Below are 130,305 nucleotides of genomic sequence, written 5' to 3'. Positions count from 1 at the left end.
TTCTAAACCACATCCAAAATTTTACTTTAAAACCTTTATGCACGACGAGATGGGAAAGTCGCGTTGAAGCTGTAAAAGCAATACGAAATCAAGTAAAAGAAATACATGCAGCTTTAATTTTCATCACAGAAGATGACAGGTTAATTGGGCAACAAGGCATTAAAACAAAATTGGAAGCTAGTTCGTTAGCAAAAAAAATTAATTCTTTCAAGTTTATATTTGGCACATTTGTTTGGTATGGCATTCTAACTGAAGTCAATGCAGCTAGCAAACAATTGCAAAATATCTCTTGCAATATTATGGAAGCCTGGAAATCATTAGATGTCAAGAAAAAATTCTTGACGTCATACAGAAGCGAAAATAATTTTTTTGAAAGTTAAGCACCAAGCTCATAACTTGGCTCTAAATATTGGGTTAAATGCTGATTTCCCAACTAACGACAGCACACGAACTCGACATGTAAAAACTCAATTCGATTATGAATGTCCTGACGAATCAATGACTAATTTTGAGCTACAGTTTCAAATTAATTTTTTAAATGTAATTCTTGATTCAGCAATAACATCAATTACTGAGAGATTTGAATAGCTAAATAAATATGAATCAATTTTTGGGTTTCTCTTTAACATTGGTCACTTAAAATTTGATAATGATGCAGTAAAAAAAGCTTGTTTCGACTTAGAAACTGTTCTGTCTGATAGTGATCAAAAAGATATTTCAGCAATAGATTTATTAGATGAATTAAAGATATTGCCTCGGAGGATATCAAATAATTATTCTCCCAAAGAAGTATCAAATTATATTTGTGCAAATAACTGCATAAGTATTTTTCCTAATGTGTACACATCACTACGAATTCTTATAACAATCCCAACTACAGTTGCAAGTGCAGAGCGCAGTTTTCTAAATTAAGACTTATTAAAAATTATTTGATGTCCACAATGTCCCAAGAGAGATTAGATGGCTTAGCCACTTTATCTATTGAAAGTGATATAGCCGAGACATTAGATCTAGAAGTAGTAAAGCATTTTGCCAAAATTAAGGCTCGCAAGATTTCTTTTTTTTAAATAATTAAAACTGTTAATTCTTGATTTAGATTTTTTTTTCATATTCGTTTTGTCATATCTAACGTGATTTATGTAGTATATATATATATTGTGCTAAAATAATGTACTCATTATATAATAAACAAAAATATTTTATTTATTTATCAATATTATTTATTTATTCACTATATATATATTGTTATTAGGATTGACTCGGGATGTATACATTTATAAAATTAATATTCAACTGACTAGAACCCGAGAAAGTATAACAAAAAACTTTAATAAATCACGACTAGTTTCATCGGTGTCCCGACTTCTTCAGGTGAGTAAGAAATAACACAAAACTTATAAAACTAACAAGGTAAAAAACATGGACTTTCCAGCTTAATAAAAAGAAGAAGAATAGTAACAGTCATATTTGAATAGGCGACCGTATGCAGTTGTTAAATAGCCATGTTGAATAGGCAACAGCATGAAACCGTATGTTGAATAGGCAACAGTATGAGTTGAATGTGTGTGACAGCTAATTTCAGAGCACCAGTACTGGCGCTCTCAAATTAGCTGTCTCACACACACACACACACACACACACACACACACACACACACACACACACACACACACACACACACACACACACACACACACACACACACACACACACACACACACACACACACACACACACACACACACACACACACACACATATACAGGGTGTTCGGGATAAATTTGACAGTTTCGTAAGGAAAAAGAAAATCTTCTTTGTATCTATTAAATTTAATGAATTGACAAAAAAACATTACAGGCAGAGTTAATTACAATACTATCAACAAGATTTACTCAAAATAACCACCATTAGCATCGATCACAGCTTCAATTCTGCTTCGGAACCTCGAACAAGCTGATGCTACAGTCTCCCTGGGAAGGGCCGCAAAAACTGTTTTAATTTTATCCATTAACTGGGCTTTTGTATTACTGGAAGTGCGATTGGTGTCTTTTTCAACTGCGCCCCATACAAAATAATCCATGGGGTTAAGGTCTGGGGAGTTTGGAGGCCAAACATTTGGACTGGTGAAGTCGTAGAAATTTTCAGACAACCATTTTTGACTTTTCCCAGAGGTGTGGCAAGGGGCCGAATCCTGCTGCCATACATACGGCCTACCATTGGCTACCCTTGTTATCCAGGGCTTGACTACAGTTAGCAACTCCACGAACAAAGCCCGAATTCCAATGCCAGGGTTCTTCAACACCTGTTCCTGCAGATTTGCGAGGAATTCTGCTGTACGAACGCAATCAGATCGTCTGCTAGGGATCTTTCTTCTTGCTACATCCTCGTAGTCACCATTGCAAGTCTCTAGTTCATGCCTGATTGTTTTTACTGTATTCAGGGAGCATTGGGCAGCAGTCGTAATATCCTTATTTTGATGGCGGGCACGAATCATCATGATACAAGTTATTCTCTTCCATGATTCAGGTGGGTTCCAGCTATCCATCCTTTCTGACATCTTGTATATGAATGAAGAAGGGTCCAAACTTTTAAATGAAGAGAAGTGTGTGTTAATACATGTAACTTACGGAAAAATATAATTAATTATAAATATGTGAAATTTATCCCGAACACCCTGTATATATATATATATATATATATATACAGTTTCTGACTCAGGTACTCACTTTAGTGCGTACGGGCGTGGCAAACCCGAGGTACCTGATGCTGGACCTTGCCTTACTTCATGTAATATACATCTGTTATATTATCTGTAGACTGGTCCCTCCTCTTCCTCCCTTGTTTCTTTATTTCTTCTCTTCTTGCTCCTTCCTCGGAATGCTATTAGTGTATTCGAGGGGAATCTTTCCTATTTTGCTGTGTCATTTCGTCTTATGCTAACAGGACATTATCAAACACTGTAACATGATCAGGCCATCAAAAAATGTTCATACCGCATCGTCCGTCGCGCGGGTTACCAAGGGACGCGTTCGGGTTTTAGGCAGAGGGACCCGTTCGAAAAATATGTTACAGTCTCTCTTAGACACCACTCCTCAACACTCTGCTAGAGGAAACTCCTTCAATGGGCCCGCTACCCGTTTGGGGAGGTGTTTCTGCAAAAGGAAGGAAATGGCAACGAGAATGGTACCAGACTATGGCTTTAGGCAACTGGAACATCTTCTCGCTGATAGGGAAGGAGTTGGAACTGGTCGAGGAAGCCAAGCGCTACCGGATAGACTTAGGCGGACTTTCTTCGACCAAGAGGAGAGGCTCTGGAACTGTGGACCTGGATAAGGGGTGGAAGCTCTACTACTCTGGTGTGAGCCAGACAATGTCTGCTCAGAAGGGTGTGGGGATACTCACAAGCCCCTAGCTGTCAGACTGTGTTGCTGAGTGGATCCCATTGGGGGGGACTGGTATGTATGTTAAGGCTTCAGATGAAAAACTATGATTTGGCTGTGGTGCAAGCCTATGCACCTAATCTGGAGTCAGAATACTCTGCCTTCCTAGAGGAAGTGGATGCTGCTTTTGACAGGGTGGCAGACATGGAATCAGTCCTGCTAATGGGTGACTTCAATGCACATGTTGGAACAGATGACCAGACATGGAGGGGTGTGGTTGGGAGGAACAGCGCCCCTGACCTTAACGCGAATGGGTCGAAATTATTGGACTTCTGCTGTACTAACAGCTTGTCCATAATGAATACCTTCTTCCAGCACCGAGAAGTCCATAAGTATACCTGGTACAGGGATACACTAGAACAAAAGTCTCTGATTGACTACTTTATAGTCTCAGCAGACCTATTTTCCTCAGTGTTGGACGTTCGTGTGAGAAGAGGGGCAGAACTCTCAACTGACCACCACCTTATTGTGTGCACTCTACGGCTTCAGAAACCAGATGCTGCCATCAACGCTGGTAGGCATAAGCAGCTATACCGGGAGAAATGGGAGGCATTGTAAACTGAGGCTGTGAAGAAGAATTTTGCAGATGACATTTCCTCCAGGTTCAGAGAGATTCCCAAGCATACAGCAGATGTCGATGAGGAGTGGAAGCTGTCACTGCCTCTGTACTCTCATGCTGTGGCAGAAAGCGTCTCGGCATGGCAACGGGCAATGAGAAAAGGACACCTTGGGGGAACCAAGAAGTCCAAAAAAATGTCCGGGCGAAAAAAGAGTCCTACCTAAAATGGCTTAGGGTCAGGTCACCTGAGATGCGTTTACGGTATGCTGAGGCACGAAAAGCTGCTGCTGAGGCAGTAAAGACAGCAAAGCAGAATGCTTGGGAATCCTTTGGAGAAAGATTAGACTCTTCCTATGCAAATGCAAGCATAGTATTCTGGCAGACCATCTGCGGCCTTAGAGGGTGGAAATCGTGCACAGCAAGGGCATTTAAGGCCTCTGCTGGTGCACTTTTAACAACCGAGAAGTATATCCTCCACAGATGGAGGGAATACTTTGAGAGCCTTCTTAACCCGGGTGGCCAAGCAGTTGTGGACATCCAAGAGGTGCAGATCGGGGCAATGACTATTCTCACAGTAGAAGAGGTCCATTTAGCAATAAAATCACTAAAATCGGGCAAGGCTGCTTGTGATGATGAAATTCGGCCCGAAATGCTAAAAGCCTGAAATCGAGACGGTGTTCTCCGCCAGATATTCGAGCAACCTGACGCACTCGAATATCTGGGCGAGCACCAAAGCAATGGCAGACAGGCATAGTAATACCAGTATTCAAGAAGGGAGACCAGAAGGATTGCAGTAACTATCATGGCATCTCTCTGCTCAGCTTGCCTGGGAAAGTGTATGCTAGGTGCTTGGAAAGATGGTGCAGGAGCATAGTTAAGTCAAAGTTCCAGGAAGAATAATGTGGATTTCGTCCTGATAGAAGCACAACTGACCAAATCTTCACTTTAAGGCAAGTCTTTGAGAAATCTTGGGAATATGCCAAGAATGTCTACACATGTTTTGGGGACTTGGAAAAGGCATATGACCGGGTTCCTCGGGATAAGCTTTGGCAAGTATTACAGGAGCATGGAGTGGATGGCCAACCATTAGCTGCGATCAAGTCCCTGTATGAATGCCCAGAGTTTTGTGTCAGGGTAAACAGCACAAAGTCTGAAACTTTCACAGTCATCTTTGGCCTCCGCCAAGGGTGTGTTCTGTCACCCCTCCTTTTCATAATATTTATGGACTGGATTGATAGGCACAGCCGAGGCAGTGAGTGTGTCAGAATTGGAAGATGCAGCATTAGACGTCTGCTTTTTGCAGATGACCTAGACCTAGTGTTTGCTGTTTGCTAGTTAGCTGTTTTTGCAGACGCCGGAATGAAGATTAGTGTGGCCAGAACTGAAACATTTTTGGTCTCAAGACAACCATCCCAGCGCATTCTACATGGTGGAGTCCCAATGAGGCAGGTGGAGAAGTTTAAATACCTTGGGTCCATATTCACAAATGAGGGAAAATGGGATGTAGAGCTAGATACTCGAATTGGCTTAGCAAGCTCAATATTGTGGAACCATGGTCGTTCGGTAGTATTGAAGCTGGAGTTAAGCCAGAAGGCAAAGTTGGCTGTCTTCAATAACAGTCTATGTCCCAATCCTCACCTATGGTCATGAGGGTTGGGTGATGACCGAAAGAATGCGGACACGAATCCAAGCTGCTGAAATGAGGTTCCTTCGAGGGTTTGCGTGGCTGACAAGACTCGACATAGTCAGAAGCTCTGCAAGTCGGGAAACCCTCAATACTCAACAGCTGCTTCTCCGTGTTGAGATATCCCAGTTACGTTGGTACGGGCACCTGTTCAGAATGCTACAAGAAAGGCTCCCTCAGCAGGCCCTCTTTCCCAAGCCAGAGGGTGGGAGGCCACGTGGAAGGCCAAGGACTCGCTGGATAGATTATATCCAAAACCTTGGGTGGACATGTTTGGGAATCCCACCAGAACACCTGAGCTTGGTGGAAGAGAACCCTCACCACTGGAAGTTCAGCTTGCAGCTGTTTTCCCCACAGCCCAATTTGGAAGGGTGGGCCTTGAAGATGTGTGTATGTATGTATGTAGGTAGGTAGGTATGTACATACAATTTCGACCGAAGCGCGGAAAAATAATATATTGCCCACACTCACAAATTTGTTCGGGTGGGCGCTGGAAGTGTCCCCATTGCAGAGACAACAGAGGAATGTCACCTTCGACAAAATATTTAAGGTGAAACACTTATGCCACTACACAGTAATGTTAAAACATTACTACAGCCCAACCTATAGAGCAACCAGAATAACATATCAGATAACACAACCACAGTCAACAAACTACATAGCATATAAGTACAACAGTCACTACAGCAAAGCCACATGAAACTTCTGTGTACCTGACATGATAAACAAACTGCCATTCGACGAGAGAAACCTAGGAACATACAGAGAGCTGAAACAGGCGCTATATAAATATTATAGTGAGAATGAAAATTAGAGCAATTCCTGTTTCTCTCTCCCGACACACACACACACGCACGCACGCGCGCACACACACACACACACACACACACACACACACCTATGACAAACCCCCTCTCAAAAACCATCACTACAAGAACACAAAGAAACAAACACACCATGTCTAAATCCAGTCCTGCTTGAAAAAAAAAAACAAGTTAAACTGTAATAGTAGTTGAAGTCTTCCAAAAGCACGTACCAACAAACAGTAAAATCAACATCTAGCTTGCGACCAGTATAGAGACATAACCATGAAACCACCGCCATCTATCATCTATTATCTTCCTCAGATAAGCTCTGCTAAGAGCTTATCTTATATATATATATATATATAATTATTACTGTATCTATGTATGCAATTTATCTGAAACATAATAAAATGTTAAAAAAAATTATGAAGAGAGACCTCCAGGGAGTCGGAAACTCATCGAGGGGGGGTCACACACACACACACACACACACACACACACACACACACACACACACACACACACACACACACACACACACACACACACACATACACACACACTTGTTATCTTGAATTCATTCACACTACTTGCACTCACAACATCCAATGGGAATCCATTCCAATCACGCACCACCCTCTGAGAGAAAAATCTAGATCTCACACCCTTCTTGGCAACCTTCATTCTCAGCTTCCTAGGATGCCCTCTCGTCCTTCCCCCCCTCTCCCTCCACAAATTGAAAAAATTCCATCAATTGAAATCTTGAATGACTATTTCAGACGTTTGTAAGTCTCAGTGATATCACTATCTCTTTTTCTGGTTTGCTAGTGTCTGCAGTCTACAAATTCTCAATCTGTCTTCATACTCAGTATTCCACAATCCTGATATTATTTTTAACACTATCCTTTGCCTCTCTCTCTCCACTGTATCAGAATCACAACGGAAACCAGGAGACCAGACCTGCGCACAATAGTCCAAGTGAGGTCTTATCAAGGCCTTGTAAAGAGGCAAAATAACATCCTTATCTTTATATGTGAACGTTCGTTTCAGCATTGCAAGTATATTTTTAGTTGTGTTTGCAATCTTTGCCACATGGTCCCTGAACTTCAACTTCCTATCTATTAACACTCCAAGATCCCTACTCTCATCAGTTCCTTCTAGCCTAATACCACCAATATAATATGACATTGGATATCTAATCATGCCGAAATGAATGACTTTACATTTACTCACTTTATAGTGACACCCATTTTCCCATTCCCACAATTCCAGCCTATTCAAATCATTCTGCAAGTAATACATATCAACAGCATTCGTGATTGCCCTATCCATCTTTGGATCATCAGCAAATAGCTGTATGTCACTTGTCAAATCCTTCCCAATATCATTAATGCACAGATTGAATAACAGTGGACCAAGCACTGATTCTTGAGGTACACCACTTGTTACCTTAAACCTTGTGGACCGAGATCCCCCGTCTACCACTCTTTGATATCTGTCAGTCAGTCAGCCTCTTATCCATGCTAATATTGTATAATCCAAACCCATTTTCTCCAATTTATGCAAGGATCTCCAATGCTGTATTCTGTCAAAAGCCTTAGAAAAATCCAAAAGTTTCATGGTGTATCCATTGCCCTTGTCTAGTTCAATGGTAACATTGTCATATAATGTGAACAAGTTGCTAAAACATGACCTTCCCTTAGTAAACCCATGTTGTTCATTGCAAAGTAGAGATTCACTGTCAACCCATTTCTGAATGCGAGCCCTAACCAATTTTTCCAAAATCTTCACCACCACTCCTGAGATAGTAAGTAGTCAATAGTTGGATACATCGATCTTCGCACCACCTTTGTGCAATGGAATTACCATACATTCCCTCCATTCCTGCGGAAACATCCCTGTTCTGAAATTCATATTAAACAGCCTAGTCAAAGGAATGATCAATTCAGCTGAACACGTTTTTAGCACACATGCTGATATTCCATCAGTCCCTATTGCTGAATTCTTATTCATTTTGTGCAACAGCTCTAATACCTCGACCTCACACACCTGCGTTTCTTCATTTAGTGAAGATGTAAGAATGAGCTCAATGTTGCGTTCACCAGGTTGATAGCTTTTAACGAAATGGGCACACATTAACTGAACAACCTCTTCTGCATCAGTAACCCTTACTCCATCTGGATTTAGAAGAATTATTCTTTCATATTCATTCTTTCTTTTACTTGCAGCATAGAATTCTTGTGGGTTGTCTTTAGCACGCAGAGCCAGTTTCTTTTCATAGTCAGACTTTGCTTTCCGTATAACAGTTGTGGCTATTCTAGCCTGCTGCTTATAACGTTGATAACGGACGTCATTACGACGGTATTACGGGGGTAGGAATACCACGGTATTCCTTCCACATCGTCCTTTTCTTACGAATCTCTTGCTTACTAAGATTACACATCCATTTGATTCCTACCCTATTTATTCTTGAAACGCTAAGAACACATTCTGATGTCGCATCATTTAAATATTGTTTAAATGCTTCCCCATGCACTGTCGATATTCTTTCCGTCCAGAAACCGATTCCATTCCACTGAACTCAGTATACTCCTCAGTTGGTCATAATTTCCTGCTTTATAGTTCCGCATGTAACCTTTTCTGAATGCCACATGATCAATGTCACCAACCGCAGGCATAATAGTTACGTTTTTAACTGAAACGCCCTCTGCCATTATAATCAAATTTAACACTCTTTGACCTTGAGTTCCTTCTGTCACATGCTGCTTGTGGAAGTTTTCTCGCAACAGCTTAATAAATGCATTTTGATTCTCGCATGAGATTCCACTACTACACAGTCAATATTTGGATAATTAAAGTCTCCCATTATGATTACTCTTTACGTGCTCATCTTTTCTATTTGGTGATGCATTTTTTCATCACTAGCAACCGATCCACCAGTTCTATAATCACACCTTACGATGTAATTGATCTTGTAAGATTCCACCTCATACCAGACGACTTTAAACTCAGTGCCGCATGAAATATTTTTAGTAGTAGTAGTAGTACTGCAATCATAGGTCTCAACTCTCACTGGATTCAAGTCATCCGATATCATTAGCAGCTCACCCCTCCTCTCCTCTCCTCTCTATTTTTATTAAAAATGATGTATCCTTGATACTTGATACCAGTTAATAGGCCTGATTCTGATAGCAATGTCTCACTAATTCCTACAATCTGAGATCGCAACATATTGATCTAAGGCAACAAACTCTGTCCCTTTGTTTCTGATACTCCTAGCATTCGTGTACAGACATAATAATCTACCTGCATGTTCTTTTGTATACTCTTGTTTGCAGTCCGCCTTACACAGTCGGACAACTTGCAGATCTCTCTGTTCTTCTGTAATGCCTTACACCCATAGACATCTTTGCACACATTTGATGGGTTCCGAATCGGACGAACACAAACCCGAAATCGTCAACATTTCCCTGACAAAGCCCATTCGCGTCATTAACACAGTTATATAACATTGTTCTTCTTAGATTCACATTCACATCATTCCTCCCATTATAATTTAGTTTCCCTGACTCTCTGCGTTAGGCCTCATACCAGTTATTAGAATTTTTTTAGAATTATTAATTAATTAGAAGTTTTTAGAACTATTAAACTTATTTTGTCAGCTAACGAATATATCTTTCCGTAATTAAAAAACCATTATATTATTGAACCAATCGACTATCGGATGAAAAACGTGAAAGCCTCAAAAACAGAAAGGAGTAAAAGGAATGAAGTTAAAAAGTTTAAAAGGAATGAAGGAAATACTCCATAAATGAATGAACTAAGTAACAGCAAAAAGCATGGCAAAGAATCTTTTCTTAAGATTAAATTAAACTCACTGACTATGCGATGTTTAGCAGAAAACCGAGATCCATTTATCTGCAGAAACCTGTGGTGCAGTTCAAGTTTTTTTTCTGTCATGAAATCATCTACCTGGGAATGGAAACGTAAAAATATTTTTCGCACAGCGTTGCTATTCAGTCTCACTTCAGAATCGCTAACAATCACGATATTGAGTTTTGATTTCTTCAAACAGCATTAGAATTGGCAGCAGACCAAATATCGTTGTGTTAATTTTTTTGTTATAATATATATTTATTTATTTTGAATTTTATGTTGAACAGTTCTTCTCTTGAATATGAAAAATCATACTGGGATTGGACTTTTATACTTGTGGTTTGAAAATGAAGTAGTATACGCATAAAATATATATCTGTAGATTTTGCCCAACTTACTGGGCAAAGGAAATGTTACTTATATAGCTTTAAGCGTTGCTAAGAAACGCTTAGAACGATATAATTAACAACCTGAGATTAAAATTATCACCAAATTGTTAATATTTCTATCTACGAACAACCTGTTAACTTCTTTCCACAGCTTCTGAGTGTGTGGGCGAGGATTTATGGCACGTGCACTCATTTAGAAGTGGGACTAAAACTAAGGCCTCAGAGAGAGAGAGAGAAAGAGAGAGAGAGAGAGAGAGAGAGAGAGAGAGAGAGAGAGAGAGAGAGAGAGAGAGAGCAGCCTTAGTATTAATTTAAGACGCGTGTGTGTGTGTCATTTTTATAGCGATTGTCAACTTATGAAGATAAATATATCTTATTACAATGGCCAATATTAATCATAACTGAATAAAACTGTCATATATTTGTTGACCGAAATAAATTATTTAAGGACAATTCTAGTTTTGTATGAAGTTCTAACAGCCAAGAATATTTCATGATAATGCTGTGACATTTTGTATAACACTGTAAGAATTTGAGCACATTCAAATAAGTAAACATTTGCAGCTTTCTGCAGAGAATATAATTTCCAGTAAATAAATTCAGATTAATTCTTTGGCACGTGGAACTCACGTCACTTAAATAATATCGTTTTTATAAAAATTACATACAACAAAATTTAACTAGTAATTGCACAGATTTAATTTGATGCCCAATTACTAGGTTAAAACTGATTAATTCGTCATACATAAAACTTATGAGGGGGGGGGTTGAAAACATCTGATAAACACCTAGAAGAAAAATGATATTAAAGCAACTGATACTCCAAGAAGGAACATATCTTAACACCCTTTAATCCTCATGTTTCATTAAATTATAATAATTTATTCTCTTTATTTTAGGATATATATAAGAAGACATGTCAGAGGTTTTGAAGAAATTCGAAGACACAGAGGTGCGGGCCGTCGTGAAGTTTTCGCAGGAAACGGTCGCAACTGAGATTCACCGAACTTTGTGTGGGACTGTGCCCCAACATATCAAATAGTTGCCAGATGAGTGGCCAAGTTTAAAATTATGTATCCTGATACAACATATGCCCCTAGGTCAGAAAGACATTCAACAGCGATCACACTTGAAAATATCTATTTAGTGCATGCTATGATCCTTGATGATAGACGAAAACCAGACAATGCAAAGAATCTGGGGATATTCCAGGGAACGAGTTGGGGTCATTATCCACCAACACTTGAAAGGAATAAAATTTACCACAGATGATGAAGTCGTATCTGCAGCTGAGGACTGGGTTGTGCAACAAGGGAAAGACATTTTTTTCTCAGAGGATTACAAATCATGCAGCAGCGTAACAAGTGCATAAACTTCTTAGGGAATATGCACAATAATGTATAAGATATATTTCGGCATCCCTTGTATCTTATTTCTTTTATTCCTATACTGTAACATTATATTATAATATTTTAATTATATTATACATTATACTATTCATTAAATTACAATATATTACATTACATAATATAATATAATAATCTTTAAACTACATTATACTGTATTAATTTTTAAATGCCGTTATTTTTTTAAAAAAATAGTGTTTTAATCAAATGGTGTTAATGAAATAAAACAAATTTATTTTATTATAATTTTAGATTATTTCATATTAAGATAGTATTAAATAACACTTTTATGTTTTAGCTTTTTTTGTATAAAAATAATCATACAAATTAAAAAAACTCCTTTCGTTTTCTTTTTCCAATTTTTTTACGCAAAAAAATCCGTATGACTAGTATTTTTCGCATAATTATTCGTCTTGCCGAATTACCTCAATTCAACCATATGCCTCAGAGAACGGAATGAAATTTTCTGTAAACTGTTTACAACACAGTTTAATTGCTGTTGCTTCGTTTTATGATCTAAATCGAACCAATACCATTGTTATTAAAGCACACACAAAAAAAAAGAGGAAGGTTTACCCTTTAAACACAGTCGATTTCCATTTCATTACAGAACAGAAAACTCTTTTTATATTAAAATAACACACTTAAATGGGTTTTTAAATTAAAAAAAAAGTGACTAACTTATTCTAGCAAATCACAATTAGGATGTACACGATGATAAACTTACAGATCCGATCTAGATTTTAGTTTATAATTTGCTTCCTATAGATTTGTATGTACTTGCTTTCGTACTACAAAGCAAGTACATACAAAATCATGAGATCAGTGTATTATATATACGGACTGTATACATAATACACTGATCAGTGTATTATGTATATTTCCCCCTCCCTCCGATCAGAATGCGCGATGACAAAAACGAAAGTTCCCAGAGAGAGAGAGAGAGAGAGAGAGAGAGAGAGCCTCAGTTGCTATGCGATCGGGTAAACTCATAATTGAAAATTCCTAGTGAAAGTACAGTTCCTCTCATTCTGGACGGGATTCGAATCCAGGCTCGATTCCAACTAAGTCTGTTAGAAACATGTACAAGCCCACTCTGTTTGTTTTGACTTCTTTGGGGAAGCGCATTTGGTACTATTGTAATTAAAAGCTATCAGAAATATTATTATCGGGAATTTGTATCGTAATTATTCAAGCAATAAATATTGGCAATATTTAGTGATGAAATGCGCCAACAGATTTTTTCTTATTCTGAACTAGTTCATTCTGTAATCTTTAGTTTAGTGATTAGTATGATGAAGAGTTTATTTGACGCTGCTTTTTAATTCAATTGTCAATATCTGTTAACGATATATTACTTTTAAAAGTGTATCCCATTTTTTTCAAATGAAATGAAATATGTAAGAATGTAAAAGTTTAATTAGAAGCTGTCGATATCATAGGGATTTCTCAGCGCTGACGGGAAAGCGATTTGTTGGTCATTTAACTGAGGCAAAGTCATTTAAAGGTCAGATATAGCTAAGAGATCATTAAAAATCACTTTGTTTATAAATAAAGTGTGAGTGGCATCGCTGTTGAGTTTGAGTTTGAGTTTATATGTTAAGCCAGTGACTGTTGTCCTAAATGGATATTAAATCGGTGTCGACTTTTAATCATTTAAATAACACAGTACTTCTTGTCGTGAATGCACAGTAGAATTGTACTTTAAAATAGGTTAGTATTGAGACAAAACAATTAATTGTATGCAGATTGTCTTATTTTTTAAGACAGTCTACAAACAGATCACAAGGCAGTTTTGGCTCTTCAAACATCCATGCAGAACATCGGCTTGTACAAAAAAAAACAAAAAAAAAACACTTAGTTGTATCGTCGTATACAGCGAATTAAAATGATATTTACGTTAAAGGCGTTGATGCTATTCACATGCCTACTGGTTAGCGATAAGAACTGACTATGAACAGTACGGCTACCTAGACTTTTATATGTACTCATTCACATTAAACTTGGTGAAATTTGCCAATGAGGGGTGAATGAATTTCATGATTTTTATTCAGAAAAATAACGTGTGAGTCAAAGCACTAAGTAGGATAAACACATTAAGATAATGTGATGACCTTTAAATGATGACATCACTTCCGTTGTCGAAAGAGTTGTAGTCAGACCTTGAAAATTTCTTTTCTTGTTTCACTTTACTCTTGAAATTTGTCTGGTCTGTTGTTATGATAATCTACAATGACAGTAGGCAATATTTCAAAATGCTTGATGGTGACGGCGTCTTTTCTTATTTTGTTCTTTATTTTTGGACTAATTAGAACAAATGGAGTTTTGTTTGTAGCATCCATGAAAGTATTCAACCAATCCAGAGAAATATCTTCCTGGCCATTCTGTCTTTACACGTCCACATTCCAATTAACATGTAAGTAATGGATTTGTTGATATAGTTCACTAGACATTGTTAAGCAATATTAATAATAATTACATTATTACATTAGATAACGACACATTTACACAATATATTTCATCCCGTGATAAATCGCAATACTTCGTAAAGTAATGCTTCCATTGTTTTTTAAATAATTCTAATCTGAAAACACGAAACATGTCATGTGTATCATTAAAAATAGCGAGTATTCGAACGTATGCAAGCTATTGTTGTGTTATTGCGTTATTGGTAATTTGAAAAAAAAAACTGTATTTTTCATTTTAAAAAAAATACTTTTTAAATATGTTGCATCAATTTTAATTTCAACTTTTATAAAAGAAAATAGAAATAATTGAAACAAGTAAATGCAGTCTGTTTATACCACGCATTTAATTATTTTGTTAACGACCTGCAAAAGTCTGCATAAATTCTTTCCGAAGGGTAACTTTAGAATTTCTATTCTATTCACCGACAGGAAAAATTTTTCCAAGCCTGTTTTCAGTCGATTACAGTTATTATCGATCTTTGTAAAGACAAATAGGTTTATTTTTTTCTTTTTTTCTTTTGCTTTTGAAAAATGTTGGCCATAGAACATGCACAATGATATATACAGATAATTATTCATCAGAATTACGAACATTATCTCTTATCTTTAGAGACTTAAGATTGCACCAACCTGCGACGTTGAAGGATAAGAGAAGCTATCTATCGATTTCAAAAATGTTAATGACAAAAACAGTATCGCATGTTCCCTCTGGGATAAAAAAAAAAGGAACTAAAATAATATATTTACACAGCGACCTGAACAGGGAACTTTCAGTAGTAATAGCCTTTAAAAGTTGAAGTAGCCTAAAAATTACAATTTTTGATCTAAAAAACAGGATTTCAGAATTGTGTATTAAAACCAACTAAGATTAGTGTGCTGTAGATTTGCAACATGTAATGGATGGGGATTGTCATAAAGATGATGTTTCACCAAAGGTAGATATCCATCATCGATCGTCGACTGAACAATTCAGGTATAGGATGTTAATGTTTCACCAAAAGTAGAAATATATCTGTCATTGTCATCGCCGTTTGAGCAATTCAGGTATAGGCTTTTTATATCCTGTTCTTGCTCTGCAGATGAAGTTGATCTTTCCACCTCAATCTTGGACGTCTGCAGTCTCCTCTTCCAGTAGGTTAATATTCATATGTTACTTTTTAGAATCCTATTGTTATTCATCCTTTCTATGTGGTGTAGTAGCCAATTTTGCTGATATTCTTCTATTTCTTGTATAATGTTTTTTGTATTTAATCGTTCTCTTATTTCTGTGTTTTTCTTTATATCTAATCTAGTGAGTCCCATGAGAGGTCTTAGGAACTTCATCTGTGCTGCTTCCAATCTTTATCTGTTTGTTTGTTTGTTTAGAATCCTAGTTTCACTTCCAAATTTGAGAGATAGACTCTCATGGCAAATGGATTGAAAATATGACTTCTAAACCATCTCTCAAATCTATCTGTCATAAAGTAGTTTAAAATTGTTATGTCAATTAATTGTGTGTGGCGTGTGTTCTGCTTGGTTTGTCTGTTTTTGCGAAATGAAAAACCAGAATTTCTGGTAAGAAAAGCCCATCCACTGCGGTAGGAGATAACTGATCTTGAGTCGAAAAGTCTTTATAAAGGTTAGGTTATTCTCGTTAGACAGGTCATTTCAACCAAATGGTATTCACAAATACAGACCGGACTACGGAGTCTTTATTTGGAAGTAGCATAAGCTCGACGTGAGTTAAATATTCCTTAGCTGTTAAGTTCCTACTGTATATTATTTGCCAATATTACTAAATGTGGACAGTTTTTTAAATTTTCATTATTGCCTGGTTAAAAAATAATTCATTCTGTTAACATTCTCTGTGGCTACCAGCAATGGGGCTGGAATAAATGTTTTTCGAATCCTTCTTTCACTGATCATGTTTGAAATCACTTATGGGAATATTTCTAAACTCTATTTTTTAAATTAATTTCGTATTAACATTCTTGTTTAGTTATGCTGTATTTCGGATAATTTTTATCATGTTAAAACTTTTCGACCAATGATTTCCCTATAAATGTTCAGATTTCAACTATATCGAATAAATTTTAAATTATTGCTTGCAGAAAATCTTTCAAATGTTCCCTCTCCTTGATAAGTCTTTCCACCAGAGGGTGCTATGATAGGTCATATTGATACATTGATAGAATAAACATTTCGAAGTTCATAAAATTGTCTAATTTCGAAATGGATTGCATAAACCAACATTAACTTCTTGGGATATTATTAATTGTTATCACGGAATATCGCTATTGAAATTGTTTCTCATCACCGGGCTTGGACAACAACCGAGAAATCAGTAAGAATCATCGCATTTTGCACTTTGATCAACACAAAGTTGACCTCGACAGATGTCCGATAATTTGTGAGTTATATTTTCCAGCAGAGAGAAAGAAAGTTTATATGCCATTCATACGGAGAAAAAAAAATGAAGTAAAGATGGATGTGTAGTGGAAGGAATCTCTCTCTCTCTCTCTCTCTGTATATATATATATATATATATATATATATATATAGACTTTTTACCTTGCGTATAATATACATTAAAGATACCAAGCTATTATATATATATATATATATAAACTTGGTTTTAATCTTATTTCCCAAGTAAGCAAACACACAAGTAAGTCAAGTTTGCGTCTGCACTTAGTGCAAGTCTGGGCGCCTCCCCACGTAATACAAGTCTGAGGCAACTTGTGGTAAAGGTGGTATAAGGTCTGATCACTATTCTTAGTATTTACTCCTAATGCAAAGCACATCTCCTTGCGGAGAAGTATGATGCTATGCATTAAAGGCGAGAGCCACTACGCAGACCGGTTTCGACCTTTATTGAGGTCTCATCAGTGGGAGCCAGGCTTAGAAATACTAAGGTTTAAGTAATACAGAGCGTATAAATTTTTGTAAAGCAAGTTGCCATAAGGTGCTTTGACCTTATTAAGGAAAAATCTCAGGATGAGAGATACATGTAGAAAGTTTCTCTCTCTCTCTCTCTCTCTCAGAGAGAGAGAGAGAGAGAATTTTTACTAATTCGAAAATTTGGGTTTTCCTCACATCGTTCTTTGAAGAGGGTGGTGGAAGCAGTCAATTTGACATTTACTGTAATTGTTTAGCAAAGAGTGTGTCAATTTTATATATTTTTTGTAATTTTTTATTTAAAATTTACATAGTTCGGAAAACCCTGCTCTAGAGAACAAGCATAGAACTTTTTCAAGTCATTTCAGGCCTCCAATAAGCGGGATGGTGGCCTCACACCGGCGTGAAATTCATCTTCACCTAAAGGCATTCATAAACATCCATGCCCACGTCGGTATACGAACCAGAGACCTGTTGTCTGGAGAGTGGGTACGCTAACCTTTGGCCAACCAAGCCGACAATTCTTCATTCAACTTAATTCCTCAGTCAATGTATTCGGTTCTGGTTATGCGTATAGCTGCCAACCGAATAAATAACTCCCTCTCTGATAAGGAAGCACTTCTCCTTCAAGGTTGTCTATCGGAACTCTTAAGGATGCTTCCTTTTCCAAGGTAGCAGGAGAAGGGGAAAAATGGGAAAATAAAGATGGGGCTGACAAAAAAAAAAGAACGTTAACGCTGTTCTTGAGCATCCCATAGTCAATACTTTTATGAAGCACTGAGATGATGACAAACATTGTGGAACAACTGGACCCGACTTGTTTTACTAGACCTCATAATCTGTCTCCAAATTCATATATTTTCATATGTATCCAGTAATTTTAGTAACAATGTTTATTAAATATTTTTGAGTGATCGGGTAAGCTTCCAAACATGCCAAACTACGAAACATAAAAAAACTCATTATCCACCAAAAGTTATGTACACACACATTCATGACAAACGTGGAATTCGAACCGACATCCAACTGATTGGACAGTGGAGACACTGCCTACACTCCAGGCCAGCATAAAGAAATTCACAATGTTTGAATCTTATCTTTTTCAAGATCTCTAAACATAAGTTTTATATTATTTCAACCAAAGAACTTCATTGCTCCCAATTGACGCTAATACAGCAGTGTCGTAAAGGGAAAAGGTCCACCGGATCTTAAATGCAGGGGTAAGAAGGTAAGAAACATTCAACATTTATGCAGAATATTACATATAGTGTTTCATATCTTCACTTTTCACTAAACAAGAACACATAAAACATATTACAAAAAATATAACGCCATTTCGTTTACAAATAAATCAATAACAAAAAGGATAACAGGTAGGGATTTTTAATATTAATTTTTATAATGCATTACTAAATCATTTTTAAATTTCCTTTAATTTTAAAATTTTAAAAATAAAAAATTTATATCTAAGGCTGTTGCCGAGTTCAAAATGAAGAACATGAGTAATCAAACATTTTTCATTACATACAATTCAATTTCTATGATTTGGTATACTGAACTGTCCGACTACAACAAAAATTACTTATATATGTTCCTTATTATTTATACCATAAAATGTGTTTATATATATTTTATATGTATAACGAAATATATCTATTGAATTAGTTAATATCATTAAAGACCATCTGCAAAACAACCCAAACCGCTACTAACTTCAGTTTGAAACTTCGCTGCATGCAGAGTGTTATAACGTCACAGTACTTCGCTCTTGTATTTCATTTTTTTTTTTTTTTTGAGTGCACCAAAACTGCATTTAAAACAATCCAGTCAACAAATAGGCCATGAGCTCTTAGCATCAAGATATTCTAAGTGACGTTATTTTCCTGCTTATTCTTCTACTACGCGTTATTCCCGCTTCCTATGCAGGGTCCGCGTGTTACTTAGATGCGATCTCCCGTTAGTACTATTCCCAACCGACCCGTCGCCTGGTCAGCGCTGGGAGGATATATTTTTTACTGTAAAGGCGTATGTTCACGGGGCCCGTTTGCGGGATGAAAAACGCCAGATAAACTGGCGGAAAAAACCCTACTGACCGCGCCCAAGACCGGCTAACTTGGCTATGCCTGAGGAAGATCCTCAAATTCCTCACGTCTACAACGGGAATCGAACCTGGGACACTCCTTCCCCAGACATATGGTTGCAAAGCGCAAAGCCACTAGGCTAACCGCGCGGTTCCATTTTCCTGCTTATTAAATAACATATACTGTATATATATGAACTGAATACTCGCTGATGATTGAGAAGCTGATGTCGAAGGATTTGATCTAGTGACAGTCGGACTGAAATCGTAGTCAACCATAAAGTTATCTCCTGGCTTCTCTGTGTGTCTTGGCTGAGATCATCGGTGAACCTTATTGATCGAGCACGCTTAAAATTTTAAGGATGTAGAGTGGGACTTTAGTCCATGAGAAGCTTGGAATGCTTATTGGTGCGTGAGATTAATGGCGGGAAAAGCTATACTCATTGAGGTCAGCTGATGTATTAACAAATTCGAATTCATCGACTCGCGTTTTTCTTCCGCTGAATAAATTAGCAGGTCTCAGTCAATAAGTGAGATTTTACTCTGGTTACTCCAGTTTTCCTTCACAAACTTCCAAATCAACCTCCGAATACACATATTTCATTGACAGCTATCATGACACATCAATTTATTTATTTTTCAAATAAAGCCATTCATTTCGCTTGGTCTCGTGTTATACTTGTATGTCTTGTTTGTTATAATATGAACATATGTAAGTTGTCTTTGTTGTTAGAAGCAGAAATATATCAAATGCATGAGTCGACTGTGAAAGGTTTTGTAAATGATTCTTAGACGTCTACAATATAACATCTGCTAATCCCAAGGTGGTGAGTTTCATCCATTGGATTTGAAAGTTTATCTAATTTAAATATAATTTGTTTGGGTTATAAATATGTTTACAATTCTGGATGGCAATACACATGATGTGAAAATGGCGTTGGTCTGAATCGCTTTAGACTGCTGTAGAAAGACCGTTACGAGCGTTTTGATTTAGGTGTTGGAGGAGGTTCGGGCGTCTGCCATATTCTCTCTCTCTCTCTCCTGAAAAACTTTAGTTCATTGATAGCTTGGACTCAATATGTATGTAGGCTTGAAGGATGGAGAGTGGCTGCCCATGTCTTCAGTTAGGGAATAAGGAGCTTCGCAAACTCCTATTGGAGAATAAAAGGCATGAGTAAATTAATTTTATGTTTATATTTCATTATTCACTTTATTTATTTATTTATTGTCTTGGTTCTCCACTCTAACATGAATTCATTAAGTTTCGAAGTTTTTAAACTAAATGAATACTAAAAGGAGTCCATTTCTTTTAACAAACCGTTGTTGTAATTTAATTTAATAGCTGTTTAAATTTAATAGCTAATTAGAATCTTAAAATTTTAATGTGATTAATGATGAAAAATAATGACTATTACAAATATAATTGCTGTAATTTATTTTGACAGGATGTTAATTTTGAAGGATATCTATTAATATACCTCTATAAAAGACCTTACACAATCTTTACCTTGAAAACTTTTACACACGTAAGTAAATTAATATCCTTCAATTAAAACCTTATTAAATTTAGCTTTTAACGCTAGTTGTTACAACGGGTCTGCTCCATTCCCATAAATAGCCTTGATTTTTCTTTCCTACTTTAAATACTTTTTAATTACCAAAATAATGCCTTTAATCCTGAAAGATGCACAGTTGTAATTGTAATATCTCAGTGCTAATAGTAAACAATTTTTCTAATAAATTATTATTTGGGAATTGATTTTATTCTTTATTGTTAACTACTGTATTTCAAACCTGGTACAAGAGCAAATCTGGAAATAATACTGAACATGTTCTAGATACGTGGCGTTTTATATTGCGCACTTCATCAGTGTTAAATTGCTTGATCAGTGTATAACAAATGAAGCTATTTATACTAATAGAAATATCGTCAGTTTAATGAAAAAATGCCAATACACAGAATAGAGTGTAACATGATTTTGTCATGAATTAATGAAATTGAAAATAACTGCACGGTAATTTTTATATTTGGTTTTTCACAACACTCACAGTTTATCACAACACTCATAGTTAGTCTCCATTGATCGGGCAAGGATATGTACCAAATAAAAGCTCTGTGTAGGCTGTTTGTAATTTTTATCCTTTCAACATAGCCTATGTAGCTATGGTTTGCACTCTTCGGAGCTCCGCCCGAAGGAAGATCTAGGTTTAAATCTAGTCGACGAATAGAGGAACATTTTCTAAGCCTCTGTTAGTTGATGTCTGGCAAGGGTAAAACTTTTTTTTTTTCTGCCGTAAACTCAAGAAAATCGACCGTCGAACGCACACTATTTTCCGACATTAAAAATATCGTGTTAGGGTTAGGTATTACGAGATCGGGGGCACTTGTTGAGCCGTCTCTTCACTGCGTGCTCATTAAATTAGTGATAGCCTTGGGTTAGCTATCTCTGAACTGCCCACTCAGTCTCCAAAAGTTAGATAGGGCTAAAACAGGCTCGCCCAATTATTGTTTTAGATCCTTTCGTCAGTAGGAGTCACATAAAAATCTCGGGAATAGAAGGAGACGCTTAAAATCCAGCATGTCTTTCAGAATAGAAGGATTTAGTTTAAAATTTTGACTCTCATGAAGAGATTTGAAGCTCGTTCACAGAGATGTTGATAAATGTCACTTCGACCGTCTCCTACCACCAACCAGATCATAAATATGAGAAGAATCTCTGCTGCCACTTTTTCTAATCAGTAAGCAGTACTTTTCTAAACTGCTCTAGACGACTTTGATTCCCGTATCGACATTTCAGGTGTGAAATAACAGGAACTCATTACTACTTGAAAAAGAACTGGAACAATGGACAATTACTCCTTTCTATGTATTTATGAAGAAATTGAGTTTTTGTGGACTGTATCAAACTCAATGACGTTGGGGGTATGAGGGATTCAAGAATTAGCTATCTTATCACTTACATGAATTGGGAGGATATCGATCGAACAGCACCGCCAGGCAAATCCTAGCAGTTGGGATCATTCAAGAGATGTCTCTTAAGAATAATAATTGTTCTTATTTCCCTTTCCATGTTCCAAGTACGTTTTCCAATGTAGATATTTCATGTATTTCTTAAACGCTCAGGGCATTTTAATTCTGGTTTAAATCGGGTAATTTTAGTAAAGTAGTTTTAGGTAGTTTTTCTCAAAACGATATGAAATTACTGTACTTGGTACCGTTTGGTTCTTTGGGATTTTAAAACTGATATGCATTCGACTGTATTATATTTAAGTCTTACCCTTTACTGAAATGAGGATAAACCTTGCTGACTCGATTATGAGGTGGTTAATTAAAAAGATTATAAGGTGATAAGTAGCTTTTTTTGCTGAGGAAATATCTTGGTAAGTTTGGTATAACGCAGTATGGCCTACAAATTTAAAAAGTAGGTCGCTAATCTCCGAAAGTAACTATTCGCCCATGCTTAGAAAGATAGCTAAAAATAATAACAGATACATTAATGTCCTGTGGTGGACTGTACTGGTTATTCTTTTTACAAAATTACTAAACGCTTTTCTAAATTATTCTCGTCGTTCACGGAAAACTCCTTTTCATTTATCAAGAATAGTTCTCATTTCAAACCAAAGATATTAAAGCTTCATCTTTAGCCAAGTGATTGCATTTTCAGCTTATTTGTCAGAAATCTAATAGAATCTTGTACATCGAGCTCTCTCTCTCTCTCTCTCTCTCTCTCTGTTCTACTGAAATGCTGCTCTCTCATGAAATAAATCGCATCAAGTCTACCTTCCTTGCTAATGGTTTATCGAATCTTAAGTCAACAAAACCACTGATAGTCATAAAATTTCCTAGAGAATCTACCTTTCATCGTGATGGTGATACCGACGTGGTCCATCGTGTTATCATTCCTTATGTCAAAAATATTTCTGAAAGTATAGCCAAACTACTTAGATCTGATGACCTACAAGTGTTCTTTTGCCGTACCACCAAGATTTCTACTTTTCTAGGTCCTGCGAAAGAAAAACTCCTTAGTGTATGATTGCCAAATCCTTGCCAGTGTAGATTATAATATTTTGGAAAACAATCAGGTAGATCGGCGGCAGTGCATCGTGATGGACGTCACGTCTAGACTATATTAAAATCAATGAGTCTGAATAGTCCGGACTTGCAAAATACGCTATTTTATGCAGCCATTGAAATATATATATATATATATATATATATATATATATATATATATATATATATATATATATATATATATATATATATATATATATATATATATTGATTCTTCAGGTTTCTGTTCTGGTTACGTAAGTAAGAAGCTGTATTAATTTGGTTTGATTAGAACATCCATATAGTTAGCTATTTCCTAGTTTAAGGATGATCATTATCACGAGTGCAAATTACAAAATCTTAGTACAATATGACTTAGTACAATAGTGAAAATTACAGAAGAGGATAGTGGTGACAAGCAATGACTTTACTTTCCAAGATGTCACCGTGGAAAAAAACATAGCCATGAGTCACATCGTGAATGATATTAAGGAAACGTACAGAAACCTATAAGGAACAAGAGCCAACTGCATTTTCAGGTTATTTACTGCAATTCGTTCTTTCAGCCATGAGTATGTGTGTTTTGTGCTGTTTTGTGTATTCTAAAGTAAAAGAACAAAACAAAAATGAGCGACCCGAAAACCCTTTGGAATTTTTCTTTCTTCAGGAAAATAGCAAGAGAGACAAATCTTGTGAAATATTTCTAGCTAATTATATATTCTAATTTTCATTGTGAATATAGTTGTAAATAATATTTCAGTCAAATAAATGTGTATTTGTAAACTTAAATGAACAATTAAGGTATCGTTGATGTGTTCTCCATATTTAAGAATCTTTATTGTGCTTAGAATTTCTAACTGAGATTCCACTAGTTAATTATTTTAGAAAATATGAACATGAAAGAAAAAAAATGTGTGTGTGAGAGGGGGGGGTGTTTGAGGGGGGGGGGACACCAGGATATGGACACCAACGATAGCCTGTAATTAATTGTTTAGAAAATGTGAATATGAAAGAAAACAAATGTGTGTGCGTGTGTATGTGTGATGGGGGAAGTAAATACCAGTCACACCCAGTAGTTGATTATTTTAGAAAATGTCAAACTACAACCTATTGACAAGAAAAATGTGAAAGGAAAAAAAACAGTAAAATGAGATTCCAATAGTTAATTATTTTAGAAAATGTGAACATGAAAGAAAAAAAAAGTGTGTGTGTGTGTGTGTGTGTGTGAGGGGGACACTAGGATGGGGACACCAATGATAGCCTGTAATTCATTACAGTATTTAGAAAATGTGAACATGAAAGAAAAAAAAAATGTGTGCATGTGCATGTGTGTGTTTGAGGGGTGTGAGGGTGACACCAGTGATAGACAGTATTTAATTATTTTAGAAAATATTAACATGAAAGAAAAAAAGTGTGTGTTTGAGGGTAACACAAATGATAATCTGTAATTAATTATTTAGAAAATGTCTAATTACTGACGCCATCTCTTGGCTCTAATTTAAAAATAGAGCCAAGAGATGGCGTCAGTAATAGTCAATAACAGAAATAAAATACCTCACACGTATATTGAAAAATTCGTGCTGCCACCCATAGACAAATATTTTCCAACACTTCCACCACAATCGCACCTACGACCCCAACACATGACCAAATATCCCCAGAATTCCATACTCTAATCATCACTCGAACCAAAGACACAACGTGATGTCACTGACACATGTGTCCCCAGGAAAATTCCAAACATTCCATACTCTATCTTATCTCTAACCATCACCCACAATTCCATACGCAAACCATTACCCAGAATATGATATGGAAACCAAAATACACACGTGACGTCAATGACGGATGTGTGTCACTCTGGGAAATTCCAAGGATTCAATACTCTATCTTATCTCTAATCATCACCCACAATTCCATACGAGAACAAAAACACACGACGTGACGTCAATGATACATGTTCTCTCAGGGAAATTCCAAACATTCCACACTCATGACGTCATGCACAGAATCACATACACAATGATGTCACTGATCTTATCACCTAATGACATCAGGATTCCTTATCTTGTCTTGATCTTGATCTTGTCACTAAAGCCTCCCATACTACTACTACTTGCATTACTTCACATGTTTCTGCTTCTCCATTACTGAGGACACATACACACTGAAAGGCATTCATTACTTTGAGTTGTTTGCAATGTGTTAATGTGTCCTGACCCATAACTATAATCAATATCGTAGGAGGAAAAAATAATCTCATTCGATATACGATTATATTTTTATATTTTATTTTTCTGGAAATGTTTACAGTATAATGAAAAATTAACAAATTCCACAGTCGATGGAATTTTTGACTAAAATGATTCATGTTTTTTTCTCTATATAATTCATTAAAATAAACATTTAAGTTGATGTTCACTGCAATGCTGATATAAATGGGTAATCGAGCAATCCGTTATTTAAATTCTTTTTGTATATCTACTTCCTGATACTAGTCAATCGCCATTCATTATTTATATAAGTTAATGGTTTAAGTTTTTAATTTACTTTTGAAATTTTAATTTTAAGTTTAATTTATTCATTTTTGAAATTTCATACAAAATTTGTTAAATATATTTATATTTGAATTTACATTAAAAAATAGGAATTTATTTGGCAGTGTGATTGGCCCAGTGGTTAGCATATCTGCTCTCCAGCCAAAAGATTGCCGGTTCGAATCCCACCGTGGGCATGGATGTTTGTGATTGTCTGTGTAAATTATCTGCAGATAGATGACGTTGGTGTAGATGATGAAGTTAGTTGTGATTAGTGGTGCAGACTGAGAGTTGTAGAGTAGGTGCTCTCCTCGATGAGTCTTTGGACTCGACGGGGGTGTTACCTAACAATGATGTTCATTTTTCAATCTACTTTTCAAATTTAAATTCAATTTTGGAATTTAGTTTTAATTTTGAATTTAAATATCATATTTGAATATAATTTTTAAACTTATGTTTTAAATTTTAAATTTTACATTTTTTTAAAGAAAGGTACCTTCTCCCCTACTTCCTGATGCCAGTCAATCCGTATTCATTATTTATATGATTTACTTTTTTTAAAATGCATGCCTTCATTAATGTCCAAGATGGTTCTTAAACTTAGTTATAGATGGCGCTTTTATTTTTTGTTTATGATTAATCAAACAGTCTGGGTTTCTAGAGAAAACGTTTATTTTGACTTTTATCATTTTAAAGATTAATATACATAAGATGCGCAGTCCAAAGTATCCACTGAAGTGCATTTAACAGGCAAATGTCAATCATCGGGTGAGCTGACCTAGTTAGTTATCTTTTCAAATAAAAAAGAAGGTCAGGACAGATGATTAAGCCTCCACGTTATATATAAACAGAGATAAAAACCGATGTTATTTCCGTATTTCGAAAGAGTCACTGCAGTGTTCTTATAATTCTATGCACTTCGTGCGATTCTCAATGCAGATTTATTATTGTTATGAATACCCAAAAGGAAAATAGAAATCTTTTTCAAGTGTTTAACGATCGTGGCAGGTGTTTTGCATTTTTAATGTTTTCCATTACATTGGATTATCTAAATCCAGCGAAGTTCTTCTTGTGGCCACCATGAAATGCGATAGGAATGTAGATTCTTTATTGGCATTTCAAACAACATGTGAGTAATTGAATTTCTAACATAGAAATAATCATTCCGGGACATTATATATTCCTGTTAAACAATAATCGCTGAAGTATTACATGTAAATTCTTTTCTGAGTAAAATAATTTTTTAGTTTGGATTGGATGAATAATAGTGGAAGCAGATACAAGGCTACACAGTGTTGTTCCAGAAAGAAATTAATGCCATTATGCACTTATTTCTCAGTGTCAAGAATGATAGTGCTAAATGATTTCTACGCGGAAAATAATTTTTAACAAATAAAACGGCGAAAAAAAAAATAGAAAGAAACATGCACTTCATAACTATGCGTTTTTTTGAATGAGATCTTCAAAATTTTGCTTGAAGTTTTCCCAGCCAAAATAAGCACATCATTTATCTAATTTATTTATAAATTAGGTAACTGATTTATGCGCAGCATGAAAGGGTTCAGCGAAGAGCGATTATTCACCAAATATAAGCGCAATAGTTCACATTTAGTCTGATCAGGATCTTATACAACGAAATGACTACCATTTTATCCCTGCAGATAAGGTTCTTCTTAGTAATGCAGCAGCTTACTGAGTTGTCTTTACTACCTTTGTAATATGTTCGTTGATTTTCAAAGTTTTATTCACCATTACTCCACTATTTCTCCTCTCCTTTGCTTCCATGTACGTCCACGTATAAAGTATGCAGTCTCCCATATGTGGAATCTCAAATTTCCAAACCGTATATTTAACGTTAAACTGAAGTGTCATACCGCAAATATTTTCCGCCTACATTGCTAATTCAGATCTCATTCAGAAAAACACATAGTTATGAAGTGCATGTGTTTTTTTTTTCGCCGTTTTCTTTGTTAAAAATTATTTTCGGCTTAGAAAATCATTTAGTATTCTCATTCTTGACACTGATAAATAAGTCCATATTGAATTAACTAAAATTAAGTGGGAAACATGAGAGAGAGAGAGAGAGAGAGAGAGAGAGAGAAGAGGAAATTTCTACACAAGAATAGCAATTTCAGACGAAGTAATGATTCATAGATGGCTTTTATTTGTAGTGTGTAATTATTTATGTCCACAAATGTTATATTTTGGGATCTAGTTTACTCATTGAATTAGACCAAAGATTCTCAAACGGCTACATGTGAACAATTTCCGGCCCGTTAGTAGTTGAAGCAGGGGAGGCTCGTGCTTAGGCACTGCGGAACTGCAGCATCCCCAATTTTTCTCGATATGTAAATATATTTATTAATTTATTTACATTTGCGTGTAATATTTAATTTTATCATCAACAATCTTATACAATTCTCTTATTTTGTAGAAAAAAAAATAATAAAAACCCATCTTGTAGCACTTAGGAGGGAGAAAGACGCTAGCAGCACTGTATTTACCACAGTGTCATATTGCTACGTGCGCAAACATATGCACATCATAGTGAGATGTGAGCTATTAGCGTAATTCAGCACTGTCCGTCGACCAGTTCCACTGTTGTTTATATGCAGTTTGCGCCAGTAGTAGAGTGTTCGTAGTGCTTATTGTGTTTACTCCGTCTCTTTAAATATTTGGACATTACAATTAAAGACATAGCATTTGTTATAGTAATTTTTACTATAACAAATGCTATGTCTTTAATTTTGATATTTTATTCAAACACATATTTTATTCAAATACTGTACTTACAGTGTGTATGTATATTTCGTAAGTCGCAGAACCCCCACGATTTCAAGCCACGAGCCGCCACTGAGTTGAAGAGTATGAAAATTAAGGTAAAAAGGAAAATGATTCCTTGTTTAATAAATATGAATTCGTTTTCATAGAAGTTATTTTCAAATTGTATCCAAACTGATAACAGTTAAGTTGTAATAGTGATTTTACCAACAGACCGCAATTACTCTGTGTCGTGATGAGACCTGTTATTTATGTAATTAGCAATACAGGCATTTTATAATTCAATTAAATGCATGAAATCCAATTATTTTTCTATACTAGAACAGCATTTAATTTTTTTTTTCATTAAAAATGGAAATGTTTTGTATTCATAAACATGTACTATTTGCTTTTAAAAATAATTGCTCATATGAAATAATAAAATAAAAGACGCAACAGACTAATTACCTTCTTTAACCTTCGACCGGATGATGACACCATGTTCTACTAAACGAGATAAAGTTCAAAACGTATTTTATAAATGTTTGCTATAATTTTATGTGAAGTGTGCTATGTATTCTATTTTTTTTAGAATTTTATTAATTCATTTTAAAATTGTATTTATTGATTTAAAGTTCCAGTTTACTTATTATTTTTTTTATTAATTTGCAATTTTCATATGAAAGTGTCACTTCCGCTGAATGTATGACTACAGTGCCAGCGATTCACACTCAAGGCTAGTGGCTCTTAACTGAGAAGCCCTGATCTCTTTCTAAAAGAGATTTCTTAAAGAATAAAAAAAAAACATAAAAAGAAAGAGAGAGAGAGAGAGGTTGTAGTTAGTAATGAAAATCCCATAGTAGAAGGTGAATATGTAAAAAAAAAAAAGAAAGAGAGAAAAACTTGAAAAAATAAGGTAGGAAGGGTGAAAGAAAGAAATACGAATAAATCAGACTTATCAGTTACAGTTGAGGAAACAGTTTCAATAAAATTTAAGAAAATCATTATTGGCAAACAGAAACGTCTAGAAAAGTATACTTTACGGACACTTAATCTAATAAAAAAAACTTAAGGAACTGGAGACAGAAAATATATAATTTTAGAAGTGAGAAATTTAATTGTGAAAGAAATCAAAAACTACATCAGCAATTGTAATTTAACTTTAAAACATAATAGAAAACAACTCTGAAAATAATGTAACGCGAGTTACATGATAGGAAATGGATTCTAAAACTGAAAAATAAGCAAAGAATAGTACAATACGATAGAGAAAAATAAAGGAAATCTAGCGTGATTTTTATAAGAACTTTTACACGGCAGAGAAACAGATAGTGATCCTCTAATAAATTTGTATGAAACAGATACAGAACCAACAATTGTAAGAGACAATTATGGAAAGTGCTCAAGCCTGAAAAGAATCATAAAAGTCATTGAGAAGATCACATGTAATCAGGAAGTTCACAGTTTTATAAAGTCCTGGTTATGTTCAGTGATATTTTAATCTACAGAAAAAAAAATTGCGCTGCAGAGCCATAAATCAATGATTATCTCTTTATACAAAAAGGACATCATGGATTATATATAAATAATTATAGGTTAATATATTTATTATCAAAATTATACAAATGCTTATATCCATTATATTAAATAGATTATCATCAAAAATCTTGGATGAAGCATAATTATATGAACAAGCAAGCAGGCTCCAGGGCAATATTCTCTACATTAAAATATATTCACAATATTATCTAGCTACAGGAAGAGTGTATATATTCATATATGCACTCTTCACTAAAGACTAAAGACAAAATATATAAATACTAAAGACAGGAAGATTATGAATATAATCTTCCTGTCTTTAGTGTTTATATATTTTGAAAATTCTTAAAAATATTTGATCCTTTATATCAGTCAGAAATAATAAACAGCTTAAAATAACAGGCCATCTCAGCAAAGTTATGACAAAGTATACATATCAGAACTTAACAACCGTATAAAGTTGGAAAATCAGGCAAAGAAATTCAGTATGGAATGGTTACATTAGAATTTCTGCTACATCAGAAGTCTTTAGAAATGTCTCGTGGGAAAACTAGAGAATTAACACAAATGAAAAAACAAAAACTCACTCATTTACTATTTGTAGATGAGGTTTTGTTAGCAAAAATAAAACAAAAGCTCAGGAAATGCTAAATAACCCTGACAAAAAAAAAGCCGAAAAAAGGTTTAAAAATCAACACAACTATATGAAAATTGATGAAAGTTCAGATTAGAATGAACTAAAATTAGCAGATGATCATATTGAAATTGTGGAATGACTATGTTTACCTAGGACAATTAGTAGGTTGTAGGAAAAACATTATAAATAAATAAACAGAGGAATCACACAAGAAAAAACCCACTTTAGCTAAATATGGTTGTAAGATTATCTAGTAGGATTATCTGTAAGATTATTTCGGTGCTTATCTATGGAAATAAGATATAGGCAATTATTAAAATGTAGATAAACAGATGGCGCTTAGTCCAAAGGGCGCTGGAGAGAGGAATACTCCACACACAAAAAAATGGGTTACAATTAGTAATAACAGAATTAGAGAGTTTAGCGGAGTAAAGGACAATATGTGGTATGGCAAAACATGTAAATAGAAACGAACTGTCCATATTAGCAGGCGAAAGACCACAAAATCGAGAACTGGACTGACACCGAGAGAAGATGAATTAAACTGAAGAATATTTAATAAGCATTGCATTATATTATTAACTGCGGATTTCTTAAAAAGGACACACATTAAGATAAAAACACAGTACGGAAAATACAATTCATGTACTACATCATAAGCAACTGCTGTGTATTAAATAATGTAGGGATTATTAATATCAATTTACTAGCGATGATTCAGCATATTGGTGTGTCATAAATTAAACAGTATTTACTTTTGAGACGAAATGGGGACGAATGAAGACGGAATAGTCAAGTCAATATTTCTGTGGACTCTTTGGTTATTTAAAAAGAATATGAATAATCACAAAAAAGATCTAATTAATCCGATTAAAGAAGACGACAATTTCTCATATATTTAATACTCATCACACATCATTTTACAAATCTTTCGGGAAGAGATGTCATAGTGTTATCTGAATTTATCTGCTCTGCTTGAAACGTTAACTTACATATTATTATTATTATTATTATTATTATTATTATTATTAAATATTGCAAACGAAAACCAGAACAACACTGTACAATACCTAGACACACTATCCGTATATAATCTAATACCAACAATAACATCGTATACTAGAGATGAAATATTCGGAAATACTATCACTGCCTCCTGTCTAGACCATATAAACGTCCGAGCACCATCAAATAGTTACACTGCGTCAGTCATAAAGTGCAAAGTAACAGACCATTATTTCACCGCTCTAAACCTGCACACCAAGACAATATCCATGCAATATTCCACAGAAGAAAAGCGACAGAAACAATAATAGACCAAGAAATAGTCAACCACAAAATAAGAAAAACAGACTGGAAACACCTGGCATCAGATTCAGCAGATATCTTATACAACAACATTAAAATCACGCTGGAGGAAATATATAAGAAAGCAACAAAGAAAGTCCGAATTCGTTCAAAAACAACACAAAATCCTTGGATAACACAAAACTTAATCATAGAAATACACAGAAAGGACGCTTTATGGAAAGAATTAAAGCGATATCCAAATAACACAGTTTTAAAAACTGAATATAAGATAACAAGGAATCGCCTTACAACACAAATCAGAAATGCAAAAAGATGCTACTACAGAGATAAACTAACCTCCGCACAAAACAACATGAAACAAACCTGGCATCTGATCAATGAGATCCTAGATTTTGTTCCCAACACCACTGCCTCCGAAACCATAAAACATAACTTCATGAAAGACGCAAAACCTATCCAACAACTAGCAAATGACTTTAACCAATACTTTGCATACTCCATCCAAGAACTGCACAGAAATATTCCCCCAATCACAAAATGAGACCCTCCACTTGGACCACAATCAAAACAGACACTATGGTTCCCAACCATAAAAGAAGCAGAACTTCTCTCTGCAATACACCAAATCAAACCAAACAAAAAAAGATTAATGCCCAGGAATAGATGGTATCAGACCTAAAGATATAAAGCAACATGCAACTCTTTTAAGTCCTATCCTACTAAAACTAATAAATAAAATATTTAAAACAGGACAGATACCAAGTAAGCTAAAGACCGCCATAATCACACCCATATTGGACCCATAGCAACATTACCAATTATCAATGAAATTATGGAGCGGATCATACTGAAGAAACTCACAGCATACGCAGAGACCTTTCATATTATCCCCAAAACACAATATGGTTTTCAGAAAAATAAAGGAACAACATCTCTCTCTCGGAAGACTTTACAGACGTAATTAATACCGCCTTAGACAAAAACAAAATTGCCATGGTAGTCTTTATTGATCTAACTAAAGCATTTGATACACTTGCACATCAAACCTTGTTAGAAAAGCTGTTGGAATAGACGGGCCTTTTCACAGGTGGTTTACAAACTTCCTGTAAAAGAGAAAGCATTTCCCACGTATTGCGTCAAACCGAAGCAGAGAGCTACCAGTCACCTGTGGAGTACCACAGGGAGCAGTACTCTCCCCAACTCTATTCAATATTTACACGCACGATATTAATCAGCTACCACTCAAAGGTAAGATATTCCAATACGCAGACGATACAGCAATAATATCCATCCATAATAACGCAAGCATAACCCAAACAAATATATACAACATGACATAAATCTAATCATAGACTGGCTCACGAAAAACTCCATACACCTAAACTCAGAAAAGACAAAATTCATGATATTCAGAAACCCACTGATTCGACCAGTTTATAAGTATATAACCATCCCACATCCACTTTCCAACATAAAAAACACACAGAACAGCAAACCCACTACAATCACACAGATTGAAACAATACGATACCTTGGAATTTACTTCGATGCAGATATGAACTGGTATAGCCATATAAACCATCTACACAACAAACTCCGAACAATAAGTGGCAAATTCTACAGGTTAAAAGACATAGTTCCCATACGCCTAAAAACACTAATATACAAAGCACTATGCCAAAATATACTAAGATACGCTATAACAACGTATGCTTTCTGTGCACCATACAAATTAAATAGATTAATGTCGCTACAGTACAAAATGATAACACTGATCTTTTGGGAACAAAGAGAAAATAATGACCTTATAAACATTGCAATGTCAGAACACAAAATACTGCCAGCAAAACATTTATGTCATATGCAGCTTTGTTAAAACATTATTTCGATGCCAACTACAGGACAGTTAGAAATACATATCGTATAACAAGACCTCAGACTACTAATTATATCACATATAAATACAATAATCACTACGGAAAGGCCACGCGAAACTTCTACATCCCAGACATGATAAACAAATTACCTTTTGAATACAGAAACCTTACAAACTACAATAGCCTGAAAAGAGCTCTAAGGACATACTATGAACAAGAAACACGCACCCAAAATACCATACAAACTTAATGAAACACAATATATTCGCTCAGGCTTCCAGTTCAGCGACGCATCAATGCATTCCAAGTTATAGTGTGTGTGTGTGTGTGTGCGTGCCCGCGCGAAATTCTCAACCACAGATTTCGTAGCTTCTCAACACAGCAAAAAAAAAAAAAATACATAATAACCAACCGGTGTCATCCTCAGATACGCTTACATACAGATAAGCTTCGAGGGTGAAAGTAAAAAATTAGTTCTCATCCGAGATGTAGCATATGTAACCAAATGCATGTAATGTACGTATCACATGAAAACCAATCTATGTAACGTATATATTATATGTAAACAAATGTAAGTAATGTATCATATGTAATCAAATGTATGTAATGTATATAATAACTGTAACAAATGTATGCAATGTAATAAAAAAATTATTTTAAATATAAATCATGAGTTTACACTGTATGTTTGTGAGAATAAGGAAATATAATATTTAGATTGCATATGTGCAAATACTGTTGTATAATCACGCCTTTTCAAACTTGGAAAAAAAATAGTGAACTACAATATGTAATATTATACAACTTATGCAACTCTGAACAATATAATTGTAAATTTATTATTATGATTGTTACCTTAAAAAAAACTGTTATCAACATTACTATTTAAATCTCATTATATGTAGCACAAAGTGCTGAACCTTGTAAAATAATATACTGAATAGATGTTCATTGTACATATTTAAATATTTGAAAGAACAATAAAAAATTATTATTATTATTATTAAGAGAGAGACCTCCACGGAGTCAGAGACTCATCGAGGGAGACTGCATTTTGCACACACCAGCTAACATACTTATTCTTGAATTCTTCAACACTGCTTGCCCTCACAATATCCAATCTTAATCAATTCCAATCACGCAAAACCCTCTGAGAGAAAAATCTGGCCCTTACACCCTACTTCGCAGCTTCCAAGGATGCCGTCTCGTCCTTTCCCCACCTGAATAAATTGAAAAATCCCATCAATTGAAATCTTGTATGACCCTTTCAGCAGTTTGTAAGTCTCAATCACATCACCCCTCTTTCTCCTATTTGCTAGTGTCTACAATCTACAAATTCTCAACCTGTCTTCATAATCAGTATTCCACAATCCTGATATCATTTCTAACACTCGCCTTTGTACTCTATCCAATATATCAGAATCACATCGGAAACCAGGAGACCAGACATGCGCACAACATTCCAAGTGAGGTCTTATCAAGGCCTTGCAAAGAGGCAAAATAACATCCTTATCTTTACATGTGAACGTTCTTTTGAGCATTGCAATTATCTTTTGAGTTGTATTTGCAATCTTTGCGACATAGCCCCTGAACTTCAACTTCCTATCTATTAACACTCCAAGATCCCTAGCCTCATCAGTTTCTTCTAGTCTAATCCCACCAATATAATACGATATTAGATAGGTAATCATGACAGAGTGAGTGACTTTACATTTACTGACATTGAACTGACACCCATTTTCCCATGTCCACAATTTCAGCATATTCAAATTATTCTGCAAGGAATGCATATCAGCAGCATTCATGATTGCCCTGCTAGCAAATAACTGTATGACGCTTGTCAAATCCTTCCCAATATCATTAATTTACAGATTGAATAACAGTGGACCAAGCACTGATCCTTCTGGTACACCACTTGTTACCTTAAACCTAGCAGACTCAGATACACCATATACCACTTTTTGATATCTGTCAGTTAGCCATCCTCTAATCCATACTAATGTTGTATAACCCAAACCCAATTTCTCCAATTTATGCAGCAGTTTGTCATGTTGTATTCTGTCAAAAGCCTTAACAAAATCCAAAAGTATCATGCTGTATCCATTCTCCTTGTCTAGTTCAATGGTAACATTGTCATAGAATGTGAGGAAGGTGCTAAAACATGACCTTCCCTTAGTAAACCCATGTTGTTCGTTGTAAAGTAGAGATTCACTGTCATCCCATTTCTGAATGCGGGGCCATAACTAAATTTTCTAAAATCTTCACCACCACTCCTGAGATACTAACTGGTTGATAGTTTGATACATCGGTCTTTGAACCACCATTATGCAAAGAAATTACCATACACTCCTTCCATTCCTGCGGAATCTTCCCTGTTCTGAGACTCATATTAAACATCCTGGTCAAAGGAATGATCAATTCAGCTGAACACACTTTTAGCACACACGCTGATGTTCCATCAGTCCCTATTGCTGAATTCTTATTCAGTTTGTGCAACAGCTCTAATACCTCTGCCTCACACACCTACGTTTCTTCATCTAGTGTAGAGGTAACAGTGAGCTCAAAGTTGCGTTCACTAGTTTGATAGCTTTTAATGAAATGGGCACACGTTAACTGATCAACCTCTTCTGCATCAGTAACCCTTACTCCATCTGGATTTAGAAGAGTTATTCTTTCATATTCATTCTTTCTTTTACTTGCAGCGTATCGATAGAATTCTTGTAGGTTGTCTTTTGCATACGTACGGAAAGCAAAGTCTGATTATGTCTTTTCATAATCAGACTTTGCTTTCCGTACAACATTTGTGACTATTCTAGCCTGCTGCTCATAACGGACGTCATCCTCATGCAAACGGTATTCCTTCTACATAGTCCTTTTCTGACGAATCTCTTGCTTACAAGATTACACATCCATTTTTATCCTACTCTGTTTATTCTTCGAACTCTCGGGACACATTCTGATATCGCATCATTTAAATATTGTTTAAATGCTTTCCATACACTGTCGATATCCTTTTCATCCAGCAACCGATCCCATTCCACTGAACTCAGTACACTCCTCAGTTGGTCATAATTTCCTGCTTTGTAGTTCAGCATGTAACCATATCTGAATGGAACATTCATCAACTTAGTAACTTCCCAAGTAAGTACCGCATGATCACTGTCACCAACTGAAGGCAGATTCTAGTTACTTCTTTAACTGAAATGCTCTCCGACACTATAATCAAATCTAGCTCTCTTTGACCTCGAGTTCCTTTTGTCACATGCTGCGTGAGTACGTTGTCCCGCAACAGCTCAATAAATGCATTTTCATTCTTCTTATAAGATTCTACTGCTACCCAATCAATATTTGTATAATTAAAGTCTCCAATTATGATTACTCTTTTCGCGCTCATCTTTTCTATTTGGGGACGCATTTCTTCATCACCAGCAACCGATCCACCAGATCTGTAACAACACCCCACTGTGTACGTTGTCTTGTTAGATTCCACCTCACACCAGATGTCTTCAAACTCACTGCCACGTGAAATATTGTTAGTAGTAGTAGTGCAATCATAGGTCTCAACTCTAACTGGATTTAAGTCATCCAATATCATTAGCAGCACGTCCCCCGTTTTCTATCCACTCTATCCTTCCTAAAAATATTGTACCCATGACACTCGATACCAGTTAATAGGTCTGATTCTGATAGTCAGGTCTCACTAATTCCTACTATCTGACGCAACATATTTAATAAGGCAACAAACTCCACCCCTTTGTTTCTAATACTCCTAGCATTCGTGTACAGACACAATAATCTACCTTCATGGTCTTTAGTATACCCTTGTTTGCAGTCTGCCTGACCCAATTGGACAACTTTCAGATCTCTATTTTTCTCTAATGCTTTACAAATGTAGACATCTTTGCACACATATGATTGGTCCGAACCGGACGAACACAAACCCGAAATCGTTCTCACCTCGTCAACATTCCCTTGACAAATCCCATTCCCGTCAATAACACAGTTATATAACATTGTTCCTCTTAGATTCACATTCACATCATTCCTCCCTTTATAATTTATTTTCCCTGACTCTCTGTGTTAGGTCTCATACCAGTTAATAGTTTTTCCAGACTTCTGATACCAAATGAATTCAGGTGTAGGCCATCCCTCTTATACAAATCCAATATTCCCTCAAACTCACTCCACACATCCAAAAACTCGCATCCGTTCCTTCAACATAGCCTACGCATTGAATCGTTTGCCATCATAGCCCTTTTTGTTTATTCATTTTTGTCATAGCGAGGTAAAATGCTAATGATTTTCACTTTCTCACTCTTCACTCTCGCCTCTTCCAGCAATCCTTTCATGTCCTCTCTCATACTGAACTTATCACCAGTAAATCGTTCGTGCCTACTACAACTACCATTTCATTTATTAAAGATGAAATTCGTAAATAATTAATTATTAAAGGTGAAATTCATTTATCTTGCACGGCTTATTATATCGCAAGAGATAAAGAGGTCTTATAATTCGCTCTTTATAGTTAATCCTTATCTCTAAGACACACAGGAGCTTTGAAGAAGTTCTTTATTTTATGTTTGTTTGGAATTACTCCCGAAACAACTAGTTTATTAGACCAGTGAATTACATCCATTAATTTAGTGTGTTTTGCTAGCATGTTCGCTTATTTACAGGAATAAAAAACTCTTAAAGATTACCTGGGAAGGTAAAAATTATCAATTTCGTATAGGAGATCAAATCCAAAGATGAGATTTAAACTCAAAATTTTCCTACTAAATGGCACCGTCGTTATTCTTTAAGCAGTGCACATATTATGACACACCATTTTTCACAGTGCTGCTTATAAAGGAAAGCTATTCTCTCTTTAATTATATCCCTCCTCTTTTGTGTAGATAGAAGTCATTATACGATTTGATTATGCATATGTTATATTTTTATCTTTTCACTGATAGAACATTCTGACTGATATGAACATGTATTCAGAAAGGAAGCCAGTAACGGCTACACTAAATAAACTACGTACATGTTAGAGATTCAGTTACATACAATTAATTCAACATTTCTAATGATATGGATTATCTGGTACAGCATCCTCTATGGGTGAAAATTTGAAGTAAATTTTTTCTCTCCGCCAAAAAAAAATCCTCCTCCTTGTAATTAAATGATATTTCTTCTGAAATCGTTTACACTGTAAGTTCAGTGATTAGTATGATGAAGAGGATATTTGATAACAACATTAGACGCAGGTATAAGTGACAATTAAATATGTTACTTTACCCACCATTTTTATCGATTAAAGTGAATCATGTAAGATTAAAATGTAATTATAAGCTACAGCGCTATCACCGAAGAAAGCCATTCGTGCATCAATTAACTAAGATTGTGTGTGTGTGTGTGTGTGTGTGTGTGTGTGTGTGTGTGTGTGTGTGTGTGTGTGTGTGTGTGTGTGTGTGTGTGTGTGTCTTGTAACTATCTAGTCATTAGTTGTGTTATTAAATAATATTGTAAGTTTTGATTTGAATGTGGGTGAATGTATTACTTTGACGTTATATTATGTTATAAAGTTATATCAACATTTATCCTGAACAATTCGTTTGTCCATAGCCATTACTTTCATATTTATCTCCCAATAGTGTGCGTTAATACAGATAAGAGGGCAATGCTCACGTCTCTTTCTCTTCCTGCCATGGTTGTTCCGTTATGTGTTATTCACCCTTAATTTAAAAAATCAACAACTCTTTATCAGTAGCAGCTGATAATTTTAACAGTATGCCTTATGGCTGTATCAATCTGAAAACGTAAGTGCCTTGCACCAAACTTAAATCACTAACGATATGCCAAAAGGACGGATTAATGACAATACACCTAAAATTTGAAAATCATGATTGAAATCTATGAATTGGAGAAATTCTTCGTCAGTGTCATGTTAAATGTAAATAATATTCTACTCTTTTGATCGAAATTGAAATTGAGACTTGATTGGAAGAGGAAAGTGAATCTTTATGTTAAGTATAAAGAAAACATCCGAATGATCTTTTGTTACCGATATGTTTTACCACACCTTCATATCTATTCATCACGTTATATTATTTCAGATTTGTTAGACAGTGGTATCAGGAAGAATTTCATAATTTTTTTATGAAAAAAAATGTGGGCAGGTGAAAGTGCTAAATAGAGTAAACAACCTCAAATAATATAATAGTTTTTACAACGTTGACATCACTTCCCGTTTTCGAAATACTTACAGACGGATCTTGAGAATTTCTTTGCTCGTTTCGCGTCACTCTTGAAACGTGCGGTCTGATGTGATAACCATTGAGAATGACCGTAGGAAATACTTCCAAGTATCTGATGGTCTTATCATGTTTTCTTATTTTGTTCTTTACTTTTGGATTGTTCAAATCTAATGGAGTTTTGTTTGTGGCAACCATGAAAGTATTCGGCCATTCGAGAGATATATCTTCCTGGTCATTCAGCCTTCTTCCGTCTACATTCCAACTAACATGTAAGTAATGGATTTGTTGATGCAATCAAAATAATCGCTTCAAATCGCTATACGTTGTTAAGCAATATTAATAATTATTACATTATTACGTCAGACAGAAACACATATATGTTAACTCTAGATAGTCTAATTCTAACGAATAAGATGACTTTTATTATTTTTTTTAAAAAGTCAATGGAATAATGAAATTCTAAAGTAAATTCAAATTAAATTATATTAAAGTACTTGTGAAAGTTAATTACCGTGTTTAACGGCATTATCTAATACCTTTGGGAATAAAAAGGCGTCACTGGATTTAGTTGATTATTTTAAATATTCGCCTGACCGTTTTTTTTTCTTTGCCGATCTTGTGCTCAAGCAAGTATATTTTTCCTTGTTGTAAACATTTCAGTTTTTATTTCCTCACACACACACACACACACACACACACACACACACACACACACACACACACACACACACACACACACACACACACACACACACACACACACACACACACACACACACACACACACACACACACACACACACACACACACACACACACACAAAATGGCTCATTTGGAAGTACTGTACGCTCGGTGAGCGTATAGTACTTCCAAACCCGGCTTTAAAAATAGGGTAACTGAAAGTGCGGTCTCCACATTCCTCACCCAACTCTAGTGTTTGGCCTGGAAAAATATGTTGTTTGATTTCTTTGAATACTCATTTTTAGATAAATAATAATTGAAGTGTTTTCCGAGATTGCCATATAAAAATGCATTTCGCAACAGCATACACATATAGTAACGCTATAATCAACACACCATTAACATTGATGAAGTCTATCTCCAAATAACCAAAATCGAAATGACAAATTTCAGTGTTGATCTTAAGTATCATATGACTATGTCATCGTCTATGATCGAGTTACTTACCTTTTATTGATAAGTCCTTATAAATGCTTTTTTTTTGCTTTCTTGATGGAGTTGTCTACCCAGAGGATGGAAAAACAGACTCCTTCAAGAAAATGGAAGTGATAATGAGCCATTTGATATCATGTTAGAAGACAATAATAGCAAAAGGTTTTCTGAGTTTTCGGTACCAAAATTCCCTAGTTTCGTTTTAAATTTCAAAACCTTTGAAATATTTGATGCTATCAATTGTTATCACGATATCATTGAAGTTGTTTCTCATCGCCAGATTCGTGCACCAACTGAGAAATCCATCAGGATAATAGCACTTTTTTTGTACTTTAATCAACAGAATTTTGAATTTCATAGTTATCCAATAATGAACTAAACTGAAAAGTCAGAGAAAGTGCTGAGAAAGTGAGAGAGCGAGCGAGCGAGCGAGAGAAAGAGAGAGAACACCGTTTGTATGATATCCTTATAATGTGTGTGCAGCGGATGAAGGGGTATTCTTCCTGTAGTATAGAAAGTTATATTATTCGAAGTATTCCTTCGAATAATATAATAATCAGATGAAACTTAATTCGTTTTCGGAGAAAACACCTGCATCTACTTAAATGTTAATATATAATTTTATCAGTTATAAGTTTTATCGACTCACATTTCCCTCAATGTTGTTATTGATTCGGGGAAGGGTTGCGCTGACAGTTTGATACTTAGTTCTTCATGGGAAAAAAAGTATATCTAATTTATCTGATGCCTTTTAATTAGAAAATTGCAATATTTGGAATTCGTCCGAGTACAACACCAGGAGGCGTATTTGGTAAAAAGACTATTTACTGATCATGACGTCACTGAATGTGTATATCATGCATTCCATTTTTGTGTACTGTTTATGTATGTCTTCAGATTGCTTGAAACTTATTTAACTGCTATTTGTAGTAGTGTGAATAACGAAGAGTTCTCCTTCATTGATGTTTGTCAGCTCTCCGAGGTGATACCATTTCCACTTTAAGATAGGATGAAAAAAAAAAAAGTCACCTCTTCCATTGAGTTTCACACAAACAACGCTGCAATGACTCACTAAGCGATGAAGAACAGTGTGGAACAGTTTTTATTTCTTTGTATACTCCAATTTAGCTTTCTGTACAACTCGTTACTTTACTGGCCTGAACGTTATATATTTCATAACTTTTCTTACTCTTATTCTAACGATATTTCTTCCACATCATCTTCCTCTTGTTGTGGATTTCTTGCTTTATACTTCGAACTCTAGGGATACATTGAGATACTGCCTGATTCAAGTATTTTTTGAAAGAATGCATTGCTAACATATTTTCCATTCAGTAACTGATATCATGGAACTAAAAATAGCATTCTCCTGAGATTGACATAATTTCCAGCTTTGTAGTTCAGCATGTTACCTGGTCTAACTAATTAGACACTTCTCATGAAAGCACGGCATGATCACTGTCACCAACTGGTGATAAAATACTCATATTCTTAGCACAGATCCTTTCTGAGTCTATTAACAAATCTATCACTCTTTGACCTCGATCTCTATGACTTCTTTTACATACTGCTTAAGAAAGTTGTCTGGCAACAATTCAATAAATTCCTCTTCAATCTTAACATGTGATTTTTCTTCTTTCCAGTCAATGTTTGGAAATTAAAGTCACCCATAATGATCACTCATTTGCTGGCCATAAGGCTAAATTGATGTTGCATTTCATCCTTCCCCGTAACTGAGCTGTCAGGTTTGTAGCAACACCCAACTAATATTTCATTCTGTTAGCCTCCACTTCACACCAGATCGCCTCAAACTCACTGCTATGTGGTATATTATTCCTATCATTGTTTCTTGCCTTTATACCCTAACCGAAATGAAGTTGTTTCATATCATTAGTAGTACTCCTTTTCCGTTCCTCTCCTATCTTTTCTGTAATTTCTAAAAATAGTATACCCCTTACATCGTAATCGTAAGGGGTATACTAATCGATCCCAATTACGATATCTGATTCCAATAACTACGTTTCACTAATGCTAACAGTCTTAGGTGGCATCATATCCAACAAAGCAACGAACTCAACCCTTTTGGTCTGATGCTCCTGGCATTTGTATATATTATTACTATTATTATTATTATTATTGTTGTTGTTGTGTTGTTTTACCACATCTCCATGCAGTCCAGAGACTCGTCGCAGGAGACACAAATTAACGATTATATACATAAATCCTATCATACCTCTCCTTGAATTCATTTACCATCGTGGAACTCACAACCAATTCTGGCAACCCATTCCCTCATTCACCTCTCTCCAAGCAAAAAAATCTGGTCTGCACACCCTTACTAACCACACACTCACAAAACTTCCATGAACGGCCCCTTGTTCTCTGACTATTTGTCATATATTGAAAAATTTTCACTTACATCAATTTTACAAAACCCTTTTAATTAAAAGGGTTTTGTAAAATTGATGTTAAAATAAAATATTAAAAAGTCTCTATCATGTTCCCACGTTTCCGCCTATCAACTAAATTTTTTAAACCACAAACCCTCAACCTATCCTCGTAATACTCTACAGACCTGTCAACGTCTTGGTCACTCGTCTCTGAATCTTCTCTATCACCTCTTGGTCCCCAAGAAACCCGCGTGGCCAAATCTGTGCGCAGTATTCAATATGTGACCGAATCGTAGTCTTATAAAGAGGATAATAGCTTCCGTATCTTTACTTTTTAGCGTGTTTTTCAACATCCAAGTAATAATTTCAGTTATTTTACCAACTTTTGCAATATGTCCTCTGAACTTCAACTCTTTGTCCATCATTAACCCCAAATCCATAGCCTCATCAATTTCCTGCCAATACCATCATTTGCTATACAACATATGCTATCCGAAGTGCAAAATCTTATATTTTGAACATTAAATTAACAATCATTAACCTTTGCTCACAATGGCAGTTTATTTAAATCATCCTGCAGGATATCAACAACACCTTTATTAACTATTTCTCTTCTTAGTTTTGCATCATGAGCATACAACTGCATATCCCCTTTTAAATCTTTCCTTATGTCATTGATATACAAACTGACGAGTAGTGGCCCTGGTGCCGATCCCTGAGGTACTCCACTAGTCACCACCATTCTCCAAGATTCCACTCCGCCATGTACTACTCTCTGGTGTCTACCAGCCACTTCCTATCCATGCTAATAGCCTTATATCCATTCCCATTTGCTCCAGCTTTTTAATAGTTTTCCATATGTTATTCTGTCAATTGCATTGGCAGAGCAGTATCATGGTGTAGACATTACTTTTATCCAACTCGGTTGTCACTTTATTAAAAAATGCGAACAGTTACTAAGACAGGACCTACCCTTTACAAAGCTATATAGGCATAACAAATTACCGCCTAGCCTATTCTTATAATTAGATATGAAGTCTATTTGGCCATGTTAAAGAACGTTTCCCAGACATACTCAAAAGGGCTGAGTCTAAAGCGTATATTTCCACTCCTTAACCAGATGCACATCCATGTTCAAAGTCATTCATATGTTTATCACGTTTGCAAACATAGCTGAACTTTCACATACATTTCTCCATTCTTCATGATCTAGAATCCCTGAGCTTGTTCAGTGTGGGCTGCTCTTGAAGAAACATGCATGAATCTTTCGGCGAATGGCACATCGAAAGAAGATGTCAGATCTTGGCGTCGGATGCACGAGATTTGGTAGAGTTCAAGTCCCCATCGTGCACGCGTTTTGGGTGTTTGCGTTAACTCGCATCCCAATATCTAATTTTTCCAGCCTCCTGATGCGAAATGAATTCAAATGCAGGACTTCCCTCTTATATAAAAGTCCTTTCTGCCATCAACAGACTCCACATTGAATTGTTTGCTATCTTTGCCCTTCTTCTTAACTCGCTACACTCATATCTGGGTACTTATACTCTGTTCCACTTTAAGATTGGAATAAAGTATAATGTTAAATTTCAAGATTATACTTAATTTTCTTTACATTTATAAGATTATATTAAGTTATATTATTATTAGTTATTAAGATTATACTTAATTGGCCGTTTACCGAGTGTAAACGGCCAATTTCGCCATAGAAAATATTTCCTTCCTAGGGATGCAATTAAATATCGTTTGGACATACAATTATGAACGTGATTAATCTTTTTTTTTTAATTAAACAGAACTTTTAAAAATTACTACTATTAAAAAAACGCAAAAATAAATAAATAACTAAATAAACTTGATGATTTTTTGACCCATTACATCGCTTAGTGGTCACGCTATGATTTCAAAATCAAAACAAACATGTCGGACGAGACAGGTGTTTCGACTGCGACTCCAAATTTGTTTGTTCGAAATTCTCATGGGAAAATATTGACGAGTCATTCAAAGCAAATTTGCATCATGAGCATACAACTGCATATCCCCTTTTAAATCTTTTCCTATGTCATTGACATACTCGTAGCTTCGAGTGAATATTCATCAAACTTTGCTTGGCATACCCAGGCGAGACTAAGGAAAAGAGTATACCGACGGTAAGAGAGCTGTCCGGGTGTTTCGGAGAGAACATCTTCAGAGTGAAAGCCGAAAAAAAGAGGTCACACGTGCTGAAGACAAACACCCAAAAGCGTGCACGATGGGGACTCGAACTCGACCAATCTAGTGCATCCGCGCCAAGATCTGACGACTTCTTTCGAAGTACCATTCGAAAGATTCATGCATGTTTCTTCAAGAGCAGCCGACACTGAATAAGCTGATTGTTGAAGTCAGTGGTGGTTCCGATCTACCACAAATATCGAGAACGACTCTTCATCGGATAATGGAGGATCTCGGCTTAAGGTACACAAAACAGCCACTTGCATCGGTTTTCACAGAACGAGAGGATGTAATTTCTTGGCGTCATCGATACCTTCCAGCACGGAGGAATATGCACCTTCCTTTTGGTGAGCGGGCTGAATATTAAAGGGGAACAGAGTGGAACAATATTTACTCTCTCACATTTCTTTCTCGCTTCTTCCAATCTCATATTTATCGCTACTTGAATCATTAGTTCATACAAGAACTACTTTTTCTCTTTTACTTTTCTTTTCTGTTTTTCAATTACGTATGTAATTGAAATGGTAATATCTTTAATTTTCGCCGCCTGGAAAGTGATGTAGTGACTCCGTCGGTAAGTCAGAATTTTATGATTGAATCACCATACCATAGCATAGCATCCCTTCTTTCTTCGATTTTAATTGACTTACCTAGTTGTTATTATTATTATTATTATTATTATTATTATTATTACGAAAAACTACCAACACAAAGTCAACAACAAACGATGTATTTTCCACCCATAACAAAACAGGAACTGAAAGAAGCACTCCTAAAACTAAAACCAAAGACCACTCCAGGAATAGACAAAATAAGACTCACAGACCTTATAACACACTTTGAACAAATAAGTCCAACACTTTTGAAACTCGTGAACATAATATTCGACACAGGCATTATTCCACAACAACTAAAAACTGCAGCAATTACGCCAATATACAAACACGGCAAAAGAAACGATACTCAGAACTACAGACCAATAGCTACACTACCAGTCAACTCAAATATCCTAGAAAAAATAACACACACCAGACTACAGAACTATTTAGAGAAGTACAACATCATCTCACAAAACCAATACGCCTTTCAGAAAACGAAAAGCACCATTACTTTATTAGACATCGCCGACACAATAAACAAAGCTCTCGACAAAAACAAGTACGCCGTCCTTATACTGCTGGACCTAACCAAAGCATTTGACACACTTGAACATGACATACTACTCACCAAACTACACCCAATAGGTATAAGAGGAACACTGCCTACATGGTTCAAGAACTACCTCTCAAACAGAACACAAGTAACAAAAATAGGTACATGTCACAGTCAGAGAATACAAGTAAAACACGGTGTACCTCAAGGTACACCGTGTTTTACTTGTTATTATCACCCACTCTATTCAACATATACATTAACGATGTTCATAACATATCCATAAGAAGTCAAATATTTTGAATACGCAGATGACACTGCACTACTGGCAATCCACACAGACATTAACGCAGCGCTCTGCAAAGCACAACAAGACCTAAACGAAATCACAACATACTTCCACCAAAACGCAATTCTAATCAACGGCACCAAAACACAGATGCTGATACACAACCCAAGAATCATACGCCCCGCATCACTATCGATACACTGTCACACATACCGCTGCATTAACAACAAAAATACCTGCCAATGTTCCGAAATCAACCCTTTAACACACGCAAAATACCTCGGTCTGTATATAGATTCCCACCTTAAATGGACAAAACATATAGAATACCTACACACCAAACTCCGGATCATCGCAGCAAAACTCTTCCAAGTTAAAGACGTTATTCCACCCAACATAAAAAAACTTCTATATCACGGTATCTGCGAATCCCTACTCAGATACGGAATAACAGTCTATACAAATACATCAAACAGCCACCTAACAAAATTAGAAACACTACACAGGAAAATCGTGTCAACAGTGATCTGGACACCTTACACGCAACAACCAATATCCGACAAGCACATGGCGATACACAGAATTCTGAGCATTAAAAACCTGAAACAAGGAATTACTTCAACATCATCTATCTAAACAACAGAGACACATATCGTATAACACTACCTACAACAGCTCTCTACGTCCCCACACCCTTCAACAACTCATACGGTTCTTTTGTGAGATCACATCAGATATCCACGAAACTCAACAACCTACCAAGAAAGTTAAAACACGTAGATAACTACAGAACATTAAAAAACGAACTCTGGAAAATATATCAACAAAGTTAAGAAACAATTAACACTAATATACACATAAAAAATCACTAGCATCCAATGCCTACATTCCATACATAAACAGTAGCAACAACACAAATAGTGAAGGCTAAATCCCACTCTCTTCATAAAAGCTAACCAAAGCTTCGAAGTAGGTGGGATTAACTTGCCTCACTCATCTACATGTAATCCTTATAAGCAAATGTAGAAATTTGTATGTATAATCATTCTTTCTCAAACTTAAAAAAAATAAAATAAAATAAAAGTAAAAATAAAATAAAAAAATAAAAAATTTATACAAAAATTTCTGTATAATCTTCATTGTTAATATTAGAAGAACATGTGTTGTAAATATATAATATAAAGGCAAAAAAGTATTATTAAAAAATTTTTAATTGAAATCCAATGTAGGAATTGCAGCACTTAGTGCTGAACTCTGTAAAATTATAAGATGCAATGTCACACAAGATGTTTATTGTATGTATAAATATTTTAGCAATCAATAAAATGTATTTATATTTAAAAAAAAGTCCAGTGCTTTCCTGCCTTTTATTTTCTGATCCTTTTTCTTGTCCTATCTAAGTTGCGTTAAACCTTTTCCCACATTTTCCCATTCTCTGGTGGATTTTCTAATAATTTATTTTAATCGGAATATTTCCAATTTCAGATTATCCTCGGATATATTATCATCACTGAAACTACGCTTCTGTTCATCAGGACAAAGGTTCTCCTCAGCAGTAACAACTTTAACTTGTGCTTTAGACACTGCCCTATTAAGATGAGCTTTTTGGCGCTATTCCTAAGACTAGTAAAAACGAATAATATTTCCACAATCATGTTATTAAAGGCTCTAGCACATAGGTTCCCATACGTTTTCGGGCCACCGCCCACTTTGCAGGACATCAATTTTGTAACGACCCCCATTATAACAGTTTTCCGCTTTCAAGCCGTTTGATATTTTTGACGTAAATAGCAACTAATGATACATTACTGCTTATGCCGTTAAATTTTTAAAAAGAAGTGGCCAATATGTGCTTCATCTTGAACACAGTTATTGCTATACCGATTTTGGTGAAACGTAGCCCATATGTAAAGATTGTAAAATGTATGCTCGAATAACATTATGCACAGTTTCATACAATGGTTTAAATATGAAAATGTGGAATACAATTAAGATATTGCATCGCATTAGTAAGAATAGTATTGTAATAATTAAAATATCATTAAATATATTACAAAATTGTTTATTTCTAACTTATAAAGTAAAAATACAAAGCAATAGAAATCAAAGCAAAGCAAATCATACAATGGTTTAAATATGAAAATTCGCAATACATATTAAGAGATTGCATTACATTAGTAAGAATCCTATTGTAATAATTAAAACACCATCAAATGTATTAGATGGTTTGTTTCGAACTTACAAAGTAAAAATACAAAGAAAAATAACAAATTAATGTGAAGGATGAGCCTGGTGCATTTTTAAAAGTTTGTTAATATCGGGTTCAACTTTCGTTAATAACAGTCGTAAATCGCCACGCTCAGTTATATGCAATCGGTTCCTTTTCTTAGACAGTAAATTCACTACAGCACTAAACCCACGATCAACCAAATAAGATGGAAATGCAATTAAAAATTTCTGCACTATTTCCCATAATCCAGGGTACAGTGTCGGTATTGATTTTTGAAGCCAGAACTCTCGGTAATCCAGTTTTGAATTTTATTTTTAGTTCTTCATTTTTTGTGAGTTCTATGAGTTCCATTTCTAAATTTGATGATCCTGCTGTGCTTACATGTGAGAAAGGATCTAGAACCCAATTTGGTATATTCATGTTTAGAATATCCTTGAATGGCTCATTGAAATCAGCATGGAGAACCTCCAAGTGTTGGCAGTATGTAAGTAAATCTTCCTTTTTGAGAGACACTGCTGATAAATTTGAAAAGTCGCTATATTCTCGTCGGCCCATATTCCGATTGAACAGAAGAAGTTTTCCTACAAAAGCGGCAATAACGTTTTTTGTTTTAATTCAATGCAATTCATCACCTTGTAGTTATAGATTGACTTCATTAAATATTTTATAGAGGTCTGTCAAATAAGCGATGCCATTTTTTGATGTAATCAGCTTGGCCCGCAATCCGTCGTCTCTATTTTCTGGGAACTCTAGTACTGAATCAAACAAATTGTAAAATCGATTCAGACAAATACCTTTTGAAAGCCAACGAACTTCTGTGTGAAGCAGTAAACGAATGAAATCTTCATCGTTTTCACTACAAAGTTGGCTAAACAATCTGTCATTCAATGAATTGCTTCTAATCTTGTAATTAAAATAAAAAGCCAAAAGGCTAGTTTTCTGGCAATTGAATAGATATTAAATGGATAAGAATCCTATATTGTTATATAGCCAGTAAGTGAAACTCAAGATTAATAACTACGATCTATGAGTTTCAATGTCGAAAAACTATCGGCGAAGGCAATTCGAAGCAAAGGTGGAGCAAGATCCCTCACTATTCTTGATATTCTCTCATAACGTAAAACACAGCTCCTAGGAGATGTAATACTGTCATTACATTATGATGAGGGGAGGTCACTACCCAGACCGGTTTCAACCTTTTTTGAGGTCTCATCAGTGAGTAGGTAGACCTGGAAAATATCAAAGCTTAGTGAAAAGAACTTACAACGAATGCCATAAAGGTGTGCCTGTATTTTGTAATTAAAATAAAAAGCCAAAAGGCTAGTTTTCTGGCAATTGAATAGATATGAGGGATCTTGCTCCACCTTTGCTTCGAATTGCCTTGGCCGATAGTTTTTCGGCATTGAAACTCATAGATCGTAGTTATCGATCTTGAGTTTCACTTACTGGCTATATAACAACATAGGATTCTTTTCCATTTAATATCTATTGAACTGCCACAAAACTAGCCTTTTGGTTTTTTATTTTAATTACAAAATACAAGCACACCTTTATGGCATTCGTATAGTGAAGGTATGTAAGTTCTTTTCACTAAGCTTTTTATCCTTTCGATATCAACGCGAAGGAGATGGAGAGTCCTTTTTAGGACTTTCAGGTAACAAATGGCAATGCTGTAGCCAATGAAGTTTTAACTGAGGCTCGGCTATTGCCGTTACCCAGCCATGACTAGCTTTTTAGCTAAATAACATCTCATCCACACAGATTTACTTCATTCAGATGACGGGATAAAGAGTCAAGGACTCAGTCCATCGCCCAGTTCTTTTAAGAACTTTAAGAACTTTTTATCCTTTCAAGACTACAAGAAAAATCAGACCAATTAGGAATAATCCCAAACGAACAATTCGGCTTCCGCCGTATGCACAGCACAGTGCAACAAATACACAGACTAGTGGAGCATATCACTCAAGGATACAACTGGAACCTTCACACAGCTGCAGTTTTTCTGGATATTGCCAAGGCCTTTGATAAGGTATGGCATCAAGGATTACTCTATAAACTCATTCAGGCCAACATACCAACAAACCTTACCCGTCTAATAAAATCATACCTCACTGACAGATCCATGCAGATAAAAATAAATGGCACCATCTCAACTAGGCGCAAAATCCTGGCAGGAGTACCGCAGGGATCTCTTTTGGCTCCTTTACTTTTCACAATCTACGTGGCTGACATTGCACAGAACCTGAGGACTACCATCACAGCCCTATATGCAGACGACACAGCCATAATGACAAGATCTCTCCGCCCACACCTGGCCATCAGTCGTCTCCAGGATACTATCACAAAGCTAGAGAAATGGTTCTCCGACTGGAGGATACAAGTAAACTCCGTCAAAAGCTCAGCTGTACTCTTCACCAGACGCAAAGCCTTCATCCAAGATGATATTGAACTTCTCGGAAAAAAGATACCATGGCAGACAGAAGCCAAATACCTTGGAGTACAGCTAGACAAAAAGCTAAATTTCAACAGCCATATCAAGCTCATAGGCACAAAGACATCCAGAACCATAGCTCAACTCTATCCCCTGATCAATCGCAACAGCAAATTGGATAAACGCAACAAGCTGTTATTATATAAGATGGTAATTCGACCTGTAATCACATATGCATCCCCGGCATGGAGTCACACATCCAAATCTAACATCCAGAAACTACAGAGGATACAAAACAAATGCCTGCGGATGCTCTTAGACGCCCCATGGTTCGTCAGAAACACGCAGATCCACAGAGAAACCGGAACCCCTGACATCCGTTCTCTCCTTCATGACCATGCCGAAAAGTTCTTCAGCAAGGCACATTCTCATCCTAATCCACTAATCAGACAAGCTTCCAGTTATAGTGAACATGACTATCAAAAACACAAAAGACCCAAGGCAATCCTGCTTTCAGCAGAACAGAGCTAACTCCATATTCACAAAGTGCGAGCATAAGTCTCACAACCTCCCCCATCAAGCTTCTCCACACAGATAAAGGGGAAAATAAAAAGCATTTTATGCTTCACCCAGCAAGCCAGTAACGTTGTTGTTGTTTTGATGTTTTCAAGATTGAATCAATCGACCGTGAGGTGCGGTGATTGATTCATTCAATCCAATACCCTTGGAGGGTAATGGATGGCAATACTGTAGCCAATGAAGTTCTCACTAAGGCTAGGATATTGCTGTTACCCTCTTGCCATGATCAGAGCTTTAATAGCTCAATAACACCTTATCCCTACACTGTCCTCTACAGATAACGGGGAATATGAAAAGCATTCTTGCTTCGCCCCTTTAAGCCAGTCCTTATAAGGACTATAAGGACTTTGATATTTTCCAGGTCTACCTACTCATTGATGAGACCTCAAAAAAGGTTGAAACCGGTCTGGGTAGTGACCTCCCCTCATAATGTAATGACAGTATTACATCTCCTAGGAGCTGTGTTTTACATTATGAGATAATATCAAGAATAGTGAGGGAGTTTGCTCCACCTTTGCTTCGAATTGCCTTCGCCGATAGTTTTTCGGCATTGAAACTCATAGATCGTAGTTTATCGATCTTGAGTTTCACTTACTGGCTATATAACAATATAGGATTCTTATCCATTTAATATGCTTCTAATCTTATTGACCACGCTAATGACGTAATGGAGCGACGTTATTAGAGTAGTGACAAATCAATTAGAAAAGTGGTTTTATATATTTTATATATATTTTGAAATGAAATATAAGGAATATATATTTGCTACTGTAAATATAACCTATTATACACACACACACACACACACACACATATATATATATATACATGCTCTGTTTTCTCATTGATATAGAAAATTGACATCTATTTCTATCTGACATGGTAAATTTTCAAATGATTAAATAATTGAAATAGAAAATTGATTAAAAAAATTGATCGTGTAAGACGGGTATAAGATAATAAAATGATTATCTAAATGACGAAAATAATTAATTTTTAAATATATATTATTAATTTCTTCTATAAAGAGCCACCGACCCCTAGACTGCCTGAACGCCCCCAATTGTTCCTGATCCCACTATAGCCTTCCCCCCCTCCCCAGAAAGCTTCAGCGCCCACTTGGGGGCGGTACCGCCCACTTTGGAAACCTATGCTCTAGCACAATAAAAAAAAAATCATCTAAAGCCTTTTTTGATTTCTCTAGCTCAATAAATACAGTAAAATCTACAATAATATATTAAATAGACACCAGTAAATCTAAGAAAAACACTCAATATATCGACAAAAATCAGCTATCTTTCAGGAGCTTCCTAACAGCACCAGATAACCTCTAAATCAACAAAGACAAAACCTATACTTGACAAAAAATCATATTCCTCTTTCTGTCCTTTACCCAAGATGGTGAAACAAAAATGTGCATGAAGCACATAAATTCTTGTCAGATATTATTAATAATAATTGTTGTGACTCATATATCATTTTAATTTAAGGTTTATTATCGATTCTTCAAGTCAATATATTATTTAGATCCCATGGACAATATGGGAGCTTCCAAAGCGTATTCAGTATAGACAAAGCCCTTTTTGTCGGAAAGACAAAAAGGGCTTTGTCTATAACTGGGCTCGATTCCAGCCCCTGACGTGAGATACCTTCATCAGATATTTTCGACTAGAGGTGAGTTAACTGGTCTCATCCCTCAAAACAGACAAACCGACCCCCCCCCCCCCACACACACACACAGTCATAAATACATACGATATGCCAGAAAGGCAACGGGAAACCACCTTGATTCATAATCATCTCCCTAGTATAGTAGCATATTGCTATCTCACCAACCAAGGTTGAAAGAATAATGCAAGCATGGATAATATGAGCTATATAGAATGAGTAATTTTTAAAAGTATTTAAAAAGCATCTTAAAAAGAAACGCTTACTGTGTTCTTTTATATGATGGTGTTATTACAGGAAATATTTTATATGCTTTCAGCTTTACTTGGAGGAATGCTGACTCACAATTTTGGGACTCGCAAGGTGGCGCTGGTTGGTAGTTTCTTATCAGTATTTGGGTTAACAATGTGCGTTTTTGCGAAAAGTATACTGTGGCTTTCAATCTTCTATGGATTTTTTCTTGGTAAGTTTCATGATAAAAAAAAGAAAGGTATAATAAATGAGGATTCATATAAAGATACAAGAAATATTACTTTAATTCCAAATTTACAATTGAATGTGTTGTATATTAAAATATAACTATATATATATTGTATAGTTATATTTAATAAAATATATATAATAATTCAATAAATTATTGCAATAATTAAATATAAAATAATTAAATATGATATAATATATATAATGAAGAATTAACCTGTCCTGATAATTAAAAATAAAGTAGGTAACTTTTAATGTATATTTTGTTTTGATTTAAAGAAATAAAACAAAAGTCAGCTTCGAATAAGTTCAAAATTAAGCATCATATGAAAGAAGAAGAAGAAAAATAATAATAAAATAAACATTAAATGCACTAAAAGTGCATAATACTGTGCCGAGTGCGGCGTTTACCAAAGTTGGCCCCTGAATTCTGTTTCTTAGAACATGCATACAACTTAACACTATTTAGATTAATTTTCAACTAATTAAAAATAGAAACGTATGCATACCTATGGTTCCTACAACTTGTGTGTATTTTTTTTTCTTTTTTGCAGAAAAAGCGTGGTCTACCTCTGCGATGATTTCTTTCTTCGCAGTAAACTTCAGTTATAAAATCAATTTCTTAATAAATCTTCTATTATACATCCCCACTCTTCTGGCATTATAATTTCGTTCTTTGTTACAATAACCAGAAGCAGGTACGCTCATGAGAAATGAACAGTTGATGCACATTAATGCGTTGTAAACCTTTTCTCCGGCTAATACATCAAGAAACCTATTCGGTCTGATTTGCATCACCCATTCTCTTGTACCATCTGAAACTTCTCAAGAAGTTCAAGATGAATTTTTGATCAATAAAGAAGGAAAATCTCAGCAGTATATTCACCTCAATAGGAAAGTTGTACATCATGTCGATAGGTATTTTTTAAGTAAAAAAAAATCAGTAGACAAGAAATGTCAGTTGCTTCGCTTATAGTTCTGAACAACCTAAACCAAATCTTAATTTTTAGATAATCAAAGTAAAATTATTATTATTATTATTATTATCATTACGTGACACCTCCAGGGAGTCCAAAGAATCATCGTGGGAGGGCGCAATACTCTACTGATACAAAAATACTGATATATAGTATATAAATCTGATATAAAAAATATCATTACATAATTCTCTCTCTTGGGTACTACATAATAGATTTTTATGTATAAATTTCTTCAAGAGCCGTTAATGCATAGTATTAACATAGTACTACATAGTAGATTGTTATGTATAAATTTCTTCAAGAGTCTTTAATTAAGCTGTTAAACAGCATTTCAGCCAAAATCTTTTACTCTGTTGTGAAAATGATATCTGTCTCCAATTATTATTAAATTTATATCTCTATTTATTTGGCTTTGGAAATCGTCTGTTCTCTGTGAGTTTGCAAGAATGCTTTGCAAGAATTTCGCTAGCAAAATTAATTATGCCCGATAACATTAAACTAAGCTAAACTTAGACTATGTGATATGGATTCACACATATAAAGAAACATACTCAACTAACAAATAAAGCATAAAATATGTTATCATTAATTGATAATCTAATGACAATACTTATTTTAATATACTACGTTCGTTAAGAAATCAGCAGTGAATCTAACCGCTAATATAAGTTAAATTCAAAAATCTCTTAATGAGGGTGATTTTGAAGACAATATTAATAACTGAAGCTAACGAGACAGCTAACGTTTTTTTTTTTTGGATAGATAGGTGAAGAAAAAACGCTTTTCATATTCCCCTTTATCTGTAGAAGAAAATGTAATAATGGGGTTTTATTGAGCTATAAGCTCTGTCTTGGCGGGGTAACAGCAATAGCCGAGCCTCAGTTAAAACTTCATTGGCTACAACATTGCCATGTATTACCTGCTTTGAAATTAAGATGTTATTTAAGAATTTTATAGTTTAAAACGAAAATGATGTAGTAATATATTTAAATGTATTCTGAACATTTAATAATGTTAGAAATAATTTTAATTTATACACCATATAAATTTACATCATGTATCCATTTTTATTCCTATTTTAAAATTATTTCAAATAAAAGATGAAACACTGCTCTGTGCGTTCTTTACTTAATCATCATAGTAATTTATATTTTCTGATAATAGAGAAATTTGTTTCTTTTTCTTTTCTTAGTACTACATATTTCTTTACTTAATTAGGTGTGTGGTGTGTTATCATTGCTTAATCCCTATAATGTGTTATTTTTACCTTCTAGGAACAGGAATGGGTCTTTTGTTTCCAACAGCTTCTGTCACCATCAGCCAACATTTCCAAACTAGAAAATCCAGGGTATTTGGAATTGTTTTTTCTGGCATGTCTGTTGGAGGCATAGCGTTTCCATATATAACGGAAAGGTTACTAGACACGTACGGATTCCAAGGTACATTTCTTATTCTAGGTGCTGTGGTAATGAATGTTACTATCTCTGGAATTGTAATGAGAGAGCCTCGTATAGTTTCAAAAAAGACTCATCACACTGATGTTATTCAAGAACCACCTCCTACAGCAAACGAATATTTAGACACGTCAGATGGAGAAAAGAAAACGAATCCAAGCAGGAACAGAGTATCTACAAAAATGTATCATATTTCCGAAGAAAAAGTATCGTATCTTAAAGAGACAAAGAAACAAATTAATTACTGTCATAGGTTTTTGGATTCGACGTGGTCGACATTGAAAATAACAGGAGCAGTTTTATTGTCTCCAATATTTATTATAATTACCTTCGCGATGTTTGGACATATTTTAAATAACATCATATTTCAGACAGTTATAATAGACTTTGCCAATGACAAAGGAATCAGCCATGATGGTGTCTATCTCATCACAGCTAATTGCGTCGCTGGCCTGTTATCTCAAGTAATTGTTGGTTGGCTAATTGATCAAAAGTATTTAAGCAAGAGGACTACTGTTATTATTTCAATGATTATAATTGGAATAAATACAGCTTGTTATCCTTCAGCTCAAAGCTACTTTGCATTGATGGTATGTTCTATTATTTTAGGATCAACGATGTGTAATGTTCAATTATACCAACTGTTATATGAAGAATTTCTTGGAAAGGAAGTCTTTGCAATCTCAACTGGCTTGTCCGGGTTTCTTCTGGGTTGTTTTGGTATTCTTATGCCAATTTTTATCGGTAAGTGGGTATTATTATTTAAATTGTTTTATAAAAATATACTTTGTTTTATTTTATTTTGCTGTTGTAATTATCTTATCAAATATTCGTAGTTAGAGTAGAACTTCTTAAGGTTTCTTATTTGTTAATAAAAAAATAATAAAAAAAAATCTCTTCAACAAAAGAATAGTTTCAAAAAATTTTTTGTGCTAAGCAACGCTAAGCGAATTCAAATCAAATTATATTTGATTATATTTGCTATTTCTAATTTATTCTTTTATCATGTTTATTTCTAGTTAATGCTAATACTCGATAAAATTTAGTCTGTTAAAATTTCGTTCCAAATTTTGGCAGCTCATCCTCATTATTCACAGGCTGCTTTCTAACGCTGCTCAGAACGCGAAGATGGTTATCTCAAGCCTGTTATCTCAAGTGAGATAACAGGCTTGAGATAACCTTGAGATAACCGAAATTCTGACCTCATATTCAGTTCTTACACTCAAGTGTAAGAACTGAATATGAGGTCAGAATTTCGGTTCTGTACCTTCGCTTAAAACTTTGTTAGAGGTTTACTCCTAATTATTTGGCTTTGACCGTTAACAGACATCCTCAAAATTTGATTATCGTCAACTCCAAAATACCAAAATGATATAATAAAATTCACTGGAAAGTGAAAGAATTTGACTGCGTTCTTGTTTGAATTATGCATTGCAGTTCATTTGTTGTTTTTTTATTGATTAATTTGTTGTTTTTGATTCGAAGGAATATCAACAATAGTCGACGACTGGATTGTGATACAAAATTGTTGGAATGCATAAAAAACCTTTCCCACGTAAGAAACTATCAGATAATTTCACTATCCGTCGGGACATTTTCACCTTCTTAAAAACCTCACGTGTAAATACATAATATTTGCTCACGAGAAGTCAGAGTTTCTGGTTTAACGCACATAAATATTACTTGCAGGATCACAATTTTTATGTTGAAGAGGCGGAGAAGGTAGGAAGTACTATAGAATATTCAGTCGATAGTTGAAGTTTCTTAAATCAGGTTTTGCTTTGAATTACGGCTGAAATAACTGAGACAATTAAAATTAAGCGTAACAAAGGGAAGCGAAGTTCAGGAACTGTTTATTGAATTATATTAAAAATAAACCTTCAAGAATTCTGTAGTAGCTGGATTCGGTTTCGTAATGACTTCTATTAATGACTTCTTATCACCCAGGTGATAAGTTTTTCTGTTAGGCTTATTTATGCAATATATTTGCAATAGTTTTCTTTTTAACTTAATGGTCAATCAATTTGTGTTTATAGTTTTTATTTTATTTGCTTCTTTCCTGCTTACTTGCCACAGCCTCTTTCTCTCTCCCTCTCTCTCTCTCTCTCTCTCTCTCTCTCTCTCGACCACAAAATTTCTATGGTATATGTTCTGCGCGTTGAGGAAGCTGCCAAATTCTAAGTGGTTTTTCTGTTACTTTTCAGGGTTTTTCAGAGACCATTTGAAAAGCTACGACGGTCTTTTCTATTCTGCAAGTGTGGTTTGTTGTAGTGGAGGACTGTTATTGATTTGTCTTAAGAAAGCTAGAAAACTTTAAGAAATGCAAGAAGACAGACTCTTTCGTCAAGTTGTTCCGTGACCTATTCATCCTACCTAGAAGCAGAAAAAAGTATACACTTACAGAACATGCGAATTTATTCTATAATACACGGAAGGAAGAAAGAAAAAACTGCATGTTTTCAAATTTATGAAGATTGATGATTTTGCGTCTAAGAAAAATGCAAGACAATTTTGTCACCCGCGTTACTTTATTATAAGAGGCTTAAAATATTTGCTATGCAGACTTTTCACTATGTACTATTTACTATATACACTATGCAAAAATTATATGAACCTTAGAATGTTTTACAAACAACCTCATTATATCTTTGATCAGATTTCAAATTTCACTATACAAATTAGATTTGGATTATTCCTTCGCTGATTGCAGTCGATCAGTGTGGTGTATCGTCTACTGGGAGTAGCACTTGCAGTTGACTCCCTGCCCTTTCATCTCAGGATTGTTAACTAGGATGGCCTAATTTTTCAACAATATGCCTATCTGTTCGGCATATTATTCGCCATGTTTGTAACATGGCATCCTATCATAACGCCTTTTTCAAACTCCATCAGTTCCCTTCTCGCACCCATTTCACCCGGACACAGAGGTGCACTGACTTGGGAGCATCATATTTGTCAAATTTTTACTGGCTGCAAAACACATGACTCGCTCGTTACATGGCATGATGTACCTTTTCGTAAGGGGATCCATTTCATTCCCATCCTATTTCTTCTTCAAACAGTAACGATACATTCAGAGACTACTTCATTTCGTCAAAGTTCATCATGCATTGTTGATAGCTTTCCCATTCAGCATCTGATACCATTGGGCCAAAGATAGTATACCCCCAAATTTCCTTTAACTATTTTATTCTGTTAATCATTCGCCAGAATTAACTATTCATGAAGCTTTTAAATCCTTGGTTACCTATTGGCCTCAAATTTTCAGGACAATGCAAATTGCATCGTCATGAAAATCCTGAGAATGACAGAAGTAGGAAAAATGTATATATAAACAATTGAAGGGAATAGTATAGCAGTAGAATTTGTTTCAGATTTAAGACATGTAGCGTTCCCTTGAAGAAATGCAAAACATTGATTATAATAGCATGAGACAAGATGTTGTATTAAAATTCTTGAAAGATGTAAAACTACACATATTATGAAAAATATATACGTAGGTTAATGGATTATATTACGGATAAGATTCACCGAATCTTATCTGTAAAAATCAAATTTATTCTAGGAAAAGTCCTGCCTGAAATTCGACCAATAAATTCGACCTAAGTTCGATTCTCGTCGCGACGGGAGGAATCTTTATCTGGTCGATTTCATTCGAAGGTGAGTTAGCCGATCTCATACGGAGGTAGCAGGGTTTTTTCTCCCGGAAACTCGGGTTTTTCATCCCGCATACATACAAATCGGCCCTTCAGAACACACGCAATTTACAGACAAAAATTACTAGCTGTGGTGGTGTTGGAGGTGGGCGGTAGATGGCGTTGATGGAGATGATTCGTAGTAGAGGTTAGGTGTAGAGACAGTTGTTGGTGTCCTCCCGCGATGAGTCTTCGGACTCCTTGGAGGTATCAGGAATAATAATAATAATAATAATAATAATAATAAATATAATTATAAATAAGCTGGCTTTTTTTTTTTTTTTTTGGTTGTACATGCAAAGATAAGAACCACTACTAGTTTTGCTACTTTAACTTTGTTTCTTTTGGATTAAAAATAAAAATAAATGCAGTAAACGTTGAACTATAAAGGCACGAACTATAGCATTACTAAAACAAGGCACGTAGCAATCGTTACAGTTCAAACTGAACGAAACTACGTGGAATAGGAGATGACTCGAAATTAACTATTGTTCAGCATTTTGTGCAGAACAATAGTTAATTGCTCTGCACACAATGCAGAACATCAATATAGTTGGTTGAAACAGTTTTACGTATGGACAGATATGATAAGGGATGTCCAAATACACGTTTATTAAGCTATGACTGTGCGTTATTCATTCTGAATAAGTAGTACGCAGACACAGCTGCAATTATTTAATTAAGATGGATTAGTTTTACAAATATAGCGAGATTCCATTCTCTTTATACCTTTAATGTTGTTATTTTTTTATTTCAAACTTTTTACACTGAAAATGATCGATGATACATTTGTTTATAAATATTTTCAAATGTGTCTACTTGTTACTTATTCAGGATTTCCAAATATCACACAATATTAATCCTCGATTCCTATTCAGTGTGCCTTGTTAAAAGATGACTATAGCAAGATTCTTTTATGTTACGTCCAGTTAAGTAGTCTTCAATGTGTGTGTGGGACGGAAAAATGAAAAGCCACACCTGAGTTGTCTTCTTCGTTGTTGGTGACGCCTTCAATCTGTTATTTCCGTCTTACTTCAAAGTTTCCTGATGTCTGGTCTGTGTAAGAAAGGCCAGAAGAGCATAGAATAATATAGACATCCCCCCCTAGGATGTTTGTATAAGGAGTTGTGGTCGTTAGTCCAACGAAGCAAAACAAAATAAAACGAAGTATCCTAGAACTACAGGAATTCGCTGCCGAGACCCAAGCCAATATTATCCTCATCAACGAAACACACCTGCGCCCAAGTGACAAACCAAACATCAAGACCTATATTCTCTACCGCATGAACAGATCATGCGCAAGAGGAGGAAGAGGAGGTACGGACATCTTCATCAAAAAGGAATAAAACACAATGATTTCCGAAGCCCCAAAAACAGAATACATTGAAACAACAGGAATCGAAGTCCACATGGAAAGTACAAACAATCTTAAGATATTTGCAGCCTACAACTCCCCCAGATTAATAATAATTATAAAACCAAACTCTTATAATCAGCTTGAAGAACTGCTGAACTACGCAATGGCAGAACACTCATATGCTACCACAAGAAATATCACAATAATAGAACCCATAGGGCGACCAGACTTTCTTGATATAGTAACATTAAAGAACGTAGATACGCTTTCAAATAGAGATCAACGATATGAGTTCTGACCTCAACCCCGTCATATTATAACATCATACACGACCTAACTGATGACAACACAGGTTTATCAACTGGAACCAATTCTTCTCAACTTTCCAGGAAAATCTAGGTCCGGTACCACACATAACATGTACTGCAGAAATAGAAAAGGCAGTGGTAAGCTTTGAAAAACAACTATTGAAAGCAATATCCTATGTAAAAAACACAACCACACGTGCATCGCAAAACAGACTTCCAGAGGAAATAGCAACTTATCCGAGGAAAGAACAGGCCTACGAAGCCAATATCATAGAACAATGGATCCAGCGGATAAACAAGCAGTTTATAGCGCAACGAACCTGTTTCGGTACGCATTAAAAGACCACCGAAACCAACTTTGGTACAACAAGATACATCACTTAAGCACAGAAGACCAGTCAGTATGAAGTTGCTTCGCTCAAAGCATAACAAACTCCCTCTAATCAAAGGTGAATACGGAATAGCTTATAAAGATGAAGAAAAAGCGGAAGCCTTTGCAAATAGCTTGGAAAAACAATGCAGTCCTAATTATGCCCAAGTAGACTTCAATTTCATAAGAAACATCCACACCCAAGTGTGCAAAATAACTCAGAATGACAAACCCCAATCCAACAATAAACCGATATCGCCAGCAGAAATATATATACCAGAAAAAAAAAACTCAATGCCAAGAAGGCCCCTGTCCTGGACGGAATCACGAACAAGGCATTCAAGCTGTTCCCACGCAAAGGTATTATGCATCTAGTAGCCATCATTAATGCATTCCTACCGCCAAATCACTACCAAGAACGATGAAAAGTTATAGACGTCTTCCTAATTTCAAAACCAATGAAAGATACATATTTTATAGAGAACTATCTTCCCATCAGCCTGCTATCATGTGTAGACAAGATAGTCGAACGCTCAATACTTGCACAGATAAAAGAAGGCAGAAAACAATCATATCATACCACAAAAAATTCGGCTTTAGAAAAGAGCACTTCACAACAAAACAAATCTACAGAATCATAGAATACATTTTTCCAAAAATACAAATGACACTAGCACTCTCGAGCAATTTTCTTGGACATAGTTCAGGCATTCGACAAATTCTGGCATTATGTATTACTTTACAAGCTACACCAAATCCGAATCCCATTACAACTAGTCATGCTCATCAAGTCATATCTGAACAACAGGAAATTTAGGATAAAAATAAATGAAATGAGATCCACTGAAAGAAAACTCTCTGCTGGAGTCCCTCTAAGGATCTATATTGTTCCACCTACTCTTCTCCATATACATAACAGATCTTTCCAGGTGTTTTCCATCCATCACCGCCCTCTATGCGGTCGGAGGGATCATAGCCAGCTCCCTCCGACCACAACTGGCTATGAACAAACTGCAGTCAGCAATCAACGAACTAGAGAATTGGCACAGCAAATGGCACATCTCAATCAACCAAGAAAAAAGCTCAGCAATCCTATTCACCAGACGGAAAACACAAAAATACAATGGTATAAATATTTGGAAAACCATCTTGGCACAAATCAAGCAAATACCTAGGAGTTCAGTTTGATAAAATCCCAAACTTCAAGACTCACATGGATAGCGTCTACTAAAGCCAATCAGATCACAGGAAAGCTATACCCACTCCTGAATAGGAACAGCCTCCTAAACATAAACAAATCAAGCAAATACCTAGGAGTTCAGTTTGATAAAATCCCAAACTTCAAGACTCACATGGATAGCGTCTACTAAAGCCAATCAGATCACAGGAAAGCTATACCCACTCCTGAATAGGAACAGCCTCCTAAACATAAACAACAAAATTCTCCTCTACAAATTAGTAATAAGACCTCAGCATCGGTAGCCTGGGGACAAAAGGCTAAAAGAAACATCCAAATATTGGAAAGGAACCAGAACAGATGTATAAGAATGACGCTAAACGCTCCCTGGTTCATCAGAAACCTCTAGCTTTACTAAGAAGCTAAACTCTTAGACATCAAGACCCACACGATAGGCATTGCAGAAAAAGTCTTCAATCTCCCAAATCAGCTGATTCGACAACCAGCTGACTACAAACCCTCAGACCGCTTCAAACATAGAAGACCGAAAGCATTCAACCCAAAAGAAAGCTGAAACAACACAAAACGCTCACAAAGATGTAAAGCACTCAAACTATCCCTCCTTCCTACCCACAAACAAGAACTCAGATAAAGGGATAAAGAGTCAAGGACTCAGTCCATCAATCAAAGAAGTTAACACTTAGCCCATTTGTACAGCATTGTATGTTAAATAGTATATTTCTAACTCTCAGAACTGGATTTAAAATGTTCGCTGTTTCGGAGTTCATTGTAATAACAGTAATACAAATAATAAAAAATACAAATAATTTCATTTTTTTATTTATTTATAAAAATTAAAAAAAATGATAACAGGCAAATTATAACTTTATTCATAAAAGTAAGAAAAAATAAATCTGATAATAAAAAGTATAAAATGGTCAATCCGATTAAGTCTAATAGTCGACAACGATGTCCAGGTAGATAAGCCATAACGCCGTTTTATTAAAATATTGTAACCGCGCTTACTGCAATAGGAACCATAACTCATAGTTACACGTGGCCTTTCTCCTCTCCTGCAATGTCCAAAGCTGATATTAGTAACTGCTTGTTTCTGTTGAGGGCGTGAATTTCTCAGTACTCATTTGTTCTGCTGTGTACATTAGGAATATCGTTCTTTGCAGTTTCACGTAAGTCGCGAATCATTGGGACAGCTGCAGCAAAACTATAGGAAATTATGGTCCCATAAATCCATCTCTCCGCATGAATCAGCGCTTTCACACGCATGCCAATTTTTTTATTGAAATGAAAAATAAAAACAAATACCATCCACACATAAACATGCTTAAAATCTCAAATGCTGAATTTATTGTGTGTGTGTGTGTGTGTGTGTGTGTGTTCTGTTGGAAATTTGCGTTGCTTTTGTAACTATTTATGCAGTGAATATTGCTACTTGTTCATAATTAAATCGACCAACACATTACATTTTATTCTGACATAGTTTAACTGTAATCTCTGGTTCCGTGATTAGCATGATAAAGAATTTATTTGATAGCATATTAGATCCATGTGTTCGTGGCTATTAATGGAATGATACTTCAACCCCCCCCCCATTCCATTTTTTTATTAAAGCAAATGAGAATCTAAAAAGTAATTTTAAACTGTCGCTACGCAATTATCCGGCTGTGATTTATTTATTTTTACTTAATTTTATTTATTTTTATTTATTTATTTATTTTAAATATTGGAAAATTGAGAGCCAGTGTATCTGTAAATGCCCTTCAAGTTCTCGAGATAGTTACTAAGGTCTAAGGTCGACTTTTTTTTTTTTTTTTGAACTGCGGGATTAAAAACAAAATTTTTTATTTAGTTTCTAGGTTATGAGGTTATATCATATGAGGTTATATCGACATTGATCCAATCATTAGCTGCGATATTATAACTATTTAAAGAATATGGTAAGTCTTCATCTGAATGTTGGTGAATGTATTACTTTAACGTCATGTTATCCTATGAGGGTTATATCGAAATTCATCCGGAACAATTAGTACATTCATAGCCATTACTTTTGTATCTTATCCACCAACAGCGTGTGTTAATACACACAGCAGCCATTGAATTAGAAAAGTTTAAGCAGATGTACGTGAACGTCACTTACGCAGCGTATATGCAAATTACTTGATCGCGTGTGTCACCACGTGTTCTAGGCAACTATTTAAGAATGCTGCAGGTCAGTGATCGTCAATAGTGTTGATCACAGTGAAAATGGGCTAATTGTAGATGTCCATCTGGCTGGAGCCACAATTTTGCAAACCAAACAATGGGGTTGTTTAATTTCTCAAAATGTGAGATATCTCAGCTGTTGGTTGTTTTTCCACTGAGATATCTCAGTGGAAAAACAACCAACGTTACTTGTTAGGAACGAGATCGCCGTCGTCTGAGAAGGCTTTTGATAGAGCAGTTGACGAAACCATGAAGGTTATTCTCGACCCATATCTCACCATATCTTACCGAAGCTAATTCCTATTGCCAGTCGCATGCCTATACGGAAACCACTGATTTCTGAATCAGAAGAATATAACTGAAAAAGAGAGCCAAAAAACTTCACTTCGGCGACAAAATTATTCAAATTAAGTGGATATTGAATCCAACATTATTTCAAAGCCAAATAGAGAAACTACAAGAGTTTCATGCCGAATATAGAAACTATAAAGCTTCGGGGGATCAAAGCGTAAGCAAATCTTTCATGCCAGGGGCAACTCGTAGGTGGAGTAAGCTCTAATCACTATCCTTAGTATTTCCCATAATGTAAAACACATCTCCTAGCGGACACTTATGATGTTATACATTATGGTGGGGTCACTACCTACTATGGGTAGTGACCCAATAATTTATAGCATCATATATAACGTATATAATGCAGAATATTATGGGTAGCGACCCCCCCATAATGTATAGCACCATACATGTCCACAGGAGATGTGTTTTACATTATGGGAAATACTAAGGATAGTGATCAACGCTTACGTCACCTTTACTACGAGTTGCTCCTGTCATGAAAGGTTTGCTTACGCTTGGATCCCCTGAGGTTTTGATACTTTCTCTATTTGGCATGAAACTCTTGTAGTTTCTCTACTCGGCTTTGAAATAATGTTGGATTCAATATCCACTTAATTTGAAGAAGTATATAAGGTTCTGATTCAGTGGCTGGTATGTGTAGATAAGCGGGCAATGCTCTTTTCTATTTCCTGTCAAGGCTGTTCGTTTAGTGTTGTTCGCCTTTATTGTATAATTTTCAAACAATTCCTTATCAGTAGCAGCTACTAATGTTTAAGCTTACTCTAGGCCGTATCAGTTTAAAAATATAAGTGTCATGTACCAAACTTAAATCAATAACGATATTCCAAAAAGAATATCGTTAGTATCGTTAATTCATTTACGTGTAAAAATATATGCGTAAATAAAAGTATTTCCAAAATTTCCAAAAGTGAAATCGATATTCAGTGTTAGCGTCTTTTTCAATGTAAATAATTTCCGAACATTTATCTCGCAATTGAGAGTGTGACTTGACTTAAACAAAGAACTGAATATTTACGTTAAGTATAAAGCAAATATCCGAATTATGTTTTAGTTAACAGTAAAGAATTCCCTGAAAGTTCCGTGCTAACCCCCTTGTTAGCGATAACGACTATCACCAACATGTGTAACTATCCCTTCATATCTACTCAGTCCTATTAAACTACTTCATATCTGTCTGGTAGTGCTTGCAAGATAACTTTCATATATTACTAAGAAAAATAATATCTGGGTCAAAGTGCTAAGTACAGTTAAGTAACTTCAGATAACAGAATAGTCTTTAAATGGTGACGCACTTCACTTTTCGAAAGTGTTACAGAAAGGTTGTTTATTGCACTTCACTTTTGATGTGTGCAGTCTGCTGTGATGAGCATTGAGGATGACGATAGAAAATACTTCCAAGTATTTGATGGTCTTATCGTGTTTTCTTATTTTGTTCTTTACTTATGGATTGTTTCGATGCAATGGACTTCTGTTTGTGGCAACCATGCAAGTATTTGGCCAATCGAGAGAAATATCCTCCTGGCCATTCAGCCTTCTTCTGTCTACATTTCAACTAACATGTAAGTAACGGATTTGTTGATGTATTCAAAATAATCACTTCGCATCTCTAGACGTTGTCAAGCAATATTAATAATGACTGTATTATTACATCAGAGAGAAACGCATTTACGCTACTTATTTCGTAACTCTAGATAGTGTCATTCGAATGAACACGAGTATTTTTTTTTAAAATAAGATTCTACTGAAATTATAAAACGAATATATAATTACTTATTTATTCGGTTTATTAAAATTTTGCTAGGCGGCCTTAGCCACTTACTGCCTTAGAGTAGTGACGAATAAAACGGGCGTTAGGGTTTTATTTATTTATCTTTATTTTTTATTGATTTATTTAATTATTTTAAATAATGATAAGCAAATCTAAGAAATACTAAACACGAGTTTAGTGTTTCTTAGATTCTTGATAGACTTCCAGAGAAATCCATTTTAGGATCAACGATATTTACTGCATTTTCTGATAGCCGATATTTTGTGCAAGTATGTTGGAGTAGGATTTTCCTACTTGATTGCGAAATTTAGTTTTTTAATCCTACAGTTAAAAAAAAAAAAGTCGACCGTAGAACACAAGCGCGCGGTTACGTACAAACAATTACTAGATGGGATTATAAACATCGTCCCTTTTCCTAGTAGGCAGCAGAATTCACTCAATCGCGGTGACAGTGAGAGCTGGTGAGCGGTTGATCACAGATTCCAGATTTTTTTTATTTATTCATTTTTATTTTATTTATTTATTTTTATTTTTTTGATTCACAGATCAAAGACAGTCTCTTTGGGAAAAGAAAAACGTCGTTAGTGATTTACTTTAAATAATGGCATGGAAATAGAAATTTCAGCAGCGCGATCTATATTATGACCCAGTCAGGGACAATTGATTCTTCTGAAGTAGAGATTTGGTGCTTTTAACGGGTTTGGAAGTTGCTGTTTGGAATTGCAATCGAAGTTACATTCCGAGCAATAAATACAAAATGTTATATTCAGGCAATGACAATCAAGGAAAAGAAAAAGTAGCCATAGTATTCAACACAAAATACGAGGCTAATCTTCTTGAATGGCAGTCAGTCTCAAGTAGAGTAATGTGGGCAAATATGAGAATGGGAAACTGGCCAATGAGACTTATTTGTGCCTATGGTCCTACAGAAGGGTCTATTAAGGTAGAAGTGGAGGAATTTTTTGAGGCTTTAGAAAAAGCAACTGGCACAATGAAAAAGGAAAAGTTGGTCCTTGTTAGGGATCTAAAATAGCAGAGTAGGAAATCATTGTGAGACAAAAATATTTTGGAAAAATTTGGAGAAAAGAGCAAAGCTAATAATAATGGCAAATATCTGTTGGATTTCTGCTCAGGACATGGACTGGTTATTATTAACACCATGTTCCAACATAAAAATGTGCACAAATTCAGATGGAGAGAAGAGGCTAGGAATAAGAAAAGTCACATTGACTATGTTATTGTTGATAGTGATGTTTTCTCCCTGCTGCAGGACACCAGAGTGTACAAAGGATTTGAAATTGGAAGGGATCGCTATTTAGTGTTGAGCAGGATAAAATTGAATTTCATATTGAAAAGAATAACATGTAACAAAGTTTTAAAGCGAATAAAAGTTGAGCAGCTCTCAGATGTGAACTGTAGACCAAAATACACAAAGATTATTGAAGAAGAAATGAAAGAGTTTGAGAACAGGAATCAAACCTTCGAAATTCAGTGGCAAACTATGAAGAAAACATTGATTGATTCTGCCAGAGGTTGTCTGCAAGGATAAAAAAAATCAGAACTCCCTGGTGGACACAGGAAGTTAAAGAGGCAGTGAAGGAAAAGAAGAAAGCATATCAAAAGTTCCTGTCAAAAAAGTCAGCTTGTGCTCTTAGAGAATATAGAGACAAATGCAAGAATGCTAAACACTGTGTAAAACTAGCTAAACAAAAGTCGTGGGAGGACTTTGGCAAGAATAAAGAAAATAAATATCAAGAAGGTGGCAAAATATTCTGGAGATTGTTGAAGAAGCTTAGGAATGGAGGAAAGAGTGCTGTTCAAGGAGTTAGAGATGATAAAGGTGACATGAAAACGGTAGAAAAAGGTATCCTTAAAGTATGGAGTAATTACTTTAAAAAACTGCTAAATGAAACAAGCAGTGATGACAGCACAGTGGTAAAAAACACTGACCAGGCATGCAGTCAGGAATTCATATCCATACTGGAAGTAGAAAAAGTCATCAAAGGCTTGAAATGTGGAAAGGCAGCAGGAGTAGATGATATTCGACCAGAAATGCTAACGTATGGTGATATAAGAGTCTTACACTGGCTGCACTGCATAGTACAGAAAGCCTGGACAGAGGGACGAATTCCCGATGATTGGAGTAGAGCTCTCATAGGACCCATATATAAAAGGGAAATAAAACTGAATGTGAGAATTTCAGAGGTATTTCCCTACTGAGTGTTCCCTGCAAGATCTATGCAAGTATACTTGAGAAACGGTTGAGAAAAATTGTGGAAGAAAGGCTTGGTGAAGAACAAGCTGGATTCAGGCCAAATAGAGGCTGTCAGGATCAGATCTTCACTTTACGACAAATAGTCGAGAAAGCAAGGGAATATAACAAAGATCTGTATTTAGGTTTTGTCGATTTGGAAAAGGCATATGACAAGGTGCCAAGAGAGAAGCCTATTCAATATGCTGCAGTTATATGGTGTCAATGGGGCATTATATCAAGCAATACTTAGTCTTTATTTGAGTTGTAAGTCAGCAGTTAGAATTGAAGGAAGTACAGGAAGATGGTTTAATGTTAAATCTGGTGTGAGATAAGGATGTACATTATCCCCTCTATTACCCATTACCTATGGATCACATTATGAAGGAAAGTGGTATTAAACCTGATATCAAAATTGGAGATGTTAATGTCAGCTCTTTGCTTTATGCGGATGATGTTATACTTCTAAATAAATCCGCTACAAGTCTGCAAGATTCTCTGACTAAATTGAATAGCTGTTGTAATAGATATGGTATGAAGGTCAGCAATAAAAAGACAAAGACAATGAAAATAGGCAGAATCATTGAAAATGTCAAATGTGTTGTGAATGGAGAACCTTGGAACAAGTAAAACATTTCAGCTACTCAGGCACGATTTTTACTGAAGATGGTAAATTAAATATAGAAATAGAAAACAGAATCAGCAAAGCTGGTATGGTGGGAAGTTAATTGAATAAATTCATATGGAATAAGAGAGAAATTAGTCAGAACACTAAATTAGCTGTATACAAGACAGTGTTCAAACCAGTTTTAACTTATGGATCTGAGAGCTGGGTCAGAAGTAAAACACTTGACCAAAGACTAGAGACCGCAGATATGAGAGTCCTGAGAAAGATTATAAGCTGAATAGATGGCATCAATGGCAATATCATATTAAAAACGAGGATATTAGGAAAGAACTTGACATTGTCAGTATCCAGGAATGCGTTAGCAGAGCTAATCTCAGGTGGTATGGTCACTTAAATAGAATGGGAGAGGAAAGATTAACAAAACAAGTGTTCTCTGCCAGGTTGGCAGGAAAACGACCCAGAGGGAGACCAAGATATAGGTGGATTGATACGGTACAAAGTGCCTTAGACAAAGAAATATAAGATCTGATAATGTTGGAGTCTTGACAAGTAACAGACTGATTTGGAGGAAAATTGCAGATAGGAAGTTAGTAATGATGTAATTTTTTTCATGTATTACTGTCATATCCTGTACACCTCTTGAGGGTACATGGCAGGAATTTGATGATGATGATTATGGTTACACTATGGATATGAGGCCAATAAATTACGTCTTTTATATTTTTTGTGTTCTTCTGGTTTACATGTTTCGCAGGATGAAAAACCCTGTCACCTCCTTAAAAGTCTGACTACTGACTTGCAGCTGAAAATATGTTATAATGGATCTTCACGCACCATTCGGGAATTTAACTTGGGTCTTTACAGCCAAAGAGCATCGCTAATAGTTAATGAAGTGCGGAATATCTATTAGTAAGCAGGGTACGCTCTCCGGGTGTGCAACATTGTTTTCCTCAACTCCGGTGTTGGTTGGCCCTGGAAATATTCTTTCATTTCTTTGAGTAATCATTGCTGAATACACGAATATAAGAGAGTTTTAAGACTACCATTTTAAAATAAAATCCATTTTACAATTGGTTTCTTATATAATAACGCTATAATTCATACAATATTAACAATGTTGAACTTTATCCTATAACCAAAATCGAAATAACGAAAACAACTATTAATCTTAAGTCTCAAATCATTATATCACGTGCTATTGTCGAATGACTTACCATGAATTGATAAGCCCTTATAAATGTTTTTTCCTTTCTTCACGGCGCCATTCCACCCGAAGGTGGAAAGACGCCGTGAAGAAAGCGAAATTGATAAGCGGCCATTTTATATGATGTTACAAAAGCTAAACTTGGGTATGTTTCTCTGAATTTTAGCTAGAAAAATTCAAATATTTGGCCTTTGTTTTCAAAATTTGACATAAAGGCAACAGTTTAACTTCTTTGGTTTGATCCTATAACGACATATCACTCATTGAAGTTGTGTCTTATCACCGGATTCGAGCAACAACCAAGCATTCAATAAAGATCATCGCAATTTCTTTGCACTTTAACAAACAGAAAGTTGAACTGGACGATATCAGCTTTCGCTTTCCTCAATGTTGTCCCTGATTAAGTTATGGGAAGGGAAAGTTGGGGCACAGTTTGATAATTAGTTCTTCAGAGTAAAAGTATATCTAATATACTGGATCATTTTTAAGTTGAAAAATGCTTAATATTTGACAGTCTTCTCAAGAGAATATTTGGCAGCGAGATTGTTTACTGTAATGACGTCACTGAATGACTATATAATTGCATTCCATTGTCTACAGCAGGGTTTCCCAAACTGTGTTCCCCGGAAGGTGAATAAGTGTTCCGAGAGAAATTCTCCTGGAATTTGTCATTTTAGTTTTCTAAGCATTTTTCATGAATAAAATTTTTATAGTGGAAATATTCTGAGGAGAATAATATTCGTGAATATGTCGTAAAGCTCAGACCCAGAACGCCTATTAACATCTGTGTATCGTTAATTTTGAATAAAATTAACCGTAAAAATTGCCTGCAAGCCGATTACAACAATGGGCGGAGTATCCTCTGTTCTGAAAACTGAAAGAAATAACATCTGTGTTGCAAATGTTAGCGACCAATCAGCAAGGAATTATAAAGAAAAATTTTCCACTAAAATTCAAGATCAAGGTAGTCTGTATCCGGTTCTAAATCTAGTAATACTGAATACTTTCTTCGCAAGTTCGTATTGTAGAGTGAAAGTTTCGAAACCGTAGTGCCGTGATATTTTAAAAGTAATTGGTCTGCATATTTAAATTTTAATATGAATAAGAGACAAGTGACTTTGTTTAATTTTGGTATTAAGAAATCTCTTATTGAAGGTGTTTGTGACGCAACAGATAGTGAGTCATCCACCACCAGCCTACAAAGCGATCTCCAGGATGTACAAAAGGAGAAGAAAACTACCAGCACACAGGAGAAAAAGTGTGCATTCATACGTAAGTACTTATAATAATATTATAAGTTTTATTATAAATTTTTGGTGATCAGAATGGAATATGTCAATCAAAATCAGCAAAAATTAAGTTAATGATGTTTATGTTTAATTGATGTTTAATTAATTATTAATTAATACATTACTAAATAACCAAGGTGTTCCGTGAAATTTTCAGGATTTGTGAAGTGTTCCGTCGTAGGAAAAGTTGGGGAAACGATGGTCTACAGATTGCTTGAAACTGAGTTAATTGGTTTCTATATTTTGAAAAACGAAGAGTTCTGTTATTTTTTTTTTTTAATTTTTACATTTTAATGTGTTAAATTCTTTTACTCGTGAACATCGTAGGCTGTTTTAAAATTCGCTCACTTACATGCATTTCAAGTAAATTTTCTGTGCATCTACAGAAAATTCTCTTGAAATTAGTCCTGAGGAACTGACGATTAAGCTTAATTAATTTCTAATTACTTTACTATTTTTACCTTACACATAAGAGGTTTTCGGATTAATATCAGCATGATAATTTTAGCTAGTTCAAATCCGTCTACTTGCAATATTTAATATAAGTATTGACAGTTGTCTCGCATATTTATGATTTATTACTTTGTTTATCTTATCGGTACTCTTTTCGTAGTCTTTATTATAATGTATAGCTCAATTGTTCATGCATTATTTCTTTAAGATCGTCATATACATTATGTAGCCAATCCTAGATTCATTACGAAACTTGTTTCTTGAGTATTCTTAATTATCATGTTTTGTCTTAGTTTCAGTGTCATACCATTGCTACCTAATAGGTTGCTACGTGATTTATATGATTCGTCATTTATTCTTTATTGCTTTTTCATTTTATTATTATGAAAAAATAATCATGTTTCTTACCACCTTGTTTACGATAACACACACACACACACACACACACACACACACACACACACACACACACACACACACACACACACACACACACACACACACACACACACACACACACACACACACACACACACACACTTCAACTAATAAAACTTCTGTGCTGTCTCAAATCGGAATTTGAGTAGAAATTTTATGTATCGAGTGTCTAAATTTTTCATTATAAAAATGTACTCTTTCTTCCTGTTTTTTTTTTTTTGCCTATTTGTTCTCTTTTGAGATAATAATAATTATCAATATACACTTCAGTATGAAAAACAACTTATAAGCGATGATTCAAAAATTTCTAAATCGTTTCTTAAAGAGCAATAATTCAGAACCCCAAACAAAATGCAGCTTAATTTATTTTGCCAGTTAATAATTTTATTCATGAGATTATTAAGCTGCATATTTAAACAATAGGATCCTACTTAAAGAATATGCTGACCATTACAGTATATAAGAAACATGGAATCCTACAAGTGCACTTTGCAGTCGAAATTTCTCTTCCGTTAATCTGAATACACATACTGTCATTAAATCGTCCATCATTCATACTGCCTGCTTTCAGTTAACTGCAATAAATTTCCTTTTTTTATTTTTTTAAAAACTTTACGGAATTTTTATACCTCATTCAACTCGATGGATACCATCCCAACAAATAATTTCAAGTTTGGTTGTAGGTAGGTCACATGTTCTCTGACTGACCTGTCTTGTCTCATGATTGGCTGTAGTTAGGTCATGTATTTCTCTACAAGGTGATTTTAATCGACTCGTGGTTGGTTGTAGTGAGGTCATATGACACTTCCATATCGTGTATTTCTCTCCAAGGTAATTTTCCATTAATCAAAAAGTAATTAAATCTCTTAACTTTAAATTAAATTAAATTAAATCTCTAACTTTACCACAAGTTGCCTGGACTTGTACTACTTTACGGGTCAGTTAGGCTTGCATTACATGCAGGCGCAAACTTGACTTATTTGTCTGTTTGCTTACTTGGGAAATGGAGTAAAACCAGGTTTAAAATAACTAGGTATCTTTAACATATATTATACCCAAGGTAAAAAACTTTCTACAGCTATCTCTCATCCTGAGATTTTTATTATTAAATAAAAATTTAATAATAAATTTTTATTTCCATGGAGGTCTGCTTTTATTTATAATCAATCAATCAAACTTTATTATTATTTGCAGATATGCACAAAATCCACTTGCATACTAATCAGCATATGGCTATTATATGTATTGCGAACATATTTTTTTTAAAAAAATAATGCAAGTGCATGGTGAATATATCCATATACATTTATATTACATATGCATAACATATAATTTTTAATACTTTATTATGTCTCAGATAAAAAATATATAATAATAATAATAATAATAATAATAATAATAATAATAATAATAATAATAATAATAATAATAATTTTTACAATTACAATTAAACTATTATATTTCCTCAGAAGGAATTATGTTTTATTGAGTGCATCATTTATTGTTGTCTATGTTCCTTTAATTTTTCCTTTATTTAATTTAATTTTATTGTTAATAATTACGTTTATTTCAGTATTTCTGATTTCAGTTTCTTTCTGTATTCCGTATATTATTCACTTTTTTGAGCTCTAAATTTTATTTTATTTTATTTTATTTTTTAATATTGAGCCTATATACGAGAGGATGGCTGGTCTACCTATAGTACGTTAGTACCGTATGTGGGTAATTATATGGATTTATTTTGAACTGATGCAATAAACGGTCTTTATTGTGTATTGTAAGTAGTATATCGTCGTTTAGCCATGGAGGTGAATCCCATGCTGTTTCTATTCTTTAATTTCCGGGCAGCTTTCTGGTATATACGACGCATCGATGTGATGATAGACTCGTACAGTTTTTCCGGATTATCGGGCTGCATTATTTGATGCAATTTAATTCCTTCGTCAACGAAGGAATAAAAATTACTTTTTTGAAATACTCTGATGTGAGTTTGGAATTTTTCTTTTCCAGTACTGGGATGCCTCATGAGGTGAAATAGTGGTCTGCTAGCTTTGTTTTTAATAGTTGGGATAAAAGTCTGTTATCTCTGACACGAACGTTACAAGATTGTGCTATATTTCCATTTACCATTTCCTCTCTAGTATGAGATAAAATGAGTCTGTAAAACCAAAGTTGGATCATCATCATCATCATCAGTGGCTTTAACAAGCACTTAAGCGTTCAAAGCCTTCCAAGCATTCTTTGATTTCCTAACCGTAATACGAGGATAAAGTTGTTACCCCTATACCTCTAAGTATCCTTGTCTCTAAATTGCATGTGTTCATCGGCCGGTTTGCCTGTACAGAAGGACGAAAAACCCAAGTTTCCGGGTGAAAAAACCGCTACCTCCGTATGAGACCGGTTAATTCACCTTTGGTCGAAAGAGACCAGATAAAGTGGTTCTCGAACTCAGGTCGTTCCGATCAAAAGGATTCGTCTATACCGACTGAGCTATGGAGACAATGTCAAAGTTGGATAGTATATCTAAATAAACTGTAGTTATGCTTACTTTGGTGTTTAGAGTGTTAATATTAATGTCTCCAGGCTTCAATTATAGGCTAATTAAGGTTGTTGTTTAGTTTTATTAGCTCGGCTTCTAGTTTCTCTAGAAAGAATTCAGGATTCTCATCTGGTGATCTATAAATGGAGTTTAGTATTAAACTGTGTCCGTTAATACAGTTGTATAGCTTTAGGCAAATGTTTTAGGCTGCTTGAAATTTCACTTTAGCTAACTTACTGTGTGTTTTAATGTAAACATTAATTCCCTTTTCTTTTTTCAGGACAGTAACTGCACATTTGAAAGAAGCTCCTAGTTGGTTGGGGACGTTTCTCTTAATATTATGATATCTATATAAGTTATATGTTCACTGAGATATGCCTGGAGTAGCTGCCAATAGTTTGGCAATTATAATTTGAATTAGTTGATAATAATAATGATAATATGCATTATTTCAATTTGATTATTTCTAAGCAACTTTAAAGACTGTTTCTAAGAGTAACGTTTCAGTGTTTAATTCAACTAACTAGTTTCATTTATTTACAGTTTGTACTTCTCATGCAAAATAATCAGAAACGAATCTTTAAATACAATATTAATTGCTTCATTTCATATTTTTAATTAGCTAACATAACAAATAAAAAATAAACCATATTTATATAATTTATAAATGTATAATAATATATTTCTGAGTGTCTAATTCAAGTTGAATAGTTCTATAATGAAATAAAATATTGCAAGTTTTTTTTCCCGTGAAGCCTAAGCAAATTATACTTAGCAAAAAATTATGTTCCTCTTTCTATCCTTTCCCCAAGGTTAGCGAGCAAGGTTGCACAAAGTGCATAATTTCTTATCAAGTAATAATTAATACAAAATCCTTCTGACTCATATATCATTTAAATTACGAGGTTTTTTGGTTTATTGTCGATTCTTCAAGCCACTATATTAATGGATACCATGGACAATATGAGGGGCATACAGTGTGTAACTTTAAAAAATTAAAATTACGAAGCAACTTTTAAAATAAATGCTTACTTTTTTCTTCGTATGATCGTGTTAATTACAGGGAATATTATTTATTTTTTCAGCTTTACTTGGAGGAATGCTTACTCACAACTTCGGGACCCAGAAGGTGGCGCTTCTTGGTAGTTTCGCATCCATATTTGGGCTAACAATGTGCTATTTTATGAAAAGTATACTCTGGCTATCAATCTTCTATGGCTTTTTCGTTGGTAAGTTTTATGATAAAAAAAAGTATAATAAATGAGGATTCATATAAATGTAATGATTTCTTGAAGATGTAAAGAATTTTCTGTATGTAGGGTTGAATATTATACAGGAAATTCTTTACATCTTCAAGAAATCATTATGTTTCAGTAAAGAAAACCGTCAACCTGTTCACACAAACAATGCAGCAACCATAGATTAGTGCGTCTAATGCGTTCTTTAAAACAGGCGCATAATCGAAAACGCATTAATCGAGTATAATAACCTATGGTAAAATGTATAATTCGTTCCTCAGATTTCTTTTTTTTTTTTGACCCTTAATTTGTTTAATAAAAGAATTAGGGTATGCCTCAGGGTCTAGTTAAAGGAAAACCATGAAGCTGAAAGACAATAAAACATATTCAGAATATAAATTTATTATTCTGTTTCTTAACAAAGAATTGAGCTAACGTAGTTTGGCGGGCATTTTGTTTCTTTTTTTCATACAACCGACGGTATGGCCCTATTGCCCCTTCTACTCTTCTGCAAATTTTGCTGTTTCTCTCTTCATCAGGATCAGCCTCTAAGCATTGCTGCTTGAAAACTTCGATTGTATACGAAAAATATTTTCAAATCGTTTCTGTGAAATCTCCTGAAACCATGGAACCACATTCTGGTGAGTGATTTTTTTTAAATAGTTACCATAAAAATGTATAGATAGAAACTTTTTAAAACTTGTAACATTTATTTTTAAGATGTATATAGGCGCACTAATCGAATTTTAGAGGCGCGCTAATCGAATTTGGGTATCGGAAAAAAAATGATGCACTAATCGAAAACGCACTAATCAGTGGTTAAATTTTCTTCATATTCTTCGGGATCTTCTCGCTGTGCATCTAAATATAGAAGGTCGGAATCGCTCAATTTTTCAGAATGAGATTTAGTTAACTCCTGGACGTTATCATTGAAGGGGAGAAATAAATGAAGGACGTACGAGTTGGTCGCCAACACACGAAATCACGTGCTTTATAGATAAAATTTCCCAACTGTTATACAAGCAAAATAATTACCACTTTAAAAACGACAATGATCATAAAAGAGAAGTTAATTTTCCGACGTGTAATAATAAACAACTCATCCCAGAAGACGGATTGATTGCCCTATTATCTGAATGGATTCTCCCTTTTTGTGGCATGCGCAGAAGGATCGAAGGGTCTCGAATGTGTGTGCGTGCTATAGCAGACGACATAAATTTTGGCGATAAAAATTTGGAACATGGTATATACAGTGTACATGGAAGTAGTGTAGTATGCCATTATAAATAGCTCTATAAAATGTTTTAAATCGGTAACTAAATTATTTCATTCTGGTGAGTGATTTTTTAAAACAGTTGGCCATAAAAATGTATAGATAGAAAATTTTTATAATCTGTAACATTTATTTTTGAGATGTATGTATATATAGGCGCACTAATCGAATTTGGATATCTAATTCGATTAGTGCACTAATCGAGGGATTACTGTACATCTAAAATAATCCACCTGGCACAACGACGGAAATTGTCAAGCAAGTATAGGAAAACGAAATTTTCAAATCTATTTCCAAAGCGAAAAACAATAACAATATATCTTTAAGAAAAATAAAATAAAACCACAACAGCCAAGCAACAAACTCCCTTTCATTCAGGGAATTGATTCCGACTCGACCTACTCAACTAGGAAAACTCTGATAGTCAAATAGAGCAAAAGAAAATATTAAAATCCACCCTCAAAACGAAAAGTCAGAAAAATATATGTGTAAGAAACCACACCGACACAACGGAGAAACACAGACATCATGCGGGGTTGTGTAAAAATGACTCCCTCCCCCTTACAAAAGTAGAGAAACAATACCCAAATTTCATTTTATTTCAATTCCATTGTAGAGGAACGCATCTTTTCTACATAAATATATGGATATTTTTAAAGAAGCACATGTTCTTAATTTATTATGTTACTGCACAAAAGTTAAAACAAAATACTTCATACCTGTTTCACAAAAAACCGCCTTCATAAGTACTATAGTGACTGACTATTAAAAGTAGGAGATTTCACATTACAATTAGAAATAACAATTGGATATTTTGTGAATTTCTCTTGCTTGCTTTTCTGCCATCAGAACTCGCACTTTGTTATTGTAATAAAATTCGTCACTCCACATACGTAAACAAAGTGTAATGAACCACATCATTTCATGTAGACACTGTTAAAAATATTTCAGTTCGCTTGCGTGGATACTTATGTAGACTGTAAAATTTATTCCCCCACCCCCACGTTACTTGACCTCACCCGACGCTTCCGTTTATCCCACAGATGTTCAGTAGGTCAGAAAATCAGTCAAATGTGGTGACGCTCATGTCCACAAGCCAGGCAGTTACAGCAGCATCCTTATGAGAAGGTGCATTATCTTGCTGAAAGAGACAATGGTCAATTCCGTAGAACTGATGCCAAGTATGAAGCATTGCATTGTCCAGAATGTTCAGATACTTCTCGAAGCTGAATGTTCGTGGATTGCAAATAGCGATCCGAAGTCAAACTAGGAAAAACAGCACCATACAATCATATCGTCACCTCCGAATTCTATCATTTGGTTAACGCACTCGGTGAGAGATATTCAGCGGGCATCCTTCGAAACATCCTCGTCCATCTGCTCGGCAGAGAGCGTAGCGTGATTCGTTCACAATATAACACAGCTTTACAAACTTCCATGTCCCACTGTTCACAACACTGAAGACGACGCTGAATGTTGGTTTAAGTAATGTGGAACTCGCATATTGCGGCCCTACCATAGAAACCCATGTTATGCGTCTCATAACATGGGTTTCTATGGTAGGGCATATACGTTTTTGTGCAGATACGTGTTCCAGTCGATGCCTGGAACGCATTCAACGTGTCAGCTGACGAATGACGGGTTTTACCTATCATTCGTCGTAGAACTGTATGGTCACGTTCGGTGAGTGTGTTAGGTCTTCCACTGCTGGTATCACTTGCGGTTAACTACCTGCGCTTCCATCTGAGTATGTTATCACTGATTGTTGACTTGGATAACCTAGTTTGTCAACAATTTGCCAAAAACAGATAGGTCTGTGTTATAGTGTGTTGACATAGCATTCTATCACAACGTCTCGTTTAAACTCCGCCAGTTCCATTCTCACAGCCATTTCACCAAAACTCAGTTAAACCGACTTGGGGTCATCACATTCCTACAATTTATGACAGCTATAAACATGCTTTTAAGCTGTTATATGGCACGTTGCACCTTGCCATTGGGTGTCAATTGACTTTTATCCTAATCAGTCTATAAGTTATTGAGGATATAAAAGCGCTTCTTGTTTTACTAATTCCAGTGACACCTCAACAATAAGCCTACATGCCAATCTAAGAAAAGTGAAAAGGTTGCTAAATAGCTGACGATGACTTTTTTCTTTTGGCTAGATGGTTGAAGCAATAATGCTTTTCATATTCTCCTTTATTTGTAGAAGAAAATGTACGGATGAGGTGTTATTGAGCTATAAGCTCTGGTCATGGCAGGGTAACGGCAATAGCCGAGCCTAAGTTAAAACTTCATTGGCAAAACTGCATTGCCATCCGTTATCCTCTTGATGACTTTTTCACATGAAGACATTATTTAGGAATGTTTTGTCGTAAAATTAAAATGGTGTAGTAATGTACTTAAATATATTTTAGAATATTTTATAAATAAAATATTTTTTTGGTTGTTTTATAAGTTATTTTACAGTATATATATATATATATTCGAATTATTGATGAAAAACTGTCATGCAGCATCTTTCTTTGATCATGAGATTGAATCTATTTTAGGATAATAGGGAAATTTGCTTCAATTTCTTAATATGATTTTTATTTACTTAATTAGTTATGTAGTGTTATTAATGAATGCGTAATGTTTTAATTTTGTCTTCTAGGAACAGGGTTGGGTCTTCTGTTCCCAACAGTTTCTGTCACAATCAGCCAACATTTCCAAACTAGAAAGTCCAGGATATTTGGAATTGTTTTTTCAGGCATGTCTATTGGAGGTATGGTGTGTCCACTTATAACGGAAAGGTTACTAGCCACTTACGGATTGCAGGGTACATTTCTTATTCTAGGTGCTGTGATAATGAATCTTTCTATCTCTGGAATTGTGATGAAACAGCCTAGCGTTGTTTCAACAAAGACTCATCACACTGATGTTATTCAAGAAAAAATATTTGTTAAAGAAAAGGAATATTTAGTTACATTAGATGGAGAGAAGGAAACGAAACTAAGCAGGGATCCGATTTCTAAAGAGACTTATCTCATTCTCCAAGAGAGGATGTCGCGTGTTAAAGAGAAAAAGAAACAAATTAATTACTGTCATAGATTTTTCGATTCCACGTGGTCGACATTGAAATTAACTGGAACAGTTCTAGTTTCTCCGATGTTTATTATTATTACCTTTTCCATGTATGGAAATATTTTTAGTAACAATATATTTCAGGCTGTTATTATAGACTTCGCCAATGATAAAGGAGTCAGCTATCATAGCGTCTATCTCATCACAGCTAACTGTGTCACTGGCTTGTTATTTCAAGTAATTGTTGGTTGGTTTATGGATGAAATGCATTTAAGTAAGAGGACTTTTGTTATTATTGTGACCCTGATAAATGGAATAAATATGGCTTGTTTTCCTTCAGCTCAAAGTTACTTTGCATTGATGATATGTTCTGTTATTTTGGGAACGATAATGTGTAATGTTCAATTATACCAACAACTCTTTGAAGAATTTCTCGGGAAGGAGGTCTTCGCAATTTCGACTGGTTTGTCGAGATTTCTTCATGGGTTTCTTGGTATGCTTATACCAGTTTTTATCGGTACGTATGCACCATTATTTTTATTTTTACTTAAAGTATATTATTTTTGTTGTTGAAAGAATGTGTCATCAGACTATTACACTAGATTTAAAAATGGCGTTTAATTTATTAAAACATAAAATAAAGACACTAAATAATTTTTGAACACAAGGACTATCAAACATATGTTGCATTATGTTGCATAATGACTAATTATAACATTCTCCTCTTCAGGAATATTTTCATATTAAATTAAAAAATATTAATAATATAACGCTTGGGATTCATTATTATGTTGATTTTTTAAGTTGAATTACTTTTAAAAAATAAATTATAAAAATAAGTATCCAAACTTCTCTTTTCCTGTATCACTATTTCTTAAAAATAAATACTATAAACAGACAATCAGGCGATCTTAAGGCAGTTTCATTTACACACTTTTTAGAATTTTAAAAATATGAGAATCTCTTTATTTAATGCCCTCAATTTGCATGCTTTAACTCTATAGAGATGATTGATCAGCTCCATTTCTCATAATGTCTTGTAATCTACCTCTTGGATTTGTTTCTTCTATGTGTGAAGATTATATTTAAATTCGGCACTCGGGAAGGGTTTTAAAATTTAATAGTTGTCACTCACTCGATAAGGTCAATTTTATAGAAAAAAATTTGCCATTTCGAAATAACATTAATAAATAAAATCTAGCTTTATGAAATACAGTCCACTTTGGTTTGTAATATCATGCCATCTTTTATTGTGATAAGTAATAAAATAATTATATTGCGAAAGATATCTTTTGATGACTTTTACATCCAAAATGCCAACATTTAATTTTGTGTAATTTTGTCGAAATTAACAAGCTTTAATTATTTTTACATCCAAAATTCAGCCATTTAGTCACCATTTTCTTGATATGTACCCTCAAGAGTTTTGGAATAATAGAACAGTATGACGGATGTAATTTTACATTTTACTAACGTTCGGTCAACAGTTTTCTTTTGCAAATTTGATAACCATTGTGAGCGCTCCAGAATTTCAGATTTATATTTCTGTCTCCTAGGCCACTTTTGTCTGCATCAGTCCTCTAGATCTTGGTCTTCTTCTGGATGTTTTCCTACAATCTTGGTTTCAAACACTTGTTTGTCACGTTTCCTTTCCCATCTGTTTATCTGACCTATAACGCCTTTGATTAGCTCTGCTCCCTCATTCAAACATGCTAAGAACGCCAATTTTTTCCCTGATATCTTAGTTTTTACCTGTTCATTCCACTATTTTTTTGTAATTGTTATATTTCTGGTTTTGTGATTACCTATCTATATTTCTTTATTCTTCTGTAAATGTTTATTTGTAACCAAGTCTTAGATCCATAAGTTAAAACTAGTTTGATCTCTGTCTTGTATACTGCCAATTCAATGCATTGGATAACTTCTCTCTTATTCCACATAAATCTAAGAACCTGACACCCTACCATACTAGCTTTGGTAATTCTGTTGTCTTTTACATTCAATTTGATATTTTCAGTAAAAATTGCACTAAAAATTGGACCTGAATAAATTAAATATTTTACTTGTTCCATGGATTCGCCGTTGAAAATCCAGTTGAATCTTTTTCATACTGACACATATTTTCGACCAGGATCCTTTTTATTGCTAATTTTCATAGCAAATTTGTGACATCTGTTATTTAGTTAAATTTCAGGAGACTTGCATACGATTTATTTCGGAGCAATTATATACATAAAACTAACAGCTAAATTTTTTATCTCCCATTCTGATATAATGTTTAATGCCATTTCATTTTCTTTCGTAATTAGAAAGTTGTATAAGCCCTTGTCTCACACTTGAATTTACATCAATCACATTCCTATACTTCATTCAGTTTCTAACTGCTGATTTCTAACTTATACATTGTGATGCTCTGTATAAAGTTGCGATTATCCTAAACTACTGTACCACCTAAACATCACCTTGTCATTGTCTGTTTCAGGATCCATGAAACTTGTATTCCGTTGATTTCTCAGCTGTTTGTCATAAAATGAAAATCTAATCTCCACAACTTCTACTTGCACTGAATCGAACTCGTTCTACTCCAGTTTTTTTTTTTTTTTCTTTTTCACGATTGTTCTGAGTCTCTTTTTCGTATGTTTAAATATGTTCGAACAACTCTTAACTGGAACTCAGTAGAGAAATTTCTCTGAATTCTTACAAATTAATTTTAATTTCTTTCCAATCATAGTGAATTAGACCTTCTGCCCAAGCCTTCTGAATTATATAGTGTAGTCCTTATAAATTTCGTACGCCTCCATTTGACCAGAAATGCTTATATTAGTCCTTTAGTTGAATATCATCTACTCCGGATGCCTTTCCATATTTCAGCATTTTAATAAGATTTTTCTACTTCAAGTGTTGATATGTACTCCTGGTTTAATTCTTTTTGAATATTCTCTACTACTGTACTCTCACTGCATGCTTGTTTTATTTTAAATCTTTCAAAGTAATTACTCCATATATCTGAATATCTCCATCTTCAAATTTCATGCTAACCTTATCATATCTCATCACTCCAGTTCTTTTTCTTCAGCCTCCTGAAAATTTCTTCACTTTTTGATATTTATTTTTCATATTCTTACCAGTCCTCCCATGAGCTTTTGTTCAACTACTTTGACTGTAGTTTTCTCTATATTCACTTAGGGCATCCGTAGACTTACTGTTAGGAATTTGCGATATGCTTTCGTTTGTTTCAGGACTGCCTCTTTAACTTTTTGCTTCTTACATGGAGTTTTGATTTTTCTATCCTTGGTTATAACTCCATTACATTCATCCCAAGCTCAATTAATCGATGTTTTCTTCAGAGATTTCCCCCCGAAACTTGGTCTGGTTCTTGTTTTCGAAAGCTTTCAATTTTTTAATTCTATAATATTTGCAGCTCAGTCTACAGTTCACCTCTAAAAGCTATTATCAACTTTAATTCGTTTTAAAACTTTGTTACTGACTTTTCTTATCAGTATGATATTAACTTTTATGCTACTTAAGACTAAGTGATGATTAGTATGAAGATAGAACTATCAACGATAATTAGTCAATGAGGCTTTTCTTATTTCTTTTGTCTTCTATTGATGTACACTTCTTAAAGTGTCATCAATGACTAGCCCATTTCTTGAACAAAAATTCAGCAGATAATTATAATTATTATTAGGTTTACCAGTTTTTCAAAATTACAGGAAAAAAATTTTCTATATGCTTAGGATTCATTTGTTATCCTACTGTTTTGATCTCCAACAAGGACCGGCTTTTCTTTTTCTTTATGGCATATACATTCTTTGAGGATTCATAAAATTTTTCTCCCTCATCCTCAGACGAGCATTTTGTTATCCATAGACAAAAATAAGTTTCATTTTCAAATTCTCTATGTTGAAATTTGCCCACCTTACTTTTCCAGTAAGGCGGGGCAAATTTCAACTTAAAAGTGCCTAACTTTTCACAGTTTATCACCGGATTTAGTGAATGAACGCTACTTACTTTATTTCCCTGATCACTGTTGCCGAATATAGCATTCTTTATTTAGTAATTACATAAATCGCACCTTCGTCCTAGCAAAACTGATTACAACCGCGTAGCATTTCTCTAGTTCTCCCAGCGGGACTTCTTCGTTCATGTTGATAGTGTCTGCCTTCGATTCAGCTGATAAGATTATTCAGGTAGCGATTTTGCACTGTTATTCCTGTGTGCCTGATGAAATGGGTCTAGTTTAAAGACCGAAGCCACATCTGGAATGAAAGTTCATTATTTTCTATCAACATGTTTGTTTCAGGTTTATGCCAATACAGGATAAAATTTGGTATGTTTAGTTCAAAATTTTGGCAGCCCACCCTTGTTCATACAGGATACTTATTAACGGTGCCCGCAACTTGAAGGTGAGAACTCAACATTAGGTTAGAAGTTTGGTTTTCTACCTTCCTTAACAGTTAGGAACAGGTTTACTCCCGATTATTTGGCTTTGATCCTTAAGAGACGTCCACAAAATTTGATTCTCGTCAAATCCAAAATGCCAAAATGGTGTAATCAAATTCACTGTAAGATGAAAGAATTTGGCTGTGTTGTTGTCTGAATTATGCGGTGGAGATTTTATGACATATCGCCAGAGTCAACAATAACCGACTACTGGAATATGATACAAAGATTTTGGAATGTATAAGAAATTTGTGCCAGGTAAGAAACCATCAGACAATTCCACTATCCGTTGGGACATTTTTCCTTCTTAAAAAAAACGATTAACGTGTAAATTGCATAATGATTTGCTCAAGACAAGCGTCAGCGTTTATGGATAAACAAACATGTCAGATATTACTTGCAGGATCGCAATTTTTTTATCGAAGAGACGAAGGCAGATGCTATAGAATATTCTGTCGATGGTTTAAGTTTCATCAGTCGGGTTTTGTTTTGAATTACAGCTGAAATGACTAAGTTACTACAATAAAAAAAAAGGGTTGCAAACGGAAGCGTAATTCATTCGTTAAGCTGAGTTCGGGAACTGTTTATTGAATTATATTTAAAATATACCTTAAATAATTCTGTAGTAGCCGGTTGTTCGGTTTCAGTAGTATAATGCAATTCTATTAATGACTTCTTTGAGACGGGATGATTTGTTTTTCTATTCGCCTAAATTATGCACTATATCTGCAATAGTTTTTTTAACTTAATGGCCAATTTGTGTTTATAGTTTTTATTTTATTTGCTTCATTCTTGCTTACTTCTATAGTCTCTCTCTCTCTCAACCACAAAATTTCTGTGGTATGTCTGTTCTACGGGTTAAGAAAATTGCCAAATTCTAATTTGTTTTATTCTGTTACTTTTCAGGGTATTTCAGAGACTATTTGAAAAGCTACGACGGTCTATTCTATACTACAAGTGTGATTTGTTTCACTGGAGGACTGTTACTGATTTGTCTTAGGAAATCTAGAAATGTTTAAGAAATACAAGAGGACAGACTGTTTTCATCAAATACTTCCGTGATGCGTTTATTCTACCTAGAAAGAGAAATAAGTATATACTTACAGTAGATGCGAATGTAATTTATAATTCACAGCACAGCACGGAAAAAACTATATGTTTTGTAATTTATGAAGATTGATGGTTTTGCTTCGAAGAAAAATGGAAGGCAATTCTGCTTTCGACCGCCAAAAACGAATTCATCACCCACTAGCGGCTCGCAAACTGCAGTTGAAAAAAACCTTGATATAATGTACAGGACAGTATTCGATGCAAAGGATTTCCAAATAAAAATTAACATTCTCTTTAAAAAATATAGTAGCTGCTAAATATATTAGAATATATTAGTGTGTATAATGCGTGTGTGTATATTAGAACACACACAAAAGTACGCACTACGTACGCAAGCACGCACGTGCGACACCTACACTCATAATTAAATGCAACATATAGAATAATCTCTCAAAATAAACAAAACAAAAAATAGAAATAGAAGCGTAATAATCGAATTTGCCACCCTAAAACATACAACGATTCTTTTTTATTTATAGGAATAAACAGATTTTGCTTACTATGTATATTCTTCGGAAAGAATATGCATAGTAAACATAGTTATTGAAATGAACTTTTCCCTGTATTGTGGAGAATATCCCCTCCATAAAAGACACATTGAAGAAAAACAAGTGGATCTATTTTATCACTAAAACGTATGGAGACAAATAATGGAAATTGGAGAGAAGCTAGAGACATAACGATCGTTCATAATGAAAGATAACTTCCCTTTCACAGACCCTACGTTGAATACAGTCAAGGTTAATTATATCGCCAAACGCTTTTTCTAACAATATATTGTCCTACTTGCAGAAAACACGTAGTCGCGTTGATCATAATGCCAATTGGAAGCAGAAACAGAATGATTCACTAAAGCACGGATTCCCAAACCTTTTCGATTCTCAGCGCCGTTGCTGAATCCAGGTTTTCCCAAGGCGCCCTATGTCAAATTCTGACAAGTACACTTTGCGAAATAGTGAATAATTTTTTTTAAATTAAAAGGTTAGATAAAAATAAATAAAACACGTATTTAAGATCACAAAAAAGTAATTGAACAAATTTAACTAATTATCTTTAGTGTGATGGATGAGCCTGTTGATCACCGCATATTTTCTCAAATATTGGAACCAAACTGGACACAGTTTGATTCCAATGTGGAGAAGGAAATCCTCATTTCCTTCTCCACATTGATTTTCGCGCGATACTTTATTTTTATCACAGCGACCACCGAAAATCCAGCTTCGCACAAATAAGTCGCAAACGGAATTAAAATTCTCTGAGCTTTTTCACTCAGAAGGGGATATTCATCTTTTACTGATATCCAAAATTCAGTTAATTCCATGCTGCTAAATTTTGTTTTCAACGTATTGTCGCAAGACAACTCAATAAGATTCTCTTCTTCTGCAGCTAGTGCCGTAACGAGGGCGTGGCGAAAGAGTCGCCCGTCACGGTCGCAGTAAGGTTTGGAGCGCAAAACGTAAAAAATGTAAAAAATAAAAATAAATAAATAGATCCTATTAGTCCGCTATTTTATATTGTATTTTTAAATTTCGGCAATACGCCGCTTTAGACACACAAATTCTGCAACTCATTTTGATGGGGTTAATAGTAAGTATTTAACATAAAGCATTTAGTAAAATTTAACTTGTTAAATTTAAATTTTTCAAACATTTTGCCATTTTTGGGTTGGAGGGGGGCGCAAGTTAGACACTTGCCACAGGTGCTTTATACCTTCGTTACTGTGCTGTGCTGTCTGCAGATATAAAATCAGATGGAGTACTGGCATTAAATGGATCTTAGTAGCATACTTGGCAGCATGTACTCTGGTGCCAAAACTGTCATACACAGTACACACTGCGGCCTCCCTTCACCATTGACTTATGTCGACGTAAAACCAAAGTCAGAATAACTGTCATCATATTTTTGATATTTACGCTTCTTCACACTCTTGCCACTATTTGACATTGTGCCCACTTTATTTTCTCTCTCACAACGCTTATTACTGTTTAGTAAAAACCGATCCATTTATAAAAATATATACATACATACATCTTTAAGGCCCACCTTTCCTAACTGGGTTGTGGGGGAAACAGCTGCAAGAGAAACTTCCAATGGTCACGATCCTTTGCCACAAAGCTCAGGTGTTCTGGTGCGATTCCCAAACGGGTCCACCCAAGGTTTTGGATATAATCTATCCAGCGAGTCCTTGGTCTTCCACGTGGCCTCCCACCCTCTGGCTTGGCAAAGAGGGCCTGCTGAGGGAGCCTCTCTTGTGGCATTCTGACCAGGTGCAGGTACCAACGAACTGTGATCTCTCAACACGGAGAAGCAGCGGTTGAGTATTGAGGGTTTCCCGAATTGCAGAGCTTCTGACTGTTTCGAGTCTTGTCAGCCACGCAACCCCTCGAAGGAACCTCATTTCAGCCGCTTGGATTCGTGTCCGCATTCTTTCGGTCATTACCCAACTCTGATGACCATAGGTGAGGATTGGGACATAGACTGTATTGAAGACATCCCGCTTTGCCTCTGGCTTAACTCCCGCTTCAATACTACAGAACGGCCATGCTCCCTGAATATGGAGCTTGCTAAGCCAATTCGAGTATCTAGCTCTACGTCCAATTTTCCATCATTCGTGAATATGGACCCAAGGTATTTAAACTTCTCCACCTGCCTCATTGGGACTCCGCTTACATTTAGAGTGCACTGGGATGGTTGTCTTGAGACCACAAATGTTTCAGTTTTGGCCACACTGATCTTCATTCCGGCGTCTGCACAAATAGCTACAAACCTATCCAGGGTCTGCTGGAGGTCATCTGTGGAAGAGCTAAGCAGAACTAGGTCATTTGCAAAAAGTAGACGTCCAATGCTACATCTTCCAATTCTGACACACTCACTGCCTCGGCTGTGCCTATCAATCCAGTCCATAAATATTATGAAAAGGATGGGTGACAGAACACACCCTTGGCGGAGGCCAAAGAAAACTGTGAAAGGTTCATACTTTGCGTTCTTTACCCTGACACAAAACTCTGGGCATTTATACAGGGACTTGATGGCAGCTAATAGTTGGCCATCCACTCTATATACTCCTGTACTACTTGCCAAAGCTTATCCCGAGGAACCCGGTCATATGCCTTCTCCAAGTCCACAAAACATGTGTAGACATTCTTGGCATATTCCCAAGATTTCTCAAAGATAAAAATACATACGAGTAGAAATACTTCAAAATCTTCACTTGACTTGACTAAATCACAACAATATTCAGTTGATACAATCTCCGAAAACTAATTCAACACTAAGACCGCGCCAAATCGACAGCTATTTATATACGAACATAAAGTACCGACAAAGTTCGAAAAACTACTAAAACAATCGAGAAATTTAATTATTGTAGAGCGCCATGTAGTAACCATTTGTAGAGGCTTCTGAAAACAGTTATTACTAAGTGAGTTACTGGTTTGCACCAGGTTTGATAGATATCACGTCCTATCACATTGAATTGAAAATGCAAATAAAATTATGAAACTTTTGTAATCGCGGTGCCCCTGTGAGGAAGCTGCGGTGCATACTTTGGGTGCCACTGCACTAAAGCAAATAAAGATTTCTGTATTTGAAATCAGAATTTAATTTGAGATTTTCTATATCATTAAGACAGTTCACATACTAATTTTACAAATAAAAATTATTCGAAACCCTCTCGACACAAATGGCTCATAATATAACTTCCAGGGGCTTCCCAAATGAAGCGAAACGTGGGATATGACACCATCCGACGTGAACATGTTAACAGTAAGAAATCTCTGAGATATGCTGTGATATTTTGTGTTCTGTTCATTGAAACAAATCTGCTCGACTAACTAACTGGTTGCGATGAGCAGCCTCAAAGGCGCTACACTAGATCCATTCAACACTTCAACTGGCGCGCTTTTCTATTAACTCACTGCTCTGTGAAGATAAAGATCAGCTTCTACCGGTTTCTTACCCACCTACAAACTTAAATTAACGTTGGGGGAAAGCAGATCCATGGATCTGCTTTCCCCCCAACGTGTGTAGATCTCTATCGTATCTCCCTTCTTTCTCCTGTTAATCAGAGTCTGTAGTCCACAGACTCTCAATCTGTCCTTATAACTATGTGCCATACTAGCAATATCATCTTTGTACCTCTTCTTTGCACCCTTTCTTTATCCCCCCTCTATACTTAGTACGTCAAATAAATACATAGAGTAGACCAGGGTGCAGTCGTATCAAGGTCTTGTAAAGAGGCAAAATTACTTCAATATCGTTACATATCAATGTTCATGTCAACATTTGCAATTATCGTCTGAGTTGTGTTTGCAATTTCTGCATTGTAATCTTTGAACTTCAAATTCCTATTCAATATAGCGGAATATTCCTGGATTTATCGATTTTTAGTATAATCCCAAGAATGCATTATGCACTTAATTGAATATATTGAATAGCAATGATATTGTTAATAATGATCAGTCTTTGGACCATTGAATAACAGTGTTTCCAAGGACTGATCCCAGGGGGTACACCACTGATCACCTTAAATCTGATAGATTCACACCCATTGTATACCACTTTTGGACACTTGTCTGTCATTATGCTGTCAAATGCTGGCCTAGTTGTGCGAATGGTTAGGGCAGAAATCATTTCCCTCCCCCAACTGGCACGATGCTGTACCTACGGAAGCAATATTCTTTCCCCACAGACATGCTGCACAGCTACAAGCATACAACCAGCCAAAGTGAAAATATTAATGGTTTTTATTTAATTATTTACGACGCGATGACCATTGTAAGAGTAGTCGTAGGTCGAGGACTGACTGTATTTAATAACTCCTGTCATTTTTATTCTGACAATATTCTTTACACATCACTTTATTTTTATCGATCTGTTGCTCAAGAAGGGAGATCCCTTTCATTCCTACCTTATTTGGTTTTCAAACAGTAGTGGCACATTCAAATAGTATATCATATGCGCATCCTTTCAAGGCTTCCGATGGATTGTTGATATATTTTCCATTCTTCACTAGCATTAACTGTTCTGGTTATTGATTAACACTGACCAGAACAGCTATTATCATGGTATTACACAGATCAGAACAGTGATGATTTTTGTTGCTTTTAAATCCATATCACCTATCTACTGCAAATTTTCAGAACGATGCGAAGTGACGATTCGTATCGATGCGAATCGTCCTGAAAATTTCGAGAATGACAGACGAAGGTAAAATGAAGATATCTGTAAACGACTGAAGGGACATTATATCTATTGAATTTTAATGTTTAGATTTAAAAAATAGGGAGTTCGATTGAAGAATTTCGAAATCATGGACTGCAATATTGTAATAGCGTGAAACAAGAAGTCGTATTAAAGTTCTTTAAAGAGGTGAAACTGTGCAGTATTACGAAAATATATCAGCGAGGTTAATCGACAATATGACAGCTAAGATCACAGAACACACAAAAAAAAATCAAAGTAGTCAGATTTATTCTAGGAAAATTCCTGCAAGAAATAAACTGCTTAAGGAGCAAAATTGTTTACATATTCCTTTACACCGCTCTTTTATGATGATGATGATGATAATGACAATAATAATAATAATAATAATAACTGTTCATATCGAGCCTGTGTAGTTCAGTGCATGTGGCGCTTGGCCGCACGAAGGAAGACTTGGTTTCGAGTCTAGTCGACTAAAGGAAATTTTTATAAGCCTTTTTTCGACCGGTTCCCGAGTTAGTCGATCTCTGGCACGGGCAAGCGGGTTTTTCGTCCGGTAAACTCTAGAAAATCGACCGTAGAACCCACATTATTTCAGACATTAAATATATTGTGTTAGGGTTAGGGATCACGAGATGGCGGCACATTTGAGCCGTCTCTCTTCACTGTGTACCGCTTAATTGGTGATAGCCTTGGGCCATCTATCTCTGATTGGTACCAGTGGAGATTGAACTGCCCACTCAGTCTCCAAAAGGGCGTTAACTGGTTTTTTTATTTTATTTTATTTTATTTTTATTTTTACTGTTCATATTTGGTACGGAGACTTTCGACAAAACCGACTTTTATTTGGTCGTAAATGCAGAAATAAGCACCCCTACTAGTTTCTATATTAACTTTGGCTTTTTTTTTTTTTAAGTTAACGATACATAAAACTAAATGCACTAAAGGGAAACACGAACTATAAGATTACTAAAATAGAGCATGTAGGAACCGTTACGATTTCAAGATGAACAAAACCACGTGAAGGAGAAATGGAACGAGTTCCATTGTTCAGCATTGCGTGCAGATGCACCTTTGAAAATGTCACCATAGTAGATTCTTACATGTTGTAAACCAAAGTTCTCTTCAATGTAAAGCACGGACCTCTCATTGGAATTAATATTGTGCTGTGCTCTGTGGGGCGGGAGAATGAAAAGCCTGGCTCGAGTTCTCTTCTTTGTTGACGTCTCCAATGTGTAATTTCTCTCTTATTTCAAAACCTTCTAATGTCTGGTCTATGTAACAGAGACCACAATAACATTATAGACTGCAGGATGTTTGTAGAAGGGGTTGTGGACGAACGAAGTCAACATCGTAAAATAGGCTTGAAAGCCACTATTATACCATTACCTTTGAGGAAACTAGAGATCTTGAGAGAAAGGTCACCAATGTAAGCGACGGAAACTGCTGCAGTAAATATCAGGATTTTGCTGAGGAGCAGAATAGGAATGAAACCCAGTTTATTTATAATAATAATAATAAGCTTATTAGGAAATCGTTAACATAGCGAATATGGAATTCCTGAATTGCAATTCTACTCGCATATGAATAAAATAAAATAAAATAAAAATAGAACCACATCCTTATTAAATAGGCGAATATACTTGAATAAAAATGTATAAACCACACTCACTTTATTCATGTCTTTATGAAGAAAACATAATAATAATAGGTTCAAAATATAGTGTATTCAAAAACCAATTTCTTTATTATATAATACAACTGATATATATATATACAATATAAAGAATTATGCATAGTGTATGTAAACGATTTAGAAAAGCAGACTATTAATAGTGAGCAGCGCGAGTAAAAAGAACTCGAATTCTATAAGAAACACACGCCTCCTTTAGTTTTTTTCTTATACTAATTTCGAAAAAATATCTGTAGCTATCAAACAAATGGATGTTTAACAAACACATTCCTGAAGGCATCAGGTAAATGAACTAACGGATAGAATTATTAGAGATAGTGAAATGTCAAAATGGGAGAAGAGCTTATCGGTATCAGAGTATTTTTGGATGGTCTTGAACCGTCCATTCTTGCGATATATTTAATTCACTTCTTTCGGTATTAGTATACCTTATACAATACTGAGTCCATTTTTTGTTGTTCTTTATATATTTCTGTGTTTCTTTTTTTTTTTTTTTAATTTTAATATTTTATCCCAGAAATTACAGCCTGCATCGCAGGCTACACTCTCTGGGATATCTCTGTCCATCGTAGGAATTCCATTTCTCCAGTTTTTATTATTTTTCCTTCTACAGTTTTATGGTCCATAATTCACTTCTGTGTAGCAGAGAAGGTCTTGCCAAAACTTTATAAACTCTTACTGCTAATTTCTGTATGCTTTTTTGAATTTGGTGATGGCTGAAAATATTATTGATCATTCCTGTGATCTTTAGAAAGTTTAAAATTTTGATATAAATGTCAGCATCTTTTGTATATGATAAAGCCCATCCAAGGTATTTGACGCAGTTAATTCGTTTGTTCTAAAATTTTATTTTCAATCATGATTTTACTTTTGACTGGAGATGGTCTTTTAAAATCCATGATTTTTCTTTTGTCTCTCGTTATTTGCATTCCAATTTTTTAGCAATTATATATGAGGAGTATATTGATCTTTGGAATTCATCTTCCTTTCTTGCTGTAATTATCTGCAAAGAAAAGGGCATCAAATATAGTTCCACGATCCAAGGCAAATGTTGGTTTTATATGTTTCTTGGACTGTTTTATCCGTATAGATATTAAAAAAGAGTGGTGAGATTGGGCATCCTCGATGGACCCTCTGTTCATTGATTTGCATTCTGTAACTTTTTCATTGATTCTTCTTTCTATTTGGTTGGTTTGAAGCATGTTAGTTATTGCAACTAGCAGTTGATTTGGAATGTTTAGATTCTGGAGAACTGGCCATAGTTTGTTCCTTAAGACTCGGTTAAATGCTTTCTGGTAATATACAAATGCTATGTTTTTCTCTGTTGAATTCCTAGTGTTTTCCAATCAGATTATTAATGTAAAATTGAGTCAATGTACGATCCTTTTTTACGGAAGTCATTTTGTTCTTCACAAATTTTGTGTTCTACATATGACTTAAGTTTTAAAGTTAATATTTGTGCACATAACTTATAATCGGTATTATATATTAATATCAGCTAACGCCTTTCATTCCCATGTAGGGTTTAGGTGAGGCCGTTTTAACCCTATATTTTTTTTATCCCTTAGCTGGTGCCTGGATAGGGGTGAACCCTTAACCAGGACACTGCTATGGGTACCAACTGTTGTTTCCTATATTCATTGTATTATGTATATTAATTTCGTGTGCTCTAATGGCCGGTTTACTTGTTCTAAAGGAGAAAAATCTGAGTTTCAAGTAGAAAAAACACCCTACCACCGTATGAGACCGGCTAACTCACCTTAGTTAAAAATCCCTAATAAAGGTTCTTTGCATCCTAGACCTGATTCGAACTCAGGTCTTTCCAACCAAAGGGCTTCGACTATATCGACTGAGCTATGGAAGCACTTGTAGCCCTAATCTAACTTTTGATGCTTGAGATAGAAGTTCAATCTTCACCGGCCCAAGCTGGCCCAAGGCTATCACTCATTATACATGGCATCCGGTGAAGAGAAACTGCTGACAAGTGCCGCCGTCTCGATGTCCCTAATCCTAGTACTGTTTTACTGTATTTTACTATATTATTATTATTATTAAATCTGTACATCGCTTGTGTAATATTCAGGCAATTTTAAAGTCAAATTTTATGGATTAAAAAAATCACATTCGCCTATAGGGTGAATGTGAAGCCGTGTAGCCATATCCTACCAGTCTCTGATTACAGTCAATCAGAGACTACCAGTGGAGACTGGTAGTCTCCGATTGACTACCAGTCTCCACTGGTAGTCAATCAGAGACAGCCGACACAAGACAATCATTAAACCCAAAAGGCATCCAGTGAGGAGAGGCAGCTGACAAGTGCTGCCATTTCAATGTTCCTAACATTAACAGAATATTTTACTGTCTGAAGCAAAGCGAGTTCTGCTGTCGATTTTCTTGAGTTTATGGAACGAAAAACCTTCCAAGAGAAAAAACTTACTTGATTATTCCACATATCGACTAACCCAGGAAAAAGCTCATCAAGTCAGCTGCTAGAATAGAACTTAAGTTTCTCTCTGGGCAGGAAAGCACAGAGATTACAAATGTCACTTCCATTGACCTATATAGGCTTATATTATGTGATTTCATATGCCATTAAGATAATACTAGGAAATGCCTCTGACGATTTATAAATTTCCGCGATTTCACGCAGTCACATCATAACGAGTATTTAGGAGATATTCATCTGTAGTTTTTATAGTTACACTTATCGCCTTTTATATACAGGGTGGCCACAAAATAACTTTCCCTCTTTGGAGGCATCCGTAGCTAAAAACCAATAAACGGAATGAAACCAAATTTTATATTGAGACTTTTGAAAGCATGTGGAGATGATTTCCACGAAAAAAGATTTAGTACCAAAAGTCGCCGGTAGGGGAAATGAAATTTTGGCGCTAACGGAGCCGAAAACAAACGGATAATTACATTAAAGGCAGATAAAATTAAATAATAACACATTTCAACAGTGTAAGTGACAGGCGCGTCACCCATTCCAGTTGGATATGTGGCGCATTACAATGATAAAAAAAATCAACTAATCCTTTTTATTTCCATATATAGATGTAGGCGAGGCCGTTCAATCCTATCTAACTTTTGGAGACTGAGTGAGAAATTCAATCTCCACTGGTACCCTATCAGAGATAGTTGGCGCAAGGCTATCACGCTTATCATCATTACTATTGAAATCTCATTATATGTAGCATAAAGTACTCAACATTGTAAAATAATATACTGAATAGATGATCATTTTACATATGTAAATATTTGAAAGAACAATAAAAAATTATTATTATTATTATTATTATTATTATTAAACTAAAACAACAACTTGCGAGAGACACAGAAATTAATGTAGATTGAACTCACAGGAAATAATGTTTTATTCATCAGAATCAGGATCCCCTAGAGCACATACACGATTTTCAATGTGCTGACCTTTCTTGTGTACAGCAAATTGCATCCGGTATGCGACATGCTATACAGCGGAGCGTATGTAATCGGATTGGATGTTCATAACAGCCCGTTTTCTGTTCTCTTTCAAGACACGCAAGTTGGGAACGCCACCAACATACACAACGGATTTCAAATACCCCCACAGCCAAAGTCACATGGAGTGATGTCCGGGGATCGAGGCGGCGGCCATGCCGTTGGAAAGAACTGACTGATAGCCCTCTCATTACTGAAATGCTGACGTAAAAGGCGCTGTACTGAACGTTCAGTGTGTGGCGGTGCTCCATCTTGCATAAAAATTATGCAGTCCAAACACTGTCTTTGCTGCAATGCAGGCATGAGAAAATTATCCAGCATTCGTCGATAAATCTCTCCAGTAATGAAGCAGGTTACAGGACCTGTAGGGGTAATACGCTCAAAAAATTATGGTCCTATTATGAAATTGGCATCACAGCCGATTTCATAAAAGGACCACACGGTTACTTTTGGAGAATGGTATTTGCTGGATCTCTTGGGGATGTTTAAATGCCCAAATTTTGCAGTTGTGAGTGTTGACCGACCCATTTAGATAAAAATGAGCCTCATCACCACACAATATTCTCCAAGGCCAGTCATTGTCGACCTCCATTCAGACAAGAAACGTTAGTGTGAAGGTCATGCGCTTATCATAATCTGTGGTAGTTAGTGCTTACACACGACTGAACTTATACGGATAGAAGTGAAGCATTTTCCCTAAGATTTTCCAGACTGTACCATAAGCCATATGAAGTTTGCGAGCTATGGCACGAGCGCTTGGATCAGTACTGGTCCCTGTGTCGTCGAACACCGCAGTAGCAACGTCTGTTACTGTCTCTTCTTTCAGTGCTTTCCGTCCTCTGTCAGGTCTGACGCCTAGTGATCTAGTTTCTTCAAAATTCTTAATCATAGCTCTCAGTGCTACAGCTGATATAGGACCTGTACGCAGGTTATGAAGCCTTCTAAATTCCCGACGGGCCGCTACGGCATCGCACTGTTTAAGGTAAAACAATTTAAGTAAAGCATGCCGAGGCAAAGTAGGACGCATATTGAGCACAATTCGTCAGTCATTCGAATAACTGCCTGAACGTTCCCAATACCTTTTTAAGTGGAATTGATGGCGCTGCTGTCACATACGCACAGAAAAATTTGCATAATCCTTTTTACCTGCGTTTACTGCAAATATTTGACTGCTTTCGGCTCCACCAGCGCCAAAATTTCTCCTATCGGCGACGTTTGGTCCTAAATCTTTTTTTTTTTTTTTTGCGGAATTCATCTCTCCATGCCTTCGAAACTCTCAATATAAAATGTGGTCTCATTCCGTGTATTAGTTTTAGCTACATATATCTCCAAAGAGGGAAAATTAATTTATGGCCACCCTGTATATTGGAATGATAATTGCCTTATTCCAATGTTATTTCTTCCATTGTTTAGTTAGTAATTAGTATCATATCATATCAGTTTTAGTTTCATCACTCTCTTGCCATAAGTTATGGAAGAAATCCAGTCAATTTCACTTTTTCTTTTACCAAATACATACCAAATTGTAGAATTTTGTATGTATTTGGTCTCTTGATTGTAAGATCGCTTTCTTTTTTCTACAATTTTAGCCCATGTTTGCCGGAGGTAATTTATAATATAGTCAAGCTTATTAATCCTTGCTCGTGGATAACAGTGTTCATGTAGGTAGCAAACAAGTGTCACGAAAACATGCTCAAGCCATGACGCCATTTCACGATGTTGCAATGACCGCACACAAGAAGAAATAGGAACCATGACTGAGAGCTCAGTGTATTTTTGTCCAAATGATAATGTCCGAAATATTCATTCACTCTTATTAGTGGTAACTGCTTGTTTCTCTTATAGACATAATATTCTCGGTATTCATTTTTTCATATGCTACATTCCGAATAATATTCGATGTGTGGCACTTGCAGATGCCTTCACTGTAGCCTCAGGTGGTCACTGTAATTATTTGGACAACTGCAGCATGACTATAGGAAATTATCATCCTACTGATCCATTCTCACCTCATCAATCATATACGCACTGCTTGTAAAGAAGTCAACTGACATCATAGTGTGGATACACAGCCATGGCGCCCACCTTAATAAGATATAGGACTTTCGCTGAGGTGACTGCAGGAGTGCTACAGGACATACTTTCCACAAGCGTACGGCAGCGATCAACGGGAATGAATTTTGGACTATTCTTCCTGTAAGCATGGAATCAGGTCCTGAACTCTTGTGGTTCGCCCCACAACAGTTCAGGACTTGACCACGGTCGAAGCACTAGTTCATTCCACAGATGTTCAGTAGGGTTGAGATCAGGGCTCTGTGGAGGTCCGTCAAGTGTATATCCATAAACATTCATATCCACACGCGTCGTAGTTATAGCAGCAGTCTTATGACACGGTTCATTGTCTTTGCACAGAGTCGATGTCTGTTTTTCTTTCTTTCAAGATTGTTCCGTTATTATGTTATTTACTCGTAATATACAAACAGCAAGGTATTATTTTTTAGTAGTAGTTAATAAATTTAAGAGCATGCTTTACGGCTGCATCAATTTAAAAATATAAGTGTCTTCTACCAAACTAACGTCACTATCAATACGCCGAAAGGAAGAGTAAATGGCACTACACTGTCATTTATCCTTCAGAGCATTATTTGAAGCTATAAGATTCCACAAATTTTATGTTAATTTATTGTCAAATATAAATTATTTCTTACCGTTCGTCTCGCAATTGAAAGTCTTTCTTGACTTGAAAATATAGCTGAATCTTTACGCCAAGTATAAAGCAAATATGCGAATTGTTTCAGTTATCGATGAAAGTTTATTGAAAGTATTAAAGAAATTTATTATGTTTTAGTTATCAGTAAAGAACACCTTGAGCCTAACCTTACCCCTTCATATCTAATCAGTCCTATTAAACTGGTTCAGATTTGTCTGGAAGTGTTTAGAGGCTAACTTTAAAATATTAGAAAGAAAAATAATGTCTAGCTCAAAGTGCTGATTAAGCAACCTCAGATAACGGAATGGACTTTAAATAATGACATCACATCCGTTTTCGAAAGTCTTGCAGCCGGGCTTGCAAACTTCTTTGCTTGTTTCACTTTACTCTTGAAACGTGTGGCGTGATGTGAAGCATTGAAAATGACGGTCGGAAATACTTCAAAGTGTCTGATGGTCCTATCATGTTTTCTTATTTTGTTTTTTATTTTTGGACTGCAGAGATCCAATGGAGTTCTGTTTGTGGCAACCATGAAAAAATTTGACCACTCGAGAGAAATATCCGCCTGGCCATTTAGTCTTTATGGGTCAACATTCCAGATAACATGTAAGTAATGTATTTGTTCATACAATTATCATAATCCCTTCGCATCGCTAGACGTTGTTAAGTAATATTAATAATGACTCGATTAATCACGTCAGACAGAAACAATATATTTCGTAGCTCTAGATAGTCAAATTAACTAAAAGAGTATTTTTTAAATATACACCCTCTGTCCAAAAAGAAACCGAACTTTTCGAAAATAGAAGAAACTAGTGACGCTACCTGTTGTATCTTTTTTGTTGTCGGAAGCGGCAATCAACCTTCATTAGTGTTGTGTCAACTGTTTATGACATTTGTTTCATTAGAAGCCTCTGTGTGTGTGTATGTGTGTGTGTGTGTGTCACAATACTAATGTGTATAAACATTAGTATCGTGGACAGAATAAGGATTTTTAATCACTTTTTATTTATTTTTTGTATAATTTATTGATGTTTAATTTTATGCCAACTTATTCTACTCATGTACCTCATAGCATGTTTTCAAATTCACTCTTCGTACTCATTCGATAATTTTGTAAAAAATTTAAAGGACATATATGTGTAATAGTTAAGCATAAGCTTATCCATTTTAATGTGAAACTAAGGTGAAACTAAGTTATAATCACTCGGAGGTTTCTGTGGTTAAGAAGTTCAATCGAATTATTCCGGTTTTGTGACCACATTTTTATTAAAAAAACTGTTTTTTAAAACTCAACGAGTACTAAAAAACAAACCCGACAAGTTTCGTTAGTCGTCAGACTAACATCTTCAGGGGTAAAGATAACTAAGAGTTTAAAGCACAAACTATAAGAAATTACGAAAAAACAAGTTCATTTATTGGTATTATGAACATCAAAAAAGTTCGTTCGTTAGAAAACCGAATAACAGATCTATACAACAGTTAATATGTGTTATTTGGAAACAATGCTATTTTATATCGCGTTATGGTTCGGACAGAGTGAAAGTGAACAACTTTCACTCTATCCGAGGTCTGAACCGGGTAAATTTTTAATAAACGATGACCAAACTTGATTTAAAATCAAACTTTGGATTTTGTTGCATTGCGTAGGAATTTTAATCATATTTGCCCTCTTTGAAGTTTCTTGTGACACAGTTTTTATCAATGTAGGAATTTTAATCATATTTGCTCTCTTTGAAGTTTCTTGTGACACAGTTTTTATCAATGTAGGACATGTTTGTTCTGTCCCAGAGTACACCATGACTAGTAGAAGCTGTGTGAAATGCCAAGCCAGACTTATTTTCTTTCTCTCTCTCTCTCTTTCTCTCTGGTTTTTTTTTTTTTTTTTTTTTTTTGTACAGCCTTTTGATGTTCGCTCATGCGGATTTCTTCCGATCTCCCCGTCTGGCCTACGCCGCAGATGCCACAGGAACAGTGAATATTATAAACTCCTGGTTTTTTCATTGGGTGATGTGGAGGTTTCGGAGGATGAAGAGATTTTGATATTTTTTCAAGTGGCAGAGAAGTCACTTTTATGTTGTACTTGTAAAGGTTGGCTAATTTATCTGTTACATTTTTGATATAAGGAAGGGTAACTGCGTTCTTGTAGTCTTGTTTATTTAAGTTTCTTGTAGGTGCTGTATTAAAAGAAAAGAAAACAGAATATCTTTCTCCATTTATAGAAAGCCAACAAATACAGAACGATTTCTTCATGCTACCTCACACCACCATCCCAAGCAAAAAATAGGCCTCATAAAAACATTTTATTGCTTTTACTCCTTTTGAGAAAAAAACAACAAAAAAGCATTAATGCCATTTTCGCTTATAAGCCTGAAAACTGATAGTTGGAGAATGGGATTACGTGCGATTAACTATACCTATGTCTTGCTTTTCTGATTTCCGAAATAATTTATTTATTTATCTATCTATGTATTATTTTGGGGAATTACGTTGGATTGGAATTATTTACAATTATTACAGAAGAGGCTAAGACTATGAAGTCTATGTATATTAATCCTGTTAACTCCTGTTTTCTTCTTCCCAGTTTGCGGGGGTGAGAAACGGCTTCCGGGAGAAAACCTCTGCCACCTCCATATGAGGCCGGTAAACTCGTCTGTCATTGGAAAGCCAAAATGAACTGAAAATAGAAAGATATTTACATAAATTCATTGTTTGTTTCTTCAGTATCCTTAGTATAAGGGGTCAGAAGGAATATAATGAGCATGGCTTTGAGAGAGAGAGAGAGAGAGAGAGAGAGAGAGAGAGAGAGAGAGAGAGAGATGATTTGTAGGTGATCATGAACAGATATATGGTTAAATGTTGCTAAACGCCAGAGAATGTAGAGTGTGAAGAACAGGAAATGTTCAGGCAAGTGAGAAAAGCAGGCGATCATTATAAATTATTTCTGTTATGACAATATGCATTGGATAGAGGTAGTAGCATATGATAATAAGAAGGCTTTCTGGAATTCTGATGGACAGATTTGGTATGTGTTGAGACAGAGTGCAAAGATCAAGTGTCTGAATTTTGTTATAGCGTCAGAGGAACTGATTGTAATAAATGTCATACCTACCCTGAGTGGTGAGCGCGACCATGTAGTATCAAAGAGGTAGGTGCATATGCATCCGAAAGTTTTGGATACAAAGGATCGGATATGGAATTACTAGGTAAGCGATTTTAATCATATTAGAACCTAAGGCAGTGTATGACGTGAACGGAGGATTTGGAAGTAAAAAAGGCAATAGTGCATGAAAGATATTTAAGAATCATTTGTTAGCATAGCAAATTCCGAGTGAAAAATTGTGGCAAAATAGTTGGCTAAAGATATTATAAACGAATTGTAGATGAGAAACAAGTTATGGAAAAAGTATAGAGTGAGAGGTGGTAAACATTGCATGTGGATCATAAAATTCAAGGGGAAAAGATGACTAATCTAGTAAGCAGGAGAACATCAGAATATGACAGGAGACTGACACTCCAAGGAATACTTTCATTATGTGGCAAGAAAAGGAATAATTGTGGAAGAATGGTCTTGCTAGATGGAACATATGATCGAGTAACCAAGGTGAATGATATGCAAGAGCTGCTGAATGGATATTGTATTAGTGTTTGATTCTGGTGAGGCAAGTTATATTACAAAGAGGATGTAGAGAGAAATTATTAGAAGTTAAGTGCATATCCATTGCTTTTTATTAGAGTACGAGGTGAATGCATTTAGAATATCAAGTACTCTGATGAGAGAAAGGTAGTAGGACTGAATGAAATTGCTTCACGTTCGGTAGGAATGAGTTAAAGAACTAACAGCACCATTCACCTGTCTCTTTAATGAATGTCTTGCGACGGAAAAGTCTGTGGGAAATGAGAGGATGATAAGATATCCCCTCTACATAAGGATGGGTGGATGAATGGATACATTAAAACTATAAATACGTTTGTATCACTTCTGTGGTTGCTAAGATACGAGAGAAATTGACAATGACTAGAACATACGCCTGAGAAGATGAGAATAATATTATTTGTAATTGTCATTACGGATTTATTAAGGGCTGGCTTGTTTCAGTAGTCATGTTAATTTTTTATAAAGTAGTTGATTACGGAAAGTATCTTTTGTAAAAGCATTTGATAGTGTCCCGATAGGCTGGTATTTAAGCTAGATTTAGATAATATGGGTTAGTGGAGTGGAATGGACAGATAGTTGGCCATCTGATAGATATAAATGAATTTTGCATAGGGGAGTAATAGCAGGAAAAAAATATGACCAGTCTGGTTCCATAGGCTCTGCAATTGGACTATTATTGCTCATATCATTGATAATACCACTTGGATTCAAACAGATTGTCAGTGGTTTGCGGATAATGTGAAGTACGGAAGTTACTGAGAGTAGTGCTGATATGGTAGCCCCTCATTAGGATACGAAAAAGTTGGAAAGGACAGAAGATATTGAAGGTTTCAGTTTAACGTTACAAGGCCTTGATTTGTGGGATCACCAGATAGAACACTGCATTATCTGGATGTGAAAGTGTAATGGAGGAAGCACGGAATCTTGGGTTGATGGTGATTCAAAATTTGAAATTTAAGAGGTATGTTGCAAAGTGTAAACATAACTCAGAGGATTGCTGCCATATTAAGCTGAACATTAATCAGCAGAGATAAAATGTTAGTGATTCCATTGTCAGTGAGGCACTGATCAGGTCACATGTGGATTATGTGTTCAAATCTAGTCACTGGGATTTGAAGAGAATGAAGAGATAATGCGGAGATGAGTTTGTAGAGCTTGTCAGATAGAAGACGAAAGGTGATATAATTGAGTCATTTAGGCTGTTGAATATGGATACAATAGAAAATTTGAAACTGTGGAACAAAACGAAGGGACGAGAAATAATAAACCACACTTGAAAATTGAGTAAGGAAGGCATGAATAAGTGGGTAAGTAGTATTTGTTCAGTTTATTTATTTTGAGTTAATTATTTAATTACTTAATTACAGTAACATTGGTGGGTGAGAAGAATATATTGTCTGATTATGTTGTGAATTTTTTTATGAAGGAGTGTAAGTTTAGGACATATATGTTGAGAGAGGATAGATTTTCCCTTGATAAGTTTGTGAGTTTTTTTTTTGTAATATATGTAAACTTGGTTCTCCTTCAATGAGTCATTGATTCCAGGAGAATTAATATAATAAAATAAAAAATAAAAATTCGAGCCTGTGTAGCTCAGTGGATGTAGCGTTTGTACAGCACGGTGCTTGGCCGCACGAAGGAAGACTTGGTTTCGAGTCTAGTCGGAGACTAGAGGAAATTTTTCTAAGCCTTTTTTCGACCGGTTCCCGAGTTAGCCGATCACGGGCAAGTGGGTTTTTCCTCCGGAAACTCGGGTTTTTCGTTCCGTAAACTCAAGAAAATCGACCGTAGAACCCACATTATTTCAGACATTAAATATATTGTGTTAGGGTTAGGGACCACGAGATGGCGGCACATTTGAGCCGTCTCTCTTCACTGTGTACCGCTTAATTAGTGATAGCCTTGGGCCATCTATCTCTGATTATATATATATATATATATATATATTTATATATATATATATATATATATATATATATATATATATATATATATATATATATATATATATATATATATATTTATTTATTTATTATTGGGTATTTACGCCAAGTCGATCACCTTCTATTGCAATTTTTTTTTCGCTTTGTCTGAAAGCAAATCGTACTTCACAAGAAATTATATTCGTGTTTCTATTCTTTACTCAACAAACAAAGGTTTCCACAAAGCCATTAATATTTGTTTTTATAAATTATATTAAAATCGTTTTCATGCCTATATTATTTAAATTATGAGTTCTCCGGATTTATTATCGATTCTTCAAAAAAATGTATTATTAGATCCGAAAGCCAATATGAGGTGCATAGAGTATGCACATATTTTTATGGTTATTTACAAAGAGACCTTTAAATTGCTTATTTTGCTTTTATGATCATATTATTACAGATGATATTATTTATACTTTCAGCTTTGCTTGGAGGAATGCTAATTCTCAACTTTGGGACGCGCAAAGTGGCGCTAATTGGTAGTTTTTTCTCTATATTTGGAATAACAATGTGTGTATTTGCAAAAGGTATATTGTGGTTATCAATCTTCTTTGGATTCTTTCTTGGTAAGTTTTATGATATAAAAGGAGGGGAAAGGGGGGGGATATAAACAAGGATTCATATGAAGATATAAGGAAATTTATACGAATTTTAATTGATATAACCAGTAAAACGATTTCAACACATTAAAACAATTTTATAATATATGTATATTCTGTAATTGAATAAATAATTAAATTTGATGCGACTTAAATCACAAAAATGAAAGTTAGATGTTTCTCTATACATCTAACTTTTACCTGTACTATATCTGACTATACATCACCGTCAGGAAGGGCACTATAGAATATGATAAAAGATCAAATTCAACAGCATTTTTTCTCATTTTATAAACGAAAGCATTTGATAAAGTAATAGTTAATCACTCATGCCATTACATGCATCTTTCTTCTGTCTATTGTGTCAAGCTATAGATAGTTATTAGCACAACACCTCCGTTATGCTAATAACTATCTATAGCTTTCTGCTAATAACTATAGCTAATAACTATCTATAGCAAATATAACTATTTGCACAAACGAATAAGAGATTACCAAATGTCATGAAGTAGAAGAATCTAGTTTCTGTTTAAAGTACCGTTTGAACTGATCACTTCAGAACACTCCTTAAACATGATAGCGAAAAAGCTTGTCTTCCACGTATGGCATGAAAGCGGAAGTCAATCCATATCATGATAATTTGATAAGAAGTGCACCGAAACCATATTTTTCTAGCATTTTATTTTCCATAGCGCCTGTGTGTTCTTTCTTACGGATTTCGAAACTTCTCCCCATCTGACCGATATAAAGTCTGACACAAGAACAGGGCATCATATAGACTTCAGGTAGTTCAAACGGAGAACCTCCGTAGCTCAGTCGATATGGACGAAGCCTTTTGGTTGGAAAAAGCTGTGTTCGATTCCCGTCAGTGACGTGAGGAAACTTTATCTGGTCTTTTATCTTTCGACGAAAGGTGAGTTTCAAGAAACCCCAGTTTCACCCGGAAACACGGGTTTTTCGTCTCCCAGAACAGGCAAATCATATGCCCGTAAACATACGAAACTGCAAACATATGACACACTGGGAGGCATAGGACTAACCACCTTATCCTTGAGTTACGGTTGCAGTTAGCTGGAAAAAACCTCGACACTGTAAAAGGCAGAAGAGGGAGGAATAAATAAAGTAAAGTAAAATTTTCAAACTGAACATTGTTTTCAGGCGAACGTAGCAGGTTTCGTAGATGTGCATTGTTTAAAGATAATTCGGTGGAATGTCAAGAAAATAAAGGAATTTTCTGTTGAAACAGATTCCTAAGATTCCATAATGACAGATAGTATAGCCTTAGTCATTACAATTTTCTCTTCCACTATTAACTGTAGTAATAATGTGTCGAAGTGTTGTAGTAGTAATTTTAGCCAACGCTCACTCTATTTTCTTTGCAAAGTTCTCTATTACAGCGTTAATCTATACTGAGAAGTTTATGATTGGAGTAGCACTAATCAGTAGACATTCGTTAAGCTGTCTAGAGTGACGTCATAATCTGTACCCATTTGTAATACATAAGTGAAGATTATGATCTGTATGATAATCGGGTGTTGCTACTGGCTCAATGCAGATACCTTCAACATTATTTTTGCTCCGGAGCTTCTGATTTTTTGCTCTTTCTTTGGTAGCAACTGGTAGCAACTGTTTTCCGTTTGTTTTTTGGCACGAAAGATATTCTTTTCTTAGAGTTATTGCTCCTCCTCATCGGAGGTGATTTTCTTTTGTCCCTTATTTCGGCGTCGTTATTGGATTCATTAAAGCTTAAAGTTATATCTTGGATATGTCAGAAGTTCGATATTATAGTTTTCTTCGTCTTCTAGGAAGACGAAGAAAACTATAATATCATTCACTACCGCTCACATCATTCGGTTGCAGCAAACAATTGGTTTCTGCAAAGCCATAAAGAATGGGACAGCTAGTGGACCCAAAAATTTGCGTTCCACTAGCTCTCCCATTCTGATTAGATTTAGAAAACAGTTTTTCAACTAAAGAAATTTATAAATTTTTATCTTTAACATTAAATGGTGTAGTAATGCATTTTAACAAACTCTGAATGCTTAAAGATGTAAATTTTTTTTATTTTTTTTCAGCATACAATTTTATTTCAAAAACTTCTTTAATAAAAAATAAAATTTTAAAATTATAAAACCTTCCTTTAATCGTCAGAGTAATTTATATTTTTAGATAATGTGGATTTTTGCTTCTTTTAATTAAAATGTTTTTTTTTTTTTTTTTCAGTTTATTGGGTACGAATAGTGTTATCATTAATGAACGTAAAATCTGATATTTTACTTTTCCTTTTTAGGTACAGGAATGGGTCTTTTATTTCCAACAGCTTCTGTCACAATCAGCCAACATTTCCAAACTAGAAAGTCCAGGATATTTGGAATTGTTTTTTCAGGCATGTCTATTGGAGGCATAGCGTTTCCACCTATAACAGAAACGTTACTAGACACGTACGGATTCCAAGGTACATTTCTTATTCTAGGTGCTGTGGTAATGAATGTTACTATCTCTGGAATTGTAATGAGACAACCTAGTGTGGTTTCAACAAAGACTCATCACCCTGATGTTATTCAAGAAAAAACATTTGTGAAAGAAAACGAATATTTAGTTACGTCGAATGGAGACAAGGAAATGACACCAATGAGGAATAGAGTGCCTACAGGAAATCATCTCATTTCCCACAAAAGAGTACCATGTCTTATCGAGAAAAATAAACAAATTAATTACTGGCATAAGTTTTTGGATTCCACGTGGTCGACACTGAAAATAACAGGAGCAGTTTTGGTATCTCCAATATTTATTATAATTACTTTCGGGATGTTTGGACATGTTTTAAATAACATCATATTTCAGACAGTTATAATAGACTTTGCCAATGACAAAGGAGTCAGCCGTGATGGCGTCTATCTCATCACAGCTAATTGCGTCGCTGGCCTGTTATCTCAAGTAATTGTTGGTTGGCTAATGGATCAAAAGTGTTTAAGCAAGAGGACTACTGTCATCGTTTCAATGATTATAATCGGAATAACTACAGCTTGTTATCCTTCATGTCGAAGTTATTTTGCATTGATGGTATGTTCTATTATTTTAGGATCAACAATGTGTAATGTTCAATTATACCAACTGTTGTTTGAGGAATTTCTTGGAAAGGAGGTCTTTGCAATCTCAACTGGCTTGTCCAGGTTTCTTCTGGGATGTTTTGGCCTTCTTATGCCAATTTTCATCGGTACGTGTGCATCATTATTTCCATTTGTAAAAAAATGTTTTATTTTATTTTGATATTAAGTAAGCAAAAGTCTCAGTAAGCAAAAGAAAATTCTTGGAAAAAGGACGAATTATACACAACCCAAACAAATACATATGATATGGGCAACAAATTTTACAAAATGATTGGCTGCTCCATCAAACCATATTTATTTCTGCTCTCTTTCTCCCCGTAAGTTCTTTTTTTTTTTTAATTATGCCATCATAAATTCACTTATTCATGTCTAGATATAGGCTCGTGCTATTCGCTAACCCAGCAACTCATAGGGCACACATATCACATCATCATCATCATCATCATCATCATCATCAAATTCCTGCCATGTACCCTCAAGGGGTGTACAGGATATGACAGTACTACATGAAAAATTTAAATCATTACTAACTTCCTATCTACAATTTTCCTCCAAATCAATCTCTTGCTTGTCAAGACTCCAACATTATCAGATCTTATATTTCTATCTTCAAAGGCACTTTGTACCGTATCAATCCACCTATATCTTGGTCTTCCTCTGGGTCGTTTTCCTGCCAATCTGGCAGAGAACACTTGTTTTGCTAATCTTTCCTCTCCCATTCTATTTAAGTGACCATACCACCTGAGATTAGCTCTGCTAACGCATTCCTGGATGCTGACAATGTCAAGTTCTTTCCTAATATCCTCATTTTTAATATGATATTGCCATTGATGCCATTTGTTCACGCCTATAATCTTTCTCAGGATTCTCATATCTGCGGTATCTAGTCTTTGGTCAAGTGTTTTACTTCTGACCCAGCTCTCAGATCCATAAGTTAAAACTGGTTTGAACACTGTCTTGTATACAGCTAATTTAGTGTTCCGACTAATGTCTCTCTTATTCCATATGAATTTATTCAACTGACTTCCCACCATACCAGCTTTGCTGATTCTGTTGTCTATTTCTATATTTAATTTATCATCTTCAGTAAAAATCGTACTTAAGTAGCTGAAATGTTTTACTTGTTCCACAGGTTCTCCATTCACAACACACTTGACATTTTCAATGATTCTGCCTATTTTCATTGTCTTTGTCTTTTTATTGCTGACCTTCATACCATATCTATTACAACAGCTATTCAATTTAGTCAGAGAATCTTGCAGACTTGTAGCGGATTTATTTAGAAGTATAACATCATCCGCATAAAGCAAAGAGCTGACATTAACATCTCCAATTTTGATATCATGTTTAATACCTCTTTCCTTCATAATGCGATCCATATAGATAATGAGTAACAGAGGGGATAATGTACATCCTTATCTCACACCAGATTTAACATTAAACCATCTTCCTGTACTTCCTTCAATTCTAACTGCTGACTTGCAACTCAAATAAAGACTAAGTATTGCTTGATATAATGCCCCATTGACACCATATAACTGCAGCGTTTTGAATAGCTTCTCTCTTGGCACCTTGTCATATGCCTTTTCCAAATCGACAAAACTTAAATACAGATCTTTGTTATATTCCCATGCTTTCTCGACTATTTGTCGTAAAGTGAAGATCTGATCCTGACAGCCTCTATTTGGCCTGAATCCAGCTTGTTCTTCACCAAGCTTTTCTTCCACAATTCTTCTCAACCGTTTCTCAAGTATACTTGCATAGATCTTGCTAGGAACACTCAGTAGGGAAATACCTCTGTAATTCTCACATTCAGTTTTATTTCCCTTTTTATATATGGGTACTATAAGAGCTCTACCCCAATCATCGGGAATTCATCCCTCTGTCCAGGCTTTCTGAACTATGCAGTGCAGCCACTGTAAGACTTTTATACCACCATACTTCAGCATTTCTGGCCGAATATCATCTACTCCTGCTGCCTTTCCACATTTCAAGCCTTTGATGGCTTTTTCTACTTCAAGTATGGATATGTATTCCTGACTGCATGCCTGGTCAGTGTTTTTTTATCACTATGCTGTCATCACTGCTTGTTTCATTTAGCAGTTTTTCAAAGTAATTACTCCACACTTCAAGGATTTATTTTTCTCTGTCACCTTTATCATCTCTAACTCCTTTTACAGCACTCTTTCATCCATTCCTAAGCTTCTTCAACAACCTCCAGAATAAGTCAAATCACATATATCACAAATGTTACACACATATCACAAATGTTAATTATTCATAATTCGTTTAGCATTAAATACCACAATACTCACACTTATTCTTTTCTCTTCTTACGTGTCTTATAAATGAAGGTTCATATATTTTCATCTTTGAGTATTTCAAATATAGCAACCAAATATAGCATTCTCCTTCAATGTTTTTTTCTAATAAATCCTCAAACAAACCGATGGTTCCCCCACTGCAGAAGTATTCCAAGTTATTCTGCAATTAATAGCATTGGACTAATTAAGATGAGCGCTGATGAGCTATACACTCTCAAACCTTTCATACATCGATAAAAATGCAATCATACGGTCATGTGCGTCTGCAGGGTGGGGGAGGGGACAACGGGGAACTCTTCTTCCGTAATAGAGAAAAAAATTCCACAATTTATAATCGTAAAAGTGATTGCAATATGCAATCTTACGCCCTCGAACATGGGACGCTTTTTCTGTCTTAAAATTTATTATGGGTTGGCCTGTTTCGGCCGATGGCCGGGTAGCCTAGAACACGTGTTTTATTGCAACAATAAAGCAGGCGTTCCTGTGTTTTTGGTTCATATTTTTCTGATTTGTGAAAAAATGAACTGTTAAAATTGAGTTATTTTCTTTTGGTTTATTAGTCGACCATAAATATTAAAAGATCTACACAATTGTCAACAATTTAGTAAAAACGAAGACTGGAGTAGCACAGTCAGTTGGAATTAAAAGAAGTCAAATCACTTGATTTTACTGTGCTACTCCATTCTTCTTTTTTTCTTTTAAACGTTGTTGTACCGACTTTCTTATCTGAAGAAGCCAAACAGAATAGCTGGTGAAACTTGTTGAACAATTGTGTAGATCTTTTAATATTTATGGTCGACTAATAAACCAAAAGAAAATAACTCAATTTTAATGTTAAGTGATCAAATAATTTAACAAAAATGAACTGTTGTGAACAGCGACCGGTGTTTTTGACCTCTGTGTCTAATGAATCACTGAGTGAAATGTTAAAAACTGCTAAAAGATGTTTATTGATGTAGTTATTTAATTACATCAATAATTATAAAAATTTATTGATGCAATTATTTGTCTCCAAGCTCTGCCCCCCCCTCCCCCCCCCGAAAATTTTCTGTGGATGCCCATATATATACTCATATATATATATATATATATGAAAATATATATATATATTTCATATATATATATATATATATATATATATATATATATATATATATATATGAAAATATATATATATATTTCATATATATATATATATATATATATGAAAGAATGATCATTAACTCGGTTAACATGCATATTTTTATAAAGAATTTAATGACTAGAACCGAGATTTAAGTAAAAAGGTTTTAATATAAAAACACGACTAGTTTCGGCTTAACAGCCTTAATCAGGTGAGATTACAAAAGAAAGAAAAAAGAAAAAACACTAAATCACTGAAGCTTAACTAAACTATGAACATCATAAAGAGTATCTATACTTAATTGACACTAAATCCTTTTTTCCCAAGTAAGCAAACAGACAAATAAGTCAAGTTTGCTCCTGAACATAGTTCAGATCTGTGGCAACTCGTGGTAAAGGTGGAGAAAGCTCTGCTTGCTCCTTGGCATTTTTTGGGTCTGGTTCCCACTGACGAGACCTCAATAAAGTACGAAACCGGTCTGGCTAGTGGCCCTTGCCTTTAATGCATAGCATCATACTTCTCCGCAAGGGGATGTGCTTTGCATTAGGGGAAATACTAAGGAAAGTGATCAGAGCTTACTCCACCTTTACCACGAGTTGCCTCAGACTTGAACCATGTTCAGGCGCAAACTTGACTTACTTGTCTGTTTGCTTACTTGTGAAAAAGGATTAAAACCTAGCTTATAAAATTGCTTGGCTTTAACATCTTTAACAATCAATATATATATATATATATATATATATATATATATATATATATATATATATATATATATATATATATATATATATCGCCGGTTTGCCTCTCTTATGGAATGAAAAGATTCATTTTCAGGGCAGAATACCCTAAGGCTCCTATATTAGATCAAATAATTGATCCGGATTCCATACACTTTATGCGATACGCCCACACAGATTCTTCAAAATTTCTTTGCTATTAGTTGCATCATGCACAGGAATAGCATATGTGCTATGTATTTTGTAGGCTTCAAGAATATGGAGAGAAAAGAGAGAGAGATTAGAGTTGAGAACTAGTCAAATGGATAACGAGTGATATGAGAAAAAAATGTTCGTTTTTGTTCATTCATTGAAGGAATTTCAGGAGTTGCGCTGCTTTTTTCTGAATTGCAGTCATGATATGCCTTCAAGAATTGTACTATATATTGTTACTGCAATATCTATTAATGATTTTTTAGACATTCTAATGACTTTTTTCCCTTAAGGTTAATTATGAAATATACGAGGGTGGTCTGAAATGTTCTCGGCCTCGCCCATAGATGGAAAATATATCGGCAAGATTTTTTTTCGAAGTTGGTACATCTGTCATCAGAAATTCCAAGTTATTCTATCAAGAAGTTTGTTTCACAGCTGTCTGAAGCCAAAGTGTTGTCCCCTTGAAATGGATAAAATTGAGTATCCTGCAGTTATAAAATTCTTTCTAAAAGAAGGTTTACCGCCAAAAGAAATTCATTCCAAGTTCATAAAAGTTTATGGGCGCTCTTCTTCTTCGTTTTCAACAATTAAGAAATTGGTTGCCGAGTTTAAACGCTGCCGTACCAGCCTTGAAAATGATCCACGTGCAGGACGTCCAAAAAGTATAACAACGCCAGAAATTATTGATCAAATGCACGATATGGTATTGGATGACCGGCGAGTCAAAGCTCGTGAAATTGCTGAGACTAGGTATTTCAAAAGAACGTGTAGGATATAATTTGTATGAAAAATTGCAAATGAAAAAGCTTTGCACAAGATGTGTGCCGCGCTTGCTCACAGCAGATCAAAAACACACTCGCACGAAAATCTCTGAACAATGCTTGGAGCGTTTTAACAAGAATAAAACTGATTGTATGCGTCGATTTATTCACTATGAATGAGGCTTGGATTCACCATTACACATCAGAATCCAAACAGCAGTCAAAACAGTGGATAGAAGCCGGTTGTTCAGCGTCAAAGAAGATAAATTTGGTTCCATCAGCAGGAAAGGTCATGACATCGGTGTTTTGGTATGCTAAAGGTATCTTGTTTATTAATTATCTTGAATAGGATAAAACAATAACCGAGGAATATTATTCCGATCTTTTAACCAGACTAAACGAAAAAAGTCGTGAGAAAAGACCAGGCTTGCAGAAGAAAAAATCATCTTTCATCAGGACAATGTACCTGCCTGCAAAGGTGTTTTGGAAATGGAAAAATTAAGGGATCTGCAATATGAATTGTTGGAACATCCACCCTATTCCACCAGATTTAGCTCCCTCTGACTTCTATCTCTTCCCAGAACTAAAACTGTTTCTCTCTGGTCAGCATTTTTCTTCGAATCAAGAGGTGATTGCAACTGTAGGGGGGGGGGGTATTTTGCCGATCTTACTGAGAATCACTACAGGAACGGGATAATGGCGCCGGAGCAAATGTATTAGTCTTGAGGGGATTATGTTGAAAAATAATTTTGAAATTATAAATTCGTTTTTTCATTATTAGGACGAGAACTTTTCAGACCACCCTCGTATCTTGTTTTTGTTTTTTACTTGCTTGATTCCTATCCCTCTTCTTTTATAGGTCGGTCAGTAGTGATAAATAAGAATATTATTGCTTACTCCGCTCACCCTCTCTCTCTCTCTCTCTTGATCACGTCTCTATGGTATATGTTCAACTGTTAAAAAAATAAACAAACACTAATATTTTTTTCTGTTATTTTCAGGGTATTTTAGAGACAACTTGAAAAGCTATGACGGTCTTTTCTATACCGCAAGTGGGATTGGATGTGCCGGTGGATTATTCTTGATATTCCTTAAGAAAGCTAGAAAACTTTAAAAAACAATACGAGGGCAGACTGTTTTCATCATCAAATACTCATTTCCAAGTTCTGTGATTTATCCTGTCTAGAAGCATAAAATGTTTTATAATTTCAAAATGCAACGCAATTCTGCAACACACATTTGTTTTGTCATGAACTGCTTAAAAAATTGTAACAAGACCGTTATCATATTACAAAGAGTGTACACTATGCTGAAAAAATTACATGAATTCTATAGTCTTCCGCATAAAATTTCAGTGTGCCTTTAACCACGGCTGCAATTTTTTCTCTAGCAATTAGATATTCATAAATGTGCACATCTGTTTTTTCCCTTCCTCCACCTTAAAAGCCGGTCCTAAAGTGAAGGTGTTTTACCCAACTCCTTCTTACTGATGGTCCCATACCCCCGAATCGGAACTCTATTTGTCAATCTAACCTTTGCACTCTCGTTACCAAAAACCACTCATCCCTTTCCTGAAACATGACTTGGTGAAATACCATTGGTTGTAACTAAATTATTTCCATAGTGGTGCCATAATGTTGTCAACACATAGTCGTCGAAACGGAATATTCATTTTTTCGTTGGTTACAATAAGGAAGGAGAAAGATGCAAAGTATTGGAGCAGTCAAGAATGAAAGAGGTGAAATTCTGATAGAAAGAGATAAGATATTAGAGAGATGGGAAGAATATATTAGTAAACTTTATGAAGAGAGAGGAAGAGGAGAAAATCAAATGAAAGAGCATAGTGGACAGAGGCTGTACATCATGAGGGAGGAATTGAATCTAGCAATTCAAAAGACGAAAGAAGGAAAATCCCCTGGAATAGATGGTGTACAGATAGAACTTATAAGGAATATGGGTGAAAAAGGTATGGAAGTGTTATGGCAAATTATTAACGGAAATGATGAGGGATAAGAATTACAAGAGGAGTTTAGAAGATCAATTTTTGTAGATCAATAGAAGATCAATCCCCATTCCAAAAAAAGACGGGAGTTTTAGATTGTAACAATTTTAGAACGATAAGTCTTATAAATTACACAGCAAAAATTTTGGAACAAACAATTTTAGAGAGAATTAATAATAAAATAGAAAAAGAAATAAATATAAAACAGTTTGGATTCCAAACCAACAGAGGAACTAGAGAGGTTATAATTTATCTAAGAATTATTGGGGAGAAAACATTAAACCATGGTGGAAAGTTGTTTTGGGGATTTCTAGATTTTGAAAATGCATTTGATACTGTGAAACATAAAAGGCTTTTTGACATTCTAGAAAATATTGATATTGACTCTTATGACTTGGAAATTTTAAAGAGATTATATTGGTCACAAATAGCGTTAGTATGTGTAAATGGAGAAGAAACAGGAGAATTCCTGATGGAGAGAGGAGTTAGTCAAGGATGCAAGTTATCACCATTATTGTTTAACTTTTATAGTGAACAGATGCTTCGAGAGGATGTAGAAGAAGGAGTAAAAATAAATGGAAGAATCATTAATAACTTAAGATATGCGGATGATGTAGTGGTGATCGCAGAAAATGAAAATGGATTACAACAAATTGTTCAAAGAATTGAAAGCTCTTGAAAAGAGTACGGACAGGATTAACACAAAGAAGGCCAAGATAATGATAATAGGCAGAAAAATATGAAATAATGTAACGATAAGATGTGGAGGAAAGATTTTAGACGAAGTGGAAAGATTTCAATATTTAGGTAGCTGGATCTCAGAGAAAGGAACTTTAGAGTTGGACATTAGAAAAAGAATAGGCAAAGCTAAATCGGCATTTATGGAAATGAAGAGAATTTTAATAAACAAGAATATTAAAATAGGTGTTAGAATTGGAATAGTTAAACAACAGTTTGGAGTATTGCAAGTTATGGAAGAGAGTCATGGACACTCGGAAAGAGAAATATGGAAAGAATTAATGCATTGGAAATGTGGTTTTATAGAAAGATGGAAAATATTAGCTATACAGAGAGAATATCAAATCAAGAAGTTTAAAGGCGAGTTGGGATGGAAAGAACACTGCTCAAGAATATTATGCAAAGAAAGACCAAATTTGCAGGACATCTCCTGAGAGGTTTTTCGGGATACCCGACAAGAACTATATTACAAGGGAAAGTTGAGGGGAAGAGAAGACGCGGAAGACCATCTAGAAAGTGGTTCAATGACATCGTGGAGTGGACTGGTTTAAGAATGACGGAGGCGACAAACAGAGAGAAATGGAGAAGAGCTGCTCATCTGCTGCAAGCCTCTTGCTAGAGGATGCTACCGGACGATGACGACGACAATAAGGAACTTCTAATCAAACCAAGTTCTGCAGTTCCAGACTATAGCCAGCAATAGTGTAATCATGACAGCAATCACGAACGCATACAGCATTTAAGGATTTCTTTGTACTTCATGACTTGGTACTACATCTTTAAAAACAGTGCAATATCAATTTGCCATTTTCTGGCTAGTTTGGCCGAGTGGATATCTTCTCTCCCCCTTTCCAACCAACAAATTATGGGGTTAAATACCTTAGTAGCGTGGATGTTTGTGGTCGATAAATTTCATCCTCTGGCATTTGCCCACCAACCTTCATATCGGCTGTCTGAATTGGCTTGAAAATGTTCCAGGCGGGATTACCAATAATATTATCTAGAGAATAGGTCAAATGAAACTACTGCATATGATAGATTTACACTATATTATCAGTGGGTATCACAAAAATAAAATAAAATAATACCTGCTTGATCAATGCAGGTTAAATGACACTAATTATGATGGTTGGCTGATAGGCTTAATTTCTTAACTGAAAATATGCATTTCGGTAAACGTTAAGTTGTTATAAACCTCTGCAGCTACAGATGACATAAATTTCTAGTTGTGAAAACTTTTTATGGACAGGAGAAATGAACAATCCTTTTTCAGACACTCACGGATTTTTTCTTAGGTATCCTTTTCCATCGTTACTTTAAAGGCGTCAGCCACAGTTATTCTTTAGTGCCGTAAGTAATGAATGCTATTTGTTGTAGCGCACGACAGCAAGAAGTCGATTACTTCTGAACCAAGTCCCATTTCTGTAGCAGGAAAGACATATGATTACGACGACAGTAATTCAACTTCTTTTAAAATGTTATTGTCGAAAACGAAAGTTTATATTAGTCCACTAAATGTATCCGATGGAATGCACCTGGCAGTTAGATTAAGAGGTTCCTATATAGGACGAAAGTGCAATTGAGATGTTTCCCTTAGGCAATTTAATAACTAGCATATTATTTCATAAATATAACATAATTTTTAATTCACAAGATAATGACGAAGAATAAATGTTGTTACTATTAGAAATTTTTTTAAAATATTGTACTGCGTTACTCAACCGACTAGAATTCTAAGATGGTGTATTTCATCTTAGACTGCACTATCATTTAAATTTTCAGGAATTTTTGTATCCTTAACATGCTGAGAATAACAGATGTAAGAAAGAAGAAATTATTTATAAGGTCTGCAGAGGAATAGTATAGCTGTAGATAGATTTACTTGGAGAACAATTTCTTGAAAGACGTAAAACCTGCGCAGAATTGAGAAAATTTGTTTGAAATTTGAAATCTGAAACTTTGAAAAATTAGAGGTAAATTTACAGACAAAAGCCAAAATGCTAAAATGTATACAATAAATAAATCATATAATTCCTTTCATTCTCCATAAGGAGTAGGCAAGGCAGTTTTAGTCTACTGTTTAACTTTCGGGAACTGAGGTGCAGTCGATCTTTACCATTAGCCAATCAGAGATAACTTGGTCCAAGACTATCAATAAATTTAACATCATCCGGTAAACAAAGTACTGCAGACAAGTACCGCCATCTTGTGGCCTGTAACCCTATCGCAGTATATTCTGTTTTATGAAATAGTATGGATTGTACTATTGATTTTCTCGAATTTTAGGGGATCAAAAACTGAATATCTAGGAGGGAAAAAACCGCTTGACCCTTCAATAGCTTAACTCTTGATTTGGTCACAGAAAGCGTTAGAAAAAGTTCCTCTTAGTTGGCTATTGGAATCGAACTTAGATAGTATTTCTTCGGTAGGTATTTTGGATATTTGTTATGAAAATGCCTGCTAGAAAATGGACTGCGCTGAGCGAAATAGTTCAATCGATTCTTAACCATTTGTTTCATAAAAAATAATAACACACAAAAAATTGTCATTATTAAAATTCATTAAGATGCTACACACGATATTCCTGGCTTGGATCCTATGCGCATTTACACCTGTAAATAATTCTTTCTTACTAATAAAAATGCCAGTAAAATTAAAATTATAATAATCAATGATATGTTAATAAAAAACTAATAACTCCTCATTTTATTCATGTTTTCGTCAAAATAAATATGAATAAACTACTCATTTCAGATTTCTCTGAAGCTTTAGTCTATAACAATCCTTTTCAAACTTTTCTGATCACGACTCACCATAGGAAATGTGGATCACGACCCGCATTTTGGAAAACACCAGTTTATTATATTAAAATAATTCATCGACAGTTTTATTATTTAGTTGTAATTCCTTTAAGATGATTGATTATATAAATAATTATTTAACAATTAGAAGAAATAATAGACAATTTCAAATGCTTCTGTTGCCAAATTATTAAGACGCGTAATTCATAACAGAACAGCGCAAAGCAAATGGAACAAATTATTTTAATTAAAAAAAAATACAAAAAAAACATTACTTGCTAAAATGTCAAACATTAACGCTCAAAGTTAATGCAATGTTTGGAGCTGAACTTTTAATGAATATTCACCAACAGCTACCCACGTTCCTACATGTTGGCCCTAGATGATAAGGGTTAATTTTTTTTCCTGCGGAAAAAAAAATAATTTTGGCATCCCTTCTTTCGCGTCAGAGAAAGAAAACATTAAAATTAGGAGATATTTATTAGAGAAAAGGAAAGTCACGTGATGAGAGACAGAAGAAAATGAAATTCAAACTCTTACTAAGAGATAATTACCTGAAAGATAATGTGTAAATGCGCATTCCTAAAATATACATTCAAGTACATTTTATCAGTAAATGTTTCTTATCAGGTGAGCTGTTCGTTGGATAAACCTCCACACTATAAACACAGATTACCTATCATCATTTCCAGATTTCGAAAGAGGAGTGCTGTTTTTATTCCCGTGCGTTATATAATTCGTGAAACGTGATACTACGAACAGCTTTCTAAAGAAGAATTTTCGAAGATTTTTTAATTCTGAATACTTCGGATTATTTAGATCTGGCTGAATTCTACTTTTTGATACCATAAACGATTTCATGTGAATCCGAAGAAATATCCAGCATCGCAATGTGAATTTTTATCCAGATTCCAAAAGACATTTATAAAATTCGCTTCTAAAACAGAATTAATCTTTCATTCATTGCATATTCGCTACGTATTACTGCTAAGCAATATATTACAACTCAACGCAGAGATGAATGTGTTTCATCGTAAGCGAGCAATATTTCAGTTAGCTATTCGCGTCTCACATTCAACACTGAAAATCATCTACCCTAAATATTTTTTCAAGCGTCCATGCCAGAGTTTAAGATTTAATTCATTGTGTTCTCGTAGGCCTGTCTGTTATGATAATAATATTAAAAAATAATAAAAATGAAAACAAAGAACAATAGTTAGTGTAGAAAACCATTTAGCATATTTTTTACGATTGATAGCTTTGTGTGGAAAGTGAAACAAAATGACAGTTTTTCTTTTCTTTTCTTTTTTTTTTTTTTTTTTTTTGAGAGAGAGAGTTTCTTAATTTCTGATGAAGTAACATTACACATTTCAAGCAATGTAATCGGATACGAATGTTTCCCCACTATAGAATTTTACAGAATTTTTACGACCATTTCATTTTACCACAGAAAAACAATATATCGTATTATTTTAAGATATATATTTTGGGATATATAATCAGTTAACTAATTGGTTATGTTCTTAATAATAATTGAATATCACGCATAAAAGATAAGGCCTGTACTCTACGAACAAGCGATAATAGCTTAGATTATGTCCAAACCTCAAAAGAATTGTAGATTGAGGTACATAAACTTTCAACTCATATTGGCGCATTCAATGATTTTTCCACCTTTAAAAAAAGAAAATCAATTATTATCCATTATAAGATTTCTGCCCCTTCCACTTTATGGGACTAGGTAAACAATATATTGGGAACATCGAAAGTAATGTCACCGCAAGAATGAGATTCAACATATTCGAAGTTTACTTCAAACTACCATACACAATAATAATTATTGCAGTATTTCGATTTTAAAATAAATAATTTAAAGTACCGGCATTATTTTATGAAGGTCCTGTACATATCATCTACAATGGATATGTGTATTGAGAATAACGTAAATTATTAAGAAATGGCTTCATTAATTATTATATGACAAAAAAACATAAAGACGTAAGCACAAAAAGAATTGAATATATTTTTTTCATAACAATATGTTGTTAAATCATCTAATAACTCTATAAACTCAATAAAAGTATCTTAAATTGATAATACACCATTTTATATTTGGTATATTGTAGATTTATAGAAGCATATTTACAGAATTTGGCTTTATATATATATATATATATATATATATGTGTTTTTGAAGAACTTTGTAGTGCTTTTTGATATATATATATGTTTTTGAAGAACTTTGTAGTGCTTTTTGATAATTTCGGAGGATGTGTTCGTAGCTGAAAGGATGAAGAGTCGCAATAATAAAATATAAAATAAAAAAATCCAAACAAAATTTCATACCATGATGAAGCGTATAGCATTTTACCTATTACAATTATTGTTAGGATATTTTTATTATTTAGTAATGATAATGAGTGATTAAGTTATTTTTATTTTTATTTTAAATATGGATGCAGATTTGATAAGTTATATTACAACTATATTATACTTTCAATTTTTCAATCTCATTTGAATTGACAGAACTGGGCGTTAATAATAACTGGCATTCTTAGCTGTGGCGGTATGCGATTATACTTTCACAAAAATAATAAATAAATGAACGAATAAAAAAAATGAACTAAACTACAACAAACCTTTCTTAAATACTGTGACACGAAGTTCAGTTACTCCACCTCCTATGTTGAGCTAAGTTTTCAGCTAAAAGCTTTCACTTCCACCCATGAAACGTATAGCACCGTGGGTGGACTAAGGATTTTTATTTTATCTTTTAATTTTATTTTTAATTTATTTTTTAAATAATCTGGAAACCTTGTTCTAGAAACTAATCAGGGAACTTTCTAAAACCACTTCAGACCTCCAAAAATCATAGCGGTGATTCTCACACTGGCAATGAAATGCACTTCCACCTAGGGGACAATCATAATCATCCATGACCACAGCAGAATTCGAATCCCAGGCCATTCGTTGGAGAGCGGATACGTTAACTGCAAAGCCAAGCGATCGTCCTTTCCGTATTAAAGTTCATATAAAAAAATTTGTACACAAAGTTTTGCTTTTATTTTTTCTTTCGTTCTTTGATGTACTGGACATCCATTTTAGATTATTAAATGTTTCTTTTTTTATTTTTCTAATCTAAACCAATGCTATCGATACTGTAAAGCTTCTCAACCTGTGATCTGCAGGCAGACACTTAAATTAATTAATTAATTATATAATCTTTAATTATCCAAACAAATTAAAATTGAATAATTAAGTAAAAGTAAATGCTCATTCATTTATCCACAACAAATCGGAAACTGATACCTGTATTTGTTTAATAAAAATTAAAACTTTGTTCAGTGATCGTACACTTTTAATCGTTTACTTCCAACTTAATTATGTTTCCATGTGTATTTGTAAATGTTTATGTATATGTAAAATGTTGCATATATATATGTAAATATAATATGTAAACGTTGTATGTAAATATGTAAATGTAATATGTATATGCATATGTTGTAAATGTATATGTAAATGTTGGTAATACTCACATACATTTAAAAAAAATACATAACTTACTGGTCCGTAGAATTGCTTTAAGCATTTTACTGGTCCTTGTGCTTAGAAAGGTTGAGAAACGCTGTTGTAAAATAATATCCTTCACGTACACTCGCTTCTATTTTGTCCTACTTTTCAGACCTCCCATCCCAAGAATGAAAACATGTAAGAATGGTCCTTTAGATGCATTCATATTGCTCAACTGTGTTTATTCAGTTATTTAATAACTTTATTAATTAATTAGAGTTCTGTTATTCTGTGTTCTGCACTCTGTTATTTTTGACATCAGAAAAATCTTCATTCGTTTTGAGACAAATAATTCCTCCGGTATATTTTCAGTTGCGCAAAAATGTGCTCCATAATTAACACCGATTGTGTATCGTATACACAAGTTGTCATCTGTCATCTGTCCAAGCACAGAACCAAGTCTTTGTCCAGCCTCCCCCCCCCCCCAAAAAAAAAGGAGGGTAAAATTCAGCCGTCAAACTATCGTGCTATTGCCCTCACCTCAATCCTCTCAAAAGTAATAGAGCATTTACTAATATTCAACTTCCTCCCTACCAGAAGAGCAGCAATTTAATTAGTGATAACCAGACAGGGTTCCATCACTTTCACGGCAGATTTCCTCGCTAATCTTACCCAGCTTTAGACCCAAAGCATGGAAAATTTAGAGGAACCACGTCAGTTCCTCTAAAAGCTTAATATTTCAAAGGCATTTGATCGAATCTTCCATAGCGGCTTTCTAACCAAGCTGCTATTTTACGCAAACCCCTCTCTCTCCTATGACTTTATTTTCAGCTTCTTCTCTAGTAGTTAATTGTGCATCGTTATGGATCGTTTCCTCTCATCAGATTTCATCAGAGTAGGAATAGGCCAGTGCTCTGTACTTACATCAACACTTCTATACATGCATGATATGCTTTTGCTAACTCAAAATCTTATCCACGGTTTTACTGCTGACAGTACATTCCATTCCTCTTTTTTCATCCATAAAACCATCTAGATCTCAAATAATTCAAACCTCAAGATCTTCATTAATCAATGCCTAAAATCTGGTTTTCTCACGATTTTCAATTGAGTGAATATAATGTAGGGAGTTTCAATGCTATCAAAACACAATTCCTCATACTTCCCCAAAGGAAAGGTTTTAATTCACACCAATTTTTTACTCTTTTGATGATATTTCAAAGTCAATATCAAGTGTTTATTCTTGGGTTGACTTTCACATTCCCTATCTTGGCAAAACACATCATATGTATAAAATTGGGAGGATTTTTTTTTAAGCTATGGAGACCCATAGCTTAAAAAAAAATCCTCCCAATTTTCTTATATTGGCGATAGTGGATCTAAATCTTTCCTTAAAATGCTTGATTGTATCGAGAAATGGGCGATCAGCTTAACAGATATACTCTCTCTCTCTCTCTCTCTCTCTCTCTCTAACTCCCCCCCCCCCTCCACACGCACACTCCACTTCTGTGCATGACAAATTTTCATGTTGCTGATTTAAATTCTTAATTCCGTCATAGTTGTTCAAAGCACTTTATTTATATAGTTGTGGTTATGCAAATATAATATGACGATGATTTTTCCTTAGACCCTCCTTATCATAATCGATAACGACGATATTTGATTAGAAATAGTTGGTTCCGTATCTGGTGTAGGACATGAAGAACTTTATTAAGGACTCTTCAACTAAAAGTGAGCTAGTAGATCATATACATGGATAGCAGCATTTTCCCCTCTAGTAATGATGACGTTATCTCTTGTTAAATAGGCGAACCTGCCAGATCACACACAATTACTAGACATAACACTTACCGCATTGTGTTAATTGTATTGGCTGTAACTTCCAAAGAGTCGAATTCAACCCAAATCCGGGAGTCATAGCTATGGATGCTTCTACCGCAAGTCAAAACAAACCTAGAAAATTATATTTCCATATCGTCAAAATGACAGATATATTTCTTTGCGAATAATCAAAGTCACAGAATATATTAAGACATATCTAACATGCCAGCGATAGAAGAATGTTATAGACTTAACGAGAAATAAAAACGATAGATGGCGTGAGTGCATAGCCATAGAAGACCGTTATTTGTTGTTCACCAAGCTCCAGTCTATAACACTGGAATTTGGAAACCTGTTTCAATAAATATACACGTAGGTCTTTACAAAACACGTAAGTCATAAAAAAATAATTATAATAACCATTACAGAGAAATAACTATAATTATGAATACAGATATAAAAAGTTAACTGCAGACGTACGATATGAAGGTACGAAGTTATCTCTCTCTGACATTTAACTCTTACAGTTAAATGCGATATCAATTCTGAGAGATAAGAGCAAACACTTTACAAAATAAATAAATAAATAAATTTAATTTAATTAAATAAAATAAATATAGTATTCATCTAAAAGTTCATAGGAGCTTCCTGTAGGGAACATATCTTATCACTGTGCCCTTTTTTCTTTCTTTTTTACTATTTTCTTTTTTTTTAAATTTCTATCTATTTATTTTTACTGTTTCTGCTCATCATTCATTCAGTCTGTCTTACGTCTCAACTTCCTTTAATAATAATAATAATAATAATAATAATAATAATAATAATAATAACTGAAGGTCTCACTTGATTATTATGCATACAAATATATTCTTCTAGCAAGATGAGTCTTTAAAAATATTCTGCCTTCATTCACTGCAGTGGTCATGAAGATAATCCATTATACAATAGGTGTACAACATTTAATATCAATTCCAAAGGTACTTAGAAGAAAATAACTTTACCGTAAATTCCATTTCGCTTTTTGGAGCATTCAGTGGGCTTGATTCGGTGTACTCTCCTTCAATATTAATTTCACAGTTAATTCTTGGAGTAGAAAAAGATGCAAATCCGAGATTACAGAACTTTACTTACCAGTTTATTCTCCTTTCCAGCTCTCCATCTTCCTCTCCTGTCTTGCTTGCTGCTTAACCTTCCTGTTTTCCAGCTATGCAAAAAAAGCTCACAAGTAACGCGTATGTCCGTTACTGAGATTCAAAGCGCAACTCAATTAACAAAATGACGGGCGTTATTACAGCGATTGCATGCATTGTAACCAGGGGCGCGAGAACCAACGCCGAGCCCGGGGAAAAAAGCTCTTAGCAGGCTCCCAAAATAAATAAACAAATAACAATTTAAAAAAAAATTCCTGTTTTATTAATATCAAAAAATTAACAAACAATATCAGATTAGAAAAATCAAAATCAAAATTGCACACACAAAACGTATAATAATATACTCGTAATAACAACAATTAATATTTGGTTGGATCGACCGTGAGATGCGGTGATTAATACCCTTGGAGGGTAATAGATGGCAATGCTGTAGCCAATGAAGTCCTAACTGAGGCTCGGTTATTGCTGTTACCCTCTTGTCATGATCAGAGTTTTAATAGCTCAATAACACCTTATCCCTACACTGTCCTCTACAGATAACGGAGAGGATGAAAAGCATTCTTGCTTCGCCCCTTTAAACCAGTCCTTATAAGGGCTATAGGGACTTCTTACAAAAAACTTTTGGCAACTTTATTATATAACAAATAATTGCATTTATATTAGAGCTTTCCTGGCTTTTTACTTGCGAACATTTGAATAATATGATCAAAATCTAACTGAATGACTAGCATTGTTTCAATAGCCAAAACCTAAGGCTCTTGAGACGATTTTGGCACATAGTAGAAATTGACACATTATTAATTCTTGCCAATACACTGCTTGACCTTTCGGCCTGGACCACAAGCAGTGTGCAAAATAATCTGAGAGCGATGCAAATTTTGGGAAACACTGTTTCATTATGTAATTCTTTCATTTTATTTAGTAGCCAAAAATAGTTGCGTGTATGGTTTTTAAATCGATTATTTCATCGGCACTTTACTTTCTTTAGACGCTATTTATTGCGATCCTTAACACACGAAAAATAGACAATGGAATAAATGTTGTCGGGTATTTAAAATTATATATTTTGAATTCTCTCGGTAAATTGTCAATCGCTTAAGAATAGTCGAATGTTCTGTGAGCAATACTATATTAAAAGATTATATTAATATATCAGTACCTAACGTGGCCCTTAGAAATTACGTGCCCCTAGGAATCACGGGCCCGGGGAATCTCACACCCCATTCCTCCCTTTCTTGAACAACACCTGATTGTAACATGCATTCGCATTGGAACACTCTTATTCACACATGTAAAATAATAAGAATACAACATTATTTGTGTCCAACTCTCTAAGGATTGCATTTTTACAGTAAGCAAGTTGACTTATTTAAAATTCGTTATTATTTTTTATGCCACTGCTTTTATTAAGAGATGGTGGTTCGGGTAATACTAAGTGCACAACTGCATTGATAAGTACGAAGAAATATGTATATATATTTTAGATTTTTTTATCATATAAACAAAATTTAAATCTAATTAATGAAATTTACGCCCGCTGTATAATTTACACTCGCTAATGTAAAAATAAAGCGAACCTAATAAGCACATCATGGATATGTGAAATTTTGGTACTACAAATTACATAAAAAAAAGGGGGGGGGAATCCAAAAAAAAGCTGTCATTTTAAAACAAAAAGATTATTATTTAAAAAAAAACGAAGTCTGATTTAACATTTATTTTTATATAAATATTCTTCGTTTTATGTTTTCAGTTCAATTTATTCATAATGTTATAAAACAATGTTTATTTGATCATAGATTAAAATAAATTCATTTCGTGAAAAAAATAAACACATAGTTACTATAAATATAGAGCCGAAATGATCCAATTTGACATAAATATGGCAGTAAAATATATAAGTTCGAAAAAGCTGTCAAACCAGTGAAACCCAATGTAAGT

At 34.9% G+C, this 130,305-nt stretch overlaps 2 protein-coding genes across 2 annotated transcripts; both read left to right on the top strand.

Annotated features, from left to right (window-relative positions):
- Nucleotides 1-27,250: 27,250 nt before the first annotated feature.
- Nucleotides 27,251-88,997, top strand: LOC150109998 (monocarboxylate transporter 9-like). Its single transcript, XM_090405432.1, has 8 exons — nucleotides 27,251-27,305; nucleotides 54,980-55,123; nucleotides 57,395-58,318; nucleotides 59,779-59,841; nucleotides 68,426-68,617; nucleotides 78,714-78,857; nucleotides 82,796-83,722; nucleotides 88,558-88,997. The coding sequence occupies exons 1-8, from the start codon at nucleotides 27,257-27,259 to the stop codon at nucleotides 88,668-88,670; spliced, it is 2,556 nt and encodes an 851-aa protein (XP_090261558.1). The 5' UTR covers nucleotides 27,251-27,256; the 3' UTR covers nucleotides 88,671-88,997.
- Nucleotides 88,998-102,253: 13,256 nt separating this feature from the next.
- Nucleotides 102,254-117,706, top strand: LOC150109997 (monocarboxylate transporter 9-like). The gene is made up of 4 exons (XM_090390503.1): nucleotides 102,254-102,455; nucleotides 107,915-108,058; nucleotides 110,382-111,308; nucleotides 117,343-117,706. The coding sequence occupies exons 1-4, from the start codon at nucleotides 102,272-102,274 to the stop codon at nucleotides 117,453-117,455; spliced, it is 1,368 nt and encodes a 455-aa protein (XP_090246629.1). The 5' UTR covers nucleotides 102,254-102,271; the 3' UTR covers nucleotides 117,456-117,706.
- The last annotated feature ends 12,599 nt before the right edge of the window (nucleotides 117,707-130,305 follow it).

Source organism: Typopeltis vanoorti, chromosome 1 (genome assembly GCF_054136105.1).
Source record: "Typopeltis vanoorti isolate ZY-2024b chromosome 1, IOZ_Tvanoo_1.0, whole genome shotgun sequence".
In the NCBI taxonomy this organism is placed as follows: domain Eukaryota; kingdom Metazoa; phylum Arthropoda; class Arachnida; order Uropygi; family Thelyphonidae; genus Typopeltis; species Typopeltis vanoorti.
Note: the sequence above shows the minus strand (reverse complement) of the source record. Positions and strands in the feature narration are given on the sequence as shown.

Bases quoted from the DNA above. Each gene is read 5' to 3' on its own strand.
- LOC150109998 (XM_090405432.1), top strand. From the start codon at position 27,257: ATGAAATGCGATAGGAATGTAGATTCTTTATTGGCATTTCAAACAACA. The intron at 27,306-54,979 runs GTGAGTAATTGA...ATATGCTTTCAG, and splicing joins ATTGGCATTTCAAACAACAT to CTTTACTTGGAGGAATGCTG. The intron at 55,124-57,394 runs GTAAGTTTCATG...TTTACCTTCTAG, and splicing joins CTTCTATGGATTTTTTCTTG to GAACAGGAATGGGTCTTTTG.
- LOC150109997 (XM_090390503.1), top strand. From the start codon at position 102,272: ATGACGGTCGGAAATACTTCAAAGTGTCTGATGGTCCTATCATGTTTT. The intron at 102,456-107,914 runs GTAAGTAATGTA...TTATACTTTCAG, and splicing joins GTCAACATTCCAGATAACAT to CTTTGCTTGGAGGAATGCTA. The intron at 111,309-117,342 runs GTACGTGTGCAT...TGTTATTTTCAG, and splicing joins TCTTATGCCAATTTTCATCG to GGTATTTTAGAGACAACTTG.